The sequence below is a fragment of the Battus philenor genome, unplaced genomic scaffold (genome assembly GCF_028537555.1).
Source record: "Battus philenor isolate CCGP_79_NKW_IND1 unplaced genomic scaffold, ilBatPhil1.0.hap1 SCAF_12, whole genome shotgun sequence".
Classification (NCBI taxonomy): domain Eukaryota; kingdom Metazoa; phylum Arthropoda; class Insecta; order Lepidoptera; family Papilionidae; genus Battus; species Battus philenor.
This window is the reverse complement of record NW_027181674.1, coordinates 5736549-5880727: the sequence shown is the minus strand read 5'-3', so window position 1 is coordinate 5880727 and position 144179 is coordinate 5736549. Positions and strand designations below refer to the sequence as shown.

Sequence of the window (144179 nt, the reverse complement as noted above, 5' to 3'; positions counted from 1 at the left end):
TGTACTGTGTACTATAAATGACTTTCGTATATAAGTAGAATAAAAGCAATTAATTTTCTTTTCTTTAGATCATAAAATAACAAATTGATGATACATAATATATAACTACAATAATTAGAAATAATTCGAAGAAAGCAATTCTGTTGCCAAATAAACTCTTACCAGTGTCGTTTTGATTCTTATTCCACATATGTTCTTAAATTTAACAGTGAGAAATTTTATAACCGAAATATGTTAAGTTATAATTTATAGCATCGTATATTATAGCGCCCTCTGTGACAGGTTTCACGATGTATTCCTCAAGCTCTCTGTAGTCAGGGTTAAATCAGTCGCGAAAAGAGACGAGTTGACATTTAACATTTCCAAAGCCGACGTGTTTGGGTAAAGGTGCGAGGACGTTAACCGAACGAGTAGGGAATGACACCGAAGTGGCTCACTTGCCTTCCCCCCTCCCCTTCCCCCACTCGCAGTCGTCTACAGGTTCAACGCCATTAAGGCTCTAAATAATGCGACTAAAATATAAAGTCGAATTACTAGGAAACTAAAGTAAAGGATACAAACACAACATTCACTGTCGCCGAGGTTTATGTTAATGTGTATGTTTCAAAAATTAAACATTTCACATAGTATTAGAAATATATTATTTTTGAATTATGTTAATTTTGCTTTTGACAAATATATTATATATACCAAAGAGACTTATACTAAAATTCTTTACTACAATGTTGTTCAATATACTTAGTAAGTTAAATAAAACATAAATTATGTGATAGCAGATAACTATGACATATTAATATATTAAAATACAATTTCATATACTTAGGAGAACTTCTTATTTATCTATTAGCATCTATTAGCATTGCCGGCACCTGCACTGCCTTTTGTAAGTGTAATTACATAAAATATATTATTGGTAATTTTAAATATACCAAAAAAATTCGAAATATTTTCATATGCATTTTTAATGAACGCCCTCATCTTGCAAGTGGAGTTTCGTACAATTAATATTCAAAAAAGATATTCCTACCAAATATAAAGTTTAGGAGTCTTATGTTTCCACGGATATCGTGATGACTTAGTGAAAATCTCATCTATATGTAGATAGATGTAACTAGTGAAAAAGAATCTAAATAGAAGGGTATCCACTAATAATCGTCGGTTATTTATCGCTTGTTTTATTATTATTAATAGAACTTTATTATTTTATTGTATCAATTCATTAAAGTTTAGTTAAAGGCTAGCATTATTATGATCAGATCAGTCTACGCCTGCATTGACAAACATATTTAAATTTGAACAATTGAAAATGACATCAAGCTTTGCTGTTATCGTGCTATTTTAAAATAAATAATGTACATCGAATTAACTATTTAATAATATTATGCTAATTTTAATCTCAAGAGAATTTCTGAACACTGCTCAAGTGACAATAAAGTCACACTAGAAAACTATCGATGGTACATGGTACTTAATAATGATTTCTAAAAAAACAAACTCTTGTACAAAACAAAAAACAAAAGTTTTAAAAACTCAAAAAGAAAATGCGGTGTTCGTTGGAGTTTAAAAAAATATTCTCAACTAAAAAAAAGAAAAACTTAATTCAAAAGCAGTTCCAGACAAAGTTTAAAACAATGCGAAAGCACAACCAGAAACAAAACTTGACAGTTAACGTAAAATATACGAAGTTTCATAAAGTTTCATGTGACATTAAGTGCCGTCGATTTTGCTTTGGGCGTCAAATTAAGATTAAAAACGTAATAAATACACAAAATCAGTATTCGATTTTTAGATCAATCATTCATGACAGTCGGCAGACGCTTACTGCAAGGCCTCCTTCAAAGATTTATTTGAAATTTCATATGTATATTCAGTAGGTCTGGCAGCCGGGTTAAAACTATATATTTATTTCAAACCTCTAAGTGATAGTGGTGGCCCACCCAAAAAAAATCTACAATATTTATTTTTATTGGATTCGATACTAAAAATATATACAAGCCTGAATTTTCAGCCTTTTATTATCAATTCCGATTTTTTGATTTGTAGTTCAAATATTAGTACTTCAATAATTTTCAACTTTTGGCGGTCGATATATCTCTTACCATGTACACACTATAGTGTTGAAGTAGTGATATTGTTTTTTTAATTTTATTGTTGTAATTAAAGATATATGAATTTTAAGGTATAAATAACAAAAAAATTTAAAAAAAATATGTATAACGTTTTTTTCATATTCAGTCGTAGTCCACAGCACTTCTTGCCTGTATGGCTTACATACCAGATCTTCACACATTTACAATAAGTTAGCGATAATTATGTATGTCGTAAAAATAATTTATATCGCAAATCGACTTTCACCGGGTCAGTCAGTCAGTCACACTTTAAAAAACGTAAACGTTTTTTTCGTATTTCTGAGTAATCACTTAGATAAGGGCAATGGTGGAAGTCAGCGTGTTATATCTGTGTAATACAATACTGTTTATTTTATTTAGATTATAAAGAAAAAAAAATATTAGTATTATTAAAAGAAATCGCTTAAACTTAGTAACAGAAGACTAATTTGAAATATTTACTTTTAGTAAAAAAAATTAAATTAATTATATCCTAATCGGTTTCCTCTTTTTAGAAAATTTGTAGCACGCTACGTAACGCCATCTATACCGGTCTTTGGTATACACACCCTATTACATCTGCTACTTTGTTATCGAGCATGTTTCGGACCTGATCAAACCAGCGCACTCGAGATCGCCGTTCATCCCCTTTTCCGCTGATTACAATTTTTTCCTAGTTGCCACTATCTTTCATGGCTATATCTGATAAACTAGATCATACCACTGCAACATAAGCATCATAGCTTTAAAAATATAACGTTTTTATGGTATGTAAATTACCAGTCTTAACTGAATATCGCGTAAGAGATCGAAACATATTTATCAAAATTTCCAGACGCTTGGCATGAAATTGTCTGCAAACGATTACATTGAAAAAGATTAAAATATCATTCCATTCCTTTTGAAGTTTAAATAAGTATTTATTGAGAATTTATGGTATTTTATTGTTGTCTGGAATAACACAGGCAGTTGTTATTTCAGAACATTTCATGGTGTGTCGGTTGTTAGGTTACTTTGTACGGCGTCGGCCGCGCTGGGTTCCCAGAGCCCGGTAGTTCCCAGTCGTTTGACAATATAAAGCTAAAATGTTTGCGTTGGAACTACAATGTTGTCTTTTTAGCTTAGCAACTACTCTCCTTGTTATTGTTTATTTGTTGTATTATTTGGTTTTACAAGCTCGACGACGTAGTCGGGGCATTAAAACGTTATACATAAAGCAAACAACTTGTTTAAATGTATTACATTTAATGTTCTTCTCTTTGACCTTTAAATTAAATGACGATGCTTTAAAATGCTTATTTTTTTAAAAAAATCACATGTATTTAAACAATACATTCACAAGTCACGGGTTGTTTAACTACATGCAATTATAAGAGCCAATATTGTTAAAATTATCGTTTAAATATTTACAAAATATTCGCCATATTTCGTTTATATTCTGATGGACGTTATTGTGTCCTTTTTAAACCAACAAATAAAGTATACTACACTATAAATAAACAAAACAAAATGATAATATTTCTCATGTTATTTTAATGTTTGTTTTCACTCCGTATTATCTTCATTTACTTCAGTTTTAATCTATTTCGTGACTGTAACGTAAAAACTATCAAATTAAAAGGTGTGTGGGGGAGCCCGCCTCGGTTTTAGCTATTTTGATGGCCCTGCCAGACTTTCGTGGAATCAAATTATGTTAGAACAATTTTCTCTTCCATATTGCAACGTTTTATACGAGAGGATTTAAATACTTTAGGCTTTTATATTCCACCGAACAAACACCTTTGACGTTAAAATTATTATAAATTAATAACCATTAAAGTGTATGTAACGAGATAAATAAAATAAAAAATAATAAGAGAATATTTCACTAAAAGTGTTCATTTAAAATTCCCATAAACGTAGGTTTTTGTACCGCTTGTATAAAATTAAAGATAATTTAATTTTTTCTTGCAATATATTTTTTGAAGGCATTCTTAAATTAACCAAGTTTCTCTTTCAGCGGGATCCTGTTTTAACGAGGGTCTAATAGAGGTCGTTTTTGCCCGGGCATCCCACGAAATTATGCGCCCGCATTAAGCGTCCGCTCTTGATGGAGTGCTGTTCGTATTCCAGACCGCTTTATGAGTATTGGCATCATTAAGCCTGAAGCGAATAGGTGCTCGGAGATTAACAGCATTTCGCTAATAGAGAAAATTTTGAGAGTCCTTTCCTCTTTGATACGCTAGTGAATCGCACGTGAGAAGCAATACAGTTCGAGCTAGTGGTAGTCGCTCATTTCGGCTACGATGAGGAAACGATGGACCCAAATATAAAATACGCAATACTTAGGTAAAAACTTCAATGCAAACACTGTGGAAGCGGTAAATAACAGATTCGTGACTTTTTCTAATAATAGGATGTTTTTTGTAAACACATTTTGGAATTTTGAGGCGACAAATGTATAATAAATTTCATTTACTCTACAAGCCGTAAGTTTGTGGAAAAAAATGCCGATGTCGGTAAGAAAAATTAAATTTCCATTTATTTTCAAAAGGTTAGTAGCTAAAACTCTACTTCTTGTGTCTGTAGCGTATGCGTATTTTGCCTCACATATCTGCCTGCTTATCACCAGTTATTTTCATTTATTGTATTTTGTTATAAGGATTTTTTTTTATATTTCACTATTTGTATAGAATGTTCACTATTTGTATAACCTGTTAATTAAAAATATCATCTGTTTATATCTACAACTGATTTCTAATATAACAATTACAACAAACAATCTTGAAGAATATACACTTTGCGTAATAATTATATAGGATTGACATTGCTCACAACTATCCAGAAGATAGAAAGCGTCCTATGCATACCATTATAACATATTGAGGTAGACAACCCGCCTGAAGCATGAAGATTATGTTATATCCTCCCAAAGATTTTTTTTTAGAGAAGACCTGTCTTGCAATGGGCTTAAACGACGAAGACTTATTAGATTTACTCGTAATGTTTCTATCATAAGAGACATTCGTGTAATAACGTCTAAAATTTCATTTTCTCTATTTTCGTTTAAGGGATTATGGTGCAATTTGACAGTTGGTTTATAAAAAAAAATCGTTCAAAGGTTATTTATTGTAAATACGCGATCCATACAGACTTGTGATTTTAGACTTCTATTATAATAAAGGTTTTAATTAAATAAAATAAAAAAATTATATATCATTAAATATGTCAAATATACTAACATCAATTATAAAACGTTTACCTTTTGACGTCGTTTATATATCACTGGATGAAAACCACAAAATGATTATCCTGTTTCTAAACCATTAAGTTATGTTAAATTCGTTAAGACATTACTTATACGACAAATGAGAAAACGACATGAATACGAAGTAGTCAGGTGTTGATCATAAATGTATTCATTGTACTTCTATTGAAGCCAATCGAGGTTATTGGAAACCGCTAATGGGATGCCACAATTGAATGCGCTGTAGAAAAACAAGCAATAAGTATGCATCGCATGGTAGCAGGCGGCCGATGCTGGTTCGAGATGTCTGTATCCCTGCATTTATGTTTAGCTGAGTTTTCAACATTTTCTTTCTACCTGTTTATAAAGTCATCTAGATTACAATTTTGATATTAGATTACTTTTGCTTTGTTGATATATTGTGAATATACAAATAAATATTTTACACCTTATTCCAATAATTCTGTATAAAGTGATCACACTGAAATATTTTTCTAATGGAATGCAACAGGCCAATAACTTTTAATAGTACAGAGGCTATAGGAACAGATAGTAAACAATAATGAATTTAAATAAGTAGTTATCAGAATTTTGTGAACGCTTTTTCTTATTATGTTATCATTACGATATTTATTATATGTTTAAGTGCTGATATTTTTAATATGATGTATTATATATATTAATAAAATAAAGCTTTTAACACTTATAAACAAACAACCCTGGCAGCCTAGCCTAGCGATTTCAATGTAATTTTTTTTTTAATTAAAATTTTTCTGTTTGTTTTTAATAAAGCCATAAATAGGCGATGTTTTTCATTTAAACTTTAAAACAAATGAGCAGTCATATTTTTAAGCGTGGGTGGTATAAAAATAAATCAAGACGATAGCTCTTGTCTAATAATGATGTAGATACTAACGTCAAGCTGCATACCGAAATAAAACTTTGATGGATAAAAAATAGAATGTTTTAGCTCATCTTAAAAAAAATATAATATACTAGTTGATGGAGCGAACTTCGTTCCGCAAGACAGTCAATGAATAAAAATTTAAATCAAATTATTTATTAAGAGAGAGTAAACATAAATAATGCAATCAGGGATGGTGTTACTTATACTACTTTGTTGCATACACAGATGAACGGTTAGAGTCTGATGATAATTATTTATTGATTAATATCCTTTTTTAATGCAGACCATCTAATTTCCGACGAAGACATAAAAATAAAAATATTTATCTAAATTTATCAAACCGATGTTGATTAATAAAAATTGTATATAACAAGAGTTTGTTTTATATGTTTGATAAATGAAATAATAATAAAGTTAAGAACTATAAAGGAATATCAAATCATCTCATTTGCAAAGACTCGAAGTCATTACGAATATTTTCTTGAATTTTTCATCGACTGATGTTTTCCTATTTCTTAGAAATTTTTATTTGGATAAAGGTACGGGAGGTATTGAACATCGTTCACTCAAAGATAAGTTTTCCCCACGGCCGAAAGACATCTGGAAGATATTGAAGTTATATATATAGGTTTTATTTCCAAAGTCCATAGGGAAAAACATCATGTTTTCAGTTATTGAGTATTTCACGTATTTGACTCATAGTATTAGCTATATGGAGGGTTAAAGATCACGCAGAGAGCAATGGGGAGACCGAATTCTAAATGGGGAGATCCGCAGAAGTAACTAGGTCTCCGAAGTAGCTTGAAGGACTGTTCATCTGAATTGTCAGTGGGCGAAGCACTACATCCAAGTAACCGAAGGTCATTGGAGCCGAGAGCTATTTGAATGACAACCACAAGCCACTTGACTCGGCATGATTAGGTATCCACCAGAGGGTCCGACGGCATAGTCAATGTCGTGAAAAGTCTTTAAACGCAGGCAGTGTTAGACTAATCATTGTGGCGTTCTTTGGGCAAGGCCTGTGTCTGGTTATGAACGTCGGTTGACATAATAATAATGATAAAAGTGAGCTGGACTATTAGTGTTATTTCTTAAAATTTTACTTTTAATAAAACTATAATTATTCAAAAATATGATTCGTATTTAGTACGATTCTCATTTAAAATCCATTCACGTTCACGTACAGACTTCAGTACCGGAAGCTGTTTCATACATCGTGGCTAATAGACTAAAAATCGAAATACTCGTCGTAGACACATAAATTGCGTTTAACTGTCTCGAAACGATATTTAGATAAAAAAAAGGTGCAGAGCAGCAATAAAGGCGGTGTCGCTCGCGCCGCAAGTGTGGGAAATGACCACTGACTACGCCTCACGATTATTTCAGTGAGCTCGTCCTGTAACGTCCTTATTTATAACATTAATAAGAGAATTTATCATGCTAAAGATATATTCAAAGCAAAGTAATGAAATATTAATAAAAGTCAATGACTTTATTTTTTATCTTTATTTATTTTAGTCACACCTTACTTCTCGCATAGGTGAACAAATAAATGTACTCTTTACATTCTATGGCACGTCGACTTGATCGCATTGTAAATTCACTTGATTGTTAACGATTGATTATTAAAGGTTTTGCGTTCTGGTGTGGAGATCACGGGTCGGGAAAAACAGCGTAGGGTGTCCATTCATAATGTGGACAAATGGTCTTGTTAAGATCATCGATAGATGTGACGCACTCCCAACCGATTTTGTGGATGTCCTACGGCTGATATAATGACGATTACTACAGTTTCAAGACATTTTTACCTTTTTTATACCATCGTGTAAAGGTCTCATATTGCTTTCTTTAACAACGTATAATATATAATACAATTCCCACCTACTATAGCGTTGAGAAAAGCTCTAAAATTAAAATGAATTCACTTAGTAATTAATATTTTTAATTAATGCTTCCAAAGAACTAGTCTCGTATTAAAATTCTTTAACGTCTTTTGTGCTCAACTGTATTTTTTAAGTGAATCTAAGAAGTTTGAAATGCAAATGTGTTTGTTTTGCATATTTTTGGAGCAATTAAAATATTAAAACACTATTTATAACATAGAATATACTACGTTATATTTAGTTTTAATATACTTTTCTCAGGCTTTTACCGAAGGCAACGTACAAATAATTTAAGCTAATTCATTCGGAAATTTCGTAAGTAAGAAAAACGTAAATGGGCTTAATGAATTCAATAACTTGACTGTAATATTTCTATATGTACCACCTGTAACATGCGTGGCCTGGATATGACAATACCAACTTATATTGTATGATGCCGATATAAACCATCTTTCAATGTTATACTATGTAGGTAATATTAAAATTCAATTCAATATAAAACATCAACGAACTATAGTGCAAATTTTAGTGCCCGTATCATGCTTGATATAAATCTTGCTAGATTCTAAAACAATTTGTAATAATAACTAGTGTTATTTTTAAGGCTCTCACCATTATCAAAACGATCGTAAGACGCCACAACTGGAAAAATATAGACCAGTATATTTACAATAAGACCGGTTGGATGCGACCTGGATGCTCCTTTTGACAGCCTTAACGATACTTCTGTTCACCTTGCAGATGAAAGTCCTGCGCTACTCTTGTCGGATGTAATTCATTAAATAAAGATTTTTGTTGCAAGAGGTTTGTTTTGACAGAGTGGCTCCTTCTTAATGGCATAAATTCACCAAAATCAGCAAGTACTTGGCCTTGCAGATTACGTCATTCAAAAAAAAACGCTGGATTCTTTTTTGTGGATATATACCGAAGATTGAGTCTATTCAGAACCAATTAAATCAATTTCAGTCATATTTTTCACTATACCAATCTGCTTAAGAAATATATGAAGACGCCAATGTATTTAAAAGATTGAAGAGTCTTCCGTTCTTTTAAAACCCATGTTCAATTAACATATTTATACTTATATTATACTTATTATACTTAAAAATTGATGCTGAAGTAATTAAATTATAATACATTTAATTGATACTAAACAAATAATCTGCATAAACGTAATCAATCCACAATTTTGACAAAGTTTGAATGACGTTATGTTTTGAATTCTTTCAATTTTATTTTTAGATAATAAAATAATGAATATTACCAATGAGTATTCAATCAGAGAGCAACAATTTAGCATTATTTATAGAAACATAATTATATTACTGAATTAATCACGAAGTACCATTCATATTATATAAAGTTCAATGGCTCCGATAATTTCAATTTAAAAGGTTACGAAAGTCTATTCATTAGTTAATATAAAGACTTTCTATTTGCCGGCCTTAATTAAGAAAGTCTCGTCGATGCCGATAACGCTGTCGAACGTGATATCGAACGAAACCATACTTGATAATCGAAAACCAGTAAACAGCAAGCCGCAATTGAATTTATTTTGTGCAGAATCAAGTAATAAGTATGCATCACATAGACGGGGCGGAGCGACATCGCTTCTAAACGCCTGTCCTCTTCAGACACCACTTTCAAAACTGCCCTTGACTAAAAAATAAAAGATAATAAAAGAGTTAAGGTTGATTCTATACATTATGTATACGGTTAATGTACTTTACCATTTTTTTTGTTTTATTTACATAAACAACAGTTTTAACTATAGTTTCTATTTATTAGATTTGCTAATATTCTTCTTTTTCTTTTTAGCTGATAGCTGCCCACTGCAAGACCTTCCCTCAAGATTGTTGCAGTGACCAGTCTGGCGCGCTCGCATCTAGAGACTTCCTGTGACCATAACAATGACGTCAGTCCACCTAGCGGGGTGGGATCTACCCTCACAGCATCTACCGGCTCGTGGTTGACACTCAAGAACCTTTCGACCTCAAGAGCCATCGGTTGTACAAGCAACCTCCACTACGACTTCAGACGAGCTATTCTTTAAACTAGGTCAGTAATTTTACTTCAACTGTCAATCTTCTCATTTCTGATTCGATCTCGCAGCAAAATGGGCATAGCATGGAGTGTTCATCTGCGAGCTTAGAATTCGGAGGCCACCCGATTAGGTAAAACGATACTAAGTAGCGGCCTGAGCCGAGGCTCCTCCGGGAGCCTTCGTGCTTCGCTACTTTGAAAGAGATTTTAGAGAAAGGCCAGGCGCACTCTACACCTTGCCACCTCATACACTCGCAATCTGCAAATGCTATTTGGGCAGTAATGAGAGTCCATTCAATTACATACAAATGTAACTTTGTTATCGATATATATATATATTAATAAAATTTACATAATTTTTTATGTAAGTAATTAATTGTAAATACTATTAACGTAAATATTTCGAGTTTTGTATTTAAATAACGTTTACGTTTATTTGTACATAAAGACTATAGTTGTTAGGTTTTGCTTATAAACTTAATATATATCTCCCATAGTACTTTTTATCGAAGTGACCAGTTGAAGTCATTGATTTGCTTTTATTTAATAGTTGAAATATAAAACAAATATTTAAATATTACACAAATAAAGGTACATTAATTACGAAGCAACACAATTTTATTCCTGTATGAAAGCTTTTAAGAACATTGTAGTCGGCAAGTGAATGCGAAATGGAATCTTATTTTGTTAATTAAAATATACCTTTGCTATGAGATTGGTCTCGCATCTGAAATTGTTTACGTCATTATTATTTTTTTTAACTTTGAAGTATTTTAACTTATTTTTGTAAGATAGTTGCTCTTTGATGTTCTTTAAAAATACGAATTTACTATATGAAAAATAAAATTGCAAACGTCCATTTCTATATTCCATTTTACATTTTCTTTTGATAATGTTAAATACAATTTCGGATAGTGCTTATGTTACCGATTCAATACAGACGTATGTTAAAGAAAAAATAAAAATACATGACACCATAATCCTCTTATATAATTTACCATTACACAGATTAATTTTTCAGAAATGAAATAATAAAAAACCGGCAGTTTTTTTTTTTTATTTTAAGCCAATGAATTCCGTCAAAGTAAATTATCATAACAGGATTAGTATTTTATATTATATTTAAGAAATTGCATAGTGTGGACGTAAAAAAGGATAAAAAAACTACATAAAAGAAAGTTACTTAACAAGCTTTATAACATACATGGCATGTGCAGCAGTCTTACAAAAAATATATGTGTAATAAAAATCGTTATAAATAATTCGAGAACCAAAAAAATTGATCACTAAAAACGTCAAATTGTAATTTTCGTCTAATTCATTCAACCTACATGGTGCACGCAACTAAAATGAGTTATTTCGATAGTTACTGCGACCATTAGGTCGATTATAACAGCGCAATTAATGTATATTATCGAATATTAATCATTTACATTTTTTACTTTTTTCCACGTACGAATATATTATACAAATTAATGGTAGAAATAGTATATGGTAATCTATTCAAAGAATAAAAATCATAACGATAATTTTTAACTCTGTTTTGTGATTTAGTTATACGTTAATTCATTTTTCTATCGCCATTAATATTTGTCCTAATGTCACTTTTTGTATTCTGGCTTAGTGTAGTAAGTCAAATTATTGAATTGACGGTACACGTTATCTTGCAAAGTACGGAGAATACAGGTCAGGCTCGAACTAGAATTTATTAATAAATATTTTTTCTATCATCATACTTAATATCTATATAATGCAAACTTCGTTTTTATTGAACTTAAGTTTAAGCAAACATGCTTAGCGAACTCTACACGACAGGTCTACGATTGTGGTAATACAAGAAATCAATACGAAGGAAATTGAGACATACGTTGTCACGTATGGGTTTCTGTAGACGTACGACTTTAATAATTCTTCGGGTACGCGATATGAAACTGAAAAAGTGCAGCAAAGCGATAAAAGCACCGACACAAGTGTCGGCAATGACCACGAGCCACGCTTTACGATTATTCTCTAGGGCCGGCGCGTTAACGTCCTAATTTATAACGTTAATACAGCTAGATGATTGCCATCGTCGTTACGTACGACGATATTAGAGCTAAGCGAGTCCATGACAATAAACGCTATGCTCTACGCTCATAGATATCTCTAACAAAAGAATCACTGTTCATGAAATGCACTTTATAATATATATGTATTAAATTAAATTTTCATTGGTCTTTTCATACTCGAATGGATATAAAGAAACTATCTTTTAAACTCTTATGTTTTTTAATGGAAGTGAATCCAAAGTACATACGTTCTTCGGCAACTAACTATTATTTCGGTCATCTTACCACATTTGTGCATATTAAAACCAAAAGTACATTGTTATAAGATGCATCAGGTGTGCGTCTATCAAGGATTGAACTACGTTTATAATCCTCAGTCAACCACAAAGTTCGATAAATTGAATAAAATAAAATTATACATACGTATCTAATACAGATTAACCAAATATTTTAAAGAAAATGATTCTCAATAAAGTGGATGTTAATAATAAGAAAATTGGTAATACTTAAGTGATGTTTTGTGGCGGTAGGACGAAATATATAAATATCAAGGTTGTAAGCAATGAAGCGATCTCGCGTTGAAGACCGCATTTAATTGATGCCAAAAGTATTGGCTCTAATTTTGAAACTATCAAGTTCGTGTACCGCGTATTAAAAGGTACAATTAAACATCCTCTGTTTGTGATAAAAAAGTTGTAGTCTTCTATTTTGTATTGGTACGAAAGGTTCTTAATCTTAGAGATTGTATATAGTTCATAAGAATATGGTCTTTGCTGTAAAGACCGTGATAATTTTAAGTCCATTATATAATCCATAACATTAGCAGTGGAGAATTTTACCATGAAAAGAATACTTAACTAAATTGAAAACTGACCTAAACTTATGTGTGCATTTACTGATTTTGTAATTAAGGGAGTTTACGTAGGCGTATATCAATACCATTAAGATAACTTGGAGTTGAGAAATCTCACGTAATGGTTTAATACCATGTGCAAAAAGTGTACAAGAAACAATTGCGCAACGCTGAAAAATCACTTTCTACATCTAGTGACTCATTGATTTGTGACTCATTCGGCCCCGAGGTCAATCGTATCGTTGCGTACTTGACTCATTCGCTTCGCAAAAAGCAAACGTAATCTTTTATAATTTCAGACGTTTATTTTCAGAACCGCGATGTAATGTTTCATTTTATCACCGGTCGATATATACTTTTATTTTTTTAGTCAATACAGGACTAAATTTTAAGCAATGTATCCTTAGCCTTCCTTATAATAAATATAATACGCAATTCAATACTATGAGCTACCTGGCATTTTAATATAAACATAACTCTACGCGGCGCTTCTTTTAGATGTGTTTTTGAAACATCAGAGGGTTTCGGGTAAGAATTATAAAAATTCAGTCAAGCTACTGAGGCCTTCATTGTCGATGTAAAATATGAGAAAGGCACGAAATGGTCTCTTGTAGCTATAACACAGCGAATATGCCATAGATACAACTCTCATCTAGGCAAAATTCGATTGGCGTCGAATAACCGTGACCAATGTTCTTTATGGTTTTTACAGGCACATACTATTTTCTGTTGTTATTTAATTATACCCTGTTATTTAATAACAATTTTTCCTTTTTATATTTAAAGACATTATATAAAATAATGTAACTATGTATCGCGATTGAGATTTGAGGTTATTACCATGTCACAAATGGTTCCAACTCACTTAATATCTAGTCATATGTATAGCCTACAGGCTACTTGGCATATTATAAAGACTTGGCATATTATAGCACATAAGAATGTGTAAGATAGATCTACTGTAAGAAATTGTTTAAATACATAAATATGCCTGTAAATATAAAAGAAATTATTACATATTACTGGGAGTCTGGTTTCATACAAAACATACGGTAATAGAAAAACAATTACAATGTGCTAGTTATGTTATTTAGTATTAATCTATAATCATGTTATTTATTCACAATGGAGTTATAGAAGCGGATGATGATGACGATGACAATTGGCAAAAGACAGTAGTGTCAATTACACTAGAAATTTTCTAACGATGTCTATTCACGCTGTAAAAATATAGAAAAAGGTTACTTTTCATATTAAATTGCATATGAAAAGTATGCTCTAGAATTTCACTCCGATATATAAATTTTCTGATATCGTGTAAATCGTGAACGGCTATGACTCATGTTTCGTATTATTAAAATTATTGGAATCGAAAGCATTCAGATATTTTATGAAAATGAAAATAGTAAGGTACATCTGGAAATTTTTAAAGGTTGAAAGATTAATGATTCCTCGTTCTTTAATAATCATTTTGTCTCAAGTTCGATTCTTAAAGTACAAATGCTTAGAAAAAAGTAAATATATAAATTAATACAATTTATCATATCTCGGACTGAATTAATTTTTCAATCAAAATCTTTATTGTTGTCTTACCGTGAAAGTAATTAGTTCGATGAAATTGTAAAAGCCAGGAACGCTTTATTATCAGCGCCCAACAGCAACTGAATACAGGAAAGATACAGGCAAGATATTAGGTATATATTCCTATAATGAAAACCAACTGTACTCTAGTACAGTTTAACTTATATCTGAACTGATGTTTAGTAGAGTTTATTGCATTTTTGTATTTTATAGCCGATCGTTGCTGATCGCAAACCACATTAATGTGTTGAATTTTTGATGAAATATGTCAAAACGTTATTATTTTATTAAAAGAAAATAAATGCATGTATGGGAATTTTAGCCAATTCAACAAGATTGAATAGAACAATTGAACAGTTGACAATATTGAATTATTAGATTTAAAACTGGAATATTATAAAGAGCATATTTTCATATTTATTATAGTTTCTGAAAATATAACAAATAAAGCTTATAATGATAAATTTTGAGGAAGATAAGGAAGACAATAATGTTTTTTTTTTGCTATATAAATAAGACAGTGGTTTATAACATCATTCTTTTGTTATTTTTAAACCGATAACTAAAATGTTCTTAATTGTTATCAAAGAATTAATAGTAAAAATAACGTTGTGTATTCACTGTCGGCCCTGAAACGGTTTATGGCGATGTGAACGGACGGATGCTCGGAATAACTTAAACAATGGGTCTGAAATCTTGTCTAACTGCTTGACATACCGAATGCTCAATGCCCGGGTCGACTGGCACCGTCTGCCCGTACCGAAGCAATCTACCTCAGTCTACCAATAAATATTTGGGACTAGATAGCTCATCTGGACCAAAGTTTTCACGTAAGAGAAATTCTTTTTCTACTTCAAAATAACAGATACGTTATTACTTTTATTTCACGTTGTGCTTACAATCAAGACATCTTGAAAACATTTCCAATAAACGACCTGCGTTTTAATATTGTAGAGAGAAATTAAATCAACGTATTTTTAGTTTGTGTTCATCATAATCATTTCAGCCATGTCCTTTGCTGAACATAGGTCTTTTATTTCCTATCCTATCTCCTAATCTGTAAACGACAAAAGGAAAAATGTGACCGACTGACTATACGACACAAAAAATAACTTTTTTGTTTTTTATTACTCAGTAATTGTGTAGTAAATATACTACACCGGTAAAGTATCGTGCAGTAACAATGGTACGATTTATATAACTATATTTATAAATATTAGTGTATATACATGTTTTTGTTGCTTATTGGAAGTTACTTTTAAACTGTATCAGTTGTTTTTTTTTTATTAACGGTAAATTGTCAAAACAAATATAATAGTATAAAATGAAACATAATTTTTTTAAATTAAATTCGTAGCATAAATTCCGTTCTGTTATTCCATATAATTATGAATGATTCCTTTAAAACAAACACGATCACAAACTCGATAGAGTATTAGAACGACGGCAAGTGTCGTCACGAAGGTAAATTAGACACGCAAATATTTATTTCAATTAGCGAACCCTTTTGTAAAGGTCCTGCGATTGACACGAAAAGAAGACGGTGACATCTGAGAGAAAAAGGGTTGTTTATTAGACGGCATTTTGATTGAGAGGGTACTTATACTTATACTGGCTTTAGCGTTTTGCAGTCTCTAATTACGCCTTTTATCTTTAAAGCTACTTAAGAAACGTTCCGTGAGAAGTTACTGCAGACATTTTTATGTCATGATATGTTAAGTTGTACGGTCTTTAAACAGTACGTAATGTACTGAAGCTGGACTTTATCATCATAATCAATCATCATCATATCATCCAAGCCACGATGCCCAGTTTTGCATTGTCCGCATCTGGCGACAAAGATCTTAACTATTTCATTAGTTCACCTTGTGGTGAGTCAACACGTATCGCGTCAACCACCTCGTGTTACATAAGAGATTTGTCCCGCCCGTTGTCAATTCTGAAGAGCAATTCTTCGAACAACTGAAATCAGACCTTCCTTTCGGAATCATAACTCACTGGAATAAAATTTTCCGACGTACAGAAAATAAATATAAAAAATCCATGTGTGCAGGCAGGTTGTTTATATGTGTAAAAGCTTTAATTTATAGTTCTACCTATCCAAAAATCATGAGTTACCTAAACAAATATAAAAAAACGTAAAGGTATAGTAAGAAAAAGCGGTATCAAAATTAAGATAATATAAAAAATATTGTTTACTATCAGTCCATGCCAATTTTGTACGTCCAGAAGTTATTAGCCTGCCCCATTCCAAATGTGAAAAAGCTAATGCTCTCTGCTTGCATATTAACAAACATTGACCTCTTCAAAACTTTAAAACTAAGAATCAATCACGCTGTATACATGACTTCATCTTAAGAAAAAAACGAAAGGATTTCTTATGCTTTTGCCCTCGAATAAAACTGCGTTAAATCAGTATTTTTTAATTAACTTCGCTTCACCGATGCTCGTAATATTCATAACAACCTCTTTAAAATTTTATTATCTGCAGATCAACGCAACGTAGAAGGGAGAAACGCAATAACATATATGTAATATATTTTCTTTGTAGATTTTATGCTTGACCGCACATGGAATATTTAAAACTGGCTGGCTTCGGTCCTTCCATTTGGAATTGAATGGCCCTCCACGTAGATATGGTTTTATGTATTTACATTCGAAGGTACGTTTGTTATACATGAATGAGCTTCAGATCGCTATCGTTTTAGTGAAATATGACACTATTTTATCTATTACGTGTTGTGGAATAAAATAAAATATGACATGGAATCTATGAAAGTGTTTTTTTCTAGCGTAATAGACGTTTTGTTATGAAATTACATATAAAAGGTAATTGGTTATAGGTGCAAAAGGTTTAAAGGACTGAAAGTATAGCAGTTTTTACCAGAAAATAATTGGAAAGCTTTAGGGGTAATGCTTTAATTTTTTTTTCAATTACCCTGTGTATATTGTATGTGTATTATATATGTTGCGCTCCGTATATTGCAATGCAGGCAAATAACTTCCGGCTGTACAAAGTCTCCTCGGACAGATAGTAAGTAATAATTAATTTTAAAATGAAGTGACGCGAATTTTTCAACCGCTTTTTCTCATAATATTATCGTTACGCTTTTTATTATTTCTGAAATTATTGATTTTAGATATAGAAATTAGATATATTATGTATTTTATAATACTTTAATCGATAGTAAATTAGCTAAATATTCACTCATTTAAAGCATATTAGATGTGTTAAATATTTATATACGCCCTTAACTTTCATTTGAGTATTAAAATATTATCATTAGTTATCTCTCAAAAATAGGATAATAAAATATTAGAATATTTTCAAAAACCCTATCAAATATTTTAAATGAAGGAATTTTCTTGGGGGGAGTTACTACGTAGCCAAATGACGCGATAAAAGCGAAGAGATAAGATAAAACTCGTGAATTTTCTCCTAATTAGTCACACCGTCTTCACGGCAGTTACAAAAAGCCCGGCGACACGGCCGAGGGAAGGGTTACGGCGATTAAGGATTCAAGAGGCAGTCGCTGAGGTCTTTTATGCTGTCGTCTAATTAACATTCAGCCACTCCACTCGTTTTCAGCCTGTTTACTCACACTCAACACGAAATTACGTTAAGAACCTTCACCTTAGCTCCAAATAAAGGCGTCCTGATTGCAGATTAAGAAAAATCACCGACCATTACTCGCTTTTCGAGCGCTATTTAACATATTAACTGAATTGTTAAATTATTCATAACTAGTGCTGTTGGAATTTGTTGTATAGAATACTAAAAGTTGTTTATTGTATTTTCAATTCTAATTCAAGTAAGAAACATTAACTACATATAATGTAATATTATATTCATTGATTGATCGTAGTCGAGTCGTATATATAAATTTTTTAACAGTATTATATGAGAAATAAAAGCATTTTTTATTTATTATTATATCCACTCTTAAAAATCCACAAAGAAAATTTTTAGGCTTCTACAGCTTAAAAAATATTTAAATGATTTTTTGTAGTATTTCCATGTTTAATTAATATTATTGAAATTTATGAAGTAGAAAACTAATGTAACTTTATAATTCTTTTCATCCTTGGACCAAAAATTTTATTTTATTACAATTTAATCATTAATAATTTTTCCATTTTACTCTTTAATAATTTTATGTCATCTCGTGTATTTGATACGAAAATTTCTTAATTTCAAATGTTGCTCTTGTAGCTTCATCGATCTTATAAATACACCTAATTAAATATTAAACTGCTTAGTTGTAATATATGTGTAAAATCGAGAATTTTCAGCAAATATAATCGTTTCCATGTTAAAATTACTTTTCATTTTTTACAGGAATAATGTGTTTTAAAATGAATGACTTTACGGAGATTACTCTAACCACTTGGCATTACGCCATGTCATTGGTATATGGAATATTGTAGCCAAATTGGCAACCATTTGCGTAGATAGACTTGAACTACTATCATTTGGACAATTCTTAACAATAACTGCTGAACAAGAGAATGATATTGCTCTTAAATATCGCAAGTAAAATTATAGTTTATACCCTGGTATTGCCCCTCCAGTCTATCGCCCCTTATCATTACAAACTTAAGCTTTTTATCGGTTAATCACTTTATACAATTTTTCAACTAATAAAAATTGGTTTTCCTTTAATAAATTCTCAATTCCTATCAGCGAATATATGAAATAAAAAAAATTATAGCTAGCATGAATATATTTTATAAGTTATGAAATATATTCATAACTAAGATTTGTATAGAAAAGGTCAAATACCGCAATAAAGTACAGGAAGATAGATAACGTTGCTATTATTTTATAAAAATACATCTATTTTTAAATTAAAAGGATTTCCTACGCGCCAACCTTTCATATAACAAGTTTTATTAAACATCAACAACACAGGAAAAGATATCATCATTATTTTTTAGTTCGTTTTAAAGTTCAACATAAACTTTATTTAAAAGTCACTAGATTTAATATCACAATTTATTTGTACTTATTTACGGGATGATTTACTTTTTCAGTATCCTTTCTTAAGCTATTGTAGCAATCTTAAAATCTCAAACTTTTCTTAACAAGACGAGACTCGATTTTCGTTTGGAATATTTTCGGAGAAGAATTCTAATAATGAAGACGTCGAAAGAAAAGTTTGAAGTTCGTACTCGAGTCTATGTTTAAAGAAGAAATTGTTTGAACTTAATAAACCTACTACTATTAATTATTGCAACTAATAAATAGAACAGATGATTGCGGTTTTGGAGATCTGATTTTGCCTGCTTTCTTAATACGAAAACTGTAATTTGTTTGCTTATAATGACATTTCTTTAATTTTCTCTGGTAATTTTTTCCTGCAAGTTATTTAACCAACTTTATTATCCAAAATTATGTTACATAAGCGAATTAAGCCTTTATTCACTGGATATCCGCACTTTTAGTTTACCAATGTAAAAAAGGAAAGAAAGCTTAAGTTAATACGAGACGCTTGACAAAATTCATCGAACACCATAACAGTATCATGAAAGAGGTTTCAAATTCAATATCTGAGCAAATCCGTGTCGATACAGAAGTGTTTTTATTTAGCTTTTTATCGCACAGGATTTGGTGAACGGAGTCGCTTTAGCCGTCAATGATTATGGTTCAATTTCCTCGCGAATAACACTCGATTGCATTACATTGCCGCTTTCAGACGCCGGGGGAATCTTTTACGGCGGTGTTTCTCGTAAATAGCGCGCATTCGCTCGCTGACAGGAGTAAATATTCGACGCTACGAGTAACTAACTCGATTTGAATTCCATTAACGATTTAAAATCGATGCAGTCCAGATGTTAGACTTTTTATTCCTTTTATACAATTTAAACATGTTTACCTACGCCATTATGTAGTCTGGTCGCTACGGAATATTTAAAAACAATCTTGTATAGTTTTACATTTTGCTTTTATCATTTTAAAAGTGGCTTAAATTTAAATTCTATGTCACTTTAAGGTTAAAGTTTCTTATATAGTTTGTCTTTTCAGATACCAGCAAGTTTTAGAAGTTATACAATAGTAAAGTAAAAAAGTATCATGAAGTATTTTACATTGTCTTATAGGTATGCAAGTAACTTAAAGAATTATCTCTGTTCTCCTAAACTTTAAATGTAATATTATTAAAAGCAACCACCTTTAGGCGTTAAGATTGTAAGCATTATTAAATATAATCCTTATTTAACTTTTCAATAGCTACAAATAACAAAATATGTGTGGAAGGTAAGCTATCTCGTGGACGCTCTCCGACGAGATGAACAGACATCATAAAACTATCACTGATAAGTTAGTAAATGAATGCTCTTACTCCGCCAAATACTGGGATACATGGCGACGCTTAGCGAGATCAGCACAGGTATCAGAACCAACCGGGGTATGACCACGAGGACGAAAGTGCAAGAATGTGAAAAAGAAGATGACAAAATACAATGGTTATTGTTAAGTAATCTCCATTTACAAGAAGACCGCCGTTTCTTATACAACTCTTGCCTACTCCGTGAAATTAAAAATATTAATAGTTATATTTATCTAACTAGCTAACCTCCATCCGCTTTGCATAGCAGCATTATTCGTATGAATTTTAACATGCCAAAAATATATTTTGGAAAAGTTAAACTTTTTTGGACAGAATTTAAAAAAATCCGGTCTTAGCTGATTTACGATCACCAAAACAAATATTTATACCAAAATTTATGTACCTAAAACCTTATGGCTTCAGTGATATCGTGATGAGTCAGCATATGTGTGGAAATTTCTTATTTATTACATAAAACAAACCTTTCCAACCTGAACAACAACTATTCAAAGACTTTATCAGTTGCTAACAATGTGGTCGGGTTAACTTAAATGGATGACCCTCATCCAGCTTTAGACATGGCGGCCAAGATCGCTGACCAAAACTGACTTATTCTACCCATCCTCAAGAATAATTGGGCCGTCTTAGACCGGCGTCTGTGGATGCGGTTGGCCTACACCCGGATATTAATTGGTTTGCTTTGTACAATTCGATTCAATTAAGTATACTCATGAGGGTAGTTTTGTTTTGTTTGTCTAATCCACTTCTTAGATATAGAATTCGTTGTTGTTTTGTTTCACGCGTGGTAATAAGTCGATCAAATCAAATATTTTTATATACATAGACAACTAGCCGAATAAAAGTGGCGTAGACCGGCATTTTTTGTTTATTTTGAGAGTAAACCCAAAAATAATTCAATTCAAAATTTTCTTTTAAAAAAATTGATAAAAATCCACGACATGAAATTATATTTATTTAAATAACTGTTATACAGAGGTTAATAATAAAATTATTTAATATTTAGGTTCTATTACCTCGTAACTTTGAAAAATACTAAGGGCGAATTTAATTCTGTTAAGCATATTTTGGTAGTCAACTCACGAGATCGTAAAAATTTAAGTCATGTTACCTCTAAAAAAATATAATCAGATCACAAAAGGTATTGTTTTAAAAATCTACATACGGGTGACAACAATTCGAATAATGTCACGTTTAACAAAAAAAAATATCTCGTAAACTATATTAAAAGAATATTTCAAGTGTTGCAACATGGATTAAAAAGGAACTTCTTTGATAAACTGACTACTCATATATGCCGGGAATATTTGATGACGTTGATCGCATTAAAATTATAGCTGAAGCTTTTTATTTTTTATAAGGTGAACAAACGAAAGTAGCCGATGTAGCCCTAGGGAATCGCAAGATTAAGTAGCAGGGGGCCGGTCACATAGTTTACAAAACAAATGGTCGGGATCCGGGTGGAGACCACGGACCGGCAAGAGTAGCAGAGAACGGTGTTCTACAAGATGCTGGGTGCAGGCCGCTTCCAATTGGTCGTATTGTAAATCAACGTAGGAGGACTTTGATGATTAAGTATAAAAATACTTCATCACCAAAGGCCTCCTGCTTCATTGTTATTTTATTAATAACGTTACAATACACGACAGAAACTAAATAATACTGTTTAAACACAAATAATTGTTATTCCAGAGTCGATTGAGTAAATCCATACAGATTTGGCACTGTTTAACCTATAAATAACAGTGTTGTCAGACGGTAGTCGGCGCTAAGCCTAATTTGAATGAAGGTAAATCCGTTCATTTGCGATTTATTTGCATAATCGCCGCGAGCTGATTAAAATTGTAGAAGCAGAATCGCTAACAAAATCAACTCTCGTATTTCAAAATATACAAATAACAGTGAATCTTTTACGCAATTTTGGATTATTTAATACCTCAGTACGCATAATGAACATGATTTAAGAACACGAAAAGGCAACAGGGTTATACGTACCTATGTGTTCTATAGTATTTTGGTCATAAAGCCTAAAAATGTGGAAACTCGAACTCGGAAAGCTTTCCATCATAGGCAAGTTCGAAGGGTAAAGACCAAAGGGGAAAGCTTATACAGCGTATAGAACAATTTCACACCACATTAGATACCAAAATCCAAGAGACTGTACACGCAGCCGAAAACCGACCCGTTAGTGCAAGATTTTAGTTATTCGACGGGTAACGACCTTTAACAATTAGAAACAATGCATCTGCTGTGTTATTTGACAAATACTTTTACTTAACAAACACCTGATGTTAAATGACGGGGCAGATAAATAGGATTAAGAGCGTAATCCGGTATATATTAATTTAATATTAACATCAGTCGCATTTACATTTTATATTTTATTTTAATATATTTTGTGATAACATTAAACTTGTGTTCTCATGCAAATGTAAACCTTTCTCTTGGCTTCATAAAATAATACAACTCATAGGTTTCTAAATTATAACGTCATAAATTTTAAAAATTATTCAACTAAAATAAATCCTTTTATGTAATAATAAGGTTTGGGAATGAATTTCTCAACATTATTGCGGACATTGTTAAGGTGTCCACAAAAACATAATCTGAATTCGTTGTGGGCTCTTTTCAGATCAGTGTGCGTTTGGACACCTCGTAGCTCTATATTGTGGTATGCTTTTATAGGAAAGCTTAATTTGATACGATAGCAATTTCCATCAAGTTGAATTCTTCTCACGACGTACACAAATGATCACTATAAATGATCCCGAGTGTATAATAATATGAATAAATGAAAATTAGAGAAACTTACACTGATGAAAAAAAAATATTTTCAAAATAAAGAAATTAGGTTATAACATATTGGAAATTAAGATATTGTGAATCAAACCAGACTTACTTGTTCAGTGTAATTTGTTTAAATGTCATTTAAATGACTATTACAAATTTTAATACTTAGTCGAATTTCGTAGCATCTAATTAAAGTTGCATACGATGCAACAATTCGTACACGTGAATTTTAAGTTATTGCTTAAGGAAATCCATAATATCAGATTAAAGTACATTACAAAATATAAGTATTATGCAATAAACATTTTTGAGCAATGATATTCCAGTGGTAGAGAACTTGTGATCGTAGGTCATGGATTCGATTTCCGGGATATATTATATAATTCTCACTTTATGCAATAATTATGCAGGATTTCCACTGCTCGCAAATAAGTTTTCAGAGGATGCGCAACAACGTCCTCTGCGTATCATAATACCACACTGAACTCCAACTTGCCTCCCAAGTGTGGCGCTTATGATTTATCCCCTCATAGATACCTTTGGGGGAGGCTCAAGCCTTGCAGTGTGCGTTTATGGGCTGATAAGAACGAACTAGAAATTTTTAACATATGAAGGTTCTAAAAAAGACTCTGATTCGTTACTTAAGCAAATGTAAATATAGTTATTTAATGGATTCAGGCGTTACATTGCGGAAGTCCATCCTAAATAAGAAAGGACCAATATCTATCCACCTCCGCACATGCAGTGTAAAATATAGTTTTGTAAATATAGTTTTTCTCTTTACTTTGTTCTTATAAGTATAAAGTAATATGACATATAATGAACAAAAATATCCACCAATTTTTGACAAGACTCATGTGAATAGCATGAAATAACTATTTTAAAAAAACTTAACATATAAAATTTATTTTAAACCGCATAGTTAATACAATATTTAAAAGTTACTTAAATAATATGAAGTTCGCTTACAACGTTTTACAGGCAATGGAATAAGAAATCATTGAATCGAAAAACGATTAAAAACAGAACAAGTTTTATGAGTTCACCTTTAGAAATGCAACAAAGGAGAATTTATTACGACGTTAGCTGAACGCGCAACTCTCAGCTCACAGCTAACTAAACTTGCGGGAACTTTGCAGTCATAATAACCTTTAGGGAAATAGCAATTTTCTTCACAAATCTGACGCCGGCCTCAGACATAGTCATTGACGAGTTTCACGTTTGAAACTTGTCGTTGTATCGTTGGAAAGAAATATTATCGCACTTTTTGTTTCATTGATTCTATTAAGTATTTTTAAAGTATCTAGTTAAATGTAATGAAATTAGAAAATAAATTTAAAAAAAACGATTTCATCGTTTCAGCCCATAGATGACCACTCATTGTAAGGCATAGGTCTCCACCAAGGAGATATATAAGGAGATATCCATAATCGCCACGTTTAGCAGAGAGGTTGGCGATTCCAGTGTAGCATACAAATCAAAACAGAAAAAAGTAGGAAGATTAATGAGTTAATGTATAATGATACCCCAAAATAAATAATGCATTTTTTTCTAATCATAGACTTTACCGTACCTATAAATATGAATTATACAATGAATTATATTAATTACTCTGTGAAAACTTTGTAGGCCATATATTTTTAAGATAATAATATAAATAGATAATATATACTTTTTTCATACTAATTACACTTGATTGTTTTTCGGATAAAACAATATAATATTCTGAGTTTAAATATTCCTACTACTTCTTTTATTACAGGGTGACCGGTGGCAGAATTCGGATTTCAAATTCAAATTTTTCCGTTAAAGCTGAGGCGAAACAGAAAAGGCGGGGGAGCGGGGAAAGGGAAGGTACGTTAGTCGTGCGGGTTTTTTTTGTTTTAATATAGCACAGCACATAAGTTTAAAATATTACTTTTACAAAAATCACTAAACTAAACGGCAGTACCTAGTGTGGATTGCGTTCGTTGTAATTTTGTGGTTACAGAAATTAAAAAAAACATTATTATTATTAAAAATGTTCATAATTAAGTAATGTATTATAATATTTACCAATCTCTAAAATACATGCATGGAAGCCAGCACGAAATCTTTGTCGCCGTCGTTTCAGCTCAAAGACGCCCAGTGGAGGTGATAGGCCGCCCACTGAAGGTGATCGGCCACCCCCCGTAGATATATGTGGGGGGATACCATAATCGCAACGCTTGGTAGTAGGTTGGCGATCTTAGTATAGTATCATGCTACTCAGAGGACGTTCTTTATCATCGAGTACTACAGTAACAGAGATTATAAGAGTAACTAATGTCTGTTGTTATCGGTAAATTAAAATATTAATGCCATCTATTAATATTGTAAATAAACAAAAAAAAATTAAGTTTGCGTCGATAAATATATTGCCGATAAATATATAAAGAAACTTCAAGAAATTAAGTTAATGTTTGTTATAGAAAAAACATATCAATGCAATATAATAAGGTTAAACATGAACAATGAACACATGTAGCAGAAGGCCGGTTATAAACTAGTAAAAAAAGGCAATGAAATAAATTAAATTTATAAGTAGCAATGATTTATTTGTTTTTATTTTAATACACATCATAAGTAACTTACTTTTCCGCAAGAAACTTTAGAAATCGCAACGTATTTCTTTAACAGCTATAATTTACTTTTAAAATGCTATAACGAAAGCAGTATCATGTTTAAAGTAACGACATTTTGTATTTGCTACACATTGTTAACTGGAGCCTCCTTGAATATGCGAAATAAAACATGACAGGGCAGTGCAGTGAAGGTGCCCATTTAAACGGACGCTACAAAGAGCATAAGGGCGAGGAGTAAGGTAAAGAAGCAAAAAATCCAAAAGCATCTGTTGACTGCACGGGCATGGGCAGAGTTTTAACGCGGGGCAAGTGTCGTGAGAGTGCATTTGACACTTTCGGTTGACGCGTGCTTAAGTCGGCAACGTTAAATCCGTTGCTTGTTAATTAACGCTGTCAACGAGTTCCCTCAACGTTTGGCCGTCGAAAATTAAGGATAAGACTCCTTAGTGATGTAACCCATGTCTCAAGCTGAAGCGATTATTTTAGTTATTCATTGAAATGATTATCTAATTCTCCGTGAACATGATTTTAATAATTTACTACCATAAATATAGACAACTGTGTACGTAATACACTCCTTTCTTTTTCATACATTCATGACAGATTCAATAGACGCCCAACGCAAGACTCTTGCGCAAGTTTGACTATCTTGTTGATCCACCCAGAGGGGGCTTACCCACGTAGCGTCTGCCGGCTCGTAGGCGCCATTGACTGTAATGTCTCTAAATTATCATGTAATATATTAAATATTTACTTAAATAAAAACTTTTACTTATAATGTGAAGAATTTTTAAGTGATAATACAGCTTTAGGTAACATTCGCTCTACTACTGTATTAAGTATATTGTAAAAGTGACCACAAAAAAACCGTCTTTTGTTTTGTGGGCTCTTCACAAGTCGGGATGCTGTTGGAACCCACGTACTTTTAAGTTGAAGATCAGGGAGAAGACCTCTTTCTGATTCTAATTACTATTAAATTAAGCTCTTTTGGCATTATAATGGCATATTTTAGAAGATCTGTTGACTTATTCTAATGTAGTACAAAAATAGTCACTGTAAATTATTATACGTGTATAACAAGGCTAAAAAATATAAGTTATTATTATTATTTTGTTAAGCTAGTTAGTTATTTAGCATTATATGTATCATCCTTTGAAAAGAATTTTTAATTCCGTCATGCTTTTAGACGAGAGTAAAGTTCTATTTAGATTTATAGGATTCCTTAATCATAAATTAATTTAATGTATAGATAAATTGGGATAAATCCTAAACTCATTAGTCACTTATTATAAAAGAAAAAAACTACGATGCCTATTACCTTTGTAACTAATCAAAGATGTCTAATTCAAATGATGTGTGTACAAATGCTTTAAAACATTTACGTAAGGAAAGGTTCATGAGATTAAAACTCGTGAAATAAAATATAAAGAAAAAATTGCGTGTAGATGACAATTTATTACTAATAATAATAAGATCGCGTCACATCGAAGAAGTTATAACATTATCTTCAAGGAGGTCGTTATACAACTATATACTTCCTTATGGTAGGTGGACAACACCTAAAATTTTCTACAAAGGATCAAATAAATCTTTTACTATGTAACACTAAATATACGAAATCCGCGAGTGAATAAACTAATTTTTAATAGCACCCGGAATTCAAATCTGCGAGCTCAGAATCCGACGAGATTATAAAAGCCAGAAAAACTAACCGCGACCAAAAAAAACTAAATGTATTCAGTTTCGCAGAAAGATTTTTTTTCTTTAGCGATCCTATTTCAATAAAGTAAAACAATGTTATAAATAGTATAAAATAAATTAGGGAAAATTTATAATAAGATACGAAGCAAATGTTAACGCTTATAAATTGAATAGTGTTATCCAGAGTGGTCAGAGAGAATTCGCCCGGGGGCAGGAATTCTATGCGGTCTCCACGACTGTCCGGAGACAACGATGTTTAGATAAATTTATATATTGATACCTAATTTATTGCGAAAGTAAACATTATTATCAATAATGAAGTATTATATACAAATTGTAGCAGTGTTGATATATTAATTATGTTTATATATTCTCGCTACAGCTTAGATTTTGTTTTGACCTTTTTTGCTATTTAATTTAATAATTCAAGTTCAAAATATACTTGTACAAGTAGACATTCAAATGCACTTTGGAATCGACAATTATTTTTACGTTTAAAAAATAATTGTTTTAAATAAAAATATTGTTATTAAAATATTTATTTAGATTAATATCTCAATTCGTTTTTACTATGTAATACACTGCAATATCAAAAGAAAAGTATTAAAGCTGAAATGGATTACGCTCTTTTCAACAAAAAAGTGAAAAGTGATGAATAAAGGCTTTATGATTATCTTTTTAAATTCTGTTTCTCCTGTTTATCATTTAAATATAATTAAAAGTGTCGACGTTCCTACCCTTAGGCGCCCACTGCTAGACATAGGCCTCCTTCAAAGATATCTATTAGATAATATACCGTAATTGCCAAGCTTGGCAAGAAGGATGGTGATCACAATGTGGTATTACGGTACGCCGAGGAAGCTGCCTATTCTCTGAAAACTTATTTGTGGCAATCTAATGTAATTACTATACAAAGTGTAAATTAGATAAGATTATATACTGGATCTCGAACCCGGGAGCAACGATCGCAAGTATCAGCTCTCTAGCGCTGGGCTACCACTGCCTATGTACACTTATTATGTATTTAGTTATTGTTGTTATGGTTTATTTTTAACGAGATTTCCACCTAAGTACTTTACCTCTCTGGGATCATGACACTTAGGGACTTGAAATTTGGTAGGTAAATTATTGTCGCCGACTAGATATTGGTTAAGAATCGATTTTTCGAAATTCTTTCCTTCTTTCCCGGGGGGTTTGAAGAGGGTTCATTAAATTTTTGGTATGTTAAAATTTTATAAAATTATAAAATTACACCCACAGAACGCAGTGCGGACCACGCAAAGCGACCGCGGGACAGCTAGTTCATTATATACAAGAAATAATAGAGATGAAAATTACTTACCATGCATAGCTTTAATACGGACATTTGGAAATATTATGCTATTAGCGAGTTAATTAAAATTCCATGAAATAAAAGGAGCCAGCAGTCTGGAGTATAGTGCATTTATTGCTTTGGGCAGATTATTCCGGTAAGTAATTATCATAACTTGGTGCGCACACAGCCGATTCCGCATTTGTAGCACGAAGTCGGCACACTCGCGCCCTCCGGGACTAAACATTTGCTTTCATGAATACCTTACCATAATAGACGTTGCTGAACCTACGCTATAAAAGCAACAATGTAAATTTAATCTTGATTCTCAGAGTAAATAATGCGAAATTCGCGTTGGAGGCAAGCGCGGCGGGATTAAGCTTTTATCATATGTGGAGTAAAAGGCTTGCCTCACTTTAATAATTTATAGGTAAAATGAAAGTGTTCGTACGGTCGTTTGCATCAGACATCTTATTTCTCATTGTGCATAAGTAAGCATTTTCTTAGTTAACGTAATCTTATATATACTTATATATGCATCGTCTAAGTGATGCGACCACTGGGTCTGGGTTTCATCATTTCAGCCGTAGGTCGTTCACAGCTGGATATAGATAGATTTTGAATAAAATCAGCTAAAAGCGACTCGCGTCTTCCGAAAATAATAAAAAGGTGATCTATCCACTTTGTGGGTGGACATCCAATGCTGCGTTTGCCGGTCCGTGGTGTCACTCCTGAACCTTAAAGTCTCAGCAATGCCTCTTTAACTTGCCAATCTGCTGGGTTATGTTGTTTTTTTATTAGTTATAAGCTAAGCGTTTGTCCTATGTCTTTTCTTGTGTTAACAAATGACAAGATCCATGATGTCAGATGCTTGCCTACAAGATATCTGTTCATTATTGAATCGGTTACCCTTTTATGTCGGTTGTCTTATTTATGCCTAATTCGATATTGTAAATAAATCCCGAACGTAGCCTGATTGCATAATAGTATGCATATAAGCATACTATTTAAGAATCCTACCATTTTAATTTGTCTGCAATTAGAAATAAAAGGGGAATTAAAACCAATAACAAAAACCATAGAAGTCTGTTTCAATCCTTTTGAAAATAAAACCGGATCATAATGTTTTGGCGGAACTCCCTGCTGTGTATATAACTACTCTTCGTTCCATGGATTCACTGTAAAGGATGCTGGGTCCACCGCGTTGTAGAAAGGCCGGGTATCTTGCTCGAGGCTGACAATCCACGTAGGTTAGGCCTCCTTACTATGAACTGGATTTTATCTTCACCAACCAGACTCCTCTGCTATCCTTACCAATTTTGAAATAATTCTACCAATTCTACTTGGAAGCCCGTTTTAGAAACAAGCTGATGTTTCTTCTTATATGACCTAAGTTCTTAAACAAGTTATAGATAAATTTCGCTGTCATACTTCGCGCTCCTACCACTAGCATATACAAACTTGTAATACCACTAGCATATACAATTTTTAGTTATTTCGTTGACTAGGTTGTAGTATTTGTTTACTTTTATTGTGTAGCCTTTAGGTACATTTACTTTCCATTGAATATCAGATTCAATAATTCATTTCTATGTTCTTGAAAATTGAAATATGTCTAATCTAGACATCAATACGTATCCATCGTGTAACAATAAAAGATCACGAATATCGTATTACTGTGTTATATGCGATTTGTTTGATCATATTATTTCCTTAAACTAATAAATTCATAACAAAACTTTTGAGCTAATGAGGCCTTATAAAATTTTACAAAAGCTTCATAGTTACGAGAGTTAACTAATTAGTTTTGGATAATGAATACTGTCCTTAATTTTAGTATATTAACTTACTAACGTGTTAAATTTTTTTATTAATTTACATAAAAAGTAACGGTTTTCGTTTTAGTACAGTGGAATATTTGGTACACATTAAAATAAGATAAAAGATTTTAAACAGAATTAAATTTTTTACGACTTCATCGGCAAAGTACTGAGATGTTACATTAAGATAAACGATTTCATGCAATAACAATGCAAGCGGCATATGGATATTTAGTTGCAAATTGAATAATCACATTTCTGATTAGGCGCAGCGGCGGGGACAAAAAGTTCATATTGTGTCAATTTAACTTCTAATCACTTTTTAAATGCGTTAGCAGCGAGACGGGCGGCTGATCAACGAATAAATTTGAATTTATTAACGAACTGATTCGACTCCGCCTTGTTAGCTGACAACTCGAGGGGAAACAAATTGATTTTTTTTATATTCTATTCACATTTGAAGTTTCTTAATAAAGTTTAATGCGTTCAACATTTCCAAGTAAATATTGAAAATTATTGAAGACATTTTCAATGGATTTGCTGCTATTATATTACAAAAGTCTTTAATATTATGACGCATTGAAAACGAATAGGTAAATAAGGAATCTAAAATTTTATTTTCTTACATTCGTAAAAATATTTAACGAACCATATATTACACTGCAGAAATAGCATTAGTGTAGATTTAAAAAAAAATCATGATACCAGCAACTTTGAGGTCACTAATACTATTTCGGTTATTACAAGAAACCTCCAGTATAACACGTTTTTTGAACCATGATCCGCTCCTTGAACTTAAACTTATTCAGGTACTCGGGGAATCACCTGTGCCCTGTGAACTTCTGGACCAGAACCGTGTTTAGCTCTAACTGGCAAAGCACCCGTTTGGGAAAAAAACCTGCGTCGCTCCGTCACACAAATTTTCGAAGACCACGAACCGTCCTACAGGGTGGACAGGACCTTGGTAAAGTCGTCGGAGACCGTTGTATGTTAGCCTCTTTCAACCAATCCTATTGAAAATCTATGGTGAAGATTTATGTTGAGTAGTCAAGGTTTACAGCAGGATATATTAATTTAACTCTTTACAGTACCTCGAGACACGGAAAAGAAAATAAATTATATGAAATAGTACAAATAGCAAAAGAGTACAAATAGAAAAGTAGTACAAATAGCAGTTTTATCACAAACGACAATTTCTTGCAGAAAACTGTTGCATGAACAGTTATCAATTTAGGAAAGATAGAGCGGGCGGTCTTAAATGTATTAGGGGCACCGAAAAGTAATATCGCTTTCTTAAGTTAAATTCACAAAACTATTTTTTGTCGAGTTTTTATTTCTAATCAACAATATATTCGCCTTAGTTATCAACAACCTTTTGTCGTCTAGTATACAAATTTTTAATACCGGAGCGGTAAAAATCAATCTGTTTTTTTGTAAAATATGTCGACAGAAACGATATTAATTTTCGGTCCCCCTAAAACATCAAATTATTCCCTCGTGAACAGAATATAAACCCATGGCCACCTCAAAACACATTAATTTATTATGGAACTTTTAATTGGTGTTATATAAATTAATTATTCATTTATGCATTTTATCGTCCAGATAGGATCATTTACAGAAAAAACTTGTGTGTGTCTTGAGAAGAAGCTAGAAGAACCCAATTTCATATAAACTAGAATCAGGTCGCGTTCCCCTTTAATGGCATCTTTCAAATTAAGGCTGCGAGGGTTCCAAACGCGTTTTGGTCTAATAGCGCACAACTAACATTGACGGTTTTTTTGTCGTCACTTTTACAATATGTATATATTATATTATATATAAATATGTGTATTAGGGCAATTTATTCCCAAGCTTTAATATCACTTATAAATCTTACACGCTCCAAATGACTGCTCTAGTAGGTTTTAATACATGATCTTCTTAATGTGATTAATGTTAGTTCATAAACATTGCACTAGTGTGTTTTGTATTACCGTAAACATTAAACAAAAAAAAGCAACTAATTTTATGAATTCTAAAAAAGGTTTGCCTAGAGTTAGTCTAGTTAGTTATTAAGCCTAAACAAATTAGAATATATATTTTGACTTCTAATTCCAACAAGTCACGTCAATTTAAAAATCGTCCATTATTTTTTTAGATTTTGTTGTACACGATACGTCTACCGTTTAATCCCAAAGATAAAAGTTTTAGCACGTTTCGTATCAAATGCATCGACTAGTTGAATCACGTTTTAATCTAACACTACTCCCGGGCCATTGGCAGTACGACTTGTTTTTGTGTAGTGGATATGGACAGTATAAAAATTCGCAAATAAATCATGAGACGCTATTAAAATAGTTACTGCAACACAATCAGAAAGTTTTTTTTGCGGTCAATTGGGGCCGCGTATAAAATGTAAATCAAGACCTTACGAAATAACTAGCAATAGCTTAAGTAAGTATCCTTCGTAGTTTAAAGATACGTTAACTTTCTTGAAGTAAACTGGTCCAAAATAGCTTCGAATTCGTAACTGGAAGATACTGCTTTACAAGAGATTTGTATTCATAGATGTTTGTATATGTCTCGATTGCTAGATATACAATATGATAAATATTAACATTTTTTAAATCGATTATTTTGTAATTATATTCCAACTTATTGGAATCTTCATAAAGCATCCACACAAAAACACCGCACTAAAAATACCACACAAAAACACGTTTGTATAGGATATGTTTTAATTGACCTCGTATTGATAGTAGGTTGCCCAAGTATTTTTAAGCATGGCGGGTAACAAAGGTGCGCATTCGTCTAGAAAAATATTTAATAATCGCCCGAGCTATTCTCTGAAGTTATTCCTCTTATAGAAATCCAATTTATTATTTAAACAAAACTGCCGTGAAATACCGTAGGTTTAATGTACGCATTCCAGTGTTATTAAACCGGCCGACGGAGTCCGCGGTGGAACAAAGGAGGCAGTGGAGCGTCGATTGATAATTAATATTGTTTTATTATAAGCTCCGTATCTCGTTGGTGCACGATGGGGCCGCGTCTGCCGAATTCTGAGCCAACCATGCGTGTTAATTCATTAATGCTATTAAATGTTTAGATTATTACAATCGCTGTTCATGGAATTTCGTGTTCGGCTTTTTGTAAGTGAATTGAAAATACAAATTGTTTGTTTTTTAAGACAATTTGGTTATTAAAATTTAAAAGATTTATCCTCCTCCTCCTTGCATTGTGATCTCTATCTGCTCTGCGACATGTACGATCTCAGAAATACTGAGGTGCTGATTTGGTCAGACCAGCGCTTAATACTACGATGATGATCTGTTACGATCGACTCTGCCGGTGATAATAAGTTTTTCCGCTAACACCACATCTTAAATGTCTCGATAAATTGAAAGGAAACGGTTTTTTACGCTTATCAGTAACTGTTACTAGTAAAGATTGTCTATTTATATTGTTTTATGGTTGATCAAAGTACTAGGCTTACCTATTTATAAACAACTAGGCATTATTTATTTGCTGTCGTAGTTAACAAGGTATCTAATAAGTTTACTAGTCGCAAATCGATGTTTAACAGCAAAAATCAAATTACACCAGGAAAACTCGATGTTCGTCGCTGTCATTACCCTTAATATTTCACGCTATTATTTTCAGCAACAAACAGCTGTTTTATATCTTCCTACTTAACAAATTGTTATTTTATTGAAAACAAAACAATAATTTTAAAAAACCTGTTCGTCGATCCGTTATACTATATAATTATTTATTATTTTAAAATATACGAATAATGAGTATGGATGCCATTGAACAACAGGCCAAATCCTTTTTTGTTTTAGAGAGTTTCTTTGGAAGAAAGCTTTGTAAACAAAGGCGCAGTAATTTTTATGATTTTGTTGACTGTAAAGGTATGTTTTTAAGCATTAGCTAATAAAAAGAGAATAATGAAAAAGTGAGTACGTCAAAATAATTTTAAACTTTTGGATATGTAGAAAGACATATTTTTTACAAGGAAACTAACCTCACTAAGGTTTATATATACAAACTGACGTACAAATATGTTAAACAATCATACACATCATATTACATTCTCTTTTTGACCGATAGACGCCCAGTGTAAAGCCTTCCCCAAAGATATATATGGGTAGATATATTATAATTGCCACGCTTGGCAGGTGGGTTAGCAATTGCAATGCGGTATTATGATACGCAGAGGACTCTGGAGTACTCTGGAAACTTGTCAGCAATGGAAACACCATATAGTTAATGCATAAAGTGTGAGTTATATAAGATTGCATCCCCGGAATCTAACCAGCGACTATCGATCGCAATTCTCAGTCCTTTATCGCTAGTCTACCATTGCTCTTTATGTCACACATTTAACTTATAATTTAAAATATTAAATAATATAACTTCACGGTTTTTTCCTTTTATAATTTTATAAGAGAAAAAATCATGATCTGTCTTTGTACAGATCTTGGCAGATAATATCAGACTGTAGTAGAAATGTAAATTTTATTATTTTTACTGCTTATAGTACGTAACAAGGTTATAAAGGGCTTAAAAATCAATGTTAATTAATGAATGTCTTTGTTTATGTGTATTGTTATACATTGGTTTAAAAGTATCATCGATCGATCTTCTTCAATATTTCATAAATACGACGACATCCACTGCTAGATATTGGGTTTTCCATAGATTTATAATAAGATCAGTTTGAACTTACCTGCATCTATCGTCTTACGACGACCTAAATAAGGTCGTCTGTCTACCTTGTAGGTTCGTTTCTTTATGATCTATACACGAAAATTTTTATGCGATATATTCATTATGATGGTGAAGGCTTAGAGTGGCCTTCCGCCACGACCGGTTTGCTTATAGCATTGGATTCCCCTGCAGGCCCATGGTGTTGTGTTTACTACTGGCCACAGCAGCCGTCAGTACTGTACGCTATATGATCTGCCTACTGCCATTTCAATTACCAACCCGCTAGGCTATATCGATTACCTTGATGATGATACTCAATGATACTCAAATTTAAAACTTTATCTTTGATAATAAAAATGTAACAAACGTTACTACTTGTATTTACATTATTCAGAGGTATCATACGTAAGTGTAAATTCTCGTGTGAAGCCTCATATATTATGAAGCAGGTCCCAAAGCGGCCGGCGGTGCCCGGGCCGTATGCGGTGGCCGCCTGATTGATTGCGGTGGCGTTCTCGCTGGAGAATCTAATTGAACTTCTAACTTTAATTGCATACGTTACTCAGACTTAATATCGGCACGAGAGCGTTCATAATTCTCGCTGCGTTACATCGTGGGCTTTATTACGGACATTTATATTTCGAATGGTTTAATTATGACAGAACGCGATGCCTTTCGCTAGCTCCGGTGCAATTGGGGGGATTGAATTTTCTATACGAATTAAAATTTTGATTTTTTTAACAAATCAGTAGTATGATACTATCTTCAACTATACAGTTATTATGTTAGAAACTATTTACTAGTATTTTAATTAAGCCGGAAAATGACGCATTAATATATAACGATAAGATTTTGAAAACCGTATAAATTCAGCTGATCTTTAGTATGACGCAGTTTTGTGTCTGTTCAAAACGGTATAAATAATAAAGCTTTATTATCGCTATTTTACATATATTCCATTTTACATATTTATAAAAATTGTGTACATCACGTTTATTTTTATTTACATTGAAAACTATAGAAAACAACACTAACACAAACAACCTAAAATATTCTCTATATATGTTAATAGATTTAACTGTAAATTAAAAAAATTGCCTATTAAATTTTTAATAAAAAAAGTTAGGTTAACCTTTAATAGAATACATCTTGTCTCATAAGAAAAAAAATCCACCGTCTCATTACAAAATTATTCCAATTTCATAAATAAAATGTTTTTACATGAAAATAGAGGTATCACCCTCAAAGCCGGTTACCGACCACGTTGAGAACATAGTTTGACTAAAAATTATGGATAATGAGAAGAAAAAAACAAAACTATGGCATTAATTTTAAATTTGATAAGCAATTAAAACAAAATTTCATTTTAATTTCTTCAGAGATTTATCTTCAAGTTGTAAGGTACGTTTTCTTGGAAAATTTGAAGCAATTTTCCCTTAAATATTTCGTTAATAAGTGAAATCGCAGAAGATAAAAGTAACTTTTTTAATTTGTCAATGATAAGCAGGCGGGGCAAACTCTTCAGTCATATTACAAAGGTCAGTATAGAGAAGAAAATTGCAAATTATTTTTTAATATTAAGCGTTACCTCTCTGTGCATGTAGTGTGAAATAAATTTCCCAATCCAGTCGTAGGACGCCAACTGCTGGGCCTGAGTCCTTCTCCCCCCCCCCCCTACAAATGTCAAATAAGACCGTTTGGACCCGGCCTGTATCCATCATGTCAATCCACGATTTAACGAACCAGTTAACGGCCATCTGTTGTGCGTGCTGTGACCTAACGACTGCCATTAAAATTAAGCCGATTATATCCCGGACCCACTATTTTTACGAAATGGTAAAGAGATTTTCGATAAAAGAATCGACACTTAATAACTTTGTATAATTAGTAAACTTTCTCTATGCAATACAATAAAATTACACATTTATCTAATAAAATACATATTATAGTTGTCAAACAAAGTTCAAGTTAAAATCCTCTGTTACATTAATTTACAAAGTTAAGGTTATTTCACAGTTATTAATAACGATAATCTTCGAGTATAACTTTAGAAAAGAAAGCAATTTTATTTAGCCGTGGCGTAAGTTTTATTAAAATGTTTTCGCACTAAACGATAACAAATAAAGCATGCGCGTCACGTTCGATTCAAAACAGATTTATTTCGGCCATGAGCGATGGTTTTTACGATACTAACGATCTTATGATACGGAGACACCCTTTGACGCAATTTTTTAGCATGGGGGTGAACAAGGCAAGCTCCATTAATCTCAAAGGGAAGGTTGTACGAACACAATTAGGTAAAAAATTGAATATTAAGCCGTCGTTAAGGGAATGCATTCGCCGCCAAGATAAATGACACACGTCATTTGGTACTCTCAGAGGACCAACTGACGTGTATGGAAATGATTCAATATTTACTTAATATACAACCAAAATCTTGAAACCTTGCATTACTATAAATAGAATATATATAGATATAACTCAACGAATCTGATCTTTACTCTTAAGTGTTTAATCAAGATTTTAACACCGATTTTTTGTTAGTAATCCTTACTTCAAATCGTCCGGTAGAGTAAGCCACAAGCATCTTTTCTAAATAATTAAACATTTTTAATGCTGATTCAATTTCAAAAGGCTTTTCCCGTTGCCGAGAGAATCTTGTGAAATATAAAGTAAAGATAAATACCGCGCGACACCTTTAAGAACCACACATTGAAAAGAACAGACCAATAGAAAGTGAGATGCAAATTTGTTAGGAAATACATTTATTTAGGAACAGTGAACGAGATAAGCGACATGTCAAAATTGCAGCTATTTATTTTTGGAAATTTAAATTGGAAAAAAGGGATTATTATTATACAGTGTCTGTCAGGAGTATCATTCATTATTTTATAAAATATTTAACTGTGCAAGGAGAAGGTGGTGCTGATGATGCTTTTGGTGGACGGATGAAGAGGGATAGAAAAATTAAGTCGCGATATGAAAAGGAATCAGCAAAAAGTTGGCCATGCTTACACACATGGTCTACGGAGGAAACAAAGGTGAGATCTAGGAGAGAATGAGTACAATTCGGAAAATGGTGAGTCGCGGAAAGTGGGAGGACAGAAAGATTACAGGACTCAATAGTGGACTTGAAAGAGAAAGAACGAAATCATTTTTGAGTAGGCAGGTATTAAAGTCACCCATGATCATAGTTTGACTGTACGAAGAAACTTTATCTTTAAAAGATAATTTCGAGTGAAGTAAAGTCGTCGATATGGAGGGAAGGATTGTAATACACGCCAAGTAGTAACTTGATATGACGCAGCTTTATTTCTAGAAACATGAACATCTAGTTCAGCAACATTTGTTGGAGGAGGCTGCGGAGACGTGCTAATAACAATATAATGAATGTGTGAGTCTAAGATATATTGCAACAAAACCGCCGCCGCCTATCGTTCGATCATTTCTTATGATATGAAATCCAGGAATAGAGTATGAAGTGGAAGGTAGACAAGGTTTTAACCAAGATTCTGACATAAGGACGTCATGTAGATGTGAATAGTCAAAAGAGGCCAGCCTATCGGAGTAATGAGCCGGAATGCTTTGCGCATTATTGAGAACTACATTAAAGCACCCAGAAAACTGTGTTTAAAGGGACTCAGAGAGCGAAGTAATACTTGCAAGGCCAGAATTATTGGTTACAGAGAAGAAATCCTCACTGTCACTATTAGTGTCAGATCAACAGTAGACATTGATAGCATATAAATATAGTATAATGTAACGTAATAAAATACCTTTATATATATTGATATATATATATATATATATGCATATATATATATATATATATATATATATATATATTACACCCACATATATATATATACCGTCTACATTTCCGCGAAGAGGAATGACTCAGCCACGTTGTATTTTGTCGATACTGAAGTCCGTGATCCCCAACCGCTGTACCACTAAGTCCGTAGTAACTTGCATAGTATTTTCATTCTCTACTTCGTCAGCACTTTCCATCATGAATGAGCAAGATTTTTCTACGTCTCTACATATCCATGGTGTCTACGTTACGAGATAATGCGTCAATTTGTCGTTGCAGCAAGTTAAGAGTTTGAATAACAAACGTGCCAAACGAGGCAAACTCCACTGCTATCCTTGAAGAATAACCTGGCGTATTTAGCGCCTTATGCAGATCACGTTTAAAAAAAAAGCCTTTCTGTTTTCAAAATTTTGTTTCAATTCTCCCATAGTGGCTCGTAAACCAGACTCGATTTTAGTGGAGAAAATTAAGCAAAAGTGAGGTTATCACAGGTGAATTAACTATGATATAACAGGAGATAAACATTAAACCCGACAGAGCTGAATTATTAGTGAAGCATCTACCTACATAACTCACACATTATAATGAGTCATTCTCATCGAAACATCAAAGATGAATTATTTCTTCTTCTTCCAATCGTGCGGCGCATCATTGGTGGTCGCGTTCGTATTAAAACGCTTTCACAGAATTTATTACTAGCTGTTTACATGACCACCCGTATTCTGTATTCCCTGGGGTCTTTTTCAAGAGTCTCGTCATGAATGATTAGGTCCACGTAGTCTTTTACAATCTACTTTCCCTAAAACCATGATTTATTTATTATTACATAAATAAACCTACATGTTCACTTTCTGTCTAATAAGCGTTTCATTCAATATTTTAGTAAATACATTGGCTTAAACCCGATCTCGAGGGAGTCTGGCAATCATGCGCGCACTCGCGGCTCGTTCAAAACCCATTAAGGATAAATTAAAGCAGATCACAATCCTTGTAAGCAAATTTAAGATCGGTATCACCTGTCTAACGCCGGTTCTGCATAAATAAAATATTTTCACCAAATGTTAACTAAAGGAATTTTTTGTACACGTGAAATCCATTAAGTGCACGAGTGTGTAATTAGCTTTCGCGTCGTTTCTCATCGAGTTGAGAGTTGAAATTAAATTTATTTCATTTTGTTAAACAGACTACTCTAACTATTCTAACCCAACACATTTCTTCATCGGCTATCTTTAATAGTTATTTTAATTAAATTGACTAAATTATAAGCGAAATCCAGTTCTTATAAGACTACTCAGATTTTTTAATAACTCTTACCTAAAAGAATTCACAATTAAATTCTTTAACACGTATGTCCCATAAATCAACGTCAAGTCATATTGAATGCCACGAAGTGGAAAATCATGCACTGGAGAAAATCTTTTTAAAAAACATTTTTGTCAACTGTGATAATTTCGAGTACATAGTTTGACGAAAAGTGTTATTGTATTTTAAAATCAACCCATTGCGGTTTGAATTTTTGCGTGTCGATTACAGAACGGTTATTCACTGTAACATGAAAGTAAAAAAAAGATTATAAAAAGAATAACTTGTTGTCATCGTAATAGAAACTTTGTCACAGGGGGTATAAAATTAATTTACTTTTGTAAATAGAAATAGTTTAAAAATGATTTCAATTGATTTTTTGGAATTAGTCATCAGTCGCTTTGTCACCCGATTTCGGCATGACGTTGATTTATGGAACTCTGTATTAAAGTTATCACAATATCACAATAAACTTAAAACTTGAAATTTCAATCATCACTCTAAATAAAAACATAACATTTATAGTTTCATTTATAAATTCGCTGCTAAGGGGTAAAATATTTGAATTCCGACTTAAGCCAGATATATTAAACGACGGTGACTAAACATTTCATGAAAAGTAACAAGAGAAACAAACGTTTACAAGCATTACAAGAAAATCGACGATAAAAGTAGAACTGATGTATAGATACTCTCTTTGTGATGCCTGTTCGACGAGATTAACATATCAAATCAAATATAAACTCATACCGTAGACTAAACAACCGGCAGCAAAACGGGTCCGATTAATTAGTGAACTTAGACAACACACTACGTGTCGATGACACGAAGTCAATTAGGTGAGGCAATTTTTGTTTGCTTTACTTTCGTAATGTTTGATTCTTTAAAAGCCTTTTTTTTCAACTAGCCACAGTTGTCTTCGTATACGGCCTTTTAAATATTTCGTTTAGAAAGTTAAAAATGAGTTCAAAACAAGAAATAAATTTAGTATGAGTTGTATTAAAAAAAATTGTGTACGAAATATCTCTCACCAAAGAAACTGAATTCATATACAAAATAAAAATGCTATTAATAATATTCTAAAGTTAAAAATATTAAAAGACTCGTCTAAAAAAGAAAAGTTTTATCGCTTTATTTGTAAATAGATGGTTATTTCGATTAACAAACAAATAAAAACTTCTAATTCGAAAACTTGTGTTTATGTAAACAACTTATTTCAGAATGACGCGAATTTTTGAGATTCATAGTTTGTAGAAATTTGTTTCGATTTTTAAAATATGTTTTACCAATGAATATCAATTATTACGTATAGTCATTTTAGTTAAACTTTTAATGTATTGCATTATTAAAATTACTGTTTTTAAATTATATTTTCAATAGTATTATTATTACGGCAAAAATGTTGTTTTAAGTCATATTTATTATTAAAATTATATTTTATTTTTTAGATTTATGAATGATTAATATTAGAGTTTTCAGTACCATTAAATAAAAATTTAAGTTTCTTATATATCATATATTTAACAATTTGCAACTATCCTTCATACAAAGTCGTAAAAAACGTTTATTTTAGTTAAAAATAATTTTTTAAAGTTAAAAAATATATACAATGAGACTGCTGAATTTTATATTTATCGCAGATAATAATTTGTTCATTTAAGTGCTTGCTTATGAATTATTATTTTCTAGACGATATTTTAATACAAAAATGAATATGAGTAAAAGTAATTTTACTTTAATAGGATTGTCTCCAATCTTTAATGTACCTGTGTGACAACTAAGAACAGACATCGACAAAGGAATCTACGTCGAGACGTCAATCCGGTGGGAGTTCGGGAGACAAAGTAAAATGCAAATTCTCATGTATTTCCAATTAGCGCCACCTCCTCGCCTTTATACCTCCACCTCCCGTCAGCGCATTTATATAATACGAACATAACGTCGTAGACCCACTACATGGCCTGAACAAATAGGTATTTACAACCATATTAATAAAGAAGTACTATTTCGCTAAAATAACGCAAGCGAATAATCGTTCAGATTATGCATAAATTAAAAGTAGACGATATTTTGACATATCTACAATAGAATAACTTTTGTAATTAATTAGTTTAAATAAATAATTAGAGCAATTGAGCGATAGAGCAATTGAGCAAAATTGAATTTGTATAAATTTGACTAGCTTGAGGAGATTAGAGGTCTGAAATCAGGAGATGAAACAAGTCGACGTAACTCAAAAAACTGCTCGTCTGAAATAAGAGTGGTCGGAGCACCTCACTAGTGGAACCTATGGCCGTTGGAGCTGAAAGGTTCTCGCGTGGCCATCTCGAACCGATAGCTGTGGCATGGCTGGGCCCCCACTAGGTGGCCCGGCGACATAGTTATGGTCGCGGGACGTGCGGGCAGTGCATGATCGGTCATCGTAGCGATTGAGGAGGCCTAGGTCTAGACCAATAGGTGAACATATAATATGATCCTGGTTTGTCATCAGAAAACGCTACATACAGGTCGCTCACAACGGTATTATTGGAAATCTATGGGCATCACCGATGTCTATCAGTGGACGTCTTACGGCTGAACTGATGAAGATACCAACAAAAGTCTTAAAACATTCAACTTTAGATAATTTTGTTACGTTGTAATGTAAATATGAAATATTAACTAAATTTAAGCAGTGTTTTGTACTATATTTTATGAATTATTTTATATCGTTGTCGTTAACGCATTTAAAGTGATTTGTCACATGCTAAACTCGCGCAGAGTAAGTTTTCGTCTTAAAAATTCCATGAGTATCACACTTATAATGCCTACGTTGGCGTCTCCGCGCTTCAGACATCCAGCGTCTATAAATAAAACATTCTGATCCTCCCGAAAAGATCCCGAGACGTCGCCTTACACCTGGATGTTCAATATTACTTAGAGAAAGCTTTAACGTTTCGATGAAAAGACATTTTTATACAAAATATATTGATCTTGTTCTCGCATTTAACTAAGCCTTATTAACATTCTAAATCCCATTTGATAATAACTGATATATATTTCTTTTACTAATATTATATTCTTTTATTCAAAATTGGTTTGGCAAGATTTTTTAAAAACATATACTGATTATTTTTTTAGGAATAAAACGAAGATGGAGGCCATTTAAAAGCGCACTTCATGCACCAGACAATTGGGCGCTTTTTTATATCTACAAACACCGTGTTTTCGGATGAAGGTGATTTTTATCTTAATTAACACGTCAGTAGGAATACCGCCTGGTACAAAAACATCAGAAAATTCTTCATATGCCTAACGTGACCATATAATTATTTTAGCTTGTCGTGTGCGACCGAATCGAATTCTTATTTAATACTCAAATACTCAGCACGTGATTCGCTCAAGCGGAAGACCCGCTGGGCTATGACCAGCATTGGACGACTTACGACTGAAATGATGATTGTGGTATAGCTAACAGTTGAGGTTAGATAGATGTTACAACACATTAGATTGAATCCATTACACATGGAGGGTGTCTAGATGTTGGTTTCATGGAATAAGCTTAACGAATTTTAACTTTCTTGCAAGACAACTTCCAAAAAAACAATTTTCTATCGGTGCTAAATAAATTTTAGTTAAAGGAATCCACTAGTTAATTGTTTTTTTCCCACTGTTTAGAAATTAATATACATATTTTATTTCCGTTTACATATATGTTCTTGATTATTGCATTTTTATTTATAACAATAAAATACCAGAGAACTATAAAATACAGGGGAATAAATAATTAAAAAACTGACCATAAACCCATATGCTGCGGCCATAGAAACTACTAGTAACAAAAGTATATTTATTTATTGAGAATTACACACTATAAATAACATTTTAATGTATTTTCATAAATTGGTGTTTAAATTACTTTAAAAATCATATCACTTATAGGGAATATAACTTTGAGAAATAAACATTGACAAATCCAAGGCTTTATTTTAAGACAATTTTTGTAATAATCGCTTATTAAATCCATTTAACGACACTTTTCATTTGATTCTTACTAAGGGTTTCATTGGCTTTGTTGTTGCAATTTAAATCCTCGCTAAAGTCTCAGACAATCCATTACGAACATGATTTTTCTAGTTCATTCTGTTGCCAATAACCATCCGTACAATTAAATTATATTTTAAAGTCTGGACTAGTTCTGGGTATTCATCAGTAAAAAGCACCGAAGATCTTTCAATTAAATTTCTTGGTAGTGCTTTGAAACGCCGCGATAAACTAGTCAAGCGTGAATAGCACTCCGTTGGGGGCGGACTTTATTATAACTTATTTAAAACCGTTCTAAAGTCTAATTATGACTAAGGTTTATGATGTAGTTTAAGAATTTATCTACTAAATTCTGAAGCAGTCAATACATTTTAGCTTTTTTTTAAAATATTTTACATGCCAAAAGACAAAATGTTTTAGAACATATTGATGATGCATAACAATCTGATTATTATAAATAAATAATTTACTATTATTTATATAAATAACTAATAAATATTTAATAACTGCTACTAACTTTTTTAAATAATTAAAATTAATTAGGAAGAAGGAATTAGATTAATTGCTGATCTGATTTTTTTTTTTAAAAATTCTTTTTCTTGCTAAGCTATCGCAAATTGTGGTTGGCTGTTATTAATAACGTAATTAATCTTGTATTTTTTTAATTTGCGTTGTATTTATATGTAACAACATTTTAGATACAATGGTTTGCAATCCTTCAAAAGTAAAAAATAAAATTTTAAAACAAAAAACACTGTGTTTATAATTCTGACATTATTGACCTATTTTTAACACATTCTTCATCATCAACGTCATCATTTTAAAAGAAAGACGTCCACTGATGGACTATGATTTCGAGTGAGACCTGTCTTGTTGGAAATCTTAGCAGAGGACGCTGCTACTCATCCGCTGAAAACTTGTTTGTGAGCAATGGCAATTCCATATAAATAATGTGCAAAGTGTGATTACATAAGTTTGTATACCGGAAATCGAACCCGCGACTTACAATCGCAAATCTCACTTCTCTACCGCAGGGCTATAACTGCACGTACTTCTTTCTTTTCTCTACTGAGTTTTTAATAATCTCTACTTATGTTTTTGAGATATGTAAAAAAACCATGATACCTTGAAACCTACAATCACAAGTGCAATGTTATGTTGAATTGCTAACAAATAAATATCATTTCACACGCTGATTGTTTTAAGGTTATCTTTATTAATCTAACAAATTTTAATCCACTTTTAAATAATTTTACTAAATAATAATAATTTTATAGGAAAGCTGACAATTACAATACAAAAATTATATCGATGATACCAAATTCACTGCAGGAATCAATATGAAGAATCAACGCAATTAGCATAAAAACGTGGCAATTTGTAATTAAATAATATTTTAAAACTAACTTTCAAAATTTGAATCCTGCTATAAAATTCACAGAAGACAATAATAGCTCATGCTAATTAAAACAGTCAATGCCTTAAATTCGCCTTTTCGTACTTCAATTAGCATTTTATGAAATTGAAAACTTTCCTTTATGAAATACTCGTCAAATTCTACGTAAAAAACAATCAATAGCCTCGTTAAGAAATATGAAAATAAATATTGAAACTTGATTTCAAAATTTACGAAAAGGTAATTGTTATTTATTAAAAAGACTTTAATTAAGTATTTTGCATATTTAATCTACGGGTCTTGCGTAAAAGAAAACTTTTAATTATATATAATATATATAAAATACTAGTGACTTTTGAAATAATTTTATTTATAGACCTTAATTTGTAAACTTTTTGTAATTTGTAAATTGTGCGTTGATGAAATTTGAATTCAACAAGTTGTAGAACACGAAAAACAGCTACTTACTTCATTTTTTTTCTTCAAAGACGTAACTTTTATAAATGGAATTGTGTTGCCAGCTAGTAATCACAAACACTAATTTTAAAGTTCGTTATAAATATGTCTTTTTCATACCACGGCATTGGTTATCGGTGTAAAAGCTTAAAACTGGTGAATGTATGAAAAAACCCATAAGCTTGCACACCTATTTTCAATCAACCTTGAAAAAATAATATTAATTTATTGTCTATATAATCTATGCGACAGGCCAATAACTTCTGTGAGGAGAAGGTCTACAGGGATAGATAGTAGACAAGAATTGATATTAAGGTATAATGGTCCAAATTTTTAAATCGCTTTTTATTATATTATTAGCATAATATTTATTAATTTTGAAACTATTGATTTTTAGGTAAGGTGTTGATTCACAGCAAATTAACGATAATTTCACTCTTTTTAATAAATTACAGCTATAACCATTAACCCTGTATATCTTTTTATATAAGACGTGAAAGAATTTTAATGTTATATGTCAGCAATAAAACATGTTTGAAATGTAGCACAGGACCGAAATACCATCTTAAGGTAGACTCTGGCACGTAAGTAAACCCTGTCTCCTAACGTCGGCCACGCCACGTATTCCAGCTATTCCTAAGCTCCCTTAAGTATAAATCTCGAATATACATTATTTGGGGACATTCGTCGCTGGACACTACACTTAACCTGATTGACCCCTTGGAGGTATTTTTATTGCATCTCAGTCGGTCCAGTCGCCACGGTTCGGGGATAGCGCAGATAGTTTTAGTAAAAATAAGACGCCAGTATTCAATTAATCCTGTAATCTATTACAGCGGAGTTCATTCAACACTCCCACATTCCCAACGCCTTATTTATTTAATCTTTATTACACAAGCTAGAATTAATCAATATTCTGTTGTGAAATGATATTAGAAAATAAATTTTGTATTTCAATTTACTTCCCTATTTTATTTCAAAATTTTATTTATCGTTATTGAAGACCTAGCCTTCTTTTTTATATATATATTGCTGATTTTATTTGCTATTTAATTGATACATAACGCTCTTTATTTAAAAAAAATAACTGTCACAGATTATGTAAGCTTTTTTTACATCAAACAATCCTTGTTTTTTTTACATCAAACAAGAAATGTGCTATATATTAATAAATAAAAGTACATAACTAGTTTGCGATCGATCAGACGTTCATTAAAGTATTTTATATATCAAATAAGATAGCATGAGTTTTCTGTCAATTTTTTTTATATTCAAATTACCTTAACTTTTTTGGCTTACATTAATTAATGTAAAGTATTTTCTTATACAATTTGGTCTATATTTACAGTTAAATTTCTTTCTATTGTACCGGTACAACTTTGAAATTAAAGATCCATGAAAGATTTCATTTCTTGCATTTTTATTTCATACTTTCCGAGTTAAACGGATGTAATCAATTATGGATATGAATATTGTTACTAATATCACAGGATTAAAAAAGTACTGGAAATTTATAGTCAAATAATAAAAAAAATTAAACTCAAGCTCTAATCGTAGTCAACAAATATCGGGTGCAGTCGGCATTGTACAGATTGAGACAATAAATTGCATCGCAACGGTATCATGTGGGCGATACAACCCGGCGCAATCATGCCCCTTCTCCCACGCATTACGCCGAAATTAAGACAGCTTGCGCCACCGATATGCAAATCCGGTGTTACCATCGCAATACAAGTGTACACGAGAGCCTAAACAAATATTGTTTATAATAAAGTTACCTCTCGTATAGCTTCCATAAGTGACATTTCGCTGAAGTAATTTGCATTAACTCTATGGGAGATGACGGTTTAACAAACATTGGGTAATATCTTTATGAGTTGGAGAATTTGTAATAGCTTCTGTTATAATACGTGCGATATGAAAAACACACTTGTGCTAGAAATATTATACTATTGACTAACGTTTTTTCTATCTATAAAATTATTACTAAAAACTGTTAAGCTAAATTAAAAAAAGAATTGGATATTACCAATCTTTGGATTCATTTATTTCTAAGCCTTATGTGAACAACACGTAACCGCAAACAGATATCATCACGATTATCAATTCAGCTTTACGACGTCCTATCTGCTGGACATAGGCCTCCCTTATAGATTATTATGCTGAACCACAAATCAATAAATAATTTAATAACGCAATAAAGTAATTTATAATGTAAGTAATTTGTATATTACCACAAAGCAAGAAAATTATGCTGTAGCATACATAAAGCACTATGGTGGCATGATTTATTACTATAAATACATATTATACATAAATAAATTATATTTCTATGTGAGTAGATATTAAAACAAATAAAAGAAAAAGACCCACACGGTAGAAGATTTTCCAGCATTTTATCGCCTGTAGACACCACATGTATTAAATCGGATTTTATCAAAATAATAATTTCTTGTAAAATCTTACTTGACTTAATAATTGTAAAATGAAACGGTATAACTTAAATCCATTATTAAGTCTATAAGTACGGTAACTAAAGAAACTAAAGTAAACAGTCTCAATAAATTTTTAAACTTTACCGACATACCTTTACCGGGCGCCGTTTGCTCAAAGCGTTTCTCGCTAAAGGCTTTCCCTTTTGCGATATAATTTTGAATAAATTAAGTGAAACAGCGTAGTTATATTGTAGCTGAAGGCAACTATTGCATCTCCCCTTTGTTACCCGGGAAGGCTTTGAAACGCTTCGCTACGTAAAATAAAAGCGGTTTGCATTTCCTTTCCGTATCTGTTGCTCGTTTGTTACAACAAACAGAAGAATCCCTGAGTTCCCTTCAACCCGTGATAAAATATCACAAGGCAGCCAAAACGCATTCCTTCGGTTCTCCGGCACGGCCCAACGGTTCGGAAATATCTTCGTATTTAACGATGCCGCTTACTTATTCCGAATGCGTGCCCGAAATGCATGACCTATTTATGTAACAAATCTACAAATGAAAATACCACGTTTTCATTTTATTATGATCGTTAAAACTGAAAATTATTGAAACATCCAAAGCGCGTTACTTCCCTAAATCTTAGCCTAAGATCCTCTTAGTTATAGTGCACGCGAAAGTGGTTGTCGCCTGAGGTACGTGGGAGGCGAGACAGTGAGAAAGTGCGATTGATCGACGCACACGAGATATTTGAGAACAGACGGTTTTTGGTCCGTCGTGTCGTACATTTTTTTTAAATTAATTTTAAAATAATGTATTGGATGCGAAAAAAAATACATCTACCTTTTGCGAAATTGTATTCACTCTTCTTCATCAATCTTCAGCTAACAATATTCAAAGGGATAGCCTAAAGTACCTTTTTGACAAGACGCTTTTTCTTTCCATAAAAGCCGATCCATTTGAAATACATTTAAGAATTCTCTATAGTGCAATTTTATTATACGCTATTCTTTAATACCCAAAGTCTTTTAAGTATCGTTAACTATCTGGCAACTTCAAACACTTGTTCAAAACAAATAGCCACGTTTAAACCTTGTTCGTTAACAAAACTATTCTAAGAAAACTAAATAATAATTGCCGATGTTGTTATTAAATAAAGGAGCTAAAATCACCACTATCCATGATCAAGTGCATCTCATAAAGTTTTAATAAAAATCAACTCCCTGAAGATTTTTGCTCAGCGAAAGAGCGTTGCAATTTTCCAATATAGCCATCAGGGGTCTGGTACATCCGAGAGGTAGTCATCTTACAAGCTGAATTGATGCTTCAAACACGCCGTGAAGCGCTATTCTCTTGAAAGCTTTTATATTATATTATCTAAGACCTTTCAACACGTGGTGAGAACGTCTGTCGATCTATCGATTCCGATTCTCGCCTCTCTTGGGTAAAGACGCGAGTGCTCCGCAGGTGGAAGTCTCGGTTTAACATCGAACTACGGCCCTCATTTGTGAAGGAACGGTTTGCATAGTCGACAAAGTCTCAATTTACTTATACATTTTTTTGCTGAATATGTTCTTTATGTATTTCAATTTTTACAGGAATATTTATTAATAAGCTCATTGTAAACATTAGTAATTTTTAATTCGAGCCGAAAGTTTCTTGAGTAGATGGCTTTTAGTGGCCTCCCACTAGGACCGACGACTTAGTCAAGGTTTCAGAAAACACTGGATGCGGGCCGCGCTAGGACTGTTATCGCTGCGATCTTTGGTGTTTACCGATGTCTTGCAATCAACATCTATAAGCTAACACGATGAAGATGATAAAACTACAAAAATATATTCGAAAGTTTATGTGACAACATTGACTTAATTTCAAAATATATTTGTTTTCTTTTAAATATTAATTGCCTTGTTAAAATCGTCGGAAGCCACCGAATGTATGCCGCTTCTTACCGATCGTATTGGAAATCTATGGGGGAAGCCAATGTCCCACATTGGACGTTCTACGGCTGAAATAATAATAATGATGTAAAATTTCATGCTTTAATAAGTTTAAATATGCACATCTTGTTAACTTTTTAATAATTTAAAACATTTTCGATCTACACAGGTAAACACAACAAATTACCAAAAATGACATTTGCTAATAAGAACTTAGCCATTTGCTAAGAAAACTTCGCATGCCGTTCTATCTTCTACTTTTCCGAGACGTATTGAAAATTGGCCGTTTCCTTCGCAGTAAGAATTATTTTATAAAATTCACTTTTATTCTATAAATCTCGTAGATTACATTTAAATAAACTTTTTTGCAATCTATACCTTATAATAAACGCAGACGCAATTTTGTTATAATATAATCTAATGCAGATACAAATTAGCAGAAACGTATTGGTTGTCTGAAATCAAGATTTTTTTATGTAGTCATCTGCAATCAGTCGCAAAACTATTATAAGATGGGTTATGTGGACGTGGGTTTTAATAGAGCAGGAGACCAAAGCCTCATTGTCTAATTAAATCACGTGGTTTCTCTTCAATCTTTTAACGAGATTGGCGTCGTTAAGCAATTCAGAAGCGAATGGATTGGCATGATGAGTGAGACCGTTTATTCTAGTATTTATATTGTATAGTATATATTATATATTAGTATAGTATTCTATTATTAGTCCATAACAGTATTCGATATCTTTGGCTACTGTTGTTATATTTAGGTATACATTTGCAATGATCCTGAGAATGACTTTGTAAACCCTTTGCAAACACGCAACGTTGCTTTGGCTGGCGATTTCCCAAGTCTGAATGCCATATGTCCATACGGCATTATGTTTCAAGGCGGTTATATATAACATGGGCTTGTTGAAATTGCGCAGTACAAAAATGTATGTGCTTAATCAATAAAATTTTAATGCCGACTGAATACCTAGTTGTAAGTCATTAATATGGACCAATCTTTACAGTTCAGACTGTTTTTTTTTTTAATATTGGCATCATTATTATATAACAACGATCTATCTTTGAAGTACAAAATTATGTTCTATTGTACTCATTTTATATCAACAACGAAATGGTCTTCAAACTAATGGATAATTAGTAGTTACTGCAAGATATTTGCCCTTGTTCAAGTCCTAAAGCCTATATGTACGAGTGCTACAATCTCGTGCTCGCGGTAAATCCACATTAAAGGAGTAACAACGGTTTGGTTCAATGCCAGCCGACTCCGGCAGTTCATATGTATAGGCTCACTAAATGTACGGGCAATTTGTTTCTAAAGCTGTGTTCATCGTAAAAGGAAGACCAATGTTTTTTATTTAACTCTGTGCCAAAATTGTACTGTAAAACAGCTGCCGTGTAATCGAAATTACTTGAATTTAAAAAAAAAAACGGAATTGTCAATTAATTGCATTTATTTATATAATGAGAACAATGATGCAGTATTTTTACATTTATATTGGGTTCTTAAATTTTAAAAGACCTTTAAGTATAACGAGAGAAAAAAATATGATTAAAATTATAAAGAAATAAAAATTACATTTTTATTCAATTATGAGTTTTAGTTATTATAATTCGATTCATATTCGGATAATATAAGCTATAAATTTCACTACGAGATCAAATCGAGAATGAGGAGATTCGTAGACCTACAATATATTTATGTATAGGTTGGCGTATTGGCAGTGAGCAAGACGCAAAGCGCAGAAAAGATGGTTGCTGAGTATAATGTTCTAGAGTCGAAGCCATGGAACGACAAGCGTAGCGTTGGACGTACACCACGTTGATGCGAAAGAATTACATAATTTAAACAAATATTTGAACTGGCTGATCAGAACATAGCATATTAAAACTTATGATATCTTAACCGTTTATAAATGAAACAATACTTTTGGAAAATAGTAGTATTCTTTTTAAAGAACGTAATTTACAACTATAAACAGTCTTAATTAGTTGAGTTTTGATTCTTAAATCTAAAATTTACCAAATACATTAAAAAAGAAATCATAACACGAAATGCAATGAAAAGTATTGTAAGATATTATAGAAAATGAACCTTTAACAATAGCAAAGCACCTTTTTTCGGAAGAAATCCTGTATGAAATGCCCTCTTCCGTCGGGGACAACGAAAGGGTTTTGTGTCCTGCCGTCTAAACTACAAGATAGTTTACACACACTACTGTTATTTTAACAGCGCTGGCGGAGTCCTGTTAGCTGTCAGCTGCCATGATGAATATCATAATAAAATGTGGTATTGAACGCCATATCTTCGCGAGATCTTAATATTCGTGCGTTGGATCACCCACAAACTCATCGCCAAGACTAAGTAGTGAAAGTTAGAGGTGCAAGATAAAACCTCCGCCATCATTTAGGACTCAATAACAAAGAACCAGCTACGACGCTCGTTAAAAACAATAGCTAACTCTTGTCACTAAAACGATATATTGATTACGTTTATAATTATACTTTTGTTGATCATCATCATTTTAATCCAATCCTCTCTGCAAGTTATAAGCCTCCTTCAGAGATCTCCACGATGACCGGTCTATATATTTATTGTACACTCATTTAGTAGTAAAGATGTAATGCCACTATAATTTTCGCAAATACGCCATAGGTACAACGATGTACCTTCATAGAACTCGAAAAGTACACGATGAAATTATATTTCTATCAAACTGAATTGTACATGTCAGAATAGATACACACAATAAGTCAATGCAAAGGTTTTATAATGAAGACCACGGACAGGATACAGCGTGGGACTTCCGCAAACAAGTTGTACAAACCATCTTGTTTCTTGTTATAGTTGTCGGAAGACTCAGGACACAGGTCCTATTGGAAACTTCTGAGGGGGACCTATGACCAGCTGTAAGCGTCCCACGGCAGAAATGATAATTTATGATTATGACAAAACCTTATTTACTGTTTAATTATTAATTTATAAAATGTAATTGTTAAAGAAAGATAAACTCAAAATAATTTCAAGTGAATAATAAGTATTATTATAGAGTATGTCAATGTAGACGCATATCCATTACTTTGTAAAGATATTATTAATACAAAATTAAAGAATATTGTTGAAATAAGTAAAAACACGAACACCAGACAAAAACAAAATCCTCAATATATCACAAACAATTCTTAACTACCAGTGATCTCCTATCGCTCGCTAAAAAACGAGTACTGTCTAGTAAAAAGATTTATTTTTAACATTAGAAATATAAATAAAGTACGTAAATAAAAAGATTAAGAACGGCCACAATTCATAGTGATAACAAACTTTGGACGCGTAAAAATACTTAAGAGTTTTTTTTTCTTTTTTAAGAATTCGAAGTTTTCTTTGTTGAGAATACCTTTTAAATTATTTAAAGTTGCAGTTTCACGAAGAAAATAAACAATCATAAGCCGCCTTAATAGTCCGGACGCACACAAGGCTCGAGACGGGCGTGGCACAAAACTCAATATAAGATTGCAGCTCAATTTACATTAAAAAGCCTTCGGGCAAGTCTAATAAAATTAACAATTCTTTCGACAGTCTGACACTGGTTTGGGGCAGCGCGATTGAATTTCAAATCCAGTCTCAAGCATATCTAATATAATTAAGACGCTTCAGTAATTGAGTAGACATTCACCCCTAATGTTTCAAAGAAAACTTGGATCTAATAAAATTTTGCTTTTTCGGACCATAAATTTAAAAAGTTATATTGATATTCTCTTTTACATGTTGTGAGGCTGGCTGGAATGAAATAGTGCAAAAAAAGTTTAATTACTTTCTTTTTAAAGGAATTGAGGACCGTATAACGCAGATAAAAAATATTCTTAAGTATTTCTTTAAATAATGATAAAGTTGAGAATATATTGGAGTGAACAAAGATATGTGGGTGTAAAACTGTTTAAAGGTGCGAATGAATATTAACTGTCAATTAATATAGTACGTACAATATCAATAGTTTCAGAAGTAATAAGTAACGTAATGGCATTTTAGTAAACAGCTTTTCCAAAATTCGGATTATTACTTACTTTTTTTAACTTAATATAAAGGAACAAGCGTTTGTCTTCCATCTCACCTGATGGAAAGTGTAAATGAAGACGAAGGTGGTGTACGCCCATCCAAAAGAAACCTGTTCACTCTACTCTTAAAGGCTCCAGAGTTCAAACATCAGGAAAAATGACCCAGGCAGGTTGTTTCAAATCTTGGCGACTCTCACCAAAAAAGAGCTGTCAACCGGTTTAGGTCGACTTATTAAAATTAATTATGGTTTACCATCTGCCTGTGCAGACTTTGTATAGCGAGATGTTATTGATTTGTCGCATTCAATAAAAAAAAATTATACGACATATTAAAGAGTCACTCAAAAAAAATCACTTTTTACAGGTTCATTTTAAATAGGTGCAAAGTGTAGTGAGCTTTTTGCTGACATATGAACTTTAACTATATGCTCACCTGTTTAAATCTTTTCTTTTACATCTTACAAAAAGTATAATGTGTACATCTATTTGATCTCGCTAAATAATAAATACTTATTTTATTTTAAATTCGCCTAACACATGGAAAATAAATATTTTTTAAAACCTTTAATTAGATAAATCCTAGCAACATCACAAAACAATGTAGCATATCAAAAAAATAGAGCAGATATAGTAAGGAAAATTAGCAATAGTTTATTAAAGAAAAAAAATGACTATAGCATTGATTAACTATATTGGCATGAAAACGAACACAGTGTCGTCTATTTCTGACAATAACGAAGCTTTCGTATAAATACAGATTGACAATAATGCACAATCCTTTACCCGTATAAAGGTATGCTGTGTAGTCTTGTCACTAAACATTATCCGAGATTGCTGTAAGCCGCATGTCACATCAAGACACCTAAGTACCCGTAACAGCAACACAAACTAATATGAATGTCGTTAGGGCAACGTAACCTAAGTTAATACATTTCTCAGTGTATGTAAATTAGAACAGACGTTATCCCGCAAACATTGGGCGAATTAATGTCTTGCGAACCTCTTATAACATCCCAGGGGGAGGTGGGAACTTAAATTGTTACAATATCGGCGCAGTATCTACGGTTTAACATATCTGAATGTTCATTTACATATAAATAACATTTTTATTATAATATATTTGCATACGTATCTCCCACATCTTCTGTAATTAGACAATAATTTTGTTCTAAAGAATTTTATGCTTATGTCTTAATTAGACAATCAAATTTCTCACTAAATTCCTTAATGAAAAATTTTATCATCATATATATTGATTTTATGTTAAGTTGACTTGTCAAATGAAAACTTTACAGAAAAATGTCAATTTCATCATCATTTCAGCTGCAACTGATTGACCTTGTTTGCACAATATTTTTGTTTTAATATTTTATGCGTAACCGTTTCTCTAATGTTTATTTTTGTACCAAGGTACACCATGTTGAGGTCGTCGGAAAACGCTGAATGCATGACACTTGCTGCCTATTTTTTTAGAAACCTATAGAGTTGGTATAGGTGCAAAAGTGGAAATTTACTTCTTCTTCCTGTTGCGCTACAACCCTTTGTGAGTCTTGGCATCGTCCACGATCTTTTTACATCTCGCTCTATCTTTTTCCGTTCTTTGCCAAGATGTCTTTATTCCGATACTCCTGAGATCTTCTTCTACACATTCCAACCACCTTATCCTGGTTCTACTTCTGGTCGTTTTTATTTGCAGTGGGCAATTTACCGACAAATTTTACCGTTATAGTAATTATAAATTATAATTAGTATCGAATGTATATAACGTATTAAGGCGTACATTGACAATGTAGTTTACATTAAAACGCTTTGCACCAGTAGCATATAGAATCTTAAATCTAAGTATAAATTGTTACTTCAAAATATTTGAGTTTTTGCACTTTCTCTAAATATAAAAAAATAGCCTAACATTATCTTTTTGTTGAACTATTTATAACATGTTTACTTAATTTAAAATACGGTTTGGTCAAAATGTGTCAGTTACATAAAATTAGTAGCAGTTTCGTAGGCAACTGTGTATGGTACATATTATGTCTCTAAATTCTTGTATAATAAATTTATTAAACATTAATCATATTATAGTGTGCAGGATTATTATATGTAGAAATAAAGCTTGAAGATAAATTGCTCTATAATTGTATTAAGGATTTTGTAAAAATGACTACAAAAGACTGGAACAAAATCGTCCGAGTTTGTTACAGCCTCGTCTTCATCACAGCGTTTGTAACCTTCATACCTTTAGAGTTTAATGATGCTATCTATTATTATGAAGCTCATTCTAATTCTAGTCTATAAACTTAGGCTTTTCTGGTTCTCTTCTGATATACAAGTGGTCGTTGTAAATCATACAAAGTGGTTAATAACATTAATAATTTGAGATGAATCGAAATATTTGTACTATTATAACTTCTTGAACTACTTGTATAAATCTTATGTAATTGTTATTAAAACCTTTAAATAATCATCGTTAAACCACTTACAATTAATGAAAAACATTGATCATCACGTTCTATAACAAGCTTAAAAATGTATTTAAAAATAATCCTCGTGTAAATACAAATTATTTTTATAATTAATGCAAATGTATTCATAATTATCATTTTATAAATTTGGGACGAAGTATGTCTAAGACCAGAGAGAAGTCAGCATCAGTCATCTGTCTACCTTGGACTCAACTCCAGAACTCAGAGGCCATTTGTTCTAGGCACTGACACTGGAACTTGCCAATCCGCTGCGCTATATCAGTGGTCACTTTGTTTGTCTACCGATCTCCTAACTGGATCTCATAGAAAAATCCATAGCATAATCCTTTGCATGGCTCGTGGAGTCACTGTGAGCTTGCCAATGAGGCCAGAAATGAGACCACGTTTCATTACTGCCAACTTATATGGCCGCAAACTTTTGTTTCCCGAATGCTGTCCAACAGAGTTGGGTTTAACGATTGACCTGTTTCTAAGTTAAACTCACCTGCTTTATAACCTAATGAAGAGTATGATAAATTTGGTGTATAAAAATAATTAGTCAAGGAAGAATGAAAAACAAGGTAGATATTTTTTTCATTTATTACTTTTAAAATTATAGTGTAATAAGTACTTTAGTGAAAAAGATGCCACAGCTCACAATGTAAGAATAGACATAGACGCGACGAATTAAGTAAACAATTAAAAATTATTATTTTGTACTTCAAAATTATTCATATTATTGAGTATTTATTACAATTATGGTTAACATTTTAACCGTATGTATAAAATAGATTATTAAGATGCTATGTAAGCACAAATATGTACAAAAGTTGTATTAATTAAAATACAATTAATTTTCAAAAAAAAAAATCATTAATTATAGTTAATTTTGCATAAAAAATATTTCATTAGCATTGATATTACAAATTGAGATATCCAAAATATAATACTTAATAAAATTAACTGCTCATAATTATATATTCTGTATTGAATAAAAAATACATTTCATATACTATGTAACAATATTAGTATACTCTTAACATTCCTAACGTATCGTAGACTATCCACTAAATAAATATATAGATATGGCACACATAACAAAAAAAAGTTATTTCATATTTTAACAAGGCTGCCACATAGATATTGCATGTATGACCAACATTATTTAATAAAATGTTTTATAATAAATTTGTACGGTACCAAAAATGTTTTTATATGTCTACTTCAATTGTAAAAAGCGTATTATTATCAAAGATCGAATGTTCGGATGAAAATTTACATAAAGTTGTAACTTTGGGGAAATGTTGAAAGCACTTTTATATGGGAACTTTAGCTCTGAAGTTCGGAGGAGAGTTTCGTAATATTTTCAGAAGTCAGAAAACGAGATGATCACCGCTGAGATACTTCAATGCAGATTATACAGATTGATTGGTAATAAGTGTAAAAGTATTATTTCTAATTTGTCAGCAAGAAACCTACCTATTTAATCATTTACATTATCTAATCATCCTGTATAAAGTAATCGCTCTAAATAATGTTGTATTAAAATGTTTTTTATATGAAAATGCGACAAGTTAAAAACTCCAAGTAGTACAAAGCCTGCATGGACGGAGAATAATTAATAAATATTTTAATATACAGTAATCAGAATTTTAAAAAGTATTTTATGTATTATACGTTATTTATTATAACTGTAACAATTGATTTTTGGATATAACGTTTGTGATATAATAATAGCAAATGACCCTAGGACATATTATTAACAATGAAATTATTGATATATTTTCATTTTGTATGTTTGCCAATTTATTTTAATTTTATCTATTTTATTAAATTTTATTTTTGTATGATTATTCATTATTGTAAGGGAGGGTGACATAGCTTATATGACGTAAAATGGAGTGATGCCAGAAAGTGTAACGAGCAGATTTTAACTTTAACATATTATTAGACGTTAAATTACCTTTTCTCAATTTATTATTGAAGCCGATTCCATAAATTTTGAAGAACAATAATATCTCTAGACAAATATACATCCGAATATCCAAACTTTGCTTATTATAGAAGGCATTTCGCGTTGCAAAGATAATCACAATTGATAGCACCAAATATCATCAAGCGTCGAAGCCATGTATTGTAAATATTATACCTTAGTAATTATTTTGTAGATGATTTAAAAAATAACTATCTCTTCAAAGAAAAAATTCGTAACAGAATTTGTGACAGAAATACTTCGAAAATACAATCAACGTTATACAATAATGTCTTATAGCTTGAATATTATGCATTAAGTGATTAAAATATTATATACAGAAACGACTAGCGAACTTATATGAATATATACATATGAATGTTAAGGGGTGATACACTCAAGGCCTCAAGCTGTAGTGAAAGAGGATAAGGTGGGTTACTTTTTTAATTTTGTTCATCGTACTAATTAAGCTGGCATAAGCTTCAGACGGATCTGAGACGTGGTCACCCAAATAGCTAAGTTACCTACGATATGATTAAGAACGAAGGCTATGCCTTACAGAAAAAGCTACAAACAGGGTTAGCTTAAAAACGAACATTCACTTTATCTATTTTTCATATTCAAATCCTAATTGTTTTCAGCTAGTAATTGTTGTTATGAGCAAGTAATTTGTTAAATAAGACATACCTATTTACTCAATAGGAGACAACTGGCTGTATACATCACCGATTTAAATTTAATTAAATGTGAAAATTTTTCTTGGCTCATTTACATGTTTGATATTATAAATTATTCTCTGCAGATCAGTATTCCGAGGCGATGGTAGCTTGCTAATTACAATGTTAAAATAATAAGCGATTCAAAAATAGCTGTATTTAACTGAGATATTTGGAATTTGATCCACAGTAATTGAAAATGTAATACCACTATATGGTAATAAAGATGGTAGATTGGTAGGATAGTAGGATGGTTATAGGAGAGGCCTTCACTGTAGAGAGCACCACCCACGCAATAGTCAGAGATTGACAACTCCATTCTCTGTGTAATATTCACCAACCGTGTCGTCTCCATTCATTTGCTGATCTCTTATAACGATTGTAGGGTTGTTCGAACATGATGAGTTGTTTGATATGGTCCTTGATGTTTTGCACTTCTGGCATTCGACTACGACGATTGAGTTTGTATCCATGTCGGTTTCAGTGCTACTGGCTCGACGAAGGCGGGTGTCGTTGTTGGATTGTAGACGATGCTCTACTATGGCACGCCAGAGACGAAGCTCTATTCCGCCCCTAAAATATGATCATAAAAACATAGTAAGATATGGAGGGTATTTAAGAGTGATTGTTTCGAGTAACTATTCATCATCATGTTAGCTGATGGACGCCCAGCGCAAGGCATAGCCTTTCCCCAGGGATCGCCACGATGATCGGTCTTGCGCTGGCCCGCATTCAGCGACTACCATGTCGTTGTTTCACCTTTATCAATTGAGAAGCTTTCGGCCCGACGGCCGTCGTTACACCAGGGATGTGCCACACTCACTGCTACACACGACCAATTCTCCGGGCTAAGTCAATGATCTTGGTTTTTTTGGCTGGTCTCGTCATTCATTATTCAATCTCGCAGCAAAGCTCCTAGCGTAGTCCTCTCCATTGTACTCTAAGTGATCTTAGGTATTTTGAGCAACTACTGGAAAAGCACTTGACTAAAACCGCCCGATAGTTTTGAAAATAGTTTAGTGTTACAGACAAACATTTCAGTTAGAAATTCAAGCGAACGGAACCTTATCGTTTGACTAGCGGGAATATTTTTTTTAAAAGATTAGTTCAACTATTGTAAAAGATTAATTTAGAAGTGATTGTTTTTCTTATATTCCTTGCCTCCAAGAAATATTTATGCAATTTATATCTCAAAAGCTATTAGGCTAAAAGACTTGAAATTTGATAGGAATATCCCCTTCACCGAACGAAGATTTTATGAAATACTACCCGCAAAGGGGTTGAGGAGGCTTTTAAAAAGGTAACGAAGTAGATGGGGGATAGGTATTAGATTAAATACATTTCGTAATTTGTGAACACAATTTTTTTTGTCACTTTATTTTGTTAGTAAGCTTTTACTAATATTTGTGTTAAAGAATAAATGAACTACAAGACAGCGTTTGTAACATACTTAAGTTGGAGCCTGGCTATATCCTCTCGCTGAGCATAAAGGAGTAGATCTTTCAGCGTGAAGTGCTGGCTAACAAGAGCTTGCACGGCTTCTTCGGGCAAGTTGCGACTGGAGGCCCATTCACGAAGCGCTTCGAGCTCAGCGCTATCGTAAGAGAGCGTGTCTTCTACTGGCTCGTTCCTGAAATTTGAAATAAACTATACTAAACATAGATAACAAATTAAACCGTTTACACAAAAAATGAATAAACTTGATATTATTTTCTGTATAAATTCAACTCTGTGAATGAATGTGTATAAAAATAATAAAATTTACAATAGTCAAAAAAAATGTAATGACGCGTTTACATTGATTGCAAAAAGTCGATATAAACTTCTCGAGGAAAAAAAATACATCAGGTGCTATAAAACGATTACAAAAAATATGACTTTTTTAAATCAAATAATAGCGTAATAAAAAGGCAACTAGCACACTTTTATAAAAAAGTAATCTTGTTTCTACCTAAAAAAACCATTGGCCATTCAAAGCCCAATAGAATAACGTACTTCAGATAGATCATTTTAATTATTGATGCAATGTCTTAATATACAACAATTGCTCGCAATAATAAGTTTTCTATTTCGTACATTGTGCAAGATTTTAGTAGTTGTACAGTTATATTTTCATAGTGTACTATATTTTTTGTTTGATTACACCATAAAATGTCTATCTTTGGTTATAATTGGTATGATGATGACAGCTATGCACAGTTGTTAGATAGACTTTTTTAATTATATGGAGAGAAGTGTTGTTTTTACTACATATTCCGCAATTATTTTTTTCCCTCTCCATAACAAACTTTTCCTGTGTTTAGCGCTCAGCTACATGTTTTGCGCAAAATGTAACGACGAATATTTATTATGGTCACAATGGGGTTGACATGTCCAAACATGGTTAAAACCCAAACCTTTAATTAAATATTATGAAAAAAAATTGACATTTATTACGAACCTCTGTCTTTTTTCTAGCTTAGCGATGTGAGGTTGAAAGGGCGCTAATTTAACTTGTTGAGATAATACAGTAGTTTTTATACGCAATTATGAAATAAATAGAATAATTACTTTATAAATATAAAACATATTAATCGTAATAAATAGTATATATCTACTATGAACTATATTACTTTTACCTACCTCGGTTTCGTCTCAATGAATTCTCGAATCATTTGAGTTTGTATTTTCTGTTCTTCCAACATCAATCGCAACAGCGCCTGATTCTGCTGGTAGCTCTCTAGAAGCTCTTGATGTAATCTGTTTAAAATATTTCATCGATTACATTTTTATTTCGAACTTGAAAATATTTTATAATCCTTTCTTAATAATGGAAAACGACAATCTATATTATTAATTGCATCTGTAATTCGATTATTAAGTTACAATATAGACGTGATTTTACAGAGGGTGTACTTGAATTGCATTTGAGTTGCGAGACGGAAGTCAAACGCTTTGAATATAACCATTAAAAGAAAAAAACAACATAGCCGAGTAGATTAGCAAGTTGGAGGAGCAGTAGGCAGGCCATAAATGGCGCAGAAATGATGATCACTGGCGCCTTAAGGTTCTAAAGCCATGACCATTGACCATGAACTGGTAAGCGTAGCATAGGATGTCCGACCGTAAATATGACAGATAACCCTTTTAATGTCGTCGAGAGACACCGAACGCAGGTCGCTTCTAGCCGGACGTGTTCGTAAATTTATGGAAGAGGTATATTTGTAAATACTAGCTAATACTAGCCATTAGGTCGTCTATTGATGTAGCAATGAAGGTCTTAACGGCTAAGATGATGGTGATGATAAACCCAGTAATATTTACTTGTGGTTTTCTTGTCTCAATTGGTGTAGCTGATGGTCTCTAGTCGATGTTGCGGTGGACAGAGCTGAAGGAGTTCCGGCCTCTGGCGCGCCACCTCGTCTTGCATCCTGTCCCGCTAGGTTTGCCCCCAGTTCTGCAAACAAACATAACACTGATCTTTAGAACATGATTACTTTCCAATTTTTTCCCAACATGTACAAAAAAAAATGTTATTTTTATAAAGTGTAGTTCATCACCAACATGTCAGCCGACAAATGCCCACAAGGCATAAGCCTCCCTCAGAAATCGGGATAATGAGCGGTCTTGCGCCACCTAGTGTGGGGCCTACCGTCGCCGCTTCTACCGACTTCAAAGTACAAGCATTGTTTAGACTATATAGAAGTTAACTATATGGAAAAAAATGTATACAAAATTTATAGACAAGAAATAAAACAAGGGACAGTGTCTCCTTGCCAGTGGGAATAGATTACAATAAAAATGTGTAAAGTACTTTATTATAACGTACTTTTTATTATAAAAAGCAACTTTACCTGGAGAAAGCACCGTGATAGCCGCTTGAACTGCATTCCTCACCAGGTTGTCCAAAGCGAACATCCAATGTGGCTTAATGCTGTGCATTCTCAGCACAACATTAACAGCCTCTTGGAACATATAAATCGCTGAATGGAGCTCGTTTATTGCATTAGAATCGAAGTCCAATTCTTCTTTCAGCGTGGTTATGGCTTGTTCTATCACGGCTTTATTTTGATCCATTATGTAATCTTTTAACGCACAGCGAAGAGTTTCAAGATGGTTCTGAAATTACGGAATTTATTTTATCTTTCTGTCGAGACGCATTTGATTAAAATACACCAAATACCGTTTGCAATAGGATGATATACGTAAACTAACTGTAACTAAAAATTTTTAATTATCATGCGTTTGCTAGACGAAGGGAGAGTCCTTAACACTTCCTTTTTTGGGATGTGGCTTGACATAGTCAAAGAGAGTGATATGTAAAGTAACGTGTTAAAGTAACTTTGGAACAGATTTTATTCTCCCATATCCCATATGTAATTAACACTCCCCATCTCGCAGCGCTCACCTAAAGAGCGATGCAGCGGTTTTCTTAGTACAATATTGGAAAAAAGTAGTATACATATAAAAGGAATATAAAAAGAAAAATGATAATTACCAGAGTCAAAACAGTATTGCCGAAGTCCTGCTGAATGCTAAGCATCCATTTGGAGCAAATCTTTTCGCTGTCTTGCTCCAACACACGGGAAAGAGTGAGACGACGTTGTGAATCTTTCTTTAACAGATAAAATCCGTCGTGTTCAATATCAATGGACGAACGGGCTACGTTGGTCATGTCCACCTTAAATCATAAGTAATAAAAATGTTTTTATTTTAGCACAAAAATAAATTAAAATTAAAAAAAAAATTTAAGTACCTCAGGTGAAAGCAGTCCTCCAGAAGAGCTGCGTCTGTTTAAAAGTGTCTCACTACTGTCCATCTCATCAGTAGAAGGTGTATTAGGCATCGTACTGAAAATATAGTTACAGTTAAGATTATTAACCAGCGTTGTAGTTTCGTACAATATAGAAACTCTTTAGTAGTGTATTAAAGCGATAGCAAGGTTTAAGTGTTACATTAAAACTATGGTAGATTGGCAAATTAAAATGAGTGATACTGAATGTGCTTGTGTGAAGAAACCAAGCTTTGTGCGTACAACATACCGTGAGGTTGAACATTCAAAATAAAATAAATGATCAAAGAATGCAACATTTTAATACCTAATATATACATTCGATTTCAATACATTATACACTAATTAAAAAAAAACAATTTTCGTCGTTATATACGTACAAACAGGTATAGGTATATAAAAATACTCTTCTATAATAAGTCACCATATCAACTTGAAGTAAATATGTATAAAAAATATTTGTTTTTTGCTTATAGTTCATAAATTTATTGTCAATTACTACCAAGTTTATCTGGTTCTACTATGACATAATACTAAAATAAATAAATATGTTTATTTCATTATTTAATAATAATATATAATGTGCTTATAGCATTAGGCTTAAATATAATACCTTCACGGTTTTTAAAAAGAATTTCAAATAGAGCATTCCGTGATCATTATCATTTATTCAAGTGAGAAAATTTATGAATTTGTTACTGTTACCTGCTGTTGGACAAGTCCGGCGGATAAATCAGAATCGGCGAGAGCATCGACGAGGCCGTCCTAGTGATTGTCGGATTAGACCGGATCGTTTTGACCCTTGACGGTGGGAAAACAAATACAGGCTTAGGTGCTAAGCGAACGGCATTGTACTCAGTGGCGGATTCGAGAGTAGATACAGATAATAAACCTATATAAACTAAATCCACAGATAACAAAAAGATATTTTTCGATCAAAATATTTTAACTAGAATATTTTTGGAATATTATACATAAATCCGCTACTGATGATGTTACTACATTTCTTGTTATATACGCTCTCACATTCTAGTAAATTTTAATGAATTAAATGCGTCAAATACAAGTTAGTGTCGGTGAAAATATTTAGTGATAAAAAACATAATTCGTTTCACAATTGCGTAACAATAAATAGTCTTTAAGACGTGTCATCGTTGCATTTTGAGATGATAAATATGTAGGGATCAAAACAAAAGATTTATCAAAAAAAATCTATTCTTATTAGAAATAGGATATTTTCGGATGTATATTTACTAAACGCTAAAGATAATTTAAAGATAGCAAATATTTTAGCACCATCTATGCATAGACGTCCGCATTACTCGCCCATTCATATTCCAGGATTTGAAGGATAAAAAGGTGCAAATCAATATATGATGTTAGAGTAAGAGAGAGATAGAGATAAAGTTCCACAATATATCTATCTTATTGCATTAAAAAGTTTTCAGTTGATCGAAACGTGTGAAACATGGTTTCTTGTCTAATTTACAGGGCTGATATTATAATGTATACAACAAACTTTGTTGAACTTCATTTAAAAAAAAAAACAATTTTTCAGCTTCTGTCCGGCTATCCCCAACAGAACATTTCAAGCCGATGGTAGCTTAATGTTATAATAGTGATTTAAGCGCGTGTAAATGTTTACTTGATAAAGATATTTTGAATATGAATGAATTATTCACTTCACTTAAAGTAAATATAGATCCGAATATCCAATCTCCTATAGAACCTCACTGATATATTAATACAACATAACCCACATCAACCCCTTTCACCAAACAATGTATGATGATATGATGGCGAACATCACACAATGCGTAGAAAGTATGATTCAAAAATGTTCGATATTCAAAAAAAAAAAAAAAACAAAAAACGGCATATCTTTGATAATAATACGTAATATAATCATGCTAATACAATTCTTTTAAATAAATTATACTAAGAGAAGGATGCAGTAAAAAGCCATTATTACATTATTTACTAAAATATTGAAAAGATAAATACCTTTGATATAAGAATTTTGCTGAATCATCACAATAAAATGACTGTTTACTACTACGGAAAAATAAAAAAAACTAATCAGTGGTCTAAATCCATGCTGGAAATATAGCTTATTTTTTTTTCTTTATAGCTAAAACTTACTCGATTTCGGGTGAGCTGGGCAAATTGCCAGGTATGCTTGGCTCTGATATCTTCTTTTGTGCGACAGGCCGCGCCTTGTCCGCGGGTACTGATATACTTCGGCTGTAGTCCACGCTGTTTCCGAGCCGTGTCGAAGATTTCTTTTTTCTTTATCATATAAATAAATTATTAATTAGACACAGTAAACCACCGTTTTAAAATTAAATATATATATATATTATTGAACGTCCATCCACATAGTAGACATGACCTTGTTAAGGTCGTTTTAAAACGCCACTAGCAGATCGCTTTTGACCGATCTTATATGGATGATGATAGATAAATGGTTTATCTTTAATAAACCCCTCTTTTGGAGACCTGTCGTTCTTATCTTATTATTGGGACAGGGAAGTATTTTACAAATGATATTTTATCATTCTTTATTTACATTCTCTTCACCTTTCCTCCACTATATCTAACACACTATCCTGTTTCAAACTACGATTTCTTACATTTTCTTTTTTTCATTAACAATTCTTAACTCTTTTAGTGTCGGGCGAAAAAGATGTGGCAGAAGATGGAGAAGAACCTACTGGAATGCCGGTTCAAATCAGTATTTGAAAAACCGTTAACCCATTATATACGTTTCCTTTACATTATCGTCCTGGTGTTTTATCAATAAAACTCAACCGTGAGAGCCTACAGTACAGTTACTTTATTTATGTTAACCGACATTTTTAAGGGGTCCTTGGATCGTGGTTCTAAACTAAAAAAAATTATAATTTAAAATGAACCAATCATAATACTAACTCGCAAAGGAAAGGGTCTTCGAGTAACTCAGCGGCGGTGGCGCGTTTCTCGGGCTCTGGGATGAAGCAACGAAGTATAAAGTTCTTAGCTTTTTGCGACAATTCGCTTGGGATTTCCGGGTGCATTTTGTAATATCCCACCTGTAAATAGTATTCATAGTCTTTATTTTCATAAATATCAGTATAAATATTGTGGGGATCTACAGACGCAACTGTCTTCCCTGTCTTGTACTTGACTGAAAAAGAGGTAAATAGAAAAAAATCAAAATATCTTTATTCAATTAGTCATTTACATGCGCTTTTGAATCGTTATTTATTTTAAAGGAACGTTGACTTGTTGAGAAGAACAGGCCAGAAACTCAACACTAGCTTTTTAAATTAAATTATACAAAGTTTTTTATACGTACATTATACCAGTCATGTAAATTAGTTAACAAACTAAGTTCCATACATTTCAATTAATTAAAACTTTTTGAATGCTATAATATGATTTATTTAACGTTTAAATTCTAAATTTAGATAACTTATTAAAAATATTTATAACTTTTTGAAAATTTAAAATTGAATTCAATAAAACTAGTGCCATCTATGTGTTAAGCCCGCGCTTTTTTGCCCATGTTTTATAATTCATTTGCTGCCAAAGTATTATACACCCTACCCAAAAATCAATAGTTCCAGGAATAACAAATAACGTAATTATAACATAACATACAAAAATCCTTTTCAAAATTGTGATAACTGCGTAATAAAATTAATTATTGTATACAATCTAATTATAGGCCTTTCGCACTCCAAAAGAAAAAATAAATTAATGTAACATATTTCATAGTTATCACTTTAAACAATGGAAATTGGTTTTATTCATCTCTTTCAGCCTGTAACTAAGTACTCTCTCACTGTCTGTATAATTGTTTAATTGTTACCTTTTTATCGATTTTATTTAAAACTCTAATCTTAATGATCAAAGCATACAGAAAATAAAAAAATAAATTGTGGTACATACGATCGTTTTCATTTTATTTTTACCAATGGAAGATATTTAAAGGCATCGAAAAACATAACGAAATAGTATCAATTACATTTTTAACTAATGTATAAAAACCACAGACTGCAGCCAAGTTGTTAGAAAAGATAAGTATCAAAAAATAAATACAGATTAAAAATTAAATTGTTATCAACTTACTTGTATCATGAATTCTAATAATGGTTTAAAAAAGATAGTACGTTTAAGCGTAATAAATTTTAAAGTATTACTATTATCAAATAATAACAACCTGGGATGAGTCGCAGGGAATAACAAAGGAAGTCTCTAAGTTGTAATTTTAAGATATACATACAGTCTTTGTACTTATTATCGTTGAATAATTTACCTTAAACATAGCAGCTTGCGGGGAACCTAGTTCCATGAATGGCGGATTTCCAGTCGCCATTTCCACTACTGTACAGCCCAGCGACCAGATGTCAGCCTAAAATTTATTTATGTATTTAATAAAATTGTAATGCATTTTGGATCATTTACATTTTCTCAATTGTGCGGGTAAAAAAAACGTCGATAAGTTCATTTTGATAGAAACTATAAACAAATTGAGCCCCCCTATATTGCATTTTTTTAACTTAAAAAGGAGGTTATGATTCCTCCAACCCTGTCCAGGTCAAAGAAAAACCCAAAATAAACTAGGATTGTTTTGTCGTCAGTCCACCTAATGGGAGGCCCACCTACACCACGTCTACCGGCTCGTGGCTACGAGCAATTCGAGCTGCGTCCTTGACTATTTATTTTAATATTTGATTCGATTTCGAAGCGACACTCTGAGCATAGCCCCCTCCATTGCTCTCTGGGTGACTTTGTCTATTATTAATGGCAAATTATAACTACAACTTCTATATCGTTACGATTAAAAAATAAAATATTATGATTTAATAATAAAATTAAAAACAAAATTATATTTCATTTATAATATTATTATTAAAGTCAATGATACTAAAGATTAGTAATTTTAAATTATGTATGTATTAAAACGATAATCACAATTAAAAGTTTTTATTTTTTGCCAATGAACTATGAAGAGGGCTATTACTCGATATTTCTCTACGAGGTTGAATTAGCCATGACGACATCTGTCGGCGAAAGAAAGCAACCTTGCGCTGCGCCTTGCGCCTTAATAGGCAAATTGGTCATGGGCCTGTCACATAGCGCTTAAAACAGGCCATCTGTTAAGAGTCTGTACATCTCTCTCGTCTTATCAAGCATAAATATCACCTTTAATAATTTTCATTTCATAAAAAAATATTTGAACTATACATCAAAAACAGCCAAATTAAACACTTTTAAAAACGTAATCTATACTTTTTTCAATTTCGATCATTAAGTCACTCCTTTAAATTTTAAGGATAAATAAAAAATCTTTTTTTAAATACCATGATATCCAAATTATCTTAATTGATGGGTAACTATGAAACGGTTAACCGGTCTTATTGGAAATCTTTGGAAGAGGCATGTGTCCAACAGATAACTTTCAGCTACAATGTATTGTAGATGGACGTGTACAACGTAAGTGGCGATATGTTTACTTACAGGTGCTCCATATCCTCTTAGTCCTTTATCAATGACCTCAGGCGCCATATACTGCAAAGTGCCTGCAAATGTCTCTGTAGAAGGACATAGACCCGCCAGTCGTTTAGAAGTACCGAAATCCGATATCTTTACGACTCCGCTATACGTGTTTACTAAGACATTGTCACCTTTAATGTCTCGGTGAACGATTTTTTGATCGTGAAGATATTTTAGACCTGGAAGAATAAAATAATTTTCATGTAAAATAAAAGTGACTCATAGCATACTAACAATGGTTTTATAGAGTTCACAAGCAAACTATATTTAATTCAATACATAACAAGCAACAAGACAGCCATAAGCTGCAATGTTAAGAGTACTTTAAAAAATCTTCATTTAAACAATTTTACAAAATATATTCTTTCTAATTTGCTAAGCACTTTAGAAAAGTCAAGACATGTAATGTACATTTAAATTTATATTTAAACATAGTGTTATTGGTTCCTTATTTACTACTGCTAGGTCCGGAACGTTCATTCTAGCTAAAATATGACAATAAACTAGATATTTACTCTTTTAACAATAAAAATGTTTTATAAAATCTTCTATTTACTTAGTGAAAATCAGCAAGATACTAATCCTAGACATGTTTGTCTCCTATATAATCTTTATTGTTGAATCTTTCCTTAACATAAACTTAAATTTTTTTGCGGATTAATTTAAAATTGCTTGAAGCATTTTATGATAGAAATAAGTGCATATCTTTTCCTCAAAAGATGAATAAAATTTATATGAAAGAAAACTTTGTGTCACAAGCTTATAACCCTTGTATTAAAAGAATGTTGGCCACGATTTTATTTTGTTAATGAAGAGTGCAGAACTAATGTAGTGAACCATTATGAAATAAAAAGAGTCAACAACCTCCAATGCATATTTCAATGCCTGCAATTCAATTGTCAAAGATTCATTAAATAATGTTTTAATATATCTAAATAGCGTTGTGGTGTAAATAGCTTGGTAAATAGAATGTTACAATGTAAAATATGTGTAAAATTTACTTTATTTTTGATTTTAAAACAAAACGAAAGATAAACGCAAAATATTAACAACATTTACCTTCTAATATTTGTTTTGTATAATACGCTATTGTTGCTTCATTCTCTTTTAAAGGTCCCCATTTGGACCTTAGCAGTGCAGACAATGACCCACCGGGCACTTGCTCCATGAATATTTTAAAATAGTTATCTTCAGATATAGACCCCAAATACTGAAATAAATATACAAAGAAATTAATATACTCACATACCTATTTACACAATTATATAAATGTCGTAATTTAAATATTTAAAAATAAACCATCATCAGATTTCTAATATTTTTGTTAAGGCTCTGAAGTTTGTATTAAGCGAGATAGAAATATATTTTTGCAAACAAACTACAGAGTAAATTACATCACCTAACAAACATTTGAAGTCGATCAAAATTAAAATAAAATCACATTATTACCAAAATCTTGTAGTGAAATAGAATACCTGTAATTTATTACCATGCTATTGATACCTGAAAGAATGTGATCTCTCTGAATTACCTTTCTTATATAGGATGAGTATACATGTAAAATATTATATACATGCGAAAAATTAATATTGTATACATAATATTTATTTTTTGTATACTTAATATTTACTTATAATTAATATTGTATACATGTAAAAAATTTAGAGATGAATGAGTCATAATGAATGCTAACTTGACAACTAAACGGTTTTACATCTATTTCCAATCGCCCCACATATACTTATTACTCTGAAATATGATACATTAATTTATTTTTTCTCTTGTAATAAGACTTATAATGTCTGACAGTACAGTTTGCAGGAAAAGGTAGTAAACAATGATTACTTTTAATATGCTATTTCGTCTTTTAAAACATCTTTTATTACCATATTATGTTACTTATTATTAATGAAACCATAGATTTTAGAATAAGTGAGGTTATACATTAACCTCTTTGAAGCTTTTACAATTAAAACTGATTACTATGTATATCAGTATAAAATATACCTGAACAATATTCCTGTGTCTTAACTGCGAATGAAGTAATATCTCTTCGTGTAAAGGCTGTACGTCGCCTAGATTCTTCTCCGGTATTTCCTTGACTGCGATTCTCACTTGAGTGTTGAGGTCTCGAGCCGCGTATACGACGCCGTATGTTCCTTTGCCAAGCACTACTCGCTTGTTGCCGTCATACTCGTATTCAAACTGGTAATAGAGAAGCCTTTTTTAGAAATAAGATGGCATAATTATGACGACCAAGGTTGTATACGTCTACAATAGGCATACATATATAATTAAGTGTTTTGTAAAATGAAACTATTGTATTGCTATTGGCGTGCGTATTTGAAATAAATAAATAATATATATTTAATAAGCTATTAATACGCAATATTTTAACTTTTAATGTAATTGTTCTTGTATTACAAATAACCAGGATCACATAAAACAGCTGAATACTATACTTGTTTAAAAATCTTGTGATATGACAATGAACATAAATGTTAATAAACCCTTTTTTCATAATACTTAAAGACCAGTCATTGCGGAGGACCTGCGCTCGTCAAGGGGTAAGCTTAGCAGTGAAGGTCTATCGCATGACACGAGGATGATGATATATACTTATATATAAACAATATTTGAGTATCTTTTAATTTCATAATAAAGATAAATAAATTTTATAATTGATACAAAATTAAAACTGTCTAGATTACTGCTAAATATATGAAATATAGCTTTTTTTAAATCTATAAACAATAATTATTTAAAACCAAGTAGGGAAAATTAAGAAGTATGTTCGGTGGTAGCCCTGCGGTAGGTAACTGAGATTTACGATCTTAGGTCACGGGTTCGATTGTCTCGTGGACACAATCTTATAAAATTCAAACTTTGTGTATTAATTACGTAGGATTGCCTCTGCTCACAAACAAGTTTCCAAAATACTGCAGGGGCCACCTGCAAAGCGAGACTATTACAGTTTATTCCCACATAGATATCTTTGGGGAGTCCTTTGCCTTGCAGTGGGCGTCTATGGGCTGAAACGATGAACAACTAAGTACACTTCATCATCCTCATTTCAGCCGTATAACGTCTTCAGCTGGACGTAGGCGTCCTTCATACAATTCTAATAGGACAAATTGAAAGCAGCATTCAAAGTCCCCTGACCGGGCCTTAACAAGGTCGTCTGTGCAACTTGTGGGCGAATGTCCTTTACTGTGCTTGTCGGTTTGTGGTACCCACTTCAGAACTTTAAGACCCCGACCCCTTAGGCGACCGACCTGGTCTATGTCATTTACTTTCGGAAGACCCTGGATGCAGACCACTTCCAACCGGCACTATTTAAAATATATGTAAGAGGTCTATGTTCAACAGTTAACATCCCATGGCTGAATAGATTATGACAACAAAGATCTTTAGTTAATCATGAAAATGGTTTTTATTGTAAAAAAAAGTTCTTAAACATACCTTGAGTTGATCTTGCATAACGCTGGTATCCAAATCGGTGAGCTTCTCATGATCTGCGGTCAACTCTGCGAGTAGATCGTGAAAATACTGACGGTACGCTTGTGATGGTAGGAATATTTGAAAATCATCCGAATTCTCACTAACATATAAGAATAAACAGCGTTCGTCTCTTTTGTATAAGCTGCAAACAGAATTAACTAGTTATTTCATGCATTATTATTATGCATGCATGCATGCAATATTATTATAAAAATTTTAAATTTGACTGTATATTTTTTTTAATTTTTTGAAATATCGCTTGTAGATCTAGGTAAGTAATAAAGCTACGTTTATACATGCCAGAAACATTTACTCAGTTATTGACGAGTACAATCTCCAAGATATTAATAAATGATAAAATTATCATAACTAATAATATGATTATCATAACTAATTTTGTTTAAGTACACTTAAACTCAAACATTTGAGTCAAAATCGAATACATCACGAAGGCATGGATTTCAGAGATATAATACCAACATTCATGTGACTTGCAAAGATGCCAGCATTGGAGTGTTAAATGTACGTTTTATTAATGTCTTGAATTTTTCAAGATACTTAGCAAAGTGTATTTGAAAGAATATAGAAACATTTCACCTAAAATACCTATTACATAGTACATGATTAGTAAACTGCAAAAAAGATACAATACCTGTAAGTCCGTATCATATCGGAGGTGAACAGCCACCGATGAACTTGTCTGCATTGGCCGTGCATTGATTCGAGACATAGATTAAAAATTTCCACAGACTTTTGTTCCGCTCCCATGTTGACATTAACGTAAGACGGCATATAGACCTTGGTCGTTTCCAATATCAACACCTAAAGGAAGAGAATATAAAATAATTAAATAAAAATCTATCGCCAAACGCAAAACCTTATCAAATCGTAAAAGGCACGTTCAATTCATCTGTTTTTTTTTAAATACTCGTTAAAACGAGAATAAAATACCTTGCAAATTGTATTCCTACTAGATAATTTTGAATAACTATTGATAAAAAAATATCCTTAGCTATTCCGTCTGGATGTAGATCTCAAGAGGTGAACTAGGAGGGCAAAGAACCGCATATGGTGGAAGTATTTGTAAAAAACAATTGATTACAGTTGATATATAAGGTGATTGGTTATTAAAACTTTAAAAAGTTAAATGAATGGGTTATTTTCTGTCAAGTTAAAAATGTTACACTCTATCCAAACTCAATGATTTCAGAAATACTAAATAACGTAATAACAAGTTTGTAATGAAATGCGCTTTCAACATTCTGATTACTACAGATAAAAACTTTGCATTTCCAGAAATTATTGACCTGTCGAATTTCATTAGAAAAATGATATATTCCAAAGTGTTCACTTTATACAAAATGATTGAAAATAGGTGTAGAAGCTTTTAAGGGATGAATGTAAAGCTTATTTGTTGGCGAAAATATAGCCAATCACCTGTATGTAAGCTAATAATGATAAATAATAATGAACATGCCATATATTTATACTTACTGGAAATCTTATTACATTCTCGCAAGTACTCTTAGTTGCCTCTACGAAGAATTCCATCCAAAATGAAAATACTTGTTGTTCCGGCGAACTTTCTTCACTTTTCTTTCTAAATCTGCAAATTAATCGACAAATACATGAAATAAAGAAGCAATTGTAAAAGAAAATCAAGTTATTTAATATTTATTTATCTAACACAATCACCGCACAACGACAGACTTAACGCTTTTTAGGCATTCTGTGCTATTCAAACCAGTGAAGTGACAAACAGTAGATGTGTATATAGACAGGAAGTTAAAGTCAATTATCTATAGTATATTACAAACTACAAACTAAATAAATAACATCAATATTCTTTATAAATGAAATAGAGATTGTACATAGTTATTTTAAAATAAAGTTCATACATAATATTCCGAACATACAATAAGTACATACCTATCAATTAATTCAATATTTCCTATAGTGGACTTGAGGTACCAATTCGGTGGTTTTAGTTTAAACATACATTCCGCTGCCTGGATAGCCTTGACGTAATCCTGAGCAAGTACTGATATCTCGAAGAACGTCGCCACATCCCAATAGTCTTTAAGAGAAGATAAACTGCCTTTTTTACCGATGAGATGATTTAAAACTCTGCCTAAAAATAAAAAAAAGGTTTCTTACAAACTAAATACTACTTTGCTACAGTTCCAGATCATTTTTTTTTTGCCTATCACTGTAAAATTCTTATATATCTTTTATTTATCGTATAAATTAACACAGATCAAAGCCTTTATTCTAAAAACAAAAGATATGTTATCGTTTCATTAAAAGACAGATGACAAATTATAAATATAAAAGAAATGAAAAACGCATTAAAAATAAAGTAGGAAATTCTGTATTCATAAATCTAAATACTGTATATTCAAATTTATTATTTTATTACAATCTATCCCTGTTGACTACAAAAAATGATTTTTTAAAATTCGAATTACCACTTCTTGCTGACCACTGAGCTAAACATTCTGCGCTTTAAAGCTTTTACCTATAAGCCTGTATAATATAATTATTGGAAGCCTATTGTATCATATATTGTAAAAATGTTATTTTCCATAGACAATTAAATCTATTTAATTAACAAATACTGGTGTAATACAATATTGCAACGAAAATAAATCAACGTACGAGCAACAACGTAATACTTACCTATATGTTGTAATTCCTGAGAGTCTTTAAAGTCATTGCCTGCTATAACTAATAGCGTTGCTAAATTTATACCGGCGTATTCATTTGGCTGCACTTCAAAGCCCTGTCTGTACCTAAAAGTAAAATATGTGGATGTATTCAAATAAAAACTATTTATATATAACTGATTACTTTATATGGGATTATAATCATTTCATTACAATTGAACTTAAGCCACACTCATATATTTCCATATGACTGGTTAGAAGCAACCTGTACCCAGTCATATAGGTCCACCTGGACGGACGTCTTACGCTGCGCTTGCTGGAGCCTGATCTCTCCAGAACCAGAGGTCTCAATTACATGCCCACACTACCTACTGCCGCTACAACTTTTTTGATATAAAAATTATTTTCGTAATAAATCAAGTATTGGGTAAATAAACATATCTAGATTAAGGTATCAGACACTGAATTGTTATTTAAGTTTCGGTAAGTGTATGTCCGTATATATGTTGAATTAATTACCTCTGTTAGACATAACAGGTAAATTTACGTCAGAAATTAAGAAAAATTATACATATATTTTCAATGACTTTGTTTATGAATATTAAATCATTCAGTTTTTCATTGTATTAAATATAGAGTTAACAAAAATCAAAAATGATATCGGACAATTGTCCAACATAATCATTTCGGCTATTTCATATAAGGCTTGTTGTACACACACGTTTTGTCGCCGTAAAATCGACGGTTTATTCGCCGTATGATGGTTATGTTTAAGCTTGTTGATATTAATGCCTGCAAGTTACATATTTTCTCTTCCTTTTTCAGTCTTATAAATACGAGGGTAATGTATTTCTTGCAATGGTGACCACATCTTTACCTTAACGAATAAAAACCCAAACTGAACGGCACTTGGACTTTGGCGATAAAGATATTCATGTTTGAACACCCTATATGTATATAAGAATAAATATTTACCAATGAATAGCATTCTTCAAGCTTTCCATATCAGTGTGTTGAGATTCCACAAATTTATCCTTATAAATGCGCCCGCACAAACATAACATGTCTGGGAATCGATTCTCTTTCTTTTCCAATGCTTTAACACAAACTTTTAATGCATTTTCTCTGTCTCCTTCTTTGTTTCTCCTTAAAATATCAAAAACTCAATATTTCATATAACATAACTAATGAATAATTAACAATAAGTTAACAATATATTTATTACAAAATGTTATGACATAGAAAATATTCTTTTATGCTATACAGTTTGGGTATAAATATTAAAGCTTTAAATGCTTAAATGTTTTTGCACCCTATCCAAACCCAATCGTTTCAGAAATAATAAATAACATAATGGTAATAAAGTAATAAAAAGCATTTTATAATTAATTATTGTTGATCTGTTTCCTGACTTTGTACTACCTGAAAATATTGGCCTATCGCATTCCAATACAAAAATTATGTTACATATTTCAGAATAAACACTTTATACGGATGAAGATGATAAAGAAGGAAATGGGCCTTAAACCTTCTTGCTTACAAATGTAGGTAAATGTTGTACATTCAACTCTCTAAATATTTTAGACCAATCATCTCTGTAGTCTTTTGGAGGCATCACATATCAACTGTTGTGATTTATGCGTAATATATTTAGTATAATATAAAGATCTTGTAATTGATTAGAATTGTTGACAGTTTCGAAAATTAAAATTTAATTATACCAATTATCTTACCTGTTCATAGCAAAGGCATACATAAACCTTATAATAGGCATATTAACATAATTCTTCCTGTTCATAATTGTCTTCAGATCGTCCACGACCTGTACTATAGCGTCGTAATCCTGGATTTCCCTGTACGATATTAGCATATTAAGTATCGTATCTCCAGAAAGAACGGCGGGATCATCCAACCTCCTGCGCATGGCGTGCAGAACATTTGCAAGCTCAGACCCACTGTATATCTCACGGGCTTTGCGAAGATCTGAGAGGAATTTTTCTTGTAGATGAGCTCTGAAATTAAATGAAAATAATAATATCTAGTAAATATGCGCAGTACCGCTTGGTTACGGAAACCAGCTCGCAGAAACAAAGACGAACAATACTTATTGTTTATATAGGATGTCTGGTTGCAGATTTATGTTTTCAAACTTAAATAAAGAATGTAATATTAGACACATAGTTTGAATTTTTTATAGAGGATGTCTTCCAGACAACGGAGCTTTGTGTTCTGCGCCACACGCTACAGTAAATCTTGGTTCAGTGAAACAGGTTCCTCAACAAATATTTTCTTTTAAATTTTCAAGTGCTCGTGGACTGTTATTATAAAAAGTTTTCTTGAGGTAGCCTCATAAAAAAATTCCATTTCCATATCTTTTACGAGAACCAACAAGGGACGAGGCTTATGAGAAGAAGTTAAATATACATTCGTACCTGTATACATATTTAAATAAATATTACTCGTTTGATTATATAGAAAATCATACACATATAAAATTTATTTACAATGAGAATGCAATAATTAGCGGTTGCATTCAAAAGAATATTCAACTGGTCACTGTGATATAAGTTTTCTAATTATGGATGATTTGATTGGTAACGAGATGTAGTCAGGTCAGCGGACAATGACCAATCACTGAATTTTTCACGCGTTCGAACTGTATGAATAGGTAGGATTTAGGTCAACGATTCTTTAATAGATATAATAAAAAAATATGGGACAACACGTGGTTTGTGGGCCACACGGAGCATACAAATATTGAAAAATTTAACTTTGAACTGAAAAATTTAGTTATTTAAAAAAATATTGTTATTAAAAATTTCATGATTTCTTTAATAGTTACAAATCATTTTAATTTAATTTTCCATTAATATTCCAATAAAGATTTTTATTTATTAAAAAACAATTTACTATGATTTTCTTTTCGAAATACGATTGTAAGCTTAAAACACGAGAATTAAAAGTCTAAAAAGTAACAAAAAAGGCATCGGTGTGAATATTAAAAAATCTTACTTTGTTTGTACTTCGACATCTTGTAATATATTCTTGAGACGAAGAGTAAGGTGCTGTTTGGGGTCGGCCGTTTCCTCTCCCTTGAACTTGGTTGCAGCTGGGTTGGTTGTCACACAAGTGCCCGCATCAGTCAGCTTGTACGACACAAACAGGAAATTCGGCAGCGATATCTGTAATTTATTCGGAAAACCCAATGACTGAACGCACGTACTAAAGCTGCTGAGATCAACTCATAAGGTTAAACGGTGTCTATATTCCCAATATAGTATTTCACTGCTGATTGGTGACAATAATGATAGCCTTGATACCTCTTTGATGTAACCGAAGCGATATTCCTGTAGGATACAGTGCATTGCATTTCAAAACAACAGTTAAACAATATTACAGTTTAAAAAGACAATGTTTAAATGAATTAATATAAAAATCAACATTGTTAAATATTCATTAAGAACTGGTTTGAGTTTTCTAAGACTCCACATAAAGATTAAGTTTCTAATTTACGAAACGCATTGATTACGTCTTTTGTTTTATTATAATAAAAATCACAGGCAGACGTTATTCTGCCTTAGCTTTGAATAATCAATTTATACTTTAATAAATAGCTAAAAGATGTAATTTAGAAAACAATTTTTTAATACTTTTCGATACAATAAAATTGTTAATTATATTTTCTGTTGCGTGAATAAATATTTTAATGCTTTTCTAACACGGGAACAGACGAATAAACTCAACGAATAAATTTGAGGGTGACATTTTTTTTATAAAGACCTTTTAAAACTATAATGAAACTAAAATATAAAATAAATGAATCCGTAAAGTTGTATTTGAGTTATGCCCTAAGAGAAATAGAGATTCATTACTATATAACAATATATTTCACATAACGATCGTAAAATATATGTAAATTGGTTCAGTATAACAATTACTTTTGCTATAAAGTGAAATTAACTGTCTTTTGCGGAAAAACATATGTTGTGTTTTTATTGTACATATTTTTTGTCTCTTTCCGCTTCCTGTTGATCCTTTAAATATATCACGGAAACTGTATTTTTAATAGACGAGCGGATGTAGTAATCTTCATTGATTTAGCTGATAATCACATTTCAATTTTTTAATTTAAAACACGTAATGTTGTGAAAATTTATAATTGTGAGTAAATGTATAAAAAAGATATCATTTATCGAAAATACATAATAAATTAAAAAGATTAAACACGTGCTTGCGATATATTCTTATAAATTAACTACGTGACAAAATAGTTATAACGTCATTTATTTACGTGAAGGTTATAATTTCTTTACGAGATGGAATCGGAAATGAGACAACGATTGAGACGAAACCAAAATGACCAATATAGCCCCATTGAATTGGCAAGTTAAAGTGGCGAACAAAAGTGGCCAAATAGCGCGTAGAACAGATGGTCGCACGGGTATTAAAGTTATGGAGAGAAGACCACGGACTTAAAAGCGTAGCGTAGAACTTTTGCTTTTGCTTGTTACGATCGTGAAGGTGCTAGATAAAAGCCGCTTCCAACCGGTCCTATCTGAAATATGTGGAAGAGCCTTATTTCCAGCAGTGAACATCCTATGACTGTAATGATGATGACATTGTTACTATTTTGAGATTATACGAAAAAATATTTGGTACAAAAATCATTTTCTGTACCCGTGTGAAGAGAATTCACATCCGTACATTATCCCCAAAGGCAAATAGCGTCCAATTACAGAATAAAGAAGTCCGCGAGAAATAATCTAGGCAATCAATATAAATTCTTGGCCGCATGAATGTTCATGGCACTAATTCAATAACAAATAGGGTTGTCTCACGCGATAAATTACGACTACTCGAAATTAATATACTCGTATATCTTCACAGAGCAGAATTTCTCAACATTATTTACCGGAAAATCATAAAGTTCGAATTGTATGTTTTTTTTTTATTTTAAAACTATAAACAAATCCTGTTTGAAATATCAAAAGCAGATAGTATAATATAGAAATTTAAAAAGACTACTGTATTTTTGCCAACCCTATCACGGTCAGGTATCCCACGGCTCGTCCGCACAACAGTCCACACACGGCAATTGAGAAATTGAGAGTAATCGCTATTGAAACATTGTTGTTCAAGGCCTTGATAACTGCGATTTACAATGCCCGATGCACATACGTCTATATATACATCAGAGCATTACAGGGAGGCATTCGTCTTGCTCTCCATCTACGATATTATGAAATTATAATCGAACCATGTTATTTTAAAATTGGCTGCTCTCAAGCACTTAAAGGTTACTCAACCCAAAGCTGAAGTATTTAGTTTGTATTTTGTTTTCTAATATAAAATCAATTGAGAATAATAAAAAAAGTATTTAAAAAACAGACTATCGAAGTATTTATTTTATTCATTTAACACTTTATACATTTTCAGCTACTAACTAAACTCAATGCCGATGGCATTCTCTGTCAGTTAACCATTTGGGCGGTGCAGAGATAAATTGATAAAGGTAGGTGAAACTAGTTAATATCATAAAACACGAGGAATAAAATAAAAAAAAGTATAATCAAATTGAGGATGAAATTCCTTACATCTGAGAAGAACAGGCGAATAGAATTCAATGGAAATATGTATTAATTTTTTATAAATAATTGTGTACAGGTCTAAAAATTTTAGCAATAACATTATTCTCGCTTCTACCGTTTGTGTATTTTTACCAGTTCTGGATATATTCAAATTGGATGTTACAATTATCTTGATACAAATAATGAAGTCGTGCCAAAGATAAAAACATAACTAACTTAAAACGCATTTGAAGCTTTGCATCAGACTAAGACGGAGTATTTCTTACATACTCCGTCTTAGTCTGATGTTAAAGCAATAACCATCTAATAGCTATAAAGCTATTAGATGGTTATTGCTTTAACATGTCAAAGTTTTAAAATGGTAATTTTATAGCTCATTTGTCAGCAAAAAGCTTTAAAGCTTTTACTGTTAAATATTTCGGATCAACCTGTATAAAGCGATCAACATGAAATGTTACATAAATTTAGTTTATTTAATGGAATGCGACATGTCAATAATTTCTGGCACTACAAAGTCAACAAAGAAAGTAAACAATAATTATTTTTATAAGTAATAATCCCAATTTTAAAGTCGCTTTTTTCACGTAATTTATTATTTCTAAAACCATTGATTCTTAGATAAGGTATACCTTACGGTAATTGAAAGCCAACGAGCTATACATTCACCTCTTTAAAACTTTAACACTTATAACCAATCACCCTGTATATATTAAACCTATTTTAATATAAAATCATGCGTGGAAGAAATTTGACATTGCCACAAAAAATCTATTTAAAATAGATTTGCGCAAACATACTTTACTCAGGAATGTCGGAAAAACCACTGACGTAGGTGACATGAAATGTTTTTAAGAGCTAGGTATTAGGTTAATATTTGTTCCCTAGAAATGTTAGGTTTAATGAGAAATAATTTTGAACTCATTCTAGAACAATCGCGAACGTGTTACTCGTTTGATTACGCTTCTAATGAGAACAACAGCTGCTAAAGCGACGTCCAAACCTCTGTAGGTCTGGCGCAAGCAGCTGCCGACTGTATTTAAAGGCACATTTTTTGGCGTTCCTTTAGGTACCCAGACTTTCATTCACATAGATATTCACACTCAAAATTTAGCTCGTTTCGTTGAACCCTCTGCAGTTACTTAATATAGAACATGGTTTACAAAAATAACATTATCTAAGATTACGATTGATATGCAAAGTCAAGACAATATTTTAGTTCTTCACCATCGAAAACAGATAAATTTTAGAGGACCTTCGCTTACGAATTGTGAATTTGGGGTTAACAATTTTTAAAACGCCAACGTAGACCCTCACCGAGCGTGGATCCCTGAGGGTTTAACTGAGCAATTATGACAATGATGATTTCAAGTTGCAATGAACTTTGCAACACTGAACTTTGGATATTGACAGTTTATCAGTAATTGGCAAAAAAAGTTTACATCAAGTAAACAAACAGCATATTTTATTAATACCTAGCATAAGGATTATTATAAAGTATTATTGTAGAGGATGTTCATTGCAATGTCGTACCAAAGACACAAAGAACTTCATCTTTAAATAAATTGTCTCCTGCCAAGAATATGTAATATGTGTTCCACCTTATATAGCAATTAGTCGAAAGTGAGAAAAAAGTATACATAGCAATGTAAGCAAAGTCCAGGCAAAAGTCTAATCCTAGAATTCTGGATGAACATGACGCTTGGGTAGTTGACTAACTACGTGGCGTAGAAATCTTACTGATTTACATCTTTCGCGTAATAACTTAGCAAAATAGCTAGAAGAGAACAGATACCCGAATGATTATTATGGTTACCCCTAACGTACATTGATACAAACGAAAGAGATGTGCCTATTTTATTTTGTATAGTGTCAGATCTTGACGTCAGAGGTCTAACACGTCTTTTTTCTTAGCGGCGGATCTGGAATGATCTAACAGATGGATGTCCTGTCCCCGCGGTGGCGCGCGAATTGATTATGTTCGCGTTTTTATGATAATATGTACTCCTGTTCTTCCATAAAAGGTTCAGGCATTAGGCTGTCGCCATAGAATTCTCCTATTGATACATGTATAACCCTTACGTTTTCCCCGCAAAAGGAACGGTATCCCATATAGGATTCAAGCCATTCAGTGTTGTCACTGGATGAGGCTTTGCAGATTAGAGTAAATCCCATATCTCTGCCTTATTAGACATTTATTCGAATTCACTCCCCTACTTTAGTATACAATTTTTGAACAAAATAGATGGCATGATTCATTGGAAAAAATCATTTATAACATGTATTATTATAATTTGAACATACGGGAATAACACTATAAAATTCCAGAAATAAGAGTTATCAGAGTAATTTGTGCCAGCAATCCTTATTCTCATTTGGATATTGATTGGCTTGAAAATTGTTAAGAGCCTGACTGACCTGGTCTTCTAATAACAGTTTAATGTCTAACACATATATATTATATTGTAAGTCAATATTACAAGGTGGTGATAGAATAAAAATATCCAAAACATTGTGTTTAAGTTGACAGCTAAAACTGTGAACTTAATTTAAATTCATAACAATACTATTAGGCAACCAATAATGTATATTATTTAATTGCGTTATCACTAGCATCTAACCTGGGCTTAGCATATACCTTAGTTATTATTAATTTAGTTCCATATATGGTTGTAAAATTTTACTAATTACTAAATAACAACAATGCACTATGACAGTGCCAAAAATCTATCTATTCTGTTCATTGTTCAAGACTGGCTGATAATATACGTTTTTTAATATTTTTTTTAATACAGAAGCCTAGATAGGTCCATTATGGTTCTATCTATAACTTGATGAGAGCAAAAAAAGTATCTTGTTTCTCAGAATTCTCAATAGCACCATACTGGTGGTCTTTTTGAAATGCCAAAATGGTTAAACATGTGTTAATGTAGCTATAGTCAATTACAGAACTATACACCTACATTAAAACAATCAAAAAGTGTTTAAGATGATACCAGTGTGCATCATTTATGAAATTAAATATTGTCGCCCTGCCTCTGAAAATCTAAACATAAGAGATCAACATGCAAGCTTATATGCAATTAAAATCATTTAGCTTATATTGTAAATGAAATAAAATACATTGTCAGTTTTAAACCTTATTTTACCATTGTGTTTTTACTGTTCATATTTTGTGCTTGTAATTAGTTGTGCCAGTTAAACCTTATTCTGTATACGACATAGTATTATTGTAAAAATTTAACAACTGAGCAGTTCTAATATAAACCATTGTACACTGGGCTTAAGATGTTTATTTTTATGGGGTTGGCATATCTTTTAAAAGTTAAAAACTCAGACATAATTGAGATTAAAAAAAATTACTGGAATGATAAGCGTTTTACAAGATAATAAATGAAAAAAAGGCATTGCATAGTATTTTGTATTAACAAATCAGGGTGGTCTGGTTTATGATTATCATGTCAGTCGATAGACACCCACTGAGAGATATAAGCCTACCCCAAAGAATGCCACAATGACAGGTCTTATTCTACCTAATTCAGCAATTTCCCATAATCTTGATTGTGTAGACATTCCACCTATACAGGAGCCTCACGCCACATCTACTAGCTCATGGTCACTAAATACAACTGTCTAATAACAAATCAAATATAAATAACAATCAAATATCTAATAGCCTGATTAAGTGTACAAAATACATATATGTTTTGTTAATAAACAATACTGACCTTAAGTCGCAATGTAGCATCAGGATCAACATCATTGTAAAGTAGGACATTCTCCTTCATATCAAAACTTTCCCGCACACCAAGATGATACAAAAGCGAGCTTTGCTGAACTTGTACACTGAGATCCACGAGAGCGACATCAGCATTGTAAAAAGTGTCCAGAACACTAGTCTCGCCAAAGTCCAATTTTTCAAACTAAAAAATAATATTGTTGATTTTAGAAAAGTAGTAAACTACTGTTATCCCTTTAATCTAAATTAAAAAGATGTATAAGAAACCAAAAATTTCATTGTCCGATCATTCTTTACAATCTTCACTTAAGATATATGAATATTGACAAAATCATTATGAATTTATTTAAGTATTGTGTTACAGCTGTGCCTAAGCAAAACTAGTTGTATTTAGTTTATTAACATTAGATATGAAACAATGCAGTTAATCTCTTAATTGCTCTTAAAAGCACACAAATAACATCTTCAAATAGTTGATGCAATTTGTCTGTATTTAGCCTTACATCAACAAAGGTACTTTGTACACTTCAATGTATAATTTATGCATTAAACAGTGATATATTTAAACTGTTGTTTTAATTTGGTACAGTGTCAGAAGACCTTGTGGTTTTAAGATAATATTAATTTCTAAGAATTCTTTTATATACATGTATTACTTCATTGTGTTGAAATAATGAATATATAGAATTAAATATACATATCATTGTCATTTACAGCATTTAAAATATTGTTATAGTAAAATAACATAGTTTATTTATGTATATGTTTTTGTATGTTTTTATACAATAACTGTCAATGTATAGTTACTAATTAAGATGTCGGAAGTCGATAAAACTTACATGAATATGGTGTACATTAGCATTGACCAGCTCTGAAGCTAAACGAACTTCTTCTAAAGCCCTTTTCCTATGTCCCAAGTTCAAAGTTTGGGTCACGTCCAAAACACAAGCAATGTCCATTCGGGGCCTTTGATTGGAACCCCCTGGTTGAACAGTAGCATTAGAGCCATCACTGCATACACTCTCACATATGCTCCTTACTTCACCTAAAAATAATTTTGTATCAAATACCCTAATCTTATAAATTTAATAGTACTTCGTCTTGTTTACAAAATCCCACCTGTGTCCTCCAGCGGTGTGGATGTGTTAGCAGAGCCAAACGTTATCATTTTCTTGCCTGATTTACATACATTTGTACAGTTTAATTTCACTACGAATCTCCACAAATAAATACTGAACGCAAGTAAACTATAACAAGTACTAAACCAAGTTGTTATTTAACATTAGTGTTGTACCCACACACATGTGATTAGACTAAGACGTAAAATACAAAACGCTTGTAAAACGATGTTACTTTTAGCTTAATAAATGGTTACCGCTGCCTTTTTTTTTTTTCAAAGTAACCTTTAACTTAAGTTTTATCTAATAATCTTGCTTACTCTTACATATAATCATGTTTTATGCATATCTTTCACAACTTATCAATAGCAATTGACATTAATGTAAAAAAGTTTCACTTCACTACAGACCTTGAACATGTTTGTCATCTATACCAAAGAATGTTCAATATTTCCAGTTACATTTTGGAAACAGTTCCCAACGGAAGCAATAGATGTCGCTTAAAATAATAATATACCCTCATCACGACCATTAGTTGATGTGAAACATGAAACAAAAAATTTATTTTTTAGAATTTATTCACAATAACACTTTTTTGTTTCTTAATCGGTAGGATTAGTGCGATGATGATAAATTTGTTATCTAATAGGCCTTCTAGATACATACCAACCACCGCGATGACCATATCCGTACCCGAATATTAAATAATTACCGATGGATTGCTAGTTCCAGTATAAGGGTTAGTGTTAATATGGCCATCTCCAGGTTCACCTTCTCACATTCGGTTTTCCGTCGAAATGGCAATCACTGCAAAAGTCGATGGAGGAACTTTGAACGATGCTTGAAGACCTCAATCGAATTTCGCAACGTGTGGGCCTTAAAATAAATGTAAAGAAGATAAAACTAAGACAAACCCCTATGTCGTGCCAACTCTAAATTAGCCGCAGACACGATTCTTGAGTTGTTGACTCGTAAGTATGTCTGGGATAAACAGTTAAACTAGATAAGTCCAACTATTGCGACTTTAACGGTTGGATGGTAGGTTGGATGGTCCCGTATAAGTATGTTATCAGTGGTGACTTATGACGTTGAAACGTGAAAGCATTTCGTATTGAAACGAAAACTGGACTTATGACAAGCTCGCTCTTGCTTAATGATCCATGAAGTAGACTATACTTGGTGTTTCTATACAAGAGTGAGTGGGAGAATTAAAATATTCGTAGACGAACAAAAGAAACCGTAGTAGATAATTGGCAAGATAAAGCGGTAATTATAGGTCGCATAGCGCGTAGAACAAGTGAGCATAAGAGTCTGGAGTGGAGACTACGAACCGGCAAGCGCATCATAGTAGCTCCACCCAAAGGGGAACATATGACTTTATCAAAGTCTCCAAAAGTCATCGGATGCAGGCCGCTTCCTAAAGGTCCTAAGTCTATTGAATATGAAATTTGCATGTTTTTACAGGTAACAGCTGCTGAACCTCTTGAAATGTGTCTTCCTTATTAAAGAACATGACCTATTAATGTAGAAGACACATTGATGAGTAAAGCCAACATTTCAGTTTTTCACTATCAACAGCAGATAAAATTTCCTGGAAACTTCAAGCCAACCTAAACCACTGTCGAGTCTCGCGTAGACCCCTGCGGGACCGTGTTCACTTTGGTATTCCTTGGTAAAGACTAAGGTATTGCTAGGTTAGTGCGATTTGTTGAAGAAAGACGAAAGCATATTCACTCTTGTCTTAAGGCAGTCGTCACACTTTGAGAGAAATACTTAGATAAGTAAACTTTCTCACTTATTTTTACTCACCGTCCAAAAGCGCATCATCCCTCTTTGACAAAGTCGATTGAGCCCAGTCTTATCACGTTCATTAACTGTCTAGTTCCAAACAAGTGAATATCGTCTTGGATTACAATGTGAACTTCAGTGCATACGTCGTTGGAGCAAGAAACTAGGCGGACTTCGTTCCTGGCTGTTTGTATCCACTACTAAATAGTGAGTTTTATTTCCCTAGAGTAACACTAATAACATTTGAGCCCTTTTCATTTCTGCTACTCTATTTATCTCGGTTCATGAATCCAGTCGATCTCCATTTCCATTGTTCTATTTGCTTAAATATGTCAGGCAAAACAAACAAAATAAATGGTCCAGAAACGTCTCAGTTGGTACACTGAGGATGAGATGGCAAGACCTAAAACTCACAGCGGGATTCGACTGGAGAAGAGTAATTAGTGACAGATACCAATAAAAGAGGTTGGAAAAGATGTGCTAAAGTTTTATAAACGATTAGCCAATTTCACATAACAGCGATTTGTTACTTGTTTTACTCTGCCGCCTCACATTCATTTATTGCAAGTGTTGCAATCTATAAAAAATCCCTAATGGGACATTCAAACCGTCTTGTAACCGACCTGTTACTCTCTTCCCTATAGAAAACAATAAAGCTTAGCCAACGTGTGGAATTTCTTTCAGGGATCATCCTTGTTTCAACTCATAGACGCCCTCTGTAAGGAACAAGCTTCCCCCAAAAATTTCTTGGTAGGGATAAACCATAATCGCCACGCTTTGCGGGTTTGGTGATCAGTGTGGTATTATGGTACGCAGAGGACATTGCTGCCCATCATCTGGAAACATATTCGAGGGCAATGGCAATCTTATATAATTAGTGCACAAAGTGTTAATTATATAAAATTGTATCCCCGGAATTCAAAGCGGCGATCTACAATCGCATGTCACAGATTGTACGGGACCACTGCTCCACCACTTTTGAAGAATTTCAATTTACGGCTTATAAATACAGTGACAGTGTTTACTTATACATTTTAGAAATATAAGTTTCTGTAAAAATGTAAAAAGTAGTTTTATATTTTATTTATATTCTGAATGATAGATATTTAAAGAGGGTAATAAAATAATTATTTCACCAATATATAATTTATTTAAATAAGAGTAATATTTATCACGTAATGCGAATACATCATTTTTAATTATTTTGAATTGCAACTTGAATGTAATATTATTAATGAAATTACAGTAAACAGTGGGTAAGTAATATTTATAAAAATCAATCGAATTCGACGGTATACATTAATAGGAGATAGAACAGAATTCACAATTTAAGTATAGATCCTAAATCTGATGGCGGAAGAACAAATACAAATAATAAATATTCAAGTAATAGAATCTTTATATCTGATTTATTACAATAATTATAATTTATTAATAAAATAATTGTAAATAATTTAAGCAAACTTTATTTGTTTAACATGATTACTATAAAGCTATTTTGTTATGTTGATTCATTCCTTCATTTGCCGAGGATGATTTTACGTGATGCTCCAAAGTTTTGTCCAGACTGGTTAGCCATCTTGTTAGTGCCGGCTTGGAGGCCAATTACAGCTTGACCGGCACGTAGAACATCTTCACTGAACTCGCGGCGATTCTCCTCTGCAGGACGAGGGCCAAGATAAGGACCACGCCATTCTGGGTGTTTGTATGCCTGGAGACATATTATTACATAATTAAGATGTAAATGTTTATTTCTAATGCATCAAAAATCGTTTACAAAAAATGCGTTTGGATCGAATTAACACTTTGCAAGATACAAAAATTGCATTATTTATACTCATTTCCAAAATATTATTTTAAAAATAAGAAAAAAATTATTAATAAAAAACTTTTGAGGTTATCATCGTTGGTTTTTAGGGATTTAACATTTTGACATTTTCGTCTATTTTATAAATATTTTTGGAAGTGTTTAAGAAGGTTTCTCAAAAATATATACTTAGGTGCTTATCAATTATCAATGCATAAATATTGTTTCAGTACTAAAAAATGGTGTATAATTATTCTACAAGACGTCGTTTCTCTTATTCATGTCAAGCGAGTTTTGGCGACCCAAAAGTCCGATTACTTAGAGGCATTATAGAGCATCATTACAATGTAAAGGGATATATATACATAGTTTATGATTTTGACAATAATTTTTTTTTGTTTTAGTGCTTATATAAACACATTTATTTTACCAAAAAATAAATACAGTGTGTTAATATTACTAAATAAAAATTTGTTTAGCAGTAAATATTATTAACTTGGATAATAGTAATTTCAAAGAGACAAACTAATCAATTAACTTATTTTATATTACCACAAGAGTTCAATGACCTTTGTTACAATGTCACCTACGCCTAGGTAACAGTATATTCTTGTTAGCAGCTTTACCATTGCAAAATTTAATTGTTTAATATTTATTTTTTGTAATAATTAAATAAAATTAGTCCGACTTGTATTTTAAATGTAAAAAATAAACCGCCAGGGTATTATATGTTTATGGCATAAATCTTGAAAATCATCATCAATCATGTTTTATAAATTATTAATTAAGCGTCGTGTGTTGCAAATTATTTATTACCGTACTTGCTAACCTAATTATAATAAAGTGTTATTGTGTATTTTTTTTTAAATTTTAAGTTTATAGTACACTTTACAATGTCCATAGCTAAGACAGAGACACATCTGTCAGCTACAAAATTATTGTATAAAACTGATCATGAGCAATGCGAAAAAGTGTGTAGTTATAGTCTAATCAACATGTATGATAAAACGAGCGAAAAAACTAGAAGATTTTATACTATTTCCTGTATTAACATCATATTTTATATGAATTCATGAACATTAATAAAAATTTAAAGTGATAGATTATACAAAGATAAGACGACCAGAATGAGACCTTCAAATCGGGTAATTAAAGATTATTTAAATTTGCAGTAACCTCGTTCACTTAAAGTTGATTTAGCTTCGCCATTTTTGCTTCTTATTATAATTATTAATTAACAAAATAATTACTCAAAATACATAGCCATGGTCATCATAAATGGGGAAGGTCTATGCCTTGCTATGAGCCTCTCTCGACTGTCATGATGATGGTGATTACTAAAATTAAATTACAAATTAGTACTACTGAAAGAATCTGTGTCGCTTTGGTTCACTATAAAGGGGACAATGCAAACGCCATCCAAAGATATGCATTTAAGGCTGCACTTATATTGTTTTCGTTGCATTGTTTACAATAGTGGTCATCGACCCAAAACTAATAGTACTCAGGTTCGATTATTATCACAAGGACATGTCACAGGACAAAGAATTTTTTTTTAACTTTACATCGCAACGATTTTGAGACCAAACTAGTTTCCTCTTTGTCTTTTTATGTGCTTCGATGCCTCGGAATGTCGCTGCATTATTCAAATTCTAATTCGAAAATTCTTTATTCAACTTACGATGAATTACATGTTAAGCTTGACGTCAACAAAAGAGAGATATCTGTTTGGATAATAAATACCTAAGACCTGAGTAGAAGAGGTGAAAGTCACCGGGACTACGTATTCCAACACATCGTTTCCAAAATTAGCACAATATTCTTTGACGATATTATTTAAATTAAATAAGGAAAGCCCTCTTAACATTATCTGGGATTCTATTGTAAAAGCGTACACATTGCCCATATAAGGATTCCCACAGAACACAGAATTTGTTGTGCTTCCGGAATTTATATGATGTATGACAAACTTCCTGAGAAAATCAACATTTTTGTGGATATACGATATACGCATTGAAAAGTAACCGTCACTATTTTTAATTCTTTATATTTAATTATACAAGAAATATCGCGCCGCTAATCTCACAACTTGAGTACTTTGGTACCTACCCATGTCGACATATGTATAGATCTGCCTTAAAGATCGCCACTACCCAGACCTACTAGCCAGTACCACTAGACCAGTGTTGCGGTCATATAAACTTATTAAATAAGTAATAAAATACACAGTTTTTCACATCCATGTTTTTCTTCAGTATAATACATATGTAATTGTTAATTTAGTTGTATTATTAGGAAACCAAGCCGTGTTTAAAACTTACCGTTCTACCAATAGCGAAAATCGTTTGCGTCACAAGGGCTATGTTCTTTCGATCCCAGAGGTCAGTGGTTTGGAAAAGGTCCACGTCCGGTACGCCGTATTTGACACAAGCATTTTGAAACCTATAAAAAATCGGTAAGATTTTATTTCATTTACTGCTTACAAATGACATTAAATTTATTTTACTGTAACTGAACTTAGTTACAGTAAAATGGTAATAAGGTGAAATTAACATTTACTAAGCCAATGTGTTTACTACGGTTAAGACTACATCACTGAAACCTAGTCTCTCATTATTGGCCTTATTGCAAACTCACAGTTCATCAATGAGCTATGAAGAAGGATATATTTGGGAGAACTCCTTAGCTCTCCCACCAGATTCTGGTGTGGAGACAGACGACCTTAACGAGAAGATAGATGCTGGTTGTTCCAACCGGTCATATAGGAAATCTTTGATCCTTCATCTGGCATTGGAAATTTTACGGCTTCAATGATAATAATGAGGTAGCCGTTATTAATAAATAAGTAGTAGGCTTGCAATTATTAACTGTAGCTCCTTATTGTAGCTTGCTAATACGACCCTTAGGAGTATATGTACTTTATATCAAGTGTGACGTCTCACTAACAATAGCGTTTTATTTTAATTGAAAATAATTGTCTATTTTTTTCTTATTGTTTTGATAGTTTATACGTGTACTATATATATATACTACAGATACATTGATGTAATTCTTTTTATTTAATTTCGTTTATACCAGCAGATTTATATTACAAAATTGTTGTATAATCCTGATTCCAACTTTTATTATATATATTTACTAACAGTCGCTGGTGTATCACAATAAATAAAAAACAGAGAAAATCACATAGAACCAGCATGTTCTAGGACTAAAAATCACACTTGATCTGCTTACTTTTTCTTGAACGATATATTTGATGTATTCGGGCTATGAACTAGATAATTCCAACAACATGAGAATAACTTACTCTATAAAGTGTTTGGTTATAGGTTTAAAATCTCTATTAGGGATTATTGTATAGCTCATTTGTCTGTTAATGCCTATAAATGCCTATTCAAAAATCAATGGTTAATAAAGTAAGAAAAGAGGTTATAAAATCAGAATATTGCATGTCAAAATTAAATATTGTTTATTATCTATCTAGCCTATAACATGCCTAAATGGAAAAAATAAATGAACATAACATAAAGTAATCAACTAATATATATAACCAATCATTCTGTATAAAAGTAGCATGTCATAGAGATATTTGTAACATATGAAACAATGTAATGCGTATTTACACTTACTGATTAATATTATCCATGAACTTGTAGTCGCCGCCGGACACATTGACCTTAGTGATAATACCGGGCTGCAGTCTGTTCATTAGCTTACAAAGAATGATGCCATCTCGAAGCGCTAACTCGTATGGTACGTCAGAGGGAAACTTCTCTCCGATGACAGCTTCTATCCATTTTTGTGCCTCTACTTCCTTTTCTGGTTCTCTCTTACCAGCACACTGTAAATAACATGTACGCAATTATATACACGTGTTAACCTAATGGTTGTCTGAAAGAAAACGCTCTTTGACACAGCACTGCCCTGAGTACTTCCCTTTTTTTGGTATATTTCATGTAATATGATTTTGGCCTCTCGATGACGATGACTTTTAGTTTATTTTTGCAATGTTTTACTCGCTATCACTGGTAATCTCGTTAAAAACGACTATGACGCCTATATCAGCCGTCAGAGGGACTGTGTAAATATTATTGGGGAGCTAACTATGTTTTGAAGGCACCTTAATTAGTGTTATGACTAGACAAATGAGATATCATCCCTGGTTTAATATATCGCCGGATATTTTATATTATTTACATAGAGATCTGTCAAGAACAGCGACGAATTTGAATCGAAGGTTCGATTGGTTTTGCTTGACAAACTGTATACATATGCATTAAAATTAAGATTTTATTTTACTGTTTGTACTCTTATATTGTATTTGTTTATTTTTTTTTAAATATAGATTAATTTGTAAGTGAATATGTATCTTTTTTAACTATATCACTGATCCTCCCAAATGGTGTTTATTTATTAAAAATGTTATCTATGAAATTCGTGACGATGGCCTCTTTCTAATATCAAAAAGTTAGGAACCAAAGTCGATCGATATAGCAATGTACCGTGTGTGATTAAAATTGTCATAGTTTGCCTCTAGATTCAATTAATAGATACTAAGTGCTGTAAAACTGCAAATTCCAATGATAGTAAAATTTAAAAAAATTAGAAGTTCTTCGTTTACTTATTTGAATAAAAGATAAATCACAAAAGTACTATAACACAGCACAAATGTTCGGACAAATCATATTGGTTATGTAAAACAGGTTTCGTCGCATAACCTTTAAAAATAAATAATTCCTGCTAATCCATAAATAATTAAGTAAACAACATTCTAAATGATTTTTGCACGAAACCAGTGTGAATGCGTTTAACATTTAAAAAAATATATACATATTTAATTTTATTATTTAAATGTGCTATTGTATTAACTAATAAATTCACTTGCCTTTAAATGAGCGAGGACAACATAAATAGTAGGAGGTTAAATTATATTTTCATTAAACATGTTCTTCACAGTGTCGTTAGGTAGCGTTTACAGTACTGCTGTGTTTTTTTTAATTTAAAAATGATTTTTTTGGGACTTCTGTGTTTATATGGCTTATATAACACCCATCCACTTATTTTGTTATTCTTATTTTTTTATTTGCCAAAACATTTTTCATTGTTATTGTGATGGAAGAATTACTTATTTTAAGGTGACATTTAGTGTAAGTATAATATATATTAAAGATATATTCCTTTTTTAAATAAAAAATCTCCCTTAAATGCAAATATTAAATGCTTTTAGTTTTCTAGTTTTAAATCCAAAATTAAATAAATATGTAGAAAATTAATTAATGAGACATTAAAATATATTTTAAACAAAAAGAAGTATCTTATAATTATTTTTGAGTTATTAGGTAATTAGCTTTTTTTAAAAAATATTATTGATAAAAATTTAAAATTTCATTTATACAACAAAGATTTTACTTAAATCTCATGGCAAGAAGATGCTATATTATGGCAAATAGTATTGATAATAAGAACGAGAATATAACAGATATTGATGTTTAGATTTTTCTTGCAGAATACAAATTCTATAATCTGTAATAAATACGGGTATAAATGTATACATTTGAATATACACAAGATAATTGGTCATTATTACAAATATGTGTGTAGAGGTAACCCAGCGGTAAAGGACTGAGACTTGCGATTGTAGGTCGCGGGTTCGATTTTGAGGAATTGCTTCTGCTCACAAATTAGTTTCCTGAGTATGGGCAGCAGCGTCCTCTACGTATCATTATACTACACAGCGTTCGCTAACTCACCTGCCAAGCTGGGCAATAAGGGTATTTCCCCCATAGATATCTTTATGGACGCCTATGCCTTGTTATGGGCGTCTATGGGTTGAAACGATGTCGTCGATATTTGGTCTTATGTGTAAATGCTTTATTGGAATGAATATGAGGCACACGAGCCAGCAAAAAGCTTAAAAGCTTTTAAAATTATACTCAATCAGCCATTATAAAGTCTGCAGTGATATGATAGTGATAGTAAACATTAATCAATTTTTATATATAGTAATCCGAATTTTGATAACGCTTTTCTGACTTTGTTATCATTCACATTTATTATTTTTGAAATCATAGTTTTTTGATTGGTTGTAACTTATATTTATTGACAGCGAATGAGCTATCCCTTTAAAAGTTTTTGATCTATAACAAATAGTCATATATAAATTAAAAGATTAATATAAATACTGTATATTAAAATTTATTAACGTGCTCAAAAAACTTGCTCATACTTCTTTTTTAAAGATATTTTTGTAGTCTCGTTCAGGTCTTTTTCCAGGCAGAGAAATTAACTATACCTACCTATTTCTTACTTCAAAAAGTACGTCGACATCTTTAATCTTAATATAGTAGAAGTGAAAGTGTACAGATATAAATAAGCAAATGTGATAATTACTTTTAAATACTCTTTCCTACTTGACATATTAGAAACCAAAATTAAATATTTAAATTTTACAGTATTCCTAATATAAATCTCGATTAAATGTACTGTGTCTTTCTTTCTAAACTTTCGCACTTATAAATTTACCAAGAATAGCATTAGCAAAATCGGTCGGCTAAAGTGATTCTGAACTCCTACTCCTTCTCCTCCTCAGAAGTCACAGCTCCATACATTTTAGGAGCTCCGAGAATCCTTTTTTTGAATTATTTTATTCTTGCCTTTTGACCTTATTCTGAATTTTATATAATATAATTATTTTGTCCTTCACAGATTAGTACATAAAAATGTCAACATTTTCCAGACTATATAACCGGCGGAAAAAATTTATATTTTCTAGTCAGATATTAAACATTTCCCTTCTAAAGCCTACATAAAATTGATTTATAATAAAATATTCAAATCAATTTTATGTAGGCTTCAACAACAAACAAAATTGGTTTAAATTGCAATATAAAATTGTTGTCTCATTTTTTTAATTAACTCTTTTAATCAGTTAATTTTCTACAAAGTTGGTTAATTGTTATATTTATAGCATATTAAATTTAAATGGTCAGTCATTGTCGATTTAAATTTTCTAAATTATTTATCTATGTACTTGCTTTCCGAACAGGCTTTGTACAGTCAAAAGTTATTGGCCAGTAGCACTCCAATAAAAAAATTCCAATGATTTATATTCTGTTTTTTTTTTTTCATTTATGGTCCTTGTAATGCGGTACCACTCGTACTCGCCTATCTAATAACATTGGACAGGGTATTTGCATTTTGATTTTTTACATACTTTTATATTTCTTTACTCTTCTTTTATTCGTGATGATATGATATGATCTAACTTTCCTTTTCTTTCATCCCATAATTCTCTAGCTTTTCTCTACATACTAATTTTCCTTTATGCATTGCCTCTCTTCCTTCACCTCGTTCCTCAAATATCACAAGTTTTTTTCACTATTATATATACTTTATTTTTATGTTATATAATTTTTGTATTCTTATTTCTTATACTTATTTAATACAGGTTATCACATTTTATCACAGACATGATTTTCAATTTAATTACATTACTTCTATTTTAATTATATCTGCCTATTTTTTTCTAAGATATATTTTTGGTTTTATTGCCTCCTTTTTATTTTAATAATAATAAATAATTACTTACCTGTACTATTTTATATATCGGTTTTGTTTCTTTTAAATGAGGAACGCCGGCGTGTTTTGATTATCGTTAATTAATGAGGCCTTTCCAACATAACATGAGTGATTATGGTCACTTAGTTAATAATTTAATAAATAAGTTAATTTTGTTATCGGTAAGTACTGGCCAATGCAAGTGAACTATCAAACGGGCGAATTTCATAGTAAATTATCAAATGAGTAAACTATAAAGACTTATTCAGATTTCATGAATTATACGCATATTTTTTAAGTCGTTGCAAAGTTATGGCGTGACCAAGGAAAATAAAGATTCACTTTCAGAAACAGATTTCTCAATACATGATTATAACAAAGGTTATAGTTTTTATCTCGACATTGTGTATAATGACTGTGAATTTAAATAATTAAATAACTACTTTATCCATTTATCAATACGATAAAATCTTGCGTTAACTAGAAAAGTATTTAACTTTATAAATTATAACAATAAAATTGTTGTAGCTCATATGGACTACACATAAAACAGATATAACATTTGGCCACTGAGAAGTCGCATATGTTCTCAGTGAGATAGTTCTAAGGTAACAACTGTAACTAATTTTATATTTCTAAGCTTCTAAGTTTGTACTTTCTTACTGCCTTTTGTTACTGTCTATCTCCAATAAAGTAAATAAATAAATAAATAGGCTGACAAAATCGTTTTTCTTAAAAATTTACCATGTCAGTCAATAGATGCACTGCAAGGCACATGCTTACTCTAAAAATCGATACGTTGACCGGTATTTCGCTACTCGCATCCAGCGACTGCCCGTTACCTTGACTTGTGGTGGGTCCACTCGTTGAAGGGCCTACTCATGCAGTGTCAACTGCCTCGTAGTCACCCCTCAAGAATACGAGCAATTCTATAAGATTGGAGCATCTCTAATTTCTTAGTAAATAAATTCATAAAGTTTTGACGTCTTTTTTCTTCAAAAATATGAATTCGCTATTGCACAAATTTGCATTTCATTCGCAATATAAATTACATTTTATAAAAGCGTGGGATCTGTACAAGTTTAATAAATAAGATGTAACCATGTTTATTTTCCCTAGTTAAAAATAAAGACTGCATTCCTCACGAGTATCAATTACAGTGATGGCTGAATGATTCAGAACTTGACAAGATTGTAACGAAGACGAACATCAAGCGATAAATTTTAAGTTTATAAATGATTAATTTTTATTAAACGATGAAATTGTTTTTTTTGTAACGATTACGGGATGTTTTGTGTAATTTTAAGTCATTGGTTAATTCGTAAATCGGTTTCACATGTTGATTCGCACCCTTGCCCTTGTCTGTGACAAACAAAGTAGATAACCTTGTAGTTTACAGTGATAACCAAGTATGGAAAGAAAAATACGTATGAATGTCAATAATTGCATCTTTATTGCACATTATTATCATATAAGCGCTTCTTTTTCCTTTATCACTATTCGTATACGAACATAAACGATGAATTATCTGTTAAAAACATGTTCCGTTGTTGTGAATCCTCCTTACAGTTATTTAAAAACAATTTGTTTACATCTTCCTCGATTAATATAAGGCACATCTTCTCCTTGTCATTGTGAGAGATAAGGTTATATATATACTCCTCAACCTAGCAAATTAATTTAGACCGCCATTAGCCATCTCTCTTTTTGTAAGTAAAAAATGGTCGACATACAATGATGTAACTAGTTAACTTAGTCACAAAACCTCACTGTAAGTATAGTAACCACTATGTAAGTTCATTATTTATAGGTGTAAAAGCTATAATAATTTTTCAATGACGAATTGTACATTTTCAGCAATGAAATACGATACATTTTTTTTATTGAACTGAGTTAGGCAAAAAACTTCTGTCCGCGCAAAGGACAGTAAGTTATCAATAATTAATTTATATCTAATAATCCGAATTTGGAAATCTTTTTTATTATTATGTTATCATTACGTTATAAATCAATTTCAATGCAAAAATATTTATCTTTTTTCTATAATCATTCAAAAAATACGTTGTATAGAAACAACCATTTTTAATTATAATTTAAGTACTTTTTTAAAATAGATCAATTCTGAACAGTGACTGGCAATACCGTACGGATTTATAAACGAGTTTTACTCGGATGTAAAAACGTTTTAAGAAAAATAAGCAACATCACATTTGAATCCGGGATCGTTATAAAATAAATAGCCGGGCATTTTCCGACACGTGGCGTAATGGATTCCGTTTTCAGTTTGGCTTAGTGCCAATCATGTTTGTAATTATACAATACTAGTATGTTCATTCGTTGAGAGGAGATTACATCATATTACGTATTTAATTTTCGCGTTTACGAAAGCAGTTAAACGATGTTATTTATGTTTCAATTCTTAACGCGTGTATTGAAAGATATGAGAATCATATACTACCTTATCTTCAAATATTTTTTGTTTAACTTTAAGCAATTAATTGTAAATTATTATACTCAAATAAGTAATAACATAGATGTATTGTATATTTTATTAACATATATTAATTTCTGCCTGAATAAAGTCTGTAGGGACAGTAAGTAAATAATAATAATTTTTTATGTAGTTATTCGAATTTTAAAAGCGATTTTCTTGATATTTTATCATTACTTTATTTTTTATTTTTGTAACTATTAATATTTGGATAAGGAGTACAATCAATTAATTGAAAGCAAATGAGCAAATATTCAATCACGATCAATGTACGCAGATTGATAACTCGGAAAAATAATTAATAACGAGCTATTTGTGTATACTATAATACATATTTGGTTTTTAATTTTTTATTTCACATCTTTAAATTGTTTGTCACTTCGAAAAAAAAGATGGTAGGCATTGTAAAAAAGGAAGCCGTGGAAACCAGAAGCTGGCTAACGTCAATTATTATTGTCATTCAGTAAAAGTTAACGCCGTGATATCTACTAAAACAACAAACGATCCTATATAATAAAAAAAACATTTTTTGGTCAAAATTTTTTATTCGAAAAATTATTGCATTTAAAACTTTGATTGACATTTATATTTTTTATATACTTTTAGTACTAAGGATAAATAAAATTACTTTAAATTAACAAGAAATTAAAGATGATCATGTTTATATTATTAAAAGTGTAAATTTTAAAGCATTGTCCCCTTAAAATTGATTAATATAATTTTAAATGTTTACTTTCAAATAAAAAAATACTAATGGTTTTATACGAATGTATGCGATATAGTTTCTGTTTATCCTCGTTCACATTTTAGTATAATGTCTCTTTAACGTGGTAATTACTGTCAACATAAAAAATAAAAAAATATTTTGTTTCATAAATGTTTATAAAGTCACCAATGATCTGTAAATAACACAACGTTTGCTTTGGATCTCAACCCAAATTTATTTACACTTTATTATTTTTATTTTGTGAATATACGAATTCTAGAGCTTAAAAATATGAAATTGGTTCTTAGATAAGTGTAGCATTTCATTGTTAAACATAGGTTTCCTCCATTGTTTTCCAATAGGACCGTTTGGAAGTGGCCTGTACCTTTTTTCCGACGACCGTAACAAGGTCTTCTGACTACTATTTCAGATTAACTTTAATTAATCAAAACAGTTTAATTTTTCAAAATCGTAATAATAGCATCTTAATTAAAATATAACCAAAAGAGATTTTTTTGCTCAGTTAAAATGTGACTCATTTATATGTATGATATTATAATTACACATGAAAAGTTGTTAAATTTTATTTAAAAGAGGCTATTATTGAGTTTTCGGCCGGCTTTTCTTAACGGATTCATATAATCGCCGATTTAAATGCCTATTTGAATATAGATATTTTGAATTTTGAGTTTTAATTTAAAAATGACATATATATTGACGTACTGGTTACGAAACACTACAGGATGGTTAAGAAAATAGTTAGAAATTTATTTTTATTAGTTGATTCTTAAATCATTTTTAAAACATATGCCGTGAGCTCACAGAGACAGCCGGGATCAATGTTCCTACGTTCAAAAGCAACTAAAATAAATGTTGCCAATGGCTTAGCATACATAGTTTTTTGCACGCAACAATGTTAGATTTTACGATCCTTTCAAAACGGCGCCGCAATGCGATGTTGCCGAACGTTTCGTCTCATAAATTTAAATCACATCCGATTATTCATGGAAAAATATTACCCGAACTCTAGCGTATATTGTAGTAAATAAATAATTTAGTTAACAAAATGTACAAGTATGTCATATAGACTAAAAATTTATTTTTCAAATTATTCGAAAATTTCTCTATGATTTCTTATAATAAATAATGCATAACATTATTCTAGGTTGAGATAATTAAAGTAAATTAAATAAAAAAATATTACATTATTTCGAAAATTCTAATAAAAAGTATGACAGTAAATCCAAAGATTTGCTAATTCACTTTTTTGTTTCCGCTTTATGTTTTATGGCATACGTTATTTTCAAGTTCTAAAGTTTTTCGGCAAGAAGTAAATGTTATTTTTTATACTCAATCAGTTTAACATATTATGTATATTATTTCCTTATTGTTCTGCATGCCAAGCAAGAGACGTATTTATTTATTTTTTGATACGATGTAGGTTGCTTTACCAGTATTAGCTTTTTTATATTCCTTCTTCGACATTATAATGTCTATAATCTAAATGTAGTCTCTGTTAAATTGAACTATTCGTTTATCTTTTTGAGTTGTATATTACAAGATCTAAGGCAGTGAAACAGAAGTAGAGTGCAGCCCGAACTGAAACGCCCACGGGAGCCTTCGAGCTTCGCTTTTTTTAAAAAAATGATAGGCAATGCGCCCTCTACGTATGTAACATATCTTATATATAATAATAACAGGCAGACATTGCCAGCATAATTGACGTAGTTTTAAATACACACCTAATTTTGTTGTAATCAACTGTAATACATATTTTTGGTAACTCGACAAAACTTCTTTACAACCGGAAACAGAATCTCTAAATATCAAATCGGAAGACGCTTCCAATGTAAAAATAGCGGTGATAACATCAGTGCTCGATGCAATAACAAGCTTCCAGAATATTCATCGGAGAACAGATGTAATAAATATACATTATTTGATGATTTTAGTATGTACTTTTTAAAAGATTCAATAACGATTACTGTGAAGGTGTTACTTTTGTTGCAATACAGCCTTCATCTTATTTTAAAATTAATATTGATATGATATTTTTCACTTTCAAAAAGAAAGGTGTTTTATTTTAGATATATTTATTTCAACATCATCATTTCAGTCGTGAGACATTCACTGTTGGATTACTCCATAGATTTTCAATACGACGTAAATATGGTCGTCTATTCGTTGGGTAGAACGTCTCAAATTTGCTTTAATTTATTAATGCGCATATATAACAATAACAAAAATAAAAACACAGAAACGTACTATAACAAAGCATTGTTTCATAATGACTTTCCGGATTTCCAGAAGGTTAAATAACTAAATGTTTTTTTTTTAAATAATCAGTGAGCAATAGTTATTTACTTTAAATTTTCCAGCTATGTACTCTAAATATTTGATTAAAATAGAATATCTATAATATAATATATATATATATAATAATAAGTATTTTCACGTGACACTGTTACGTAGTTATAAGAATCTAAGAAAGACTCTAAGATGTGACTTTGAAATATTGTGATGGAAAATACACAGTTTTTCAAAACGAAGATTACGCAATTTGATGTAATTTTAAATGTTTTTGAATATTATTTTATGTATTTATTTAAACATTCTAATTTAAGAACTAGGAAGTTTATCCACTCAGATATTTGCAACGGCCAAGAGCTGATGAGTGACATCAATTTAGCGCCAATTCTCACAGCTCAAGCTTGAAGTCATTGCTCGTTAATTTGATGAAACTGAAAGAACTTTGGCAGTTCGATGTATATTAATCAAGTCATTACAATTGTCATCATTGCAATTTTGTTCAATCGTAAAATGTCCCAATACTGATAGCGCAAGACTCTACCTAAATCTTATTGTCTTCCCTTTTTAAAAAAATCAAGTTTTGTTACATATTATCATGTAATAAAAAAGTTGTTAATATTTTTCTTTCTAGCGTACAGGCCCATAAAACTTAGATTCTTCAAAATGCGATAAATATTTAATGGAGTTAGTGAATATGAAAAATAACATTTATTTTTACAATTTACATATTGATTGTAAAAGGGTGTAAAATCTTTAAAGAAGTGAGAGTACTTTGTCATTATGGGTACTCTAATGTGCTTCCTTATGAAATATTAATGCATTTTGATCGTTTTCTTTGATTAACAAGTTTATTTTTGTAATGTTATTTATGTCTACCGTCACGCTTTCGACATATGACGTACATATACAACTATATTAATATGTACGCGCTTCAAAAGTATATTAAATAGATATGACGTCACCCGCCTCCGACGAGAGCGCTTGTTTGGGCGGGCGGGATCCGCCGCAGTCTCCTTAGCGATAGCGACGCGGATACTGGTCTATCAGTGCGATCTAAAACTTCGGACATTCAACCAAAATGCCTGTACGTTACTTTCTATATACCATGTAACATTCATTATCCACAAGCCATTTACCATTATTAAAAGAATAGTTGATTCGTTTTTCTTAACTAAACATTAACACACTTTCAAAGCCCCACTCAAAAAGTTTTCATGTTTTAATATTATTGTAATAAATGTTTCATTGTCTGTACCTAACTTAAAATAAATAATAGATACTAGAATGGTCATCTTAAATAATGTGAGCTTCTGTGGTACATATGCGTCATTTAAGCTGCGTTCTTGACCATCCTTTAAACTCGTCAGTTCCAGACGCATCTCACGGAGATAACGCTCATATGTTTGTGTTATTTTCGGAGATGATACTGGAATATGCCCGCTTTGCCATTAAACGGCAACTACTTGGCACTGGAACGAAAATTTTATGGCGCACGTTCAAAAACATGTTCTCCTTTGAAATAATTAACAAGATTTTAACGTTCACAGGCTAGAAATAAGGATCAAGAACAAGAAGTTTTAACATGGATTGGACAAGTATTAGGCGAACCTTTGCCTAATGGCGCGTACGAAGATATCCTTAAGGATGGCGTCGTGCTTTGTAAACTCATCAACAAACTTTCACCAGGATCCGTAAAGAAGATCCAAGAAAGGGGCACGAACTTCCAGCTTATGGAAAATATACAAAGGTGAAATATATTCTATATTTACTTTAACATTATTCTAGCAATAAATTTTCACAGTATTTTACGCTAACATTGTTGATGTAGTATTTAACCGTTTATTTTTAAATTCTTGTTTCAGATTCCAGGCTGCCATTAAGAAGTATGGAGTGCCTGAAGAAGAAATTTTCCAGACAGCCGATCTTTTTGAGAGACGTAACATTCCTCAAGTTACACTTTGCTTATACGCATTGGGTAGAATTGTAAGTATTTCATAATTATTATTGTACATATTTATTATTTTAGATGATTGTAACGAAAATTTTGAGTTCTTGACCTATTTTCTATTATATATATAAATTGAAAATAAATAAAAGAGAGTAAGTGTAAATCTTATATTTCAAAATAGACGCAGAAACACCCTGAATGGAATGGACCTCAGCTCGGACCGAAGATGGCGGAGAAGAACGAGCGCACATTTACAGAAGAGCAACTGAGGGCACACAATGCCGAATTGAATTTACAAATGGGTTACAATAAGGGTGCCTCACAAGCTGGACTTGGATCTTTCGGCAACACCCGCCACATGTAATTACCTAGAGACGAGAAAAAAGTATACATTTTGAAGAAAGTAAATTATATTACTATGAAGATTGTTTCTTTGTACGGTGCGTGAGACCAATACCGATAAGTTCGGATAATCAGTATTTATTGTTTTTTATAAGCTTTCTCTTACTTTGTTTTAATTTTATACTCTTCTTTTTATTTTATTTTATTGGATCTTCAATTTTTGTATTAAGTACAACAACGTGACAATACTAACTATAGAAACGATAAATATTTTGTAAACTTTTATGAAATTATTTATAACATACGATACTTATATATAATATACTTCTGTTATGTAAATACAAAATTTAACAATAAAGTTTTTATAATAATATTTTGTCCTTTGCTTATAACATTTTCAATACTCATTTAATTGATTATTACTTATTACAAGTTGCTTGTTAAAATGCAACTAGTTTTTAAGTTTTCTGAACGAGTAAAAGTAAAATAAAATGAAAGATATAAATAAGAGATAACAAGTTCTACGGGTTTCTTGAAGACGTATGTCATTATTTATATAATAAAAATATACATTTTATGTTGTAAATTACAGTCATAGCTTTTTATTTTAAAAGGAATTGATGGAATAATTGTTAATCAAAAAACTACAATACAATTCATTATTCATACAACTTCATTCAATGAGTTATTGAATTAACTTCAAATCATAAAATAGTAATGTACAATTTTAGCTGGTCACCCCAATTCCTAGTAGTGAGTTGCCCAGCAGTAGAGGTCTGAGGCTTGCGTAGGTCGCGAGTTCGATTCCGCAGACACAATCATATATAATTTACACTTTGTGCATTAATTATATAGGATTGCCACTGCTCACAAACAGGTTTCCAGAGGGTGGACATCAGTGTTCTCTGCGTACAATAACACAACACTGGGACCGCCATGCGCTAAGCTTTGCAATTATGATGGTGCTGATTATCTTTGGGAGAAGCTTACTCTATGCAGTGGTCGTCTGTTGGCTGAAACGTCGAACGTACAATTAATTTTATCATTTATGAGTGCTTTATGTTGTGTTGAATCTTGTATGTGCGATTGTTGCATCATTATGAATACACTTATATTATTATGTCCCAATAAATGATGGCGTAACAAAGATAGGATTCACATTTATATCTAGCTATATAAGGATCAGAGGCGAGAGATTATTACACACATACGTTTTGTAAATGGACGTCGATATTTCAAAATTCAAATTATTAATTTTTATGATTGCGCTGATATTCATTACGTATAATAAACAATTTACGTATCGTATATATTTCTAAATAATGATTTTAAGATTTAACAAATGTGTTTATTAATGACATTCGTATGTAAATAAAGTGATAGAAGGCGCTTGCGCTTTTTTAAATTTGGGATAACGTGAGATTTTTACTTATCCAACTAAAATTGAGTGATGAGCAAAACTATAAAACTAGATATTAATTATGGTTAATATGATAGCCCAGCGGTAAGGACTTAAACTTGCGATAGTAGGTCTGGGTTCGATTCCCGGCCTGTCTTGCAGTGGGCGTCTTTGTGTTGAAACGATGAAGATTAATTATTTTTATTAATTTAAGATACATGTTTATTTTTAATAGCTAACATAAATACCGGATTATCAAGAAAAAAAGGTCAAAGTTCATTAAAAAATTGCAATAGTAATTTAACGAAAAACAATAATGACTCGAAAAGAACAAAGACTGAACAAAAATCTGAGGTAAGTTATTCCGTGTTTTAATACTAATGATAATTTCTTTGTTCTTTACTTTATATTCAAAACAACCAACTCAAAAGAAGGAAAATGGTGGTGTTACTTTATTTTAGAATTCACCAGTAGTGATACATCCCGTTTTTAACAAAACGACACTATGTTTTATTTTCTAATTTTAAACATATTTTGTCTTCTAATTTAAGCTGTTAATATACATAGTGACTAAATGAGATACGATACTGTTTCAATTGAAATGCAGTAACGTTCATAACACTACTTAGAAAACCACTAAATAAAAACTGCATCTAGAAATGTGCATTTCAATTTATTTTTAGACATATATTTTCCTTTCATTATTTAATTCTAAATACATTTTTAAATTGAATTATTTACATATCAATGACATGACTGGTACTAGACTGAGGAAACGCCTTTTATTATCTAACTGTTAATGAAAATGAAAAGATATGACGGTAAATAGTACATATTAATAAGTTAATGTAGTCAACGTAAAAATATAAGAAGACGTATATAAGCGACGTATATAAAGTTAATACTAGAAATAAAGATAATCTTGTTACGCCCTTCTACAGGCTTTTTCAAATTAGTAGTTAATTTGTAGGTTAATTTGTACGGTAATACAATGAAAAAGATGTTAAAAATTCGTTCCTGTGGGAATGATTTTTAAGTTATAATAAAGCATGACAATGAATTGCGCTCCTAGTGTAATTTATCCTAACTGGATAAGTATAAATAGAAAGTTTGTTACGGATTAATTCTGTTTTCTTGTCAATATTTATAGCTTAACCGAATTTTATTAGAACGAATACTGGGCTAGGCGTGTTAAAGATGTGCTGAGTGTGTTAAAGATTATTGTCAAACTGGGATTGACGTGTCAAAACAAAGATAAAAACTCAAAACGAAAATTAAACAATTTGAAAATGAACCTCGTCTTGGGCGCTATATTCGTTTCCCGCTACGATTCTAAAGTTGGACACCTTAATAAAACCAAATCATGACATATCAGAAAACCGAAATAACATTTTTTTCTTATTAGATTTGGGATATGTTAAGGTGAAATATATGATTCAAAAAAAATTTACAAGTCAATAAAATTTTAGCACCTTGAAAATATAATATAATTCAAGAATAAAATTCGTTCTTCGTACTGGATTCATTTGCCTGAAAAAATGTTATCACATAACTTATGTTTATAGTACTTTCTTTACGAAATATATTCAAAATTACTTTTATAATTCATGCCATGCGTTACCTTTTCTTTTATTATCTGTTTATACATCAAAAAAAGTGTAAAAAGCACTGCGAATACTAATAAATGTGTTATTCAAAAGAAAAACACAAAGTTCTTTATTACTTTATCCTTCGACATTCCAGTAATTAAAATTAAGGACGAACTCCATCCTATATTAAGCAGACGTTCCTCGGATGCTCAGACTGGGTGATTTCAAATTTATAAGGTCATTACAATTACGTTACTTCAACTTGTAGTTATAAATAATATCATGACTTCGTTTAAACGTATTTTAAAAACTTTCGAGTAGAATTTGTATAAAAAAAAAGTATTACATTACAACAATATTTTTATTTAAATATTTTGTGTAATTTAGAATTATAAATAGTTACATGAATAAATAATTCTGGAACATAATATCATATTGAAATGATTCCTTGACCGAATTGAGAACACGTATCACGGTTGTGCCAAAGGTGAATTCAGTTCCAAATTTTAATTAATGTGTTATAATAGAACATGGAGTTGGTAAACACGGCGTGGGTAGGCACTCGGTGAACCGAAGACCAGGTCTCGGGAAGTAAAGATACGGGTAGCCCAAGACCGGTCTTTGTAGCGATCTTTGGTTGATAACCATGCCTCCCAGACGGCGTCTATAGGATGATGTTGACAATAGTGATAAGAATAAAAACTGGAAGTGTTATTTATCCTTTTTCAAATTCGTTACCTACATAACTATTACAGGAATAATTTAGATTTTTCAGGTCAATGATTCATTTCGGTAACTTTCACAAAGTACTAATAGAATTTATTAGACAATTATACAACAACAATTAAAACCGAAAAAACTTTGTAGCACTTCACAGAAAGACATTATCTGAGGTTATTTAACTAAAATAGCATCGATACTTTCAACGTCTTATAAAAACATGGTTAACGTTTCATTTGAAATTCTTTTTATAATGTCTATTTACTAAGGTAAACTTGTTATTTTTTAGTTGTGATTATGTATTATTAAACTGACATATGATTATAATTTTTTAAAGTATATATCAACATTTGATTTTTGTTTTTAATGTCATACTATATTATATTTTTAAAATTGTAATTAAAATAAACGAAATCACTTTAAAATACAAGAGTATTAAAGCTACATTGTAATTGTTACTAATTAAGTCCAGAATGTAATTAAAATACTCTTACAATATGATAAATGTGACGGACTAGTTGGAAGTTGCGTCAAAGACGAGTATTAATTAATGTCATAACGGAGTACAAAAGGTCATTGAACTCTAGAGTATAAATACCATTCGGATAGATTTTAACGGCAAAAATTTCTTTAGATAATCCGTGTCTCGTTTATTGTGATTTACAAAGTTGTAAAATATTTTTTAAAAGTTACAGAAATAGATGGTCGTGTTTGCGGTTGGATGAATATGCGGTTGATTTCGTCATCTTTCGTAGATAAAATATTAGTTTATGTTTAATTTTGAATGTATTTCAAAACATTAAAAACAATATCTAAATTACTAATTATATCCTAATAAATCGGAAATAAATATACAACCGTGAAATCTAACTTCGGGCTCATTGGCAACCTTCGCTTATCGAATCTTGAAGTGTCTATTATCGGGATTTCTTTACTAGACCAAATCAAAATGCGGAGGATCCTTTAGTAGAAGAGTACTGTTTGGGCAGGCCACATAGAGTACAGAACATTTAGCTGCTAGAGCCTTAAGGTTGTAAAATGAGACCACGGACCAACAAACGCAGTGTGAGCCGTCAAACCACGACGGGGATACATGACCTTTTATATGTCGTCGGAAAACGGCCCTTTTTTATTAAAAATTTACATGGAAGGTTTATGTCTGAGCTGTGGGCATCCAACGGCTAAATGATGATAAGTTTAACTAAAAAAGAATATTATCGATATTGCCTTACTTTTTATGCTAATTATAGCTATTAGTTGTAAATAATACAATTTATTATTGGTTCAGAAATATTTTAACAATATTTTGTATTATGCGAAGAGGAAAAATGTTAGTTAGTAATATTAAAAATCGATAAACAGATGCAATTACAAAAGAGTTTTGCTGTTTTATTTAAAAGTTATATAAAAATAGAATAAATTAATAATTTATACTTCATTTACAAGCGTTTACATACTTGATGGGATATTTATTAGTTTTAAAAATAGAATCAGTTATACGAGTGTAATCTATACAAGTTGAAATAGCAATGGGCAAGTCATATAGTGCGCAGAACAGAAGGCCGATGGGACCTGAAGGTTCTGGACTGGAGACGACGAGTCTGCAAGAGCAGCATAGGACATAAAATTACAAGGTTGATATGACTTTGTTAAGATCACCCGAAATCGCTGGGTTCTGGTGGCTTCGTACCGATCCTATTGGAAATCTATGGGGAATACTATGTATGAAATGATGATGACGATGATGAACCTATTCTATTTCTTACTTCTAGAAGTAGATTTGTATTTTTATGCGCCTATGCGTTAGATTTTGCTTACTTTCCAAATGTTAATAATACCAGTGCGTATGTGGGAAACCGCGTGGTCTGTCCATTTAACTTGATCAGGCGCCAAGTACGGGGGAAGTATGAGCTGTTTAACACATTCACTGGCATACGCAGCCCTTGACACACGTACGGTTTATATTTAGATATTTACTAATGTTATTGACTGAACCGCAATTACGTGTCTATACGTTTTTGTCGTATTACACAAAACCACAATTAGGTTTGTTATTTTATTTAATTCTGTAGAATTCGTTCACAATATAACTTTATTTGTTTACTGTTTTAACATGAATCGACTAACTGAATATAATCATTTACACAAATGTTTATATTTAGGCTTCATTGGCTATTTCACAGTTGTTTAATGAGCCACGGAGACTGCTAAGCTTGAAGTTGTTCAACAAAGTCGAATTAGGAAATCGGAGATCAGTAGACAATCAAGAGTAACCGATATAGTCCAGAGGATTATTAAGTTTAAGTAGCAATAGTCAAGCCACGTATCGCGAAGAATAGATAGCCGCTGAGGCCTTAAAGTTCTGGAGAGAAGACCACGGAACGGCAAGTAAGACGTTCACAGACAAAATAAACAGACGACCTTGTAAAGGCCGACGGAAAACCCTGAATGCAGCTCATTTGTAACAGGTTTTGTAGTAAATTTATAGGGGAAATTGTAAATTTATAGGAGTTCGCAAGGACAGCGTTGGTCGGGCACCCTGAAGGCTGACGTAAGTTAAGGTTGTTTGAAGAAATTTGATGTGAGCTATTTCCTACCGGTTCAGTCGGAAATTTATGGGGGTGACCTATATACATCCAGCATTGAATAAATTCTAAGTAATTAACTAACTTTAAAAATAACGTAGTATAAAAATATATTTAGATACAATCCTGTGAATTATAGCTCTGCTTCTGAGAATTATAACCCAAGTGTCTTTAGGGTCAGAGTGCATAAGGTATCAGAGTAATGTGTACTTCATCTTCGACCAAATCGTCGCTTTTTACAAGATGAGGTGGTGATCAAACGCGGACCAGTAAGCGTTAAAATATATCGATCATTATAATAGGTTAGAGAGTAGATAGATAGATCTATATTTTAAAATAACATACATACATAATTTATTTACAAAATATTTCATCATTAATTTTCTCATGGGGGTACCAGGACAACATAATTTACCTCGTTACAAATAAAATATCATTAGCAATACATTAAGACACTCTTTTTACACCTGTCCGTAACCCGAGATATGATTCATATAACTACATTCAACATAAATCCTTTTTGTACGAGATAATACAATATACTCCTATAATCTCCGATAAAAGATAATGATACATTTTTTACACATAATCTATAGCTCTAAATTATAATTGCAAAATTAATTCCTCAATAACATCGACATACGTATTATACGCAATAATTTTGAAATATACATATAACGCAAGTTTAGACATCACATAGAAATTCATTTATGGAGAAAATAGAAAAGAAAGATCCTTGGACGACGGGGGTTTGAAATCGGGTTCGTTAGATCTTGTGTTTAATCCCTATACCATTGAAGCTGGTTAAGACAACGAGATAAAACATCATGAAATGATATGTGTTTATAGACTATAGAGTATTTTCAGATATTTTCAGCAAACGGACTCTACTTTATATAACTGCATCCAATTTGTTTTTATCTTTGAGAAATACGATTACTGCATTTTATATTTTACAGATATTTTATATTTTATGCAGACTTTGTACTTCCTGAAGTTATTGGTCTGGCGCATTCCTAAAGGAAAAAATTATTAAATTAACATATTTTGTAGTGATCGCCTTATACAGGATGATTGAAAAGCTTTTAAGCTTCTTACCGACAAATGCTTATACATTCAATCCTATAAACCACCCATCCCGCTACTCCTTCACGTCGTCGTCGTTACAGACCATAGTCGCCTACTATAAGATAAATGTCTTACTACGAGTAGAAAAAATACTACGAGTAGAGAAAGAAAACTACTATGAAATAGTACTATTTCATTATGAGCTGTTTTCCAGAGAGTTGTATAATTAACTGTTTTATAAAAAAATCTCTTCAGAATTTCTACAGAAAAAAAAATATTAAACACAAATAGTATTTTTAAGTACTATTGGCAAATAGTACTCTATAAAACGATTTTGAAGACGAAGAAGAGTGACACAGTCATACGTAGTGATGAGAATATAAGAACGACTCTAAGATGGGCCTTTTTATGAGGCCTATAGTTAGTGATCAACGCCTCGGATCCATATTACTGGCTGGTACTGGCAAAGTGTGTTTGGCGACATTCGTATAAAGGAGAACTGTGCGCTTCAAAGAATCAAACCCGCACACTGCAATCGAATGATTTGTAGAATTATATTCTATAATAATTTATTCTAAAAGAGATATATATTTAAGAATTTACTATTCGTAATATAAGTTAGTTTTCACTTTCTTGCGCAATATTAAATAGTTCAAAGATTTTTGTTACACATAGTAGTAAATTAGTAAAATGTATAGCAAATAGTATAATTAAGCACATATGAAGGCATCTAAAAATAGTTTGATTCGTGGATAGCCTCAAAAGACGAACATTTATCGTACCGTCACGATTCTTCATTACTTTAATTATTCTTTTACCGTAATTATTCCTTTACTTTAAACAGCTTTACTGTAAACATGGGAAAGGTTGTAGCTAGTAATACAAAACAATACTTGAATAATATACATTGAAGTGTTTATAATATAAAAAATATATTTTTGTTTATTTTTCCTATAGGTGTTTTTTTTGTCTTGTTAATATTGATCGACTTAAAATTGTTGTAAAAACTACTTGAGGTCACGTATAAGTAATGAAGCACAAAAAGCTGTTCAATTCGGATTATCCTTTCCATGTCTCTTGCTTCATGAGAAGAGATTTGCCGTTGCGTTCGCCGTTCAAATCTCAAGGCCGATTGGTTTTTCAACCAATGAATGGATTCATCTGTGGCAACTCCTCATGGCCCTTACCTAACATGAATAATTGGGATAACAGATATCGAAACAAATTCACGCACTACGATATATATATATAGAAACAATTGCAGAGTATAAAAAATTACATGATTAGATAAATTTCAATTAATTTCATTTAGATTAAATTTTGCTACAAATCTTTAAAATACGTACAGGGTTAAAAGTTTAGTTCCATTGCACAACTCTGCGAAGGCGCACAAACTTTCATGAAATATATTTTTATTATTTATATTTAAAACCACAAATGAAACCTGAAGGCAAAAATTGTAAACTAAAATCAATATATCAATTAAACATTAAATCATTACTTACAATAAATAATATTTATAAATAAAAAAATACTAAAAAAGACCAAAAACTATCATCGTAAAATCAAATCAATCAACAGGAGTTTTTTTTTTATTTAAACGTCTAAAGATTATTTACAAAGTACTAAGATCGCATGAGCATGAAGAGTAAGCGGATACTTTCACCGCAATCGAGCATTGTTTCCAAGTAAAGTACCAACGTCACAATTATTATTACAACATATGCGTCGCACGATAGGAATTGACGATACGGAACGAACGTAACACATATAACATTAATTAGGTCTCGATTACGATTTAGAATTCAATTAGCCGGCTAAAGCGGGTTTTGCAGGAACTAGAACTGGACTAGGGCAATACGAAGTGATTTAATTTTATAGCCGTCGTCATTTTTACTTTTTTGCGAATGCAAATTTAAGGACATTTATTTTGTCATTTATGTGGTTATTATTTAAAGTAATTTGTGTTTAAAATGTTTTATTAACAAAATTATTACACTTGAATATCTTCAATTTGAATCAACAATCATATATAATATGCCGCTCAATTTAGCTGCAAAGTAAGTCTATAAATTACGAAGAACACAAAACAATACAAACATTTCAGTCTATAGACGCTCACTGCAAGCCATAGGCCACTCCCAAAGATATCTATGGGGAGATATACCGTAATCGCCACGCCTGGCAGGCGGTTTAGCGATCGCGGTGTGGTATCGTGGTAAACAAAGGGCGGTGCTGCACATCTTATGAAAACTTGCTTGTGAGCATTGGCAATCCTTCACAATTAATGCACAACACGAGAATTGTACAAAATTGTAATCACGAGAATCAAACCCGCGATTTATGATCGCAAGTCTCAGTTCTCTACCACTGGGCTACCACTGCTTAACTATTCACACTTTATTAGTACTCTTTTTAATACTTTCGAACTAGACTAACAAAACATTAAAAAAATATATAAAATAGTCCTGTTGTTGTTGAAATGTAAAGAAATATTTTTGGTTAGTATGTTAGTATGTTACATAGGTTTGACTCGATAGCAAGAAGGCGGGTTGAGTACGATGGTAAGTTTTACGTAATGCTTTTATTTCGTTAATTATTTAAGACGCATATTGAATTACAAAATTATGCCAAGTTGCATATACAGCTAGTGGCCCGCAAAGAAGAATCTGTTTTCAAATTGCAATATATTTGTGATATTTGCATATAGTTTCAATTATTATTGTTGGCTCCCCTCCTTTACAAGTTGTCAGGTTGCGGAATAAGCAGCGGGCATAGCGGGGACTGACTAGAACCTCTGGCAAACAGCCTGCACGGGGCTGACAAGCCAACCTGACGGGATTTACGGAGCCATCGCGCAAATAAACCGTTAATCATGCAGTTCAAATTGTTGTTAGTGACCTTTGTGCTACATTATTCATCAGCAGAATATTATAAGACTAAGCGTAAGTTATTTTTGGATAATTTTATAACACGCGCCGCGGTTGACCCACATTCTTAGACCGATCCGAAGATAAACAAAATATGACTCTGTCGTGTCATCCGGTTTTTGTTTATCAAACGGGTTTCTTAACCAAAATTACGTCTCTCTGAGATAGTTATGTCTGTCAGATTGTATTTTTATGACTATTATTATGAGTAAATCGAAATATCTGAATTTCATCTGGGCCTAATTTTTTTTAAACTAAAACGTTAATTTCAATGAGCGTTATAATATATATGTATAGGAAAATGTCTACAGCAGTTCATGAATCTCCAGTATTAATAGTATTGTTCCTTGGTCTGTTACACTGTTTTAGGTTTTCATATAAACATTACACATTATATCTTCTAATATAGAGACTGTCATCGCAGTATAAAAAGAAGGCGTTCAGTTTCTTAAATCAGATAATAAATACCAAAGGTACATTTTAAAGTCAACCATATGTGATTACTTTCCTAATAATATATTAATGTAATCGAAAAACTTATAACCTTTTTAAATATTTTAGTAACATTTCCCAAATATTTCATGAAAAGAATTCAACAAAAAGTGCTTTTTTATTTTAATTGAAATTACATAAGAATCATATTTTTATTTATTATTTCAGCTGGTTTCGTAAAAACGTGTTACAAAAGCGACCCAGAATTCGATGACTGTTCCAAAAACGCAATACAACAATTGTTCACCGCTCTAGGGTCAGGTAAACTCTAATTTATTTTATAAAAGAGGTTTGTTTTTAAATTAAAAAATAAACAAAAATGACTAACGCCAAATGACCTAAACAAGTGAAATACCTGAGATGCCGGCTATGTTGTTCGCTTGGTTGATTGCACAACAAGTCTATTGCACTTTGTTAATACCTCTTGTAACAGCTGAATTCCTGTTGTAACCTCATTCCTGCCTTGTTAGTTGTGCTAATAAAATTCTCTAGTATATCCATGTTAAACTACTGCCAATTAAACTATTATAAACCTTCATTCTCTGTCGCAACATACTGTCTTGGATTATAGAAGTTGCGTTATTATACACAGTTAGATGGTATTGCATAGATTGCTGAGAATGATAGTGGCTTGGTAGGTTCACGAGCCACTAGGCTAGTCACATAGCCTCAATTACGAAACATGTATAGGTGCATAACTTGCGGAAAGCGAAAGCGCTATTTCTTCATCGTGTTTACACGGTTCTACAAAGCTAATGTTAGAATTTATTCTAATTTTCACAATATTTAAATGAACTTATTAATTTTTATAAATGAAATATATTTTAGGTTTACCCGAGATTGATATGGTTCCACTGGACCCGTTAAAAATTCCTAAAATAAGAATTTTACAAGGCGATGGTCCAGTTAACGTAAATGCAGCTCTCGATGACGTCATTGTGACAGGGTTTGGAGAGACTGAAGTTTTATTAAGCCAGTAAGTACAACTATTATAAACTTATACTAGCCTAGTACTGAAAGCAAGTGTTTGATCAAGTCAAAACAAACGGTAGAGCCGAACGGTAGAGCGAAACGGTAGACAAATTTCGTTCTTATTTTGAAATTGTAACAAAGACTTTTTTCTTATATTTCAGAGTTGACAGCAAAAGTTACGACTTTTATACGAGAGTGCGAGTACCTAAAATAAGAATTGAAGGAACGTATGATTTAAAAGGAAAAATACTTTTAATTCCATTAGTAGGTAGAGGTATCTGTTGGTTTGAACCGAGTGAGTACTTATGTATTTACGATGTACTAAATGAATTACTTTTTTTCGAGAAAGATTAAAAAATATAATTGACGTAAAAAACACTGGAAAACTCTGGATACAAACCGCTTCGAAACGGTTTTATTTGAAATCTACGGGTCGGGCTGTCCAGGCGTGGACATCTACGGCTGAAATGGTCCTAACGGTTGAGATGTATTGTTCCTGAAGATGTTAATGCTGTTAGCCCTAAGGCTTTTACAGCTTCATCGTTACTGAGTTCACGGAGCGGAAGGGTCCGTGAACTAGCTGTTGAGATGATTATTTTTCTTCAAACCAAACATTGTTTGTAATAATGAATAGTACGTAGTTATATTTCTGTATGTATTTTTGTATATGTTATATAAGTATTTTGTATTACCAAAAAAAAAATGTGTTATCCATTTTCAACTTTTAAAATTTAGCACCCATAACCAGGTCTATGCAATGGTCGTCTGGAATAAATCTCCGCCCATTTCACTTCATTTGTTTTGGCCTTCATTTTAGATGTAAAATAAAGAGGAAATAACTAGATAACATAAATACAAAATGTTTATTCATATTTTATTTCCAGCAAATATGACTATTGACATTGTAAGTGACGTAAAGTTATATGACAAAGATGAATTTGTGTTCTTTAATATTACTGGAGCACATGTAAAATACACAATAGGAGGATTGAAATTAAGGATGAACAACTTGTTCGATGGTATTTCTTCACTCGGTAAGTCTTTGAATGTGACTTATAATGCCGCCATCTATGAAAAATTCTATGAACAAACTGTAGAAGTATAAAATATAATATCTTTTACTATGTTATAGATGGCTTTATTGTGCAAATCTCGTATTGTTGTTATTTCATGATATCCTGGTAGTAAAGTTTTGCAATTTGCAACGTTTTATCTTCTCGCGTGAATACGCCATTTCTATTTTCATATCTTTCTTTTTCCACAAAACCACACACGCTTCAATAAATTTTTAACTTGCCTCTTCAGGCGCCAAAACATTTTTTTAAAACTTATTTAACCGACCTATGACTAAATATAATAAATATTGCTATATTAAAAAACAAAGTACTTTTAAATAATTAAAGAGTTTTTTTTTATTAATTATTGCGTTTTGCAAATGAAAGCACTTATTTAAAGTTTATGTTATATAGGCATGTGATGTTTAATGATATTTATTTCAAATATTTTTTTCAGAGGACAGCACAAACGCTTACCTGAATGCTAACTGGAGACCTGTATCAGAATCTCTACGACCGATTTTGTCGAAAACTATCGAAGACATTTTGTTAGGTTTCATGCAACAGCTATTTCATAACTTGCCAGGGAATTTCTTGATCGGAGACATAAAAAATAACGCAGTTGTTAAGAAAGCCGACAAAAAAGTCTGAAGTATAATATATAAAATTAGTTATTTGTGCAGGTAATGTTAGATATAAGGTAGCCTTATAATTTAACTTAATCACGTCTATTCTTTGCAACAGCGAAAACAATGGATGGCACACTAATTGTGTTCAAACTAGATAAAATAACTAATTTATAGCAGTATTCAAAGTGATCTAATGTTGATGCTAAGACTAAGTATGAATTTTGTATAATTTTGTAAATAAAATATATAAAAAATTTTTTTCTTTATTTCTTTTCCAAAAAATATCCTCTTAGTTTAATTTTTTAATACGGGCTTAATAAAACTAAGGAAAGTATAGGAATTTTATTATATTATGTATTTCTAGGCAATAAATACAGATATATCTGTAATTCAGGTAAATATTTCAAGGTTATGAAGGTGGATTAGTCATCTCACTTTACGTAAATATGTATATTTTATACATCATTTCATCATTATATTGCAGAATGCTATGTTAAATGTAATTGAAGTGACGATTATTGTTAAATTGTCACTATAGAGTACAATCAGTATGAAACAATTAGATACTACATTGCGTTAAAAGTTTAAATTTGGTTTAGGTTGTTACCTTCACAACTTTATAATTTATTTATAGCTTAAAGAAACAAGGATTTTTAAATTACTTATAATTTACCTGCCAAATAGGACGACCGGGCATTTTTGTATAGAAAAATTCTTTAGACACTGCACCAAAAGAATTGTTCACTTTACACAAGTGTGTTTAACACGGGTTCCACTAGATGGCTCTCTTACAAAAGTTGCAATGAAAATAAGCGCTGCTGAGTCACATAACGTGTTTTATACGGCGGCAAGGAGCTTTGGGTGTAAATATCGGCGAGAACGGACACGAGGCAGAAACGATCGACCAAAATATCTCCATACGTGGCCAGTAGTTATTATTGAGATATTTTTACTTACAAAAATTCTTAGGTATGGAGTCAGAAAATTAAATTTTACTACTGTTATGTATAACATTATGTTATAGTACATATTTAATAAAATTGTATAACAAAGTAACTTGTAGATTTAAATTAAACATCCAGATATAAAATGATATTGATAGTAAATATTATTTCGAAAATAAAAATTATGAGAAATAAAGTTTAATTAACTCACAAAATCGTCTTACAATGAAAATGGAATCAGTTAATTTAAAAGTCTGGTAGTTAACGGGAGTAGCCACCGTTAGAAAGATTTTTTTTTTCATTTAAAATCGGTAATTATACGTATTAATAAGTAATAATGCAAGGATATTATTTAATTCTATTGGTTATTAGTTGTCCTCTGGATTTTTATTAATGGAGATAACGTTATGTATTACTTATTTACGAAACTCTGCTAAAAGTTTTGTTTTACATTTAGTATACTATGCATTAAATTAAAAAGAAGCTTAATTAGAAGACATATAGTTAGTTTTAAAATTAATTCCAATGTTATGACTATTCGCTTTGTTTGCTTTTTACACCGTCTCTATATTGAACATTTTTTTTTATATTCGTACGCCTTTTAATGAAGTTTAATACTTTATGTTAACCTGTCTGTATATAAATCTGAGTTTGTTTACCTTTTCCTAATGTGCAGCTTATGCCCCACAAGTTGGTTTATTTTTAATTCAATGTGGGCTATCATTGAAGATATGTACTTAATAAGTTCATATAAAATTTAAAGAAATAATATTAAACATAATACATAATGACCACGTTTAATCTGCGTTGCAGTCATAGTAATACAAAAAGTTTACGTGGTCATTATAATTAAGTTTGGTAAAAACTGGCTTACAATATAACCCGTTTAAGTTTGTTGTGGGTTATTTTTTAGATCAGAGCATATCCATGTAATGTCTTTAAGTTATCATGTAATAAATTTCACTAGTTCAATAAATTACAAGTTGTAAATAAAACCTTTTAAAATTTTGGGAGTAATAAGGAAGGAAGCATGGGAATGAGTTACTCTATTACTGTTTTAAATACATTCTAAAAGTGACCATAAAACCCCATAAGGCAATGATTAGTTGCATTGACGATCTCTACGCGTAAAACTTGGAAATGATTTTTTTTACCAGTGTTTTATATTGTAAAAGTGACAACTACTCATCTAAGTTACTTGTGGGCTCTTCTCACATTAGGGTGCGTTTGGAAACCTCTTAGCTTTAAGTTGAAGGATTTTACTACAGGAAAGCACTATCGAAACGTAGTTTCTACGAATATGACCCCTTCTAGCATTCTCATGAGGTATAAAAGTTGTCACTTTAAGACCCATTCCGTCTTGATAATAATATGAATAAGGAAATAATTAGTTTTACTAATTTATTTTTTTAATGTGGTAAAAGCCTGATGTGTAATATTTATTACTACTTATTACTGTATTATGGTTAGTAAATACAATCCACTGACAATCAGCGTTGTTAGTGAATTTCACTCTAAATTTTACGAGAAACTTGGCGTCACTGGTAGAGAAAGCCTAAAAGCATAAAGTTCACCATAACACAAATTATGAAAAGGGTAAATGAATAACTAAATGAAACAATGTAGCGTATAGAGCATGAAACTAATGTATTATAATATAATTACAATAAAGATTAAGTGTATATATGTGAAATTGAAAAGTTTTGTGCATAATGCATGAATTCTTTTTTGATGTGAACGCTTTAGTAGTTCATAGCTAAATTAAAAAAAAAAACATGGAATAAAATACAGAATCCAATTGTAATTTTAAGGACATCAGTTCTTTAAGTTCACCAGATATAAAAATAAATGATGTACAATATTTAACAAGCGACAAAAAGAATAAATCTTTGTTCATATCAATTCAACACACACATACGTGTCGTGGAGGCGGGTCGATATTTTTACGTCACTAAAGTAATGACATATGAGGTATTTGTATTAGTGTTAATACATTTGCATTTGTGTGCATAAAACTGCATCGCTACACCGCTCTTGGATTCTGAATTCCTTGTCCAACAAGTTCCTGGTAAGACAAGCCGTACAGAGGAAAATCTTTCGAAAAAAATATTTTATTAGCAGTTTTAGTTCATCTATGGAGATAGAGAGAGATGATCAAAAGATTAAATAAAATACATTTATTTTTAAAATTATATTCCTAGATAAATATTCCAAATGAAATTAATGTTATATTTTTTCCGAGAAAGGAAAAAATGTTATAGCGTGCATGCAGTGGTTTATAATGATTTCATTTTAAAAATTAAAAATTATTGTGATATTCATAAAAGTGATGAAAAAATGTCTTTAAAAGTAATAATCTCATTGAAATATTATTAAATACAAAAAGGTCAAATGCTGTTGTTTCCTAAAAAACAATATTTATTGCCAATGTTATGTCAGTTTACGCGTTAGCAAATTTTCTATAATTATAGATGAAATTCTGGACGAATAAATGAAATAAAAAATGATAAATATTTCTGCAAAAAAATTATTCCGTACAGTTGGTGATTTTAAAAGTAGTCAATTTTCTCAAAATGAGTTTGCACCGTTGACTCAATCAACGAAGTTTGCAAAGGCCAGTGACCGCTTGAAGCAATGACCCAGAGAAGGGTGCCCCGAAGGGGATAGGGCCCCTTTGGTGACGCTCACAAAAGGAACGATCACCAGGGCGGCATGAATACGAGGAGATAAAGGTGCATACATGCACTTTGCACCGAATGCGCGTGACGTCACCCGAACCACATTGCATTGTTTGCGTTGCAAATTTCGAGTTATTAAACTCGCAGTTTATTTAGCTTCTTTGTTTATTTTATGCACACATTGAAGTGCTTGTAGCGTGTCTTATTCGCTGCTAAATGTCAATAATGTCAGGAAATATGGAAAGTATTATTTTTTTCCAATCCATCATTTAATTAAAATTCATTGATATGTATTTCGATTAATATTTTCTCATCCATTTGTAAATGTTGGTGACTTAAATTATTTTAAAGCTAAATAATAATTATGGGCGAATAATTTGACTGTCGGAAATTAATAGAAAGGTGTGATTCTTTAAGTAATTTATAGTTAAAAGGATTATTCTCGGTTGAGGCATTGGCGCAATTCATTTCAGAAATTCTTAAGTTTATTGACAGCGTAGGCATGAATAACGATTTATTTGTCTCTCTCCAGAACATTCTACTGACTAGAAATCAGAAATAGGACGCACGTACTTGATGAGCGGTTCAAGGTGTTGAGGGTATGGAAATAGCACTCTGAGTAAGACGCTCAAAATAGTCTCTCGATGAGCTGTCGTCTAAATGATGTTTTACTTGTCTTTCGCCATAGCCTTCATTTTAAATAAGCAAACATACAAATAATATTATATTTTATTTATAACATGCAAGTGGTATAGAAAAGAAAATACAGAATAATTAGTAGTAATAAAAATTTTGAAATATTTTAGATTATTTGATTAAATTTGTTGAATCGTGATATCCAATCAGTCTATCGAAAAAACAAGTAATCTTAAATTTATTCTTGAAGCAATTTATTTTGAATCGTTTAATAAGTTTAGTATTCGTTGGTCAAGATGGATAAATATTGCCTATGAAAAAAAAAAACCCACCCGAAAGTAAACATTAAGCCAAACATCCTTTGGAGTAGATATTTTTCTTCCCATAATATTAATGATCGTAGATAAGATTTAAGTACAGCGCGAAAAGTTTCTTTAAAATACAATAATATTCTAACAATTTTCTTATTGAAATTTAAAAAAGAAGGTAATGGATACTGCCTAGTAATGAATTTGGCACGTGTAAGTCCTGTTTTCTGAGAAACGTTAAAAAATAGTTTTACGTAAGATATAACGACGGCGTTACTAACGAAAGTAAGACGTTCGAGCGGCGTTAAAAATAGAGATGGCAGTGGGTAGGCAGTAACGGCTAGAATCTGTTATGCGTGGAATGGCACCGACCTAGAATGAAATGACGGAACGCTTGGAACGTGGGCGGATTGCTGGTGGAGAATCTGGAGCAGGCAGTTATGATCGCCATATACTAGGGCAACATGAAATTGTGGTAGTTATGTCAAGATTGCAGTGCCATCTAGTATTGAATAAAATTTTCAGGCTTCAAGTAAAATCTCGATTAAAAAATATTAATGCTAGTTGACACTAGATGTCAGCACATTTCTGCTAATATGTATCTAATAAAAACAAAAATGTGTAGTGTATACATAGCAGTAAATTAATGTTTTCTAGATATACCAAAGCGAAAAAAAGTCTTTCTGGTTATGGTAGAACTAATAAATTTATTATATAGCACTGTACGTAGTACAATGGCTTTAAAAAGTAGCGACATGGAAATGAATGTCATTATTTCTGTTTGTCAGATTTTGAGGACCTAAATTTACTTTAGGTGTTTGAAAAATTTTACATATTATCAAAATTTCTTCTATTTTGAACATAAACATTGTGCACGTGCAAATATCAAAATAACGAAATTACATATTTTAAATTAAATTACAACAATTTTACTAAAACAATCATCCGTATATCGCCATCTATTGGAAATTTGTATTTTATTTTTGCTTCGTTTTCGTATATTTTTAATAAATGTATTTCGCATTTTTTAGATAGATGACTAATATTATATTTGAACAGAGATATTTAATATTGTATATCAAAAATGATACTTGATTTAATTAATTTAACAATATTTATTCTCTTTATATAAAAATGATAAAAGATGACCCGTAGTTTAAATTTGCTTATGGGCTTAAAGTATTTAGTTATTCGTCACCGCAGCAACTTAAATCGTGTTTCTTTACCTATACTCAGAGTCGGAGATACTAATTTGCCGCCTATGGGACTAAAGCCCAACTCAAAAATGAACATATTTTACTCAATTTAAAACCACTAAGCTTATGAATATAAACCATAAAAGTCTGTCTTGTTCACTTTTTTTTTATAGAGCCCTGATCTAATTGTAAACAAAATTTTTGCACAAATCGCTCTTGAATTTTTAACGACATTATAACTGACCATCAAAACTTGTAGCCCAGTGCCCCGGCGCTTGTAGCGCATGCCTTAATCCGACCCTGCAGTACTAAAAATCGGAGTATAATAACATAGGTAAACTAACATTTGATGGCAGCTTCAGACGATGATAGTGGTACATAGGCTATGTACTGTATCTATCACATGTAGATGAAAAGTTGTTCAAACTACTTATTAGCGATAAACATAATGTCGCCTTTTATAGAAAATCTTTAGCCTGTAAAGTAAATATAGAATAGCTGTCACTATTAATTAAATCTGAATCGAAATTCTTGATCAAAGTAATGAAGCTTTTAACTATTTTATTAACTATACAAAGTAATTACTTACAAGTGTAATGTAAACGAATCAATATATAATTCATTTGATTTCTATTAGCGTATGGTACACTCTCTTCAAAAATCCATGTTTACATAAATTATAAAAAAAAACTTAATCAGAATGTAGTAAGTTTATAATTCGAGTTAATATGTATTAAAATTGAGTATTGTTTACTCTCCTGCAGACTTTATTGAATTAGTGATTGGCCTCTGGATTCCAATTAAAAAACAATGTTACACATTTCAGAGTGATCACTTTAACCTTTTACATTAAAAAAGAAAGCGCTTGGAAAATGGCGTAAAAATGTTTAAGCTTTTTGCAATTACTATGTTATTTTTTTTAATTACTGGTAATTAGTTGAATAAATCATAGTTGACTTAATCTTGTAAATCTTCTACGTTCTAATTAATATTAGCTGGAACTTAAACGGAGCATTCGTAAATGAAACGATTATTAAGTCTATGACAAATATTTATTATTACTAAGACAAAATATTTACACTAATATATACGACTAAAAAGCTCTTAGCCCAAAGAGTAACAACTATCAAGTATTTAATGGACATATAAGAAACTTATTTCTATTATTATTCAAAATTATTAATACTTCATTAATTTTTTTTGTTGTATTGCACATTAAAATATAATAACTAGAATATTGACTTACTCTCTATAATCATAATAAATAGATAAACTTATTTACATAGCAACTGATAGAATCTTGTTGTTACACTATGTTACTGTCAATGTTATGTCATTTATACACCTTAACATTAAGTAATGATTTATTAAATTGCGTTATTTATTTGATAAGCTTATTGCTTGAGACACGTATTATGTAAATATTTACATATTACTTAATTCGTAAAATCGAAATTTATATATATTAGATACAAACACTCGAGTGAATTGTGTAATATTCTATATTATCCAATGGTTTTAATAAGCAAGGTTTAGTCACTTGAATCATATATATGTACAAGTTTAATGAACCAAATTTTAAGACTAGCATCGTTTTCAGTTTACTGGTTGTTTTGTTTACAGTAAAATACTTATAAGTAAAAGTTTACCCGTATGTCGTTGGCCAATTAGCTTTTTTTAAATAAATACAGACATTTAAATACAAAAAAAATATTATAATAATATGTCGATTTAAACGAATGGTATAAACAGCTTAACTATTGCTAAAAGCCAATAATCACAAAATTATGGTGTAGTTTTGTGATTATTGGCTGTTAAAGATTTAAAATATACAGTTGGCAAAACGTCTTTTTCTTTAATTTACTACTTGTAAAGTTGTTTCTCATATATGTGATGCACAGAAAAGTCATAGTGCTCTGTGAATATAGTAACTTAATGACATAATAATAAAATGAAAACATATATGTTTAAATGTAGTGCACGTTTTTACACAATTTTATACAAATTCAAAAATTTTGTCGTCATTTTTACTTATATATTATAAATAACTTGTAAAGTACTGTAAAAAAGTTGTTTCTCTGTAATTAATTCGATGTATAAGCGCAGAACTAATGCCTGTTGGGATACGCTCCGCAGTGGAGACCGCGGGTTGGTAAGCGCAACGTAGGATCTTCACCCATGACGTAGAAAAACCATTTTGCTAAAGTCGTCGAAATATGCTGGTTACGGACCTCTTCTTACCGATCCTATTGGAAATCTATGGCGAAGACCCATATCCAGTAGTGAATAATTTTATGAATAAAATAATAATGAAGTAACGTATAAATGTCTCTACATTTTATTATTTAACAGTTAGAATTAGACCAATTCTTCGTAGCTCTCGTTAAAATTTTGATGCATGTCATCACTATCGAAGTTCGAACTGGCATCTTTCATCCTCACCGCGTCCTTCTGCGCGAGCAATCGATCGCATTCATTGAGCCGGCCGTGTAAAATATCATACAAGCGCGTCATCGACGCTACCTTCTCTTTGCAAGTAGGATCTGTTTCAATTGCAAAGAGACGAGAATCTAACAGTTTGATGGCTGCGACTATATAGTTTCTCAAAGTTTTAGTTTTGTGTTCGTTGCTTACTCTCTCCAGGAATGCGGAAACTTGTGTTTCTCCACATAGGAGAACATCTACGTCGTAAGCGAGAGGCGAGTGCTGCCGATGAAGATATGAGATCAAACGTTTCGCATAACGTCGGTATGTACGGTAGGCTTTTCGTTTTCTTGGGCCCAGTTTCCTGCCCATCGTCATTGATTTCTTCATATCATCGATTACTGCTTTATATCCCGCATCCATTTTTGAATCAAAAATATCACGCAATCTCGTTTCTACCGGTTGTAGTTCGTACGGTGTTGGTGAGGGTGGTAGAGATGGTGAAGAAGGTGGCGGTGATGGAGGTAAAGAATTCGTTCTGGCGTTTTCTTCTTCGCTTGACTCACTGGAAACCCTACTTGTAGTTGGACTGCTTTCCGGGGGTGGATACGGTCGTGGTCGAGTTCTAGTTCTTTGGACTCGAGCTGGTCTGGGAGCTGTCCTTGCATTGTAGGCTGTTAATACGTTAGCATCTTGTTCCGTGAGAGGCCTTGCGCGCTGAGACGCTGCTAGGGGGATTATTCTAATCTTCACGAGAGCATAGCTTTGATGTATTTTAGCTTTGATGCGAGGATCTTCGTAGTCTGCGCCCCAAAGGTCACGAATAGCGGATTCTTTGAGGTAGCGAACTTGACAAAGTTCACCGTTAAAGAATCTCTTTCTCTGTTGTTCGTTAAGAGTGTCTCTCTCTGCTCCGGTTAGTCCGTGGATTTTAGTGAGATGATCGGGGAGCTTGCCGTATGTGAATCTAGCGCAGTCTTCTATCGGGCACGGTATGTTAGCGTGGTTTTGTTTCTTAGTTCTCGTTGCAGTTGGTGAAGGCTGCGTGGTCATTGTGATGTTGTACCACCTAAAATAAAATAAAATGTTGTAAAATATACGATTAAGATATCAATGAAATTTTTAAATTTTCAATTATTAATTCATCACCATAAAACATCATTATTTCAATCGCGGGAAATCCACTGTTAAACATAAGCTTCCTCCTCAGACTTCCACTAAAAGCAGTAGGAGCGACGAACCTAAAAAGGTCATTTGTCTACCTAGTGCCCTCTACGCTGCGCTTGCCGGTATGTGGTTTCTACCACAAAATCTTAAGACACCAGTGCTATGTGTTCAGCGCGCTATATGGCCTACTCGTTGCCACTTCAACTTGCCAATCCGCTGAGCTAATATATATACAATTAATTTAATATTATTTATTGTACACGCTAAAAATAAATGTACATAATTTTTTAATAAACAAACAAATAAGTACAATAGGCGGACTTCTCACACAAGGCAATTTCTTCTAGACAACCATGTTATGGAAACTGTAAAAGTATAAATAACGAGTAGTTAAAGTGTACAAAACGTACATATATACATATATACAAACATACTAACATACATTTATGTATGGCATATATATAATATTAAATACGGTATAATAAATCTTGTAAATACAATAATAAATAAAAACGTCAAGTTGACTTGGATCTCACTTGCCCCAGAAAGAATAAAGAAAAAAAAATAAAGGGTAAATAATCATAGGTTTAGTAAATATTAAATATTATATTAAAATATTATTATTAGTTTTTAATTATTTCATTTCTTTATTATTATTTCTATTTATCTATCTATGTGCCTTATACCTTTTTTCCAGAATAATTTTTTATTAAAAATAATTAAATAGGAAAACTCGTATCTTACAATTTCATTTCATTTTTATAGTTATAAATAGTCCAGTTACTTTTAGTACTGCCGTTGATATTGAAATGCATTGGACCGGTTTCACATTTTGTAACTACAATACAATAATTAAGAGATTAACGATATAACTATTGATAGTAACGAAATTAAATGAAGTTAAAGAGAATAGAGAGCATTAAAACAATACAAATTAGCGTTTGGACAAGTCCGGCTAATTTATTTAGACGATGTTTATCAATACAGAGGGTGGCTGTCCGAGTATAATAATTGTGTTGACGGAGGCCGGAGGCTGTTTGTCCAGCGCAGGGCCTCGTGTCCTCCCTTTAATTTATTGAAAACAATGCGACTCCTTTACGCCGTGTTCTATTACCAACGGACCTAAACCATCAAAGCAATAAGCTAAGATACCACGTATCTTTGCTAATGGTATCATACAAGCTATATATGTGACAAAGTGTGTTTCAATTTTGTTCAAGTAACATTACTTGTGTTAATATAGTATACCAGTACATTTATAAGGCTTTGAAATATTATTACATACATTTATTAATTAATTAACTTTATTTAAGCACAAACATATACGAAAAATGTCTGCGAAAAATGCCAATCTTAAAACTGGTATATCCTTTGATGACAGATGTGAACAAAATTTTTATTTCAATTAGGGAAATAAAAACGGTTTCGCTTATTGATTCTAAACCGGGGGAGGCTTATGTACAGCAATGGAGGTGCCACGACTGAAACGATGATGAAGATGATAAAATAAACAACGGAAACGTTATAGTCAAGGTATATAATGTTTTTTTTTGTTTATTCATTAGTTCCTATAGTTTATTAGCACGAACAGAAGTAACCATAGTCCAGCAGATTATCAAATTGAAGTGGGAGCCCACATAGTACGCAGGCTAGATGAACGCGGGGTTAAGGGACCTCCAGAACCCAGCCCAGAAACTTGAAGGGCAAGCGAAACGTAGAATGTCCATCCATAAATCGGATAGACGAACAACCAGAACTAACCAGAGAGGAGGCATTCTACCAGTTCTGTTGGAAATCTATGAGGTGGTTTATATCCAGTAGTGAACATCATACGGCTGAAATAATTTTGACAAAAGTGAGTGTAGAATAAAGATAAAACCCTGAAAAAAATATTTGTAAATAAAGTCCTTGTCCCAAACTAAATAGGGGTACGAGAGACTCCCGATAGCGGGGGCCATAAAAAATAGAAATAGTTTTGATGATGTAATTTTTATTAAAACATTATGTTTACACAAAATTTGTTTCGGTACTAGGCCTAGATCTGTAACAGATGCCAGAGCCCTCATCCGTGAAAAAAATAAGTCATCAAAATTAATTATCGAGTCCGAAATGAGATTCGAAGAAAAACTAACTTCACGGAGAATTGGTTCTGAAGTGGCGATAGGTGGGGAACATCGCTAGTGCAGCCGACAGGCGGTGGAGCCAAAAGGTATTCGAGTTCTCCACTAGGTGAACCGTGACATAATCTTGGTTACAGGAAGTCGCTGTTTGCGGGCAGTGCAAGTACGGCTGTAATGGCAATATTTATGGATGATTTATGTCTTGATTTAGTCTATCGGCTGACATGAATGAGTATAAACACAACGAAGAAAATATACAAAAAATAAAAAAAAATCAGACAGTTAATCAGAAAAAGATTAAAGGGCTATGATTACATTTGTTTAATCGCAGTTAAAACCGTTTGCAAATCATAAATTTTTCTTACAAAACTTGTTTCCGACGCGCGAAATTAAATTTTCGTTACTATATATGGATTATTGTACTTTATTTTACATTTGAAAAACTGTTATATTTTCCTCAAATATAATTATTGTTATAGGCTGGCATTCTAATCTTTTTAATCTCAACTTAAACTTTAATAAATCAGAATATAAGAAATAAGTCTTTTTACAATAAAAAGGTTTTATTACTATTAATATGTAAATACATGTACAGTCAACATTTCAGCCGTAGGACGCCGACTACTGAAAATGATTTCCAAAAAGATTCCCGTGGATCTCTAATAAGATCGGTTGTAAGCGGCATGCATCCAGCGTCTTTCGACAACCTTACATGCACTGTTAAATGTTTTATTAGATTAATAATAAATTGTTGTTTTTTATAACCATCTTTTTATTTAATTTAATTGTAAAGTTCAGCGGACAAATGAATGGTTCTCTCTATGTATAGCTTAAAGACAACTTAAATACTACAATGGTGCTTTAAATAAAACGGGGCGGCCAAGGCGGCGGTTTGATTGAGCCAATATTTATTTTGGAAATTAGCTTGTATTGCCAGACGTCTTCGGCCGGAGCCCACTCGCGGCATTATAAATAATCTAAATTAAACGATCCTCTAGGGAACGCCGGCTACGTCGTATCTTGCTATTGTTTAATATTCTTCAATTAATAATTTTGATTAGTCTTCGCTGTGTTTCACTGTTACAAATAATATTTTCATGACAACTTTTATTTTTATTGTCAGTAATGTTCTATAATATAAGGGGGACCGGAAAGTAGTGTCGCTTTCTTAAGTTAAATTTACACGACTACAATTTTAACAAGTTTTTATTTCTTATCAACAATGTATTCACCTTGGTTATTAACCTTTTGCCATCTAGTATATAAATTTTCAATGCCGGAATGGTAAAAATTAATCGGTTTTTATATATATATATATGTCGACAGAAACGACATTACTTTCCGGTCTTCCTAATATTAACATTATGTTGTCAAATATGTTGATAAGAACAAAACTCGAGAACCTCTACTAATTCGGTTAACTTTTTTATTTTCAGGCACCGGAAAGATTCTTATAGAGGCTAAAGACGAATGAATAGTAAGAAAAAAGAAATTGTGTGTGTACAAATCGCAGAGTAAATTGAACGACTATCCCTAGTTGCAAAACATTTGACGTCTACGAATAACAGTGTGTTAAGATGTCATTAAACAAAAAATATCATGTACCATAAAGCGTAAGAATTAACTTATATATTTCTAAGTAATCAGTGATTATTACTGAAGTGTTTTATTAATAAATTACAAGAGCACAAGTTTATTTATTTTCTTTTTCAACTGCGACAGGCCTCTAATTTTTAGCTGTGTGAGGTACTTCGTAGCGGCTATTTAAATATTAATATTTACATATTTATAAAGAAATATCATGAAAGTTTAGTAATAAAACAGAACTCTATTATCTGTACGTGCTTATGAACGTTGACACTTCCTTTCGCATATATTATTACATAAAAAGCGTCTGTAAAAATTTGCATATTCTGATAATTATTTAATAATTATAATTTTTGTTTTGCATTTTCTTCATAGAAGCAATACATTGGTATATTGGTATTGGTTCGATTCGGTCGACGATATTAGACTTTGCGCAGTTCCGATATTGCTTGTGGTTCAAGCTGTGGCACTTAAGATAACTTATTTAACTTCAACTTAATGACGATTTAACTAATGAAGATATAACTCATGATTAGATTTCTTCATTGCTTTTGTCGGTCCTTAATTACTTCTATATTTAAAATAAGCTGGTAGAAATTTAGCTATGTATATATCAATATACCGTGTTAAATATCATAAAGTAACGGAAAATGTTACTAGTGTCCGTTCACTTTATATTGTTTCTAAAAAGCCATTTCTTTCGAAAATATGCCTGCAACTAGTCTTTGTCGGCTTGACTTTTTAATGAGACGCGATTTTATTGCTTATGGGATCTACCTAAACTAGACTAATATATAATATTTCCTGTATCTTTTGAAAAAAATGTAATAAAATTTTTTGTCACCATTTTTATCCTGTCTACGCCTCCTAAATCTTGTATCAAACAGTGGAATGTAAGCATTACTATGTTTCTGTCAAAGAGAATCGTAGGTAAAGTCGTGTTAAGAGCGCAATGAATTATGATTGGCATAATTATTATATACATACATCCTTTTAGTGACTAGTCAAATGCATACGAAAGAAACTGCTAAATAGGAATAGTTTTTTTTAGTTGTTACGCTCGTTTATACCTCTGCCATTGATCCTCTTTTTTATCATAGCGTAATGTTAGGATATTTATATTAATTTACATTTTTTAGCGAATATTAACTGTTGAGAACGGCACATGTCTATTGCGGATAGGGGATAACCTTGCGAGATTTTGCGCGTGACTCGGGATCATATGATTGGTTACAGGGTACGGCTAGGCCAAGGGACAATAACGATTCATTGCATTCTTAACGCGAACGAACTTTAAATGCAAGATTTTCATTTGATTACTGACTATTGTCATCATTACTAATTAAAACTTTTTAGGTACTAGTTTAAAATTATGCTTTCGAAAACATCTACTAATAAAGATAATGATGGATATAGTCACTAGGCGTGCAAAACTTCGCGGACAATGATGATTACCTGCATTCTTAACGCGTGCTGTTTATAGAAAACTACTAAGCAAATAAGACGTGACGTGATGTGATTTTAGAATTAACGCAGGATTTTTTGCATTTTTATTTTTTATGGTAGTGCTCTTTTGAACGGGCTGTAGCGGTAGATTAACGCCGATCGCCTATTATTTCTATTTTAAAAAGAAAATACTCTAATAATTATAACAAATAAGTTAATACGTGTATTTTGTATCTGATGCATTTTTGTCGGTCAAGAAAGTGAAATGTTTAGCGTATTGTCATGTCCAATAGATATAGTAAAGTTGTTGGTAGTGTTGGACTATTTACATCGCCTAAGAAGGTTTACGTTGATGATAGTCACTGTGGACACACTTTTACATTATTTATTTTATGAGGAAAAATATAAAAATTGATGACAATTGTAACGGAATCAATTCAAATATATATGTCTGTTTATACCTATGATACTACAGCTAAATAAAATAAATATAAATTTCAATATCAAAGATTTAAATCGCATTTAGTGTTAAACAATAATTTGGGGGCAAAACTACGCGGTTCTATTTGACGTTATTTTGATGAAAGTGAACGCTGTTAAAAGTTCTACGTAGGTCTGCAGCACCTTGTACCGTAGTCGACCACTCACCCTACAACGCGATGGGCCCAACAACCGCAAGCTGAACTATAGAATACTATGGTTCGTCAGTAGTAATTTTAAATTAACATTATTAACATAAAATTAAAAAAATATATTATACTTTTATTGATACTACTTTGTTTGGTCCTGTATGCAGTTATTTTTTATTCAATGAAACAATAAATATGTGGTACGCAATGACCATCTATGACTACATATTTAATATATAGTTTCGCTAGTTAATTCTTTCTTAGCCAAGGTATTTGATGTATTGTTTTTTTTCGCACTTCTGTACTTTTCATTTACATTTTATTTATTTATTATTATATTAATATTTAGGTATATTCTAATTAGAAAAGTTAGTATTTGAATTCAAAAACGAAATTTAAATTATTAATAAATCAGATAAACTTGAAGTTATTAAAAAAGGTAAAACAACTCTTCATTATTATGACGGTATAATAGTGTACTGTTGTAAATAATATATTAACGTAAAAGTGGTGTTTTCAATTATGAGATATACCACGACATTGGCTTATGCGTCACACTCATACCATTGACATGACAGCATCGTCAAGGAAATATTAACGAAAGTTTCCACAAAGACCTCCCCTTTTGTGAGTCGAAGTGCCGCGACTTGAATAAATAACTAATTTGCATATTTAATAACAGGTATCGCAAGCAGATTCAATTGTTAAAGCTGTGAATTATTAATCCGTGCAGCGGTTAGCTTATTACCCCCTAGCTGTGTAATCAAATATTCAGATCAGCTATTCTTTAATTAGCTCTCAATGACGATTAATATTTTATCCTTAGCTGTTTCTTTTGCCCAATTAAAATCAAACTTTGCAAAATTTACGAGTTCCAAAATTAACTTATTGGATATAAGAATAACTTTTTCACTTTATAAGTAGCTACGGAAAAAAAATCTCGAATGAAGGCAATTCTGAAATGAGAAAACTGTGCCAAAAAACTTCGACCTTCACTTTCCGAGCTTAAATTGTGGATCACACCAAGAACGTGAGGAACAAAGTCTGCTTTAATAAGCGAGAGCAGTTTGCCCGGTAATCGGGAAAACTGCTCTCGCTCATGTTTTCGACCAGCAAACATACGCTGCGATATAAACTTCTACTGTACTAATATATGGTCAATAATGTCCACAGCGAGCGTCGCCTTCGCCCGATACAAAAAGACCACAGGTAGCAACTGGAGCATTACGAGCGCAATATCGATATCAAGTGATCTAAATTTCCCGACGTCATTCGAATTCTTTGGCAAGTCGTCAACTAGCTAATTCGAAGATGCCAAGAATCCTCCCAACCAACTAGTATCCACAGTAGCTGACTACGTAAAGGACCTAAAACTCTGTTGACAAAGCTACGGCTACAACATGCAATCCCACCACCCGTAGCACCAACTCCGAGAGAAGACAATTGTCGCCGCAACAAAATCAGGAGGCGAAGGATAATATCCAGCACCATCCAATTAGGTTACGCCTGAACCAGGGGGTGATAGAGCCATATTGGTAGAAGATGAACAACGACATACGGGGGAAACAAACAAACGATTCGCGGGCCTTATTACATAAGAAGCTGTGACAGTACTCCGAAAGCTATTAACTCTGACATCAAAAATTATATTTGATGTCAGAGTTAATAGCTTTCGGAGGAAAAATTATATTATTATTTGATGATCATAATGTATTAAAAAAATTATCGCACTGAAATATTAAATTATAATGTAGATATTGAAAATCAAGTAGTGTATGCGTTCGATATAAATTTAATACCAATTGCGAGGACTACTAAAAATATAAATCGATTTAGAGATAAACTTAGATAAATAAAATTTTGAAAATAACATTTCACGTAAAAAAAAATATTTTCAAAATTATCGTAATGTATTTCGAAAAAATAAAAAATAGAATAGATCAGATTCTAAGAATTTTAAATTTAAAAAAGGATTTTTAAATTTATAATCTAAGATGATCTCAAATTAAGAAAAACAAATGTGATTTATAAAAATTTGTCACTCTATTGCAACTTTTTTAAATTACTGTAAATAAGGAGCCGTGTTTTAAAACTAACTCCTTTGTTTTGTATTACTCCCTTCTTTAATAATTAAGTCAATAACAAAAAACAACAAAAAATCCTTAAGTTTTTAGACAAGTAAGATAGGAAACACTGCTATCTCACGTTGTATTTTGCGATAGCATGTGTCAATACTGTTCATTGATTGGTATTTTAAGTTATATTATAATTTAAATAACGAACAAAAATTTAAAATAGACAAACTAGTACGACAAAGCAGTATTTATTCTAACTAATGATCATTTTAAAAAATCGTTTAAAGTGCCAAAACATTTTTCAAATAATATCTGTAATTTTGTTTAAGTATTCGCAAAGTTTCACGGTGAAGATTCTTGATTGCATGCAGCGTTACAGGGGCGGCCAGGGGTGCAACACCCCCTCACCCGTATGACACGGGGTCGCATCCGTAAACAGTAAACAAAGGGAAGGTACACGTAAACAAGTGGAAAATATATTGTTATTTGCAATATAAGAAGTGCGATTAGGGAAGAATCGATTTCGTCTTCTTCTTTTTATAAGTGATTGAGGCTTTTTATTATAATATATATATAAAACCTAATAATGTTATTACGATTAAAACTTAAATTTATTTTTTTTATTTGTAAAATAGTTTTCAAGTAGTTCGGAACATGTTTTATTTATAATGAATTAATCATTATTTTCTGCAAGTAATTTAACAATAAAAATATATAAAGAAAAAAAATGTCAATTGTCCTCGTTTATTTATCAATTTATTTTAGGGAAACATATAATGAAAAATCTCATCATGTCTTTACACTTTTTAAAAATATAATATAACAGTAAAGCCGTATTTTATACATAGTTGATTACAGTTTATTACATGCCTAATTATTTATTAATTATTGTATAATTTCGCACCCAATTTAATATAATACTTTTAAAGAATAGAATAGTAAGTTTTTGATTTATCAGTGGTATAAAGGTACCTTCCATGTGTTTATAAATGTCTCTTATTCTGACAAAGAAGTTAGGGGTTTTAACTGATAATTTAAAACGTATTGATGATAATACAGAATAAATTGACGTCGAAAAATGTGTAATGCCTTATTAATATTGCTGTTAATTTTTCGAACAGCTGTAACACATTGACAGATGGTTTGATATGTAAAAAAGGTTTTATAAAATTATCTGGTAACATTTTGAACACACCACAAGATGACCTGATTAAATTCAACGTAAGATGCTGTTTGCGATCCGCTTCAAATCTGAAATGCCGCCGGCTGAAACGGTGATGGTTTTTCAATGTTTCTAAAGTAGATGTTGCGTTATTTATCAGGTGGTTTTTCTTCCTTAGTCACTAATTGATATTAAAAAAAACAAAAGCTGTGTAGTCGCTAGCTATCTTATGACTGATCTGCTGATGATTTTCCTCTGCTATTATTTGAAACTAGTCTTAGTTGAAGTGCTTTAAATCAGGCTTACTTTTATGTAAAGTTTGTAATTTCAGAATAATACATTATCCGAATGTCATTTTGGACAAAGCGATTTTTTTTGTTATTCTTTTGAAATTATGTTGTTATTGCTAAGGTAAAAAGTGCGAAAGATTTTAAAGAAAGATGTAGTAGATACGTTGCGGCAATTAATAATTTAAACAATAAATATATTCTAAGAATTGGACTGCCTAAACGTGAATAAATTGATTTTGTTATTTTAGTACAATAAATATGCGGAATAAAAACGGATCAAAAATACTTTTTTCTGCATATTATTATAGCATAGCAATTAGCAAATATTGTTACTAATGTTATAATGTTATTAACATCAATTATTTGCAATTGTAAATCATATAGGAAAACCAATTATAAATTATTATCGATGAAAATTATTTAATGAAAAGTCGGAAAAATTACAATATTCTTCGGGGTATAAAAATGAAAGCATATTATCGATTTTTAATGTAAGAATTTATTTAAAAAAAATAGAAGCGCATGTAAACCTTTGAAAAAATGAAAATACTATACATATTTTATTTATTTATGTCTGTCTAATATTATCTAAACATAATCAAAAATGTATTATATATTGTACTAATAATACTTGTAATTCAAAATTAAGAACTATTGCCACTTACCGCGAAAACTCCTGAAAAGTTTTAACAGCTTCGCGTTGTTTACGTGCGTAAACACGTTGTTGTGTTGTTTATGTTTTCCGTATACTGAAAGCTTCGTGGGACGTGCTATCACAGCAAGCGATGCTGCTCGACTGATGTTACGTAACTGTATCCTGCCGGATTTTCTTCCTCATCCCTCCGTATTGCATTTTCTCAAACGTGACCAGTTTAATCTGACCTACCCTGCTTCTCTTAATATACTACTGTTAGGGTAACAGAGAGGGTGAGATTTTTAAGTAAGGGTTCAGATGAAATTGGTCGGTGGGGTACGTACAGAAACTGTTCGTATGCGTTCGGATGATATCGTAGGAGATCGTTCGGAAACTCCGCCTACATACTCGTCTTTTGAGTGAACGATTGGAGTAAGAAAGCATATTATCCAGTGTCTCGTTTTAATTTTATGTAAACTCGTACACATATAACAAACAGAAAAACTTTGTTTTCTAATGATATAAAGTATATATGAAATTATTTTCTAAATTTTGCTATATCTATACAAAAAGTGACCAGCTAAAATGTAAACAAATAGAAGAAAATTTTAAATTATCACGAAGTCGGTTTACATATATCTGTGTTAATTTAATATTAAATATTTTATAATATTTTAAAACTATATTTATACTTAAAGACGACAGTGGTTCAGAACCGATGTCAAAACCAATGTCTGTTAGGACAGTAACGTCAAGCGAATACATTAATATCTTTCGTAAAAGACTAACTTACTGAATAATTTTAATATCCAAATCATTAAGACACGCCTATTTAAAAGGCGTGGTGATCCTCAGACACGCCCACAACGCCTCCTTGATTCTTCAAGGCATACGACACCTCTCACGTACTCTTCTGCGAGAAGAGATCTCAGTATAATGCCGCCGATTTTAAACCAGCATTGGCACTGTCGAAAAATTTAACGAACACGATGTTACTTAACATGATCGTGTTATACCAGGATGTCGTCATTCGCATATCGATCGAACGAACTTTCTAGACGATTGATTAATGCTTAGCCGATAAGGCATATTAAATTTGCACAGCCCTCTCATCGTTCCAGTATGGACATTCAATGAGAGACTGCTAAAAGCTGAATCTATGTGATGTGTGAGTTGAGTACTGTTGTTAAAACTTTTACATTTAACTATTATTAGTAAGCGGCAAAGAAGTGTTTTTGAAAAACCTTGTCTGTTTTTTATAAGACATAATATGATGCCACATTTTTTGATTCACCTGTTTACCAGAGTGTTTATGTGTATAATTTGTACTATATAATGACGAAATCACCTGATGGTAGGTGATATGCCTTAAACCTGTCGAATTTTCGGACTTAACAAAATACAAGCCGTGTGTTGTGTGTGTTATCTGGATGCATTACGTGTTTTGGTGTACAAATCGGGTTGATACTTTTATATGTACTAGTAGCAGAAGAGATTGTAGTTCAGAAGAGAGAACCTAAGTAATTATCTTACCATAAATATCGTGTTAATAGACTAGATGGTTAGGTATTAGTATAAACGATTTAGAAGGATAAAGTTATAGCTTTATTTGTTCATAAAAATCTAAAGTTCATAAAATATTTTTTTTTAATTTTTAACATATTTTCAATCATCTTGTTTAGTGATCACTCTGAGATATGGTACGTCAACTTATTTTTTCTATTAGAATGCGATGGGTTAATAATTATTGTTATATAAAGTCAATAAGAACAAATAGTTAACAATATTTTATTATTATTAGCAAATTGTCATTGCTTTATCTATCATTTCTTAAACCATTCATTTGTGTAAAGAATGTATTGTTCAAGTTTTGGCAATAAATATATTATGTTCGCCCTTTATAAAGCTTTTGCACTTTTAGCAAATCATTCTTTGTATAAAAGTTATTATGACATGAGATAAGAATAAAAATGTGGCTCATGTCGAACTTACTTCCTACAGTACATGTATAGAGTATTTAATTTCTTAAACTTATCACTAAAAAAGTTATAACAAGGTAATACAAAATAAAAAGAAAACCAAAAGAGGTTTCTTTTTTAGATCATTTTTATTTTTAATTTTTTTTGTTTAATATCATAATATCAGAAGGTTGTTTTTTTATTGCTGCTCCGGATGTCATATCCGAAAATAAACATGAATTCAAATATGTTGCGACCTAGTCGTTGAAATAATTAGTAATAGGTTCATAGCGAATGTCTATGCCGCAGAATCTTTTTTATTTGCTTGAGGATTTGGACTTTTTAAAAGAGAATATCAGCTCACATCGACACCGGGGTTCCAAAGCGGCGTTAGTCATTTATATTATCTTAAATTCAGTTAAGCAAGGAGAGGAGTCTGTTTCGCGGGTGGCTACCTCCAAGCACCGTACCCGGTTCTCTTTGTTACAAAGTTATGGACTCGGCACTCACACGAATCCGTGGAATACCAAGAATATACGTCTCGTATGTAATCAGTGTGCATTGGCGTGGACGTTGGCTAAGTGGGTTTTCTGTCACATACTCGATCTTAATTAATTTTAACACTGATAACTTTATAATTTGTATCTCTTTTAACCTCAAAAAATAGCGTTCGACTTGAAAAGACTTTGTACAGGATTCCGCGCGATATACTTCTAAGTGCGATTGCAAGGCCTTCGCAACCGCGATATACTAAATTTTTTATGATTAATATGCTAAATATTTTTCTGTATTCTTTCACCACGCCATATTTAGTAGAACAGATCTACTCTGTATATCTTGGGAATTAAAAATTACGACTTGCTGATGCACTTTGGACCACGTCTTTGTTAGACAAACTTTCACATGAATAAACATATACATGTATATAAAGATTTGTTTACACTTTATTCATCACTATGTTTTTTTCTTTTTATTGCAGATACACGCAGTATAAAGAGTATTAAATAAAAGAAGCTTACTGTTGCTCAATGAGCTTTGAAGACGGCTTGGCATGGAATTTATCTATGAGATCTAATCTCTAATAGGAAAATCCGTAAATGAACGAATGTAAACGACATAGTCCTGTGAATTGTATTACGAACCGGTAGTGAGGAGACGACGGAACAGCAAGCGCAAAGTGAGACGTCTTGCTACAAGGTGGAGAAACAACCACGTTAAAACCATCCGCTACAAATGCATGCCACTTTCGTCTATGACGGAGGCTTATGTCCAACAGTAGACTTTCTGCGGCTGAAACGATGAAGAATTATATATAATAAATAAATATGCACGGTTAAAAATTAAAGCATTCCAGCCAGCAGTTCGGACTGAGACTGGCGATCATAGTGTAGCGAAATAATCACTGTTGTCAAAATGCTTTCGCTAATCTGTCAATCCATCGTTCTACGCATGCGCAAAATGTAAGGACGCGCGGCGTATGATTTGTACGCAGTTGTCAAAACCGCGTCTCTCGTCGAAAAATATTATGAAATATAATAACGGCGAACGGCGTCAAGTGACATATGTGTTGTAGTTTGTGAATTTGTATTAAATCTTTAGTGCTTGATGGAATATGGAATTAAATACTATCTTATGTCAATTTGAATCAATGTTTAATATTTACAAATGAGTGGTGAAATTTTTATGTAAAATTTATTTCATTCGAATGACAAATAATTTATTACGGCGTTGGTGTATCTGAAGTTATAGGCAGATGAGTTTTAAAATAAACTGTCTATCTTTCATCCAAGCGTTTTAATTTTTGTGCTTCAGCTCGTTAGGTGTTGTCTCTAACATTGCTTATTGAACCTCCTAAACTCCACCAAAATAGGTTGAGGATTCAATTTCCGGGATACAGTCATGGAATTTATCGAATTGCCACTGCTCATAAAATAGTATCCAGAGTATGGATGTACCATAACACTGCGATCGCTAGCCCGCCGGTCGAGCGTGGCGGTTATGGAATATCCCGCCGTAGTTATCATTGGAGAAGGCTTATGCTTTTCAGTGGGCGTCTTTGGGCTGAAACAACGACGTCGAATTAAAAATTATACGGGCTTATTAAAAAGCTATATGTTTTCGATGTAAACTGTTAAACTTAAACATTTACTCATAAAATTGTGTTTTTATAATGAATTTTACAAACCATTCACCATTTTAATGTAAACTTGTTTTCGTCTGAAGTGTGGGAGCTAGGTGACTGTGTTATCATTAATCAGCTAATAATATCTAGCGCCCCGAAAAACGCCGCGTTCCCGCGAAATGAGAATGAAAACATTGATGCGTGTAACATAATATGGATAAGTCTATTTATGTAAAAACTAGAATACATTTAAAAAATATATTTTTGAAAATACGGCGTCCTCTTGTATTTATCGTTTCATATTCCTTAGTTAATTATTAAAAGTTAATAACGTTCAAAGAGAAGGTTATTATACAATGTAATAACAATTTAGATTATTAGTAAGAGTAATTTTAGAATTATAAAGAAATTCATGATCATATAGAACATATAAATCTTCTTGGAAATCTACGGAGGAGGTTCATGTCTAGCAGTGAACGTCTATTTGCTGATGTTATTTATTTCCTCACGGTTTTTTCACATATGTTACCACATATATGTACATGTGTAACAATTAAATAAACCTTACAAAACGTTCCACGAAGTATAATTTCAATACTCGAATTATAATTTATTCAAAATAAAAGAAACAAAAATGTACTTCATTTTGTCGGAATAATAAATATTGTTAATTCACACTTGATCATGTCCATGTTTCATTTCAACCAAATTTTTTGACATAATGATGATAAAAATATGATGTTGAGCTCCCCTCCGGATATCCGATGGATATTGTGCTATCCGGCGTCACAATAAGAAGCTCGTGATAAATTTGTACAGCGAAATGCTCCTTGATTGATAACGTTTAGCATTTGCGGTCGTGTAAGATAAACACTATGCCACTGGAATTACTTTTTTCATGAAAAACATTTCCATATTTTTTTACAGACGTGTTAAACAATTTTAATGATACGTGTGCATTAGTGACATAAATAATGATACTGCATGCCATGTAGTGGGACAGAG

The 144179-nt window shown here is 31.8% G+C and overlaps 5 protein-coding genes across 6 annotated transcripts; 2 read left to right on the top strand and 3 right to left on the bottom strand.

Annotated features, from left to right (window-relative positions):
- Positions 1–58773: 58773 nt before the first annotated feature.
- On the bottom strand, positions 58774–87596 carry Ask1 (apoptotic signal-regulating kinase 1). 2 transcript variants are annotated; one of them, XM_068776269.1, is made up of 25 exons: positions 87412–87596; positions 87132–87337; positions 86282–86476; positions 79981–80150; positions 78702–78980; positions 77944–78114; positions 76982–77094; positions 76232–76433; positions 75797–75908; positions 74955–75124; positions 74264–74444; positions 72809–73006; positions 71861–72011; positions 70766–70980; positions 69561–69656; positions 68192–68331; positions 67403–67549; positions 65966–66061; positions 65225–65318; positions 64967–65149; positions 64323–64587; positions 63793–63925; positions 63112–63228; positions 61940–62119; positions 58774–61062 (listed from the first exon to the last, which is right to left on the bottom strand). In XM_068776269.1, exons 1-25 carry the CDS (start codon positions 87458–87460, stop codon positions 60789–60791), a joined length of 4137 nt encoding a protein of 1378 aa, XP_068632370.1. In that variant the 5' UTR covers positions 87461–87596; the 3' UTR covers positions 58774–60788. The 2 variants fall into 2 exon arrangements, with proteins under 2 accessions (XP_068632370.1, XP_068632371.1); XM_068776270.1 differs by lacking the exon at positions 65966–66061.
- Positions 87597–90650: 3054 nt separating this feature from the next.
- LOC137933088 (muscle-specific protein 20-like) lies at positions 90651–120619 on the bottom strand. The gene is made up of 4 exons (XM_068776870.1): positions 120472–120619; positions 94635–94846; positions 93327–93447; positions 90651–90909 (listed from the first exon to the last, which is right to left on the bottom strand). The coding sequence occupies exons 1-4, from the start codon at positions 120493–120495 to the stop codon at positions 90718–90720; spliced, it is 549 nt and encodes a 182-aa protein (XP_068632971.1). The 5' UTR covers positions 120496–120619; the 3' UTR covers positions 90651–90717.
- On the top strand, positions 105048–106682 carry LOC137933089 (myophilin). The gene is made up of 4 exons (XM_068776871.1): positions 105048–105153; positions 105617–105816; positions 105932–106052; positions 106199–106682. The coding sequence occupies exons 1-4, from the start codon at positions 105148–105150 to the stop codon at positions 106379–106381; spliced, it is 510 nt and encodes a 169-aa protein (XP_068632972.1). The 5' UTR covers positions 105048–105147; the 3' UTR covers positions 106382–106682.
- On the top strand, positions 116596–119820 carry LOC137933010 (protein takeout-like). The gene is made up of 6 exons (XM_068776735.1): positions 116596–116665; positions 117311–117403; positions 117971–118118; positions 118276–118409; positions 118999–119148; positions 119627–119820. The coding sequence occupies exons 1-6, from the start codon at positions 116596–116598 to the stop codon at positions 119818–119820; spliced, it is 789 nt and encodes a 262-aa protein (XP_068632836.1).
- Positions 120620–127918: 7299 nt separating the features above from the next.
- LOC137932608 (uncharacterized) lies at positions 127919–129037 on the bottom strand. Its single transcript, XM_068776213.1, has one exon. It carries the CDS (start codon positions 129035–129037, stop codon positions 127919–127921), a length of 1119 nt encoding a protein of 372 aa, XP_068632314.1.
- Positions 129038–144179: the final 15142 nt, after the last annotated feature.

Bases quoted from the DNA above. Each gene is read 5' to 3' on its own strand.
- LOC137933088 (XM_068776870.1), bottom strand. From the start codon at position 120,495: ATGCCCGGTCGTCCTATTTGGCAG. The intron at 94,847-120,471 runs GTAAATTATAAG...TGTTATTTACAG, and splicing joins CCGGTCGTCCTATTTGGCAG to TGTGCTGGTAAGAGAGAACC. The intron at 90,910-93,326 runs GTAAGTTTTAAA...ATATGTCTCCAG, and splicing joins TTTTCGCTATTGGTAGAACG to GCATACAAACACCCAGAATG.
- LOC137932608 (XM_068776213.1), bottom strand. From the start codon at position 129,037: ATGACCACGCAGCCTTCACCAACTGCAACGAGAACTAAGAAACAAAAC.
- LOC137933010 (XM_068776735.1), top strand. From the start codon at position 116,596: ATGCAGTTCAAATTGTTGTTAGTGACCTTTGTGCTACATTATTCATCA. The intron at 116,666-117,310 runs GTAAGTTATTTT...TTATTATTTCAG, and splicing joins AGAATATTATAAGACTAAGC to CTGGTTTCGTAAAAACGTGT. The intron at 118,119-118,275 runs GTAAGTACAACT...CTTATATTTCAG, and splicing joins ACTGAAGTTTTATTAAGCCA to AGTTGACAGCAAAAGTTACG.
- LOC137933089 (XM_068776871.1), top strand. The intron at 105,817-105,931 runs GTGAAATATATT...TTCTTGTTTCAG, and splicing joins CTTATGGAAAATATACAAAG to ATTCCAGGCTGCCATTAAGA. The intron at 106,053-106,198 runs GTAAGTATTTCA...ATTTCAAAATAG, and splicing joins TATACGCATTGGGTAGAATT to ACGCAGAAACACCCTGAATG.
- Ask1 (XM_068776269.1), bottom strand. From the start codon at position 87,460: ATGATAACGTTTGGCTCTGCTAACACATCCACACCGCTGGAGGACACA. The intron at 73,007-74,263 runs GTATGTTTAAGA...CTCTATTACCAG, and splicing joins TTATGCAAGATCAACTCAAG to TTTGAATACGAGTATGACGG. The intron at 63,926-64,322 runs GTAAAGTTGCTT...GTTTGTTTGCAG, and splicing joins TATCACGGTGCTTTCTCCAG to AACTGGGGGCAAACCTAGCG.